Raw genomic sequence first — 144179 nt, 5'->3', positions numbered from 1 at the left:
CTACTCAGGTTGATTCCATTCTATTCCATTCCATTCCATTCCATTCCATTCCATTCCATTCCATTCGATTCCATTCCATTCCATTCCATAGAATTCCATTCCATTCCATTCCATTCCATGGAATTCCATTCCATTCCATTCCATGGAATTCCATTCCATTCCATTCCATTCCATGGAATTCCATTCCATTCCATTCCATTCCATTCCATTCCATTCCATTCCATTGAATTCCATTCCGTTTCATTCCATTCCATTGAATTCCATTCCATTCCATTCCATTCCATTCCATTCCATTCCATCCCATTCCATTCCATTGAATTCCATTCCATTCCATTCCATTCCATTCCATTCCATTCCATCCCATTCCATTCCATTCCATTCCATTCCGTTCTACTCGGGTTGATTCCATTCTATTCCATTCCATTCCATTCGATCCCATTTGATTCCATTCGATTCCATTCAATTCCATTCGATTCCATTCCATTCCACTCCATTCCATTCCATTGAATTCCATTCCATTCCATTCCATTCCATTCCATTCCATTCCATTCCATGGAATTCCATTCCATTCCATTGAATTCCATTCCATTCCATTCCATTGAATTCCGTTCCATTCCATTCCATTCCGTTCCGTTCCGTTCCGTTCCGTTCCGTTGCGTTCCGTTCCGTTCCGTTGTGTTCCGTTCCGTTCTACTCGGGATGATTCCATTCTATTCCATTCCATTCCAATCCATTCCATTCCATTCCATTGAATTCCATTCCATTCCATTCCATTCCATTCCATTCCATTCCATTGAATTCCATTCCATTCCATTCCATTCCATTCCATTCCATTCCATTCCATTCCATTGAATTCCATTCCATTCCATTCCATTCCATTCCATTCCATTCCATTCCATTCCAATCCATTCCATTCCATTCCATTCCATTCCATTCCATTCCATTCCATGGAATTCCATTCCATTCCATTCCATTCCATTCCATTCCATTGAATTCCATTCCATTCCATTCCATTCCATTCCATTCCATTCCATTCCATTCCATTCCATTGAATTCCATTCCATTCCATTCCATTCCATTGAATTCCGTTCCATTCCACTCCATTCCATTCCGTTCCGTTCCGTTCCGTTCCGTTCCCTTCCGTTGCGTTCCGCTCCGTTCTACTCGGGTTGATTCCATTCTATTCCATTCCAGTCCATTCGATCCCATTCGATTGCATTCGATTCCATTCGATTCCATTCGATTCCACTCCATTCCATTCCATAGAATTACATTCCATTCCATTCCATTCCATTCCCTTCCATTCCATTCCATTGAATTCCATTCCATTCCATTCCATTCCATGGAATTCCATTCCATTCCATTCCATTCCAATCCATAGAATTCCATTCCATTCCATTCCATTCCATTGAATCCCGTTCCATTCCATTCCATTCCGTTCCGTTCCGTTCCGTTCCGTTCCGTTGCGTTCCGTTCCGTTCCGTTGTGTTCCGTTCCGTTCTACTCGGGTTGATTCCATTCTATTCCATTCCATTCCAATCCATTCCATTCCATTCCATTCCATTCCATTCCATTCCATTCCATTCCATTCCATTCCATTCCATTCCATTGAATTCCATTCCATTCCATTCCATTCCATGGAATTCCGTTCCATTCCATTCCATTCCGTTCCGTTCCATCCCGTTCCGTTCCGTTCCGTTCCGTTGCGTTCCGTTCCGTTCTACTAGGGTTGATTCCATTCTATTCCATTCCATTCCATTCGATTCCATTCGATTCCATTCGATTCCACTCCATTCCATTCCATAGAATTCCATTCCATTCCATTCCATTCCATTGAATTCCTTTCCATTCCATTCCATTCCATTGAATTCCATTCCATTCCATTCCATTCCATTGAATTCCATTCCATTCCATTCCATTCCATTCCATTCCATTCCATTCCATTCTACTGGTGTCCATTCCATTCCATTCCTTTCCATTCCATTCCATTCCATTCCTTTCCATTCCATTGCATTCCATTGCATTCCATTCCATTCCATTCCATTCCATTCCATTCCATTCCACTCCACTCCACTCCACTCCACTCCATTCCACTCCACTCCACTCCGGTACATTCCATTCCATTCCATTCCATTCCATTCCATTCCATTCCGTGCTTCTCGGGTACATTCCGTTCCGTTCCATTCCATTCCATTCCATTCCATTCCATTCCGTTCCAGTGCACTCTACTCCACTCCACTCCACTCCACTCCACTCCGGTACATTCCATTCCATTCCATTCCATTCCATTCCATTCCATTTCCATTCCCATTCCATTTCCATTCCCGTTCCATTTCCATTCCCGTTTCTTTTCCATTCCCGTTCCATTTCCATTCCAGTTCCATTACCATTCCCGTTCCATTTCCATTCCCGATCCATTTCCATTCCCGTTCCATTTCCATTCCCGTTCCATTTCCATTCCCGTTCCGTTACCATTCCCGTTCCATTTCCGTTCCCGTTCCGTTTCCGTTCCCGTTCCATTTCCGTTCTCGTTCCGTTTCCGTTCCCGTTCCATTTCCATTCCCGTTCCATTTCCGTTCCCTTTCCATTTCCATTCCCGTTCCATTTCCATTCCCTTTCCATTTCCATTTCATTCCATTCCATTCTGCTCGGGTACATTCCATTCCATTCCATTGCATTCCATTCCGTTCTGTTCCTGTCCATTCCATTCCATTCCATTCCGTTCCATTCCGTTCTACTCGGGTAGATTCCATTCCATTCCATTCCATTCCATTCCATTCCATTCCATTCCATTCCATTCTACTGGTGTCCATTCCATTCCATTCCATTCCATTCCATTCCATTCCATTCCATTCCATTCCATTGCATTCCATTCCATTCCATTCCATTCCGTTCCGTTCTACTCGGTTACATTCCATTCAATTCCATTCCATTCCGTTCTACTCGGGTAGATTCCATTCCATTCCATTCCATTCCTTTCCATTCCATTGCATTCCATTGCATTGCATTGCACTCAATTCCATTCCATTCCATTCCATTCCATTCCATTCCATTCCATTCCATTCCGTTCCTTTCAACTCGGTTACATTCCATTCAATTACATTCCATTCCGTTCTACTCGGTTACATACCATTCCATTCCATTCCATTCCATTCCAATCCATTCCATTCCATTCCATTCCGTTCTACTCGTGTACATTCCATTCCATTCCATTCCATTCCATTCCATTCCATTCCATTCCATTCCATTCCATTCCATTCCATTCCGTTCTACTTTGGTACATTCCATTCCATTCCATTCCATTCCATTCCATTCCATTCCATTCCATTCCATTCTACTCAGGTTGATTCCATTCTATTCCATTCCATTCCATTCCATTCCATTCCATTCCATTCCATTCGATTCCATTCCATTCCATTCCATAGAATTCCATTCCATTCCATTCCATTCCATGGAATTCCATTCCATTCCATTCCATGGAATTCCATTCCATTCCATTCCATTCCATGGAATTCCATTCCATTCCATTCCATTCCATTCCATTCCATTCCATTCCATTGAATTCCATTCCGTTCCATTCCATTCCATTGAATTCCATTCCATTCCATTCCATTCCATTCCATTCCATTCCATTCCATCCCATTCCATTCCATTGAATTCCATTCCATTCCATTCCATTCCATTCCATTCCATTCCATCCCATTGAATTCCATTCCATTCCATTCCATTCCATTCCATTCCATTCCATCCCATTCCATTCCATTCCATTCCATTCCGTTCTACTCGGGTTGATTCCATTCTATTCCATTCCATTCCATTCGATCCCATTTGATTCCATTCGATTCCATTCAATTCCATTCGATTCCATTCCATTCCACTCCATTCCATTCCATTGAATTCCATTCCATTCCATTCCATTCCATTCCATTCCATTCCATTCCATGGAATTCCATTCCATTCCATTCCATTCCATTCCATTCCATAGAATTCCATTCCATTCCATTCCATTCCATTGAATTCCATTCCATTCCATTCCATTCCATTCCATTCCATTCCATTCCATTGAATTCCATTCCATTCCATTCCATTCCATTCCATTCCATTCCATTCCATTCCATTCCAATCCATTCCATTCCATTCCATTCCATTCCATTCCATTCCATTCCATGGAATTCCATTCCATTCCATTCCATTCCATTCCATTCCATTGAATTCCATTCCATTCCATTCCATTCCATTCCATTCCATTCCATTGAATTCCATTCCATTCCATTCCATTCCATTGAATTCCGTTCCATTCCACTCCATTCCATTCCGTTCCGTTCCGTTCCGTTCCGTTCCCTTCCGTTGCGTTCCGCTCCGTTCTACTCGGGTTGATTCCATTCTATTCCATTCCAGTCCATTCGATCCCATTCGATTGCATTCGATTCCATTCGATTCCATTCGATTCCACTCCATTCCATTCCATAGAATTCCATTCCATTCCATTCCATTCCATTCCATTCCATTCCATTCCATGGAATTCCATTCCATTCCATTCCATTCCATGGAATTCCATTCCATTCCATTCCATTCCAATCCATAGAATTCCATTCCATTCCATTCCATTCCATTGAATTCCGTTCCATTCCATTCCATTCCGTTCCGTTCCGTTCCGTTCCGTTCCGTTGCGTTCCGTTCCGTTCCGTTGTGTTCCGTTCCGTTCTACTCGGGTTGATTCCATTCTATTCCATTCCATTCCAATCCATTCCATTCCATTCCATTCCATTCCATTCCATTCCATTCCATTCCATTCCATTCCATTCCATTGAATTCCATTCCATTCCATTCCATTCCATGGAATTCCGTTCCATTCCATTCCATTCCGTTCCGTTCCATCCCGTTCCATTCCGTTCCGTTCCGTTGCGTTCCGTTCCGTTCTACTAGGGTTGATTCCATTCTATTCCATTCCATTCCATTCGATTCCATTCGATTCCATTCGATTCCACTCCATTCCATTCCATAGAATTCCATTCCATTCCATTCCATTCCATTGAATTCCATTCCATTCCATTCCATTCCATTGAATTCCATTCCATTCCATTCCATTCCATTGAATTCCATTCCATTCCATTCCATTCCATTCCATTCCATTCCATTCCATTCCATTCCATTCTACTGGTGTCCATTCCATTCCATTCCATTCCATTCCATTCCATTCCATTCCTTTCCATTCCATTGCATTCCATTGCATTCCATTCCATTCCATTCCATTCCATTCCATTCCATTCCATTCCACTCCACTCCACTCCACTCCACTCCATTCCACTCCACTCCACTCCGGTACATTCCATTCCATTCCATTCCATTCCATTCCATTCCATTCCGTGCTTCTCGGGTACATTCCGTTCCGTTCCATTCCATTCCATTCCATTCCATTCCATTCCATTCCGTTCCAGTGCACTCTACTCCACTCCACTCCACTCCACTCCACTCCGGTACATTCCATTCCATTCCATTCCATTCCATTCCATTCCATTTCCATTCCCATTCCATTTCCATTCCCGTTCCATTTCCATTCCCGTTTCTTTTCCATTCCCGTTCCATTTCCATTCCAGTTCCATTACCATTCCCGTTCCATTTCCATTCCCGATCCATTTCCATTCCCGTTCCATTTCCATTCCCGTTCCATTTCCATTCCCGTTCCGTTACCATTCCCGTTCCATTTCCGTTCCCGTTCCGTTTCCGTTCCCGTTCCATTTCCGTTCTCGTTCCGTTTCCGTTCCCGTTCCATTTCCATTCCCGTTCCATTTCCGTTCCCTTTCCATTTCCATTCCCGTTCCATTTCCATTCCCTTTCCATTTCCATTTCATTCCATTCCATTCTGCTCGGGTACATTCCATTCCATTCCATTGCATTCCATTCCGTTCTGTTCCTGTCCATTCCATTCCATTCCATTCCGTTCCATTCCGTTCTACTCGGGTAGATTCCATTCCATTCCATTCCATTCCATTCCATTCCATTCCATTCCATTCCATTCCATTCTACTGGTGTCCATTCCATTCCATTCCATTCCATTCCATTCCATTCCATTCCATTCCATTCCATTGCATTCCATTCCATTCCATTCCATTCCGTTCCGTTCTACTCGGTTACATTCCATTCAATTCCATTCCATTCCGTTCTACTCGGGTAGATTCCATTCCATTCCATTCCATTCCTTTCCATTCCATTGCATTCCATTGCATTGCATTGCACTCAATTCCATTCCATTCCATTCCATTCCATTCCATTCCATTCCATTCCATTCCATTCCGTTCCGTTCAACTCGGTTACATTCCATTCAATTACATTCCATTCCGTTCTACTCGGTTACATACCATTCCATTCCATTCCATTCCATTCCAATCCATTCCATTCCATTCCATTCCGTTCTACTCGTGTACATTCCATTCCATTCCATTCCATTCCATTCCATTCCATTCCATTCCATTCCATTCCGTTCTACTTTGGTACATTCCATTCCATTCCATTCCATTCCATTCCATTCCATTCCATTCCATTCCATTCCATTCCATTCCATTCTACTCAGGTTGATTCCATTCTATTCCATTCCATTCCATTCCATTCCATTCCATTCCATTCCATTCGATTCCATTCCATTCCATTCCATAGAATTCCATTCCATTCCATTCCATTCCATTCCATGGAATTCCATTCCATTCCATTCCATTCCATTCCATTCCATTCCATTCCATTCCATTGAATTCCATTCCGTTCCATTCCATTCCATTGAATTCCATTCCATTCCATTCCATTCCATTCCATTCCATTCCATTGAATTCCATTCCATTGAATTCCATTCCATTCCATTCCATTCCATTGAATTCCATTCCATTCCATTCCATTCCATTCCATTCCATTGAATTCCATTCCATTCCATTCCATTCCATTCCATAGAATTCCATTCCGTTCCCTTCCATTCCATTGAATTCCGTTCCATTCCATTCCATTCCATTCCATTCCATTCCATTGAATTCCATTCCATTCCATTCCATAGAATTCCATTCCGTTCCATTCCATTCCATTCCATTCAATTCCATTCCATTCCATTCCATTCCATTCCATTTGAATTCCATTCCGTTCCATTCCATTCCATTCCCTTCCATTCCATTCCATTCCATTCTACTCGGGTTGATTCCATTCTATTCCATTCCATTCCATTCGATTCCATTCGATTCGATTCGATTCCATTCCATTCCATTCCATTCCATTCCGTTCTACTCGGGTTGATTCCATTCTATTCCATTCCATTCCATTCGATTCCATTCGATTCCATTCGATTCCATTCGATTCCATTCCATTCCATAGAATTCCATTCCATTCCATTCCATTCCATTCCATTGAATTCCATTCCATTCCATTCCATTACATTCCATTTCATTGAATTCCATTCAATTCCATTCCATTCCATTCCATTCCATTCCATTGAATTCCATTCCATTCCATTCCATTCCATTCCATTCCATTCTACTCGGGTTGATTCCATTCTATTCCATTCCATTCCATTCGATCCCATTCGATTCCATTCGATTCCGTTCCATTCCATTCCATTCCATTCCATTCCATTCCATTCCATTCCATTCCATTGAATTCCATTCCATTCCATTCCATTGAATTCCGTTCCATTCCATTCCATTCCGTTCCGTTCCGTCCCGTTCCATTCCATTCCGTTCCGTTGCGTGCCGTTCTGTTCTACTCGGAATGATTCCATTCTATTCCATTCCATTCCATTCCATTCCATTCGATACCAATTGATTCCTTTCGATTCCATTCGATTCCATTCCATTCCATTCCATTGAATTCCATTCCGTTCCACTCCATTCCATTCCATTCCATTGAATTCCATTCCAATCCATTCCATTCCATTCCATTCAATTGAATTCCATTCCATTCCATTCCATTCCATTCCATAGAATTCCATTCCATTCCATTCCATTCCATTCCATAGAATTCCGTTCCATACCATTCCATTCCATTCCATTCCATTCCATTCCATTCCATTCCATTCCATTCCATTTGAATTCCATTCCATTCCATTCCATTCCATTCTATTCCATTCCATTCCATTCCATTCCATTCCATTCCATTCTACTCGGGTTGATTGCATTCTATCCCATTCCATTCCATTCGATTCCATTCGATTCCATTCGATTCCATTCCATTCCATTCCATTGAATTCCATTCCATTCAATTCCATTCCATTCCATTCCATTCCATTGAATTCCATTCCATTCCATTCCATTCCATTCCATTCCATTCCATTGCATTCCATTCCATTTGAATTCCATTCCATTCCATTCCATTCCATTCCATTCCATTCCATTTGAATTCCATTCCATTCCAATCCATTCCATTCCATTCCATTCCATTCCATTCCATTCCATTCCATTCCATTCCATTCCATTCCATGGAATTCCATTCCATTCCATTCCATTCCATTCCATTCCATTGAATTCCATTCCATTCCATTCCATTCCATTCCATTCCATTCCATTCCATTCCATTGAATTCCATTCCGTTCCATTCCATTCCATTGAATTCCGTTCCATTCCACTCCATTCCATTCCGTTCCGTTCCGTTCCGTTCCGTTCCCTTCCGTTGCGTTCCGCTCCGTTCTACTCGGGTTGATTCCATTCTATTCCATTCCAGTCCATTCGATCCCATTCGATTGCATTCGATTCCATTCGATTCCATTCGATTCCACTCCATTCCATTCCATAGAATTCCATTCCATTCCATTCCATTCCATTCCATTCCATTCCATTCCATGGAATTCCATTCCATTCCATTCCATTCCATGGAATTCCATTCCATTCCATTCCATTCCAATCCATAGAATTCCATTCCATTCCATTCCATTCCATTGAATTCCGTTCCATTCCATTCCATTCCGTTCTGTTCCGTTCCGTTCCGTTCCGTTGCGTTCCGTTCCGTTCCGTTGTGTTCCGTTCCGTTCTACTCGGGTTGATTCCATTCTATTCCATTCCATTCCAATCCATTCCATTCCATTCCATTCCATTCCATTCCATTCCATTCCATTCCATTCCATTCCATTGAATTCCATTCCATTCCATTCCATTCCATGGAATTCCGTTCCATTCCATTCCATTCCGTTCCGTTCCATCCCGTTCCGTTCCGTTCCGTTCCGTTGCGTTCCGTTCCGTTCTACTAGGGTTGATTCCATTCTATTCCATTCCATTCCATTCGATTCCATTCGATTCCATTCGATTCCACTCCATTCCATTACATAGAATTCCATTCCATTCCATTCCATTCCATTGAATTCCATTCCATTCCATTCCATTCCATTGAATTCCATTCCATTCCATTCCATTCCATTGAATTCCATTCCATTCCATTCCATTCCATTCCATTCCATTCCATTCCATTCTACTGGTGTCCATTCCATTCCATTCCATTCCATTCCATTCCATTCCATTCCTTTCCATTCCATTGCATTCCATTGCATTCCATTCCATTCCATTCCATTCCATTCCATTCCATTCCACTCCACTCCACTCCACTCCACTCCATTCCACTCCACTCCACTCCGGTACATTCCATTCCATTCCATTCCATTCCATTCCATTCCATTCCGTGCTTCTCGGGTACATTCCGTTCCGTTCCATTCCATTCCATTCCATTCCATTCCATTCCGTTCCAGTGCACTCTACTCCACTCCACTCCACTCCACTCCACTCCGGTACATTCCATTCCATTCCATTCCATTCCATTCCATTCCATTTCCATTCCCATTCCATTTCCATTCCCGTTCCATTTCCATTCCCGTTTCTTTTCCATTCCCGTTCCATTTCCATTCCAGTTCCATTACCATTCCCGTTCCATTTCCATTCCCGATCCATTTCCATTCCCGTTCCATTTCCATTCCCGTTCCATTTCCATTCCCGTTCCGTTACCATTCCCGTTCCATTTCCGTTCCCGTTCCGTTTCCGTTCCCGTTCCATTTCCGTTCTCGTTCCGTTTCCGTTCCCGTTCCGTTTCCATTCCCGTTCCATTTCCGTTCCCTTTCCATTTCCATTCCCGTTCCATTTCCATTCCCTTTCCATTTCCATTTCATTCCATTCCATTCTGCTCGGGTACATTCCATTCCATTCCATTGCATTCCATTCCGTTCTGTTCCTGTCCATTCCATTCCATTCCATTCCGTTCCATTCCGTTCTACTCGGGTAGATTCCATTCCATTCCATTCCATTCCATTCCATTCCATTCCATTCCATTCCATTCTACTGGTGTCCATTCCATTCCATTCCATTCCATTCCATTCCATTCCATTCCATTGCATTCCATTCCATTCCATTCCATTCCGTTCCGTTCTACTCGGTTACATTCCATTCAATTCCATTCCATTCCGTTCTACTCGGGTAGATTCCATTCCATTCCATTCCATTCCTTTCCATTCCATTGCATTCCATTGCATTGCATTGCACTCAATTCCATTCCATTCCATTCCATTCCATTCCATTCCATTCCATTCCATTCCATTCCGTTCCGTTCAACTCGGTTACATTCCATTCAATTACATTCCATTCCGTTCTACTCGGTTACATACCATTCCATTCCATTCCATTCCATTCCAATCCATTCCATTCCATTCCATTCCGTTCTACTCGTGTACATTCCATTCCATTCCATTCCATTCCATTCCATTCCATTCCATTCCATTCCATTCCATTCCATTCCATTCCGTTCTACTTTGGTACATTCCATTCCATTCCATTCCATTCCATTCCATTCCATTCCATTCCATTCCATTCCATTCCATTCCATTCCATTCTACTCAGGTTGATTCCATTCTATTCCATTCCATTCCATTCCATTCCATTCCATTCCATTCCATTCGATTCCATTCCATTCCATTCCATAGAATTCCATTCCATTCCATTCCACTCCATGGAATTCCATTCCATTCCATTCCATTCCATTCCATTCCATGGAATTCCATTCCGTTCCATTCCATTCCATTGAATTCCATTCCATTCCATTCCATTCCATTCCATTCCATTCCATTGAATTCCATTCCATTGAATTCCATTCCATTCCATTCCATTCCATTCCATTCCATCCCATTCCATTCCATTCCATTCCATTCCGTTCTACTCGGGTTGATTCCATTCTATTCCATTCCATTCCATTCGATCCCATTTGATTCCATTCGATTCCATTCAATTCCATTCGATTCCATTCCATTCCACTCCATTCCATTCCATTGAATTCCATTCCATTCCATTCCATTCCATTCCATTCCATTCCATTCCATGGAATTCCATTCCATTCCATTCCATTCCATTCCATTCCATAGAATTCCATTCCATTCCATTCCATTCCATTGAATTCCGTTCCATTCCATTCCAATCCGTTCCGTTCCGTTCCGTTCCGTTCCGTTGCGTTCCGTTCCGTTCCGTTGTGTTCCGTTCCGTTCTACTCGGGATGATTCCATTCTATTCCATTCCATTCCAATCCATTCCATTCCATTCCATTGAATTCCATTCCATTCCATTCCATTCCATTCCATTCCATTCCATTCCATTGAATTCCATTCCATTCCATTCCATTCCATTCCATTCCATTCCATTCCATTGAATTCCATTCCATTCCATTCCATTCCATTCCATTCCATTCCGTTCCATTCCATTCCATTCCATTCCATTCCATTTGAATTCCATTCCATTCCATTCCATTGAATTCCATTCCATTCCATTTGAATTCCATTCCATTCCAATCCATTCCATTCCATTCCATTCCATTCCATTCCATTCCATTCCATTCCATGGAATTCCATTCCATTCCATTCCATTCCATTCCATTCCATTCCATTGAATTCCATTCCATTCCATTCCATTCCATTCCATTCCATTCCATTCCATTCCATTCCATTCCATTCCAATGAATTCCATTCCGTTCCATTCCATTCCATTGAATTCCGTTCCATTCCACTCCATTCCATTCCGTTCCGTTCCGTTCCGTTCCGTTCCCTTCCGTTGCGTTCCGCTCCGTTCTACTCGGGTTGATTCCATTCTATTCCATTCCAGTCCATTCGATCCCATTCGATTGCATTCGATTCCATTCGATTCCATTCGATTCCACTCCATTCCATTCCATAGAATTCCGTTCCATTCCATTCCATTCCATTCCATTCCATTCCATTCCATTGAATTCCATTCCATTCCATTCCATTCCATGGAATTCCATTCCATTCCATTCCATTCCATTCCAATCCATAGAATTCCATTCCATTCCATTCCATTCCATTGAATTCCGTTCCATTCCATTCCGTTCCGTTCCGTTCCGTTCCGTTCCGTTCCGTTGCGTTCCGTTCCGTTCCGTTGTGTTCCGTTCCGTTCTACTCGGGTTGATTCCATTCTATTCCATTCCATTCCAATCCATTCCATTCCATTCCATTCCATTCCATTCCATTCCATTCCATTCCATTCCATTCCATTCCATTGAATTCCATTCCATTCCATTCCATTCCATGGAATTCCGTTCCATTCCATTCCATTCCGTTCCGTTCCATCCCGTTCCGTTCCGTTCCGTTCCGTTGCGTTCCGTTCCGTTCTACTAGGGTTGATTCCATTCTATTCCATTCCATTCCATTCGATTCCATTCGATTCCATTCGATTCCACTCCATTCCATTCCATAGAATTCCATTCCATTCCATTCCATTCCATTTAATTCCATTCCATTCCATTCCATTCCATTGAATTCCATTCCATTCCATTCCATTCCATTGAATTCCATTCCATTCCATTCCATTCCATTCCATTCCATTCCATTCCATTCTACTGGTGTCCATTCCATTCCATTCCATTCCATTCCATTCCATTCCATTCCATTCCATTCCTTTCCATTCCATTGCATTCCATTGCATTCCATTCCATTCCATTCCATTCCATTCCATTCCATTCCATTCCACTCCACTCCACTCCACTCCACTCCATTCCACTCCACTCCACTCCGGTACATTCCATTCCATTCCATTCCATTCCATTCCATTCCATTCCGTGCTTCTCGGGTACATTCCGTTCCGTTCCATTCCATTCCATTCCATTCCATTCCATTCCGTTCCAGTGCACTCTACTCCACTCCACTCCACTCCACTCCACTCCGGTACATTCCATTCCATTCCATTCCATTCCATTCCATTCCATTTCCATTCCCATTCCATTTCCATTCCCGTTCCATTTCCATTCCCGTTTCTTTTCCATTCCCGTTCCATTTCCATTCCAGTTCCATTACCATTCCCGTTCCATTTCCATTCCCGATCCATTTCCATTCCCGTTCCATTTCCATTCCCGTTCCATTTCCATTCCCGTTCCGTTACCATTCCCGTTCCATTTCCGTTCCCGTTCCGTTTCCGTTCCCGTTCCATTTCCGTTCTCGTTCCGTTTCCGTTCCCGTTCCATTTCCATTCCCGTTACATTTCCGTTCCCTTTCCATTTCCATTCCCGTTCCATTTCCATTCCCTTTCCATTTCCATTTCATTCCATTCCATTCTGCTCGGGTACATTCCATTCCATTCCATTGCATTCCATTCCGTTCTGCTCCTGTCCATTCCATTCCATTCCATTCCGTTCCATTCCGTTCTACTCGGGTAGATTCCATTCCATTCCATTCCATTCCATTCCATTCCAATCCATTCCATTCCATTCTACTGGTGTCCATTCCATTCCATTCCATTCCATTCCATTCCATTCCATTCCATTCCATTCCATTGCATTCCATTCCATTCCATTCCATTCCGTTCCGTTCTACTCGGTTACATTCCATTCAATTCCATTCCATTCCGTTCTACTCGGGTAGATTCCATTCCATTCCATTCCATTCCCTTCCATTCCATTGCATTCCATTGCATTGCATTGCACTCAATTCCATTCCATTCCATTCCATTCCATTCCATTCCATTCCATTCCATTCCGTTCCGTTCAACTCGGTTACATTCCATTCAATTACATTCCATTCCGTTCTACTGGGTTACATACCATTCCATTCCATTCCATTCCATTCCAATCCATTCCATTCCATTCCATACCGTTCTACTCGTGTACATTCCATTCCATTCCATTCCATTCCATTCCATTCCATTCCATTCGATTCCATTCCATTCCATTCCGTTCTACTTTGGTACATTCCATTCCATTCCATTCCATTCCATTCCATTCCATTCCATTCCATTCCATTCCATTCCATTCCATTCTACTCAGCTTGATTCCATTCTATTCCATTCCATTCCATTCCATTCCATTCCATTCCATTCCATTCGATTCCATTCCATTCCATTCCATAGAATTCCATTCCATTCCATTCCATTCCATGGAATTCCATTCCATTCCATTCCATGGAATTCCATTCCATTCCATTCCATTCCATGGAATTCCATTCCATTCCATTCCATTCCATTCCATTCCATTCCATTCCATTGAATTCCATTCCGTTCCATTCCATTCCATTCCATTCCATTCCATTCCATTCCATTCCATTCCATTCCATTCCATTGAATTCCATTCCATTGAATTCCATTCCATTCCATTCCATTCCATTCCATTCCATCCCATTCCATTCCATTCCATTCCATTCCGTTCTACTCGGGTTGATTCCATTCTATTCCATTCCATTCCATTCGATCCCATTTGATTCCATTCGATTCCATTCAATTCCATTCGATTCCATTCCATTCCACTCCATTCCATTCCATTGAATTCCATTCCATTCCATTCCATTCCATTCCATTCCATTCCATGGAATTCCATTCCATTCCGTTCCATTCCATTCCATTCCATTCCATTCAATTCCATTCCATTCCATTCCATTCCATTGAATTCCGTTCCATTCCATTCCATTCCGTTCCGTTCCGTTCCGTTCCGTTCCGTTGCGTTCCGTTCCGTTCCGTTGTGTTCCGTTCCGTTCTACTCGGGATGATTCCATTCTATTCCATTCCATTCCAATCCATTCCATTCCATTCCATTGAATTCCATTCCATTCCATTCCATTCCATTCCATTCCATTCCATTCCATTCCATTGAATTCCATTCCATTCCATTCCATTCCATTCCATTCCATTCCATTCCATTCCATTGAATTCCATTCCATTCCAATCCATTCCATGGAATTCCGTTCCATTCCATTCCATTCCGTTGCGTTCCGTCCCGTTCCGTTCCGTTCCGTTCCGTTGCGTTCCGTTCCGTTCTACTCGGGTTGATTCCATTCTATTCTATTCCATTCCATTCGATTCCATTCGATTCCATTCGATTCCACTCCATTCCATTCCATAGAATTCCATTCCATTCCATTCCATTCCATTGAATTCCATTCCATTCCATTCCATTCCATTCTATTCCATTCCATTCCAATCCATTCCATTCCATTCCATTGAATTCCATTCCATTCCATTCCATTCCATTCCATTCCATTCCATTGAATTCCATTCCATTCCATTCAATTCCATTCCATTCCATTCCATTCCATTGAATTCCATTCCATTCCATTCCATTCCATTCCATTCCATTCCATTCCATTCCATTTGAATTCCATTCCATTCCATTCCATTCCATTCCATTCCATTTGAATTCCATTCCATTCCAATCCATTCCATTCCATTCCATTCCATTCCATTCCATTCCATTCCATTCCATGGAATTCCATTCCATTCCATTCCATTCCATTCCATTCCATTGAATTCCATTCCATTCCATTCCATTCCATTCCATTCCATTCCATTCCATTCCATTGAATTCCATTCCGTTCCATTCCATTCCATTGATTTCCGTTCCATTCCACTCCATTCCATTCTGTTCCGTTCCGTTCCGTTCCGTTCCCTTCCGTTGCGTTCCGCTCCGTTCTACTCGGGTTGATTCCATTCTATTCCATTCCAGTCCATTCGATCCCATTCGATTGCATTCGATTCCATTCGATTCCATTCGATTCCACTCCATTCCATTCCATAGAATTCCATTCCATTCCATTCCATTCCATTCCATTCCATTCCATTCCATTGAATTCCATTCAATTCCATTCCATTCCATGGAATTCCATTCCATTCCATTCCATTCCAATCCATAGAATTCCATTCCATTCCATTCCATTCCATTGAATTCCGTTCCATTCCATTCAATTCCGTTCCGTTCCGTTCCGTTCCGTTCCGTTGCGTTCCGTTCCGTTCCGTTGTGTTCCATTCCGTTCTACTCGGGTTGATTCCATTCTATTCCATTCCATTCCAATCCATTCCATTCCATTCCATTCCATTCCATTCCATTCCATTGAATTCCATTCCATTCCATTCCATTCCATGGAATTCCGTTCCATTCCATTCCATTCCGTTCCGTTCCATCCCGTTCCGTTCCGTTCCGTTCCGTTGCGTTCCGTTCCGTTCTACTAGGGTTGATTCCATTCTATTCCATTCCATTCCATTCGATTCCATTCGATTCCATTCGATTCCACTCCATTCCATAGAATTCCATTCCATTCCATTCCATTCCATTGAATTCCATTCCATTCCATTCCATTCCATTCCATTGAATTCCATTCCATTCCATTCCATTCCATTCCATTCCATTCCATTCCATTCTACTGGTGTCCATTCCATTCCATTCCATTCCATTCCATTCCATTCCATTCCATTCCTTTCCATTCCATTGCATTCCATTGCATTCCATTCCATTCCATTCCATTCCATTCCATTCCATTCCACTCCACTCCACTCCACTCCACTCCATTCCACTCCACTCCACTCCGGTACATTCCATTCCATTCCATTCCATTCCATTCCATTCCATTCCGTGCTTCTCGGGTACATTCCGTTCCGTTCCATTCCATTCCATTCCATTCCATTCCATTCCATTCCGTTCCAGTGCACTCTACTCCACTCCACTCCACTCCACTCCACTCCGGTACATTCCATTCCATTCCATTCCATTCCATTCCATTCCATTCCATTTCCATTCCCATTCCATTTCCATTCCCGTTCCATTTCCATTCCCGTTTCTTTTCCATTCCCGTTCCATTTCCATTCCAGTTCCATTACCATTCCCGTTCCATTTCCATTCCCGATCCATTTCCATTCCCGTTCCTTTTCCATTCCCGTTCCATTTCCATTCCCGTTCCGTTACCATTCCCGTTCCATTTCCGTTCCCGTTCCGTTTCCGTTCCCGTTCCATTTCCGTTCTCGTTCCGTTTCCGTTCCCGTTCCATTTCCATTCCCGTTCCATTTCCGTTCCCGTTCCATTTCCATTCCCGTTCCATTTCCATTCCCTTTCCATTTCCATTTCATTCCATTCCGTTCTGCTCGGGTACATTCCATTCCATTCCATTGCATTCCATTCCGTTCTGCTGCTGTCCATTCCATTCCATTCCATTCCGTTCCATTCCGTTCTACTCGGGTAGATTCCATTCCATTCCATTCCATTCCATTCCATTCCATTCCATTCCATTCCATTCTACTGGTGTCCATTCCATTCCATTCCATTCCATTCCATTCCATTCCATTCCATTCCATTCCATTGCATTCCATTCCATTCCATTCCATTCCATTCCATTCCGTTCCGTTCTACTCGGTTCCATTCCATTCCATTCCATTCCATTCCATGGAATTCCATTCCATTCCATTCCATTCCATTCCATTCCATAGAATTCCATTCCATTCCATTCCATTCCATTGAATTCCTTTCCATTCCATTCCATTCCGTTCCGTTCCGTTCCGTTCCGTTCCGTTGCGTTCCGTTCCGTTCCGTTGTGTTCCGTTCCGTTCTACTCGGGTTGATTCCATTCTATTCCATTCCATTCCAATCCATTCCATTCCATTCCATTGAATTCCATTCCATTCCATTCCATTCCATTCCATTCCATTCCATTCCATTCCATTCCATTCCATTGAATTCCATTCCATTCCATTCCATTCCATTCCATTCCATTCCATTGAATTCCATTCCATTCCATTCCATTCCATGGAATTCCGTTCCATTCCATTCCATTCCGTTCCGTTCCGTCCCGTTCCGTTCCGTTCCGTTCCGTTGCGTTCCGTTCCGTTCTACTCGGGTTGATTCCATTCTATTCCATTCCATTCCATTCGATTCCATTCGATTCCATTCGATTCCACTCCATTCCATTCCATAGAATTCCATTCCATTCCATTGAATTCCATTCCATTCCATTCCATTCCATTGAATTCCATTCCATTCCATTCCATTCCATTGAATTCCATTCCATTCCATTCCATTCCATTCCATTCCATTCCATTCCATTCCATTCCATTCTACTGTTGTCCATTCCATTCCATTCCATTCCATTCCATTCCATTCCATTCCATTCCATTCCATTCCTTTCCATTCCATTGCATTCCATTGCATTCCATTCCATTCCATTCCATTCCATTCCATTCCATTCCATTCCATTCCATTCCGTGTTTCTCGGGTACATTCCGTTCCGTTCCATTCCATTCCATTCCATTCCATTCCTTTCCAGTGCACTCTACTCCACTCCACTCCACTCCACTCCGGTACATTCCATTCCATTCCATTCCATTCCATTCCATTCCATTTCCATTCCCATTCCATTTCCATTCCCGTTCCATTTCCATTCCCGTTTCTTTTCCATTCCCGTTCCATTTCCATTCCCGTTCCATTACCATTCCCGTTCCATTTCCATTCCCGATCCATTTCCATTCCCGTTCCTTTTCCATTCCCGTTCCATTTCCATTCCTGTTCCGTTACCATTCCCGTTCCATTTCCGTTCCCGTTCCGTTTCCGTTCCCGTTCCATTTCCCTTCTCGTTCCGTTTCCGTTCCCGTTCCATTTCCATTCCCGTTCTATTTCCGTTCCCGTTCCATTTCCATTCCCGTTCCATTTCCATTCCCTTTCCATTTCCATTTCATTCCATTCCGTTCTGCTCGGGTACATTCCATTCCATTCCATTGCATTCCATTCCGTTCTGCTCCTGTCCATTCCATTCCATTCCATTCCGTTCCATTCCGTTCTACTCGGGTAGATTCCATTCCATTCCATTCCGTTCCATTCCATTCCATTCCATTCCATTCCATTCCATTCCATTCCGTTCTACTCGGGTTGATTCCATTCTATTCCATTCCATTCCATTCGATCCCATTTGATTCCATTCGATTCCATTCAATTCCATTCGATTCCATTCCATTCCACTCCATTCCATTCCATGGAATTCCATTCCATTCCATTCCATTCCATTCCATTCCATTCCATTCCATGGAATTCCATTCCATTCCATTCCATTCCATTCCATTCCATTCCATAGAATTCCATTCCATTCCATTCCATTCCATTGAATTCCGTTCCATTCCATTCCATTCCGTTCCGTTCCGTTCCGTTCCGTTCCGTTGCGTTCCGTTCCGTTCCGTTGTGTTCCGTTCCGTTCTACTCGGGATGATTCCATTCTATTCCATTCCATTCCAATCCATTCCATTCCATTCCATTGAATTCCATTCCATTCCATTCCATTCCATTCCATTCCATTCCATTCCATTCCATTCCATTGAATTCCATTCCATTCCATTCCATTCCATTCCATTCCATTCCATTCCATTGAATTCCATTCCATTCCATTCCATTCCATTTCATTCCATTCCGTTCCATTCCATTCCATTCCATTCCATTCCATTTGAATTCCATTCCATTCCATTCCATTGAATTCCATTCCATTCCATTTGAATTCCATTCCATTCCAATCCATTCCATTCCATTCCATTCCATGGAATTCCATTCCATTCCATTCCATTCCATTCCATTCCATTCCATTGAATTCCATTCCATTCCATTCCATTCCATTCCATTCCATTCCATTCCATTCCATTGAATTCCATTCCGTTCCATTCCATTCCATTGAATTCCGTTCCATTCCACTCCATTCCATTCCGCTCCGTTCCGTTCCGTTCCGTTCCCTTCCGTTGCGTTCTGCTCCGTTCTACTCGGGTTGATTCCATTCTATTCCATTCCAGTCCATTCGATCCCATTCGATTGCATTCGATTCCATTCGATTCCATTCGATTCCACTCCATTCCATTCCATAGAATTCCATTCCATTCCATTCCATTCCATTCCATTCCATTCCATTCCATTCCATTCCATTGAATTCCATTCCATTCCATTCCATTCCATGGAATTCCATTCCATTCCATTCCATTCCAATCCATAGAATTCCATTCCATTCCATTCCATTCCATTGAATTCCGTTCCATTCCATTCCATTCCGTTCCGTTCCGTTCCGTTCCGTTCCGTTGCGTTCCGTTCCGTTCCGTTGTGTTCCGTTCCGTTCTACTCGGGTTGATTCCATTCTATTCCATTCCATTCCAATCCATTCCATTCCATTCCATTCCATTCCATTCCATTCCATTCCATTCCATTCCATTCCATTCCATTCCATTGAATTCCATTCCATTCCATTCCATTCCATGGAATTCCGTTCCATTCCATTCCATTCCGTTCCGTTCCATCCCGTTCCGTTCCGTTCCGTTCCGTTGCGTTCCGTTCCGTTCTACTAGGGTTGATTCCATTCTATTCCATTCCATTCCATTCGATTCCATTCGATTCCATTCGATTCCACTCCATTCCATTCCATAGAATTCCATTCCATTCCATTCCATTCCATTGAATTCCATTCCATTCCATTCCATTCCATTGAATTCCATTCCATTCCATTCCATTCCATTGAATTCCATTCCATTCCATTCCATTCCATTCCATTCCATTCCATTCCATTCTACTGGTGTCCATTCCATTCCATTCCATTCCATTCCATTCCATTCCATTCCATTCCATTGCATTCCAAGGCATTCCATTCCATTCCATTCCATTCCATTCCATTCCATTCCACTCCACTCCACTCCACTCCATTCCACTCCACTCCACTCCGGTACATTCCATTCCATTCCATTCCATTCCATTCCATTCCATTCCGTGCTTCTCGGGTACATTCCGTTCCGTTCCATTCCATTCCATTCCATTCCATTCCATTCCGTTCCAGTGCACTCTACTCCACTCCACTCCACTCCACTCCACTCCGGTACATTCCATTCCATTCCATTCCATTCCATTCCATTCCATTCCATTCCATTTCCATTCCCATTCCATTTCCATTCCCGTTCCATTTCCATTCCCGTTTCTTTTCCATTCCCGTTCCATTTCCATTCCAGTTCCATTACCATTCCCGTTCCATTTCCATTCCCGATCCATTTCCATTCCCGTTCCATTTCCATTCCCGTTCCATTTCCATTCCCGTTCCGTTACCATTCCCGTTCCATTTCCGTTCCCGTTCCGTTTCCGTTCCCGTTCCATTTCCGTTCTCGTTCCGTTTCCGTTCCCGTTCCATTTCCATTCCCGTTCCATTTCCGTTCCCTTTCCATTTCCATTCCCGTTCCATTTCCATTCCCTTTCCATTTCCATTTCATTCCATTCCATTCTGCTCGTGTACATTCCATTCCATTCCATTGCATTCCATTCCGTTCTGCTCCTGTCCATTCCATTCCATTCCATTCCGTTCCATTCCGTTCTACTCGGGTAGATTCCATTCCATTCCATTCCATTCCATTCCATTCCATTCCATTCCATTCCATTCTACTGGTGTCCATTCCAATCCATTCCATTCCATTCCATTCCATTCCATTCCATTCCATTCCATTGCATTCCATTCCATTCCATTCCATTCCATTCCGTTCCGTTCTACTCGGTTACATTCCATTCAATTCCATTCCATTCCGTTCTACTCGGGTAGATTCCATTCCATTCCATTCCATTCCTTTCCATTCCATTGCATTCCATTGCATTGCATTGCACTCAATTCCATTCCATTCCATTCCATTCCATTCCATTCCATTCCATTCCATTCCGTTCCGTTCAACTCGGTTACATTCCATTCAATTACATTCCATTCCGTTCTACTCGGTTACATACCATTCCATTCCATTCCATTCCATTCCAATCCATTCCATTCCATTCCATTCCGTTCTACTCGTGTACATTCCATTCCATTCCACTCCATTCCATTCCATTCCATTCCATTCCATTCCATTCCATTCCGTTCTACTTTGGTACATTGCATTCCATTCCATTCCATTCCATTCCATTCCATTCCATTCCATTCCATTCCATTCTACTCAGGTTGATTCCATTCTATTCCATTCCATTCCATTCCATTCCATTCCATTCCATTCCATTCGATTCCATTCCATTCCATTCCATAGAATTCCATTCCATTCCATTCCATTCCATGGAATTCCATTCCATTCCATTCCATGGAATTCCATTCCATTCCATTCCATTCCATGGAATTCCATTCCATTCCATTCCATTCCATTCCATTCCATTCCATTCCATTCCATTGAATTCCATTCCGTTCCATTCCATTCCATTGAATTCCATTCCATTCCATTCCATTCCATTCCATTCCATTCCATTCCATTGAATTCCATTCCATTGAATTCCATTCCATTCCATTCCATTCCATTCCATTCCATCCCATTCCATTCCATTCCATTCCATTCCGTTCTACTAGGGTTGATTCCATTCTATTCCATTCCATTCCATTCGATCCCATTTGATTCCATTCGATTCCATTCAATTCCATTCGATTCCATTCCATTCCACTCCATTCCATTCCATTGAATTCCATTCCATTCCATTCCATTCCATTCCATTCCATTCCATGGAATTCCATTCCATTCCATTCCATTCCATGGAATTCCATTCCATTCCATTCCATTCCATTCCATTCCATAGAATTCCATTCCATTCCATTCCATTCCATTGAATTCCGTTCCATTCCATTCCATTCCGTTCCGTTCCGTTCCGTTCCGTTCCGTTGCGTTCCGTTCCGTTCCGTTGTGTTCTGTTCCGTTCTACTCGGGATGATTCCATTCTATTCCATTCCATTCCAATCCATTCCATTCCATTCCATTGAATTCCATTCCATTCCATTCCATTCCATTCCATTCCATTCCATTCCATTGAATTCCATTCCATTCCATTCCATTCCATTCCATTCCATTCCATTCCATTGAATTCCATTCCATTCCAATCCATTCCATGGAATTCCGTTCCATTCCATTCCATTCCGTTCCGTTCCGTCCCGTTCCGTTCCGTTCTGTTCCGTTGCGTTCCGTTCCGTTCTACTCGGGTTGATTCCATTCTATTCCATTCCATTCCATTCGATTCCATTCGATTCCATTCGATTCCACTCCATTCCATTCCATAGAATTCCATTCCATTCCATTCCATTCCATTGAATTCCATTCCATTCCATTCCATTCCATTCTATTCCATTCCATTCCAATCCATTCCATTCCATTCCATTGAATTCCATTCCATTCCATTCCATTCCATTCCATTCCATTCCATTGAATTCCATTCCATTCCATTCAATTCCATTCCATTCCATTCCATTCCATTGAATTCCATTCCATTCCATTCCATTCCATTCCATTCCATTCCATTCCATTTGAATTCCATTCCATTCCATTCCATTCCATTCCATTCCATTCCATTTGAATTCCATTCCATTCCAATCCATTCCATTCCATTCCATTCCATTCCATTCCATTCCATTCCATTCCATGGAATTCCATTCCATTCCATTCCATGGAATTCCATTCCATTCCATTCCATTCCATTCCATTCCATTGAATTCCATTCCATTCCATTCCATTCCATTCCATTCCATTCCATTCCATTCCATTCCATTCCATTGAATTCCATTCCGTTCCATTCCATTCCATTGAATTCCGTTCCATTCCACTCCATTCCATTCTGTTCCGTTCCGTTCCGTTCCGTTCCCTTCCGTTGCGTTCCGCTCCGTTCTACTCGGGTTGATTCCATTCTATTCCATTCCAGTCCATTCGATCCCATTCGATTGCATTCGATTCCATTCGATTCCATTCGATTCCACTCCATTCCATTCCATAGAATTCCATTCCATTCCATTCCATTCCATTCCATTCCATTCCATTGAATTCCATTCAATTCCATTCCATTCCATGGAATTCCATTCCATTCCATTCCATTCCAATCCATAGAATTCCATTCCATTCCATTCCATTCCATTGAATTCCGTTCCATTCCATTCCATTCCGTTCCGTTCCGTTCCGTTCCGTTCCGTTGCGTTCCGTTCCGTTCCGTTGTGTTCCGTTCCGTTCTACTCGGGTTGATTCCATTCTATTCCATTCCATTCCAAACCATTCCATTCCATTCCATTCCATTCCATTCCATTCCATTCCATTGAATTCCATTCCATTCCATTCCATTCCATGGAATTCCGTTCCATTCCATTCCATTCCGTTCCGTTCCATCCCGTTCCGTTCCGTTCCGTTCCGTTGCGTTCCGTTCCGTTCTACTAGGGTTGATTCCATTCTATTCCATTCCATTCCATTCGATTCCATTCGATTCCATTCGATTCCACTCCATTCCATTCCATAGAATTCCATTCCATTCCATTCCATTCCATTGAATTCCATTCCATTCCATTCCATTCCAATTCCATTCCATTCCATTCCATTCCATTGAATTCCATTCCATTCCATTCCATTCCATTCCATTCCATTCCATTCCATTCTACTGGTGTCCATTCCATTCCATTCCATTCCATTCCATTCCATTCCATTCCTTTCCATTCCATTGCATTCCATTGCATTCCATTCCATTCCATTCCATTCCATTCCATTCCATTCCACTCCACTCCACTCCACTCCACTCCATTCCACTCCACTCCACTCCGGTACATTCCATTCCATTCCATTCCATTCCATTCCATTCCATTCCATTCCATTCCGTGCTTCTCGGGTACATTCCGTTCCGTTCCATTCCATTCCATTCCATTCCATTCCGTTCCAGTGCACTCTACTCCACTCCACTCCACTCCACTCCACTCCGGTGCATTCCATTCCATTCCATTCCATTCCATTCCATTCCATTTCCATTCCCATTCCATTTCCATTCCCGTTCCATTTCCATTCCCGTTTCTTTTCCATTCCCGTTCCATTTCCATTCCAGTTCCATTACCATTCCCGTTCCATTTCCATTCCCGATCCATTTCCATTCCCGTTCCTTTTCCATTCCCGTTCCATTTCCAATCCCGTTCCGTTACCATTCCCGTTCCATTTCCGTTCCCGTTCCGTTTCCGTTCCCGTTCCATTTCCGTTCTCGTTCCGTTTCCGTTCCCGTTCCATTTCCATTCCCGTTCCATTTCCGTTCCCGTTCCATTTCCATTCCCGTTCCATTTCCATTCCCTTTCCATTTCCATTTCATTCCATTCCGTTCTGCTCGGGTACATTCCATTCCATTCCATTGCATTCCATTCCGTTCTGCTCCTGTCCATTCCATTCCATTCCATTCCGTTCCATTCCGTTCTACTCGGGTAGATTCCATTCCATTCCATTCCATTCCATTCCATTCCATTCCATTCCATTCCATTCCATTCTACTGGTGTCCATTCCATTCCATTCCATTCCATTCCATTCCATTCCATTCCATTCCATTGCATTCCATTCCATTCCATTCCATTCCATTCCGTTCCGTTCTACTCGGTTCCATTCCATTCCATTCCATTCCATTCCATAGAATTCCATTCCATTCCATTCCATTCCATTGAATTCCGTTCCATTCCATTCCATTCCGTTCCGTTCCGTTCCGTTCCGTTCCGTTGCGTTCCGTTCCGTTCCGTTTTGTTCCGTTCCGTTCTACTCGGGTTGATTCCATTCTATTCCATTCCATTCCAATCCATTCCATTCCATTCCATTGAATTCCATTCCATTCCATTCCATTCCATTCCATTCCATTCCATTCCATTCCATTCCATTGAATTCCATTCCATTCCATTCCATTCCATTCCATTCCATTCCATTGAATTCCATTCCATTCCATTCCATTTCCATTCCCATTCCATTTCCATTCCCGTTCCATTTCCATTCCCGTTTCTTTTCCATTCCCGTTCCATTTCCATTCCAGTTCCATTACCATTCCCGTTCCATTTCCATTCCCGATCCATTTCCATTCCCGTTCCTTTTCCATTCCCGTTCCATTTCCATTCCCGTTCCGTTACCATTCCCGTTCCATTTCCGTTCCCGTTCCGTTTCCGTTCCCGTTCCATTTCCGTTCTCGTTCCGTTTCCGTTCCCGTTCCATTTCCATTCCCGTTCCATTTCCGTTCCCGTTCCATTTCCATTCCCGTTCCATTTCCATTCCCTTTCCATTTCCATTTCATTCCATTCCGTTCTGCTCGGGTACATTCCATTCCATTCCATTGCATTCCATTCCGTTCTGCTCCTGTCCATTCCATTCCATTCCATTCCGTTCCATTCCGTTCTACTCGGGTAGATTCCATTCCATTCCATTCCATTCCATTCCATTCCATTCCATTCCATTCCATTCCATTCTACTGGTGTCCATTCCATTCCATTCCATTCCATTCCATTCCATTCCATTCCATTGCATTCCATTCCATTCCATTCCATTCCATTCCATTCCATTCCGTTCCGTTCTACTCGGTTACATTCCATTCAATTCCATTCCATTCCGTTCTACTCGGGTAGATTCCATTCCATTCCATTCCATTCCTTTCCATTCCATTGCATTCCATTGCATTGCATTGCACTCAATTCCATTCCATTCCATTCCATTCCATTCCATTCCATTCCATTCCATTCCATTCCGTTCCGTTCAATCCGGTTACATTCCATTGAATTACATTCCATTCCGTTCTACTCGGTTACATTCCATTCCATTCCATTCCATTCCATTCCAATCCATTCCATTCCATTCCATTCCGTTCTACTCGGGTACATTCCATTCCATTCCATTCCATTCCATTCCATTCCATTCCATTCCATTCCATTCCGTTCTACTTTGGTACATTCCATTCCATTCCATTCCATTCCATTCCATTCCATTACATTACATTCCATTCCATTCGATTCCATTCCATTCCATTCCACTCCATTCCATGGAATTCCATTCCATTCCATTCCATTCCATTCCATTCCATTCCATTCCATTCCATTGAATTCCATTCCATTCCATTCCATTGAATTCCATTCCGTTCCATTCCATTCCATTGAATTCCATTCCATTCCATTCCATTCCATTCCATTCCATTCCATTGAATTCCATTCCATTCCATTCCATTCCATTCCATCCCATTCCATTCCATTCCATTCCATTCCGTTCTACTCGGGTTGATTCCATTCTATTCCATTCCATTCCATTCGATCCCATTTGATTCCATTCGATTCCATTCAATTCCATTCGATTCCATTCCATTCCACTCCATTCCATTCCATTGAATTCCATTCCATTCCATTCCATTCCATTCCATTGAATTCCATTCCATTCCATTCCATTGAATTCCATTCCGTTCCATTCCATTCCATTGAATTCCATTCCATTCCATTCCATTCCATTGAATTCCATTCCATTCCATTCCATTGAATTCCGTTCCATTCCATTCCATTCCGTTCCGTTCCGTTCCGTTCCGTTCCGTTGCGTTCCGTTCCGTTCCGTTGTGTTCCGTTCCGTTCTACTCGGGATGATTCCATTCTATTCCATTCCATTCCAATCCATTCCATTCCATTCCATTGAATTCCATTCCATTCCATTCCATTCCATTCCATTGCATTGAATTCCATTCCATTCCATTCCATTCCATTCCATTCCATTCCATTCCATTCCATTCCATTGAATTCCATTCCATTCCAATCCATTCCATGGAATTCCGTTCCATTCCATTCCATTCCGTTCCGTTCCGTCCCGTTCCGTTCCGTTCCGTTCCGTTGCGTTCCGTTCCGTTCCGTTGTGTTCCGTTCCGTTCTACTCGGGTTGATTCCATTCTATTCCATTCCATTCCAATCCATTCCATTCCATTCCATTCCATTCCATTCCATTCCATTGAATTCCATTCCATTCCATTCCATTCCATGGAATTCCGTTCCATTCCATTCCATTCCGTTCCGTTCCATCCCGTTCCGTTCCGTTCCGTTCCGTTGCGTTCCGTTCCGTTCTACTCGGGTTGATTCCATTCTATTCCATTCCATTCCATTCGATTCCATTCGATTCCATTCGATTCCACTCCATTCCATTCCATAGAATTCCATTCCATTCCATTCCATTCCATTGAATTCCATTCCATTCCATTCCATTCCATTCTATTCCATTCCATTCCAATCCATTCCATTCCATTCCATTCCATTCCATTGCATTCCATTCCATTCCATTCCATTCCATTCCATTCCATTCCATTGAATTCCATTCCATTCCATTCCATTCCATGGAATTCCGTTCCATTCCATTCCATTCCGTTCCGTTCCGTCCCGTTCCGTTCCGTTCCGTTCCGTTGCATTCCGTTCCGTTCTACTCGGGTTGATTCCATTCAATTCCATTCCATTCCATTCGATTCCATTCGATTCCATTCGATTCCACTCCATTCCATTCCATAGAATTCCATTCCATTCCATTCCATTCCATTGAATTCCATTCCATTCCATTCCATTCCATAGAATTCCATTCCATTCCATTCCATTCCATTGAATTCCATTCCATTCCATTCCATTCCATTCCATTCCATTCCATTCCATTCCATTCCATTCTACTGGTGTCCATTCCATTCCATTCCATTCCATTCCATTCCATTCCATTCCATTCCATTCCTTTCCATTCCATTGCATTCCATTGCATTCCATTCCATTCCATTCCGTTCCATTCCATTCCATTCCACTCCACTCCACTCCACTCCACTCCATTCCACTCCACTCCACTCCGGTATATTCAATTCCATTCCATTCCATTCCATTCCATTCCGTGCTTCTCGGGTACATTCCGTTCCGTTCCATTCCATTCCATTCCATTCCATTCCGTTCCAGTGCACTCTACTCCACTCCACTCCACTCCACTCCACTCCGGTACATTCCATTCCATTCCATTCCATTCCATTCCATTCCGTGCTTCTCGGGTACATTCCGTTCCGTTCCATTCCATTCAATTCCATTCCATTCCGTTCCAGTGCACTCTACTCCACTCCACTCCACTCCACTCCACTCTGGTACATTCCATTCAATTCCATTCCATTCCATTTCCATTCCCATTCCATTTCCATTCCCGTTCCATTTCCATTCCCGTTTCTTTTCCATTCCCGTTCCATTTCCATTCCAGTTCCATTACCATTCCCGTTCCATTTCCATTCCCGATCCATTTCCATTCCCGTTCCATTTCCATTCCCGTTCCATTTCCATTCCCGTTCCATTACCATTCCCGTTCCATTTCCGTTCCCGTTCCGTTTCCGTTCCCGTTCCATTTCCGTTCTCGTTCCGTTTCCGTTCCCGTTCCATTTCCATTCCCGTTCCATTTCCGTTCCCGTTCCATTTCCATTCCCGTTCCATTTCCATTCCCTTTCCATTTCCATTTCATTCCATTCCGTTCTGCTCGGGTACATTCCATTCCATTCCATTGCATTCCATTCCGTTCTGCTCCTGTCCATTCCATTCCATTCCATTCTGTTCCATTCCGTTCTACTCGGGTAGATTCCATTCTATTCCATTCCATTCCATTCCATTCCATTCCATTCCATTCCATTCCATTCCATTCTACTGGTGTCCATTCCATTCCATTCCATTCCATTCCATTCCATTCCATTCCATTCCATTGAATTCCATTCCATTCCATTCCATTCAATTGAATTCCGTTCCATTCCATTCCATTCCGTTCCGTTCCGTCCCGTTCCGTTCCGTTCCGTTGCGTTCCGTTCCGTTCAACTAGGGTTGATTCCATTCTATTCAATTCCATTCCATTCCATTCTACACGGGTTGATCATTCCATTCCGTTCCGTTCCGTTCCGTTCCGTTCCGTACCGTTCTACTCGGGTTGATTCCATTCTATTCCATTCCATTCCATTCGATTCCATTCGACTCCATTCCATTCCATTCCATTCCATTCCATTCCATTCCATTCCATTGCATTCCATTCCACTCCAATCCATTCCATTCCATTCCATTCCATTACATTCCATTCCGTTCCGTTCCGTTCCGTTCCGTTCCGTTGCGTTCCGTTCCGTTCTACTCGGGTTGATTCCATTCTATTCCATTCCATTCCATTTGACTCCATTCGATTCCATTCCATTCCATTGCATCGAATTCCATTCCATTCCATTCCATTCCATTCCATTCCATTCCATTCCACTCCATTGAATTCCATTCCATTCCATTCCATTCCATTCCATTCCATTCCATTCCACTCCATTCCATTACACTCCACTGCACTCCACTCCACTCCACTCCACTCCATTCCACTCCCTTCCATTCCATTAAATTGAATTCCATTCCATTCCATTCCATTCCATTCCATTCCATTCCATTCCATTCCACTCCATTCCATTCCACTCCACTCCACTCCACTCCACTCCACTCCATTCCATTCCCTTCCATTCCATTCAATTGAATTGCATTGAATTCCATTCCATTCCATTCCATAACATTTCATTCCATTCCATTCCATTCCATTCCATTCCATTCCATTCCATTCCGTTCTACTCGGGTTGATTCCATTCTATTCCATTCCATTCCATTCGATTCCATTAGATTCCATTCGATTCCATTCGATTCCATTCGTTTCCATTCCATTCCATTCCATTCTATTCCATTGAATTCCATTCCATTCCATTCCATTCCATTCCATTCCATTGCATTCCATTCCATTGAATTCCATTGAATTCCATTCCATTCCATGGAATTCCATTCCATTCCATTCCATTCCATTCCATAGAATTCCATTCCATTCCATTCCATTCCATGGAATTCCGTTCCATTCCATTCCATTCCGTTCCGTTCCGTTCCGTTCCGTTCCGTTGCGTTCCGTTCCGTTCCGTTGTGTTCCGTTCCGTTCTACTCGGGTTGATTCCATTCTATTCCATTCCATTCCAATCCATTCCATTCCATTCCATTGAATTCCATTCCATTCCATTCCATTCCATTCCATTCCATTCCATTGAATTCCATTCCATTCCATTCCATTCCATTCCATTCCATTGAATTCCATTCCATTCCATTCCATTCCATGGAATTCCGTTCCATTCCATTCCATTCCGTTCCGTTCCGTCCCGTTCCGTTCCGTTCCGTTCCGTTGCGTTCCGTTCCGTTCTACTCGGGTTGATTCCATTCTATTCCATTCCATTCCATTCGATTCCATTCGATTCCATTCGATTCCACTCCATTCCATTCCATAGAATTCCATTCCATTCCATTCCATTCCATTGAATTCCATTCCATTCCATTCCATTCCATAGAATTCCATTCCATTCCATTCCATTCCATTGAATTCCATTCCATTCCATTCCATTCCATTCCATTCCATTCCATTCCATTCCATTCCATTCCATTCTACTGGTGTCCATTCCATTCCATTCCATTCCATTCCATTCCATTCCATTCCTTTCCATTCCATTGCATTCCATTGCATTCCATTCCATTCCATTCCGTTCCATTCCATTCCATTCCACTCCACTCCACTCCACTCCACTCCATTCCACTCCACTCCACTCCGGTACATTCAATTCCATTCCATTCCATTCCATTCCATTCCATTCCATTCCGTGCTTCTCGGGTACATTCCGTTCCGTTCCATTCCATTCCATTCCATTCCATTCCGTTCCAGTGCACTCTACTCCACTCCACTCCACTCCACTCCTTTCTGGTACATTCCATTCCATTCCATTCCATTCCATTTCCATTCCCATTCCATTTCCATTCCCGTTCCATTTCCATTCCCGTTTCTTTTCCATTCCCGTTCCATTTCCATTCCAGTTCCATTACCATTCCCGTTCCATTTCCATTCCCGATCCATTTCCATTCCCGTTCCATTTCCATTCCCGTTCCATTTCCATTCCCGTTCCATTACCATTCCCGTTCCATTTCCGTTCCCGTTCCGTTTCCGTTCCCGTTCCATTTCCGTTCTCGTTCCGTTTCCGTTCCCGTTCCATTTCCATTCCCGTTCCGTTTCCGTTCCCGTTCCATTTCCATTCCCTTTCCATTTCCATTTCATTCCATTCCGTTCTGCTCGGGTACATTCCATTCCATTCCATTGCATTCCATTCCGTTCTGCTCCTGTCCATTCCATTCCATTCCATTCCGTTCCATTCCGTTCTACTCGGGTAGATTCCATTCCATTCCATTCCATTCCATTCCATTCCATTCCATTCCATTCCATTCCATTCCATTCCATTCTACTGGTGTCCATTCCATTCCATTCCATTCCATTCCATTCCATTCCATTCCATTGAATTCCATTCCATTCCATTCCATTCAATTGAATTCCGTTCCATTACATTCCATTCCGTTCCGTTCCGTCCCGTTCCGTTCCGATCCGTTGCGTTCCGTTCCGTTCAACTAGGGTTGATTCCATTCTATTCAATTCCATTCCATTCCATTCTACACGGGTTGATCATTCCATTCCGTTCCGTTCCGTTCCGTTCCGTTCCGTTCCGTACCGTTCTACTCGGGTTGATTCCATTCTATTCCATTCCATTCCATTCGATTCCATTCGACTCCATTCCATTCCATTCCATTCCATTCCATTCCATTCCATTGCATTCCATTCCACTCCATTCCATTCCATTCCATTCCATTCCATTACATTCCATTCCGTTCCGTTCCGTTCCGTTCCGTTCCGTTGCGTTCCGTTCCGTTCTACTCGGGTTGATTCCATTCTATTCCATTCCATTCCATTTGACTCCATTCGATTCCATTCCATTCCATTGCAATGAATTCCATTCCATTCCATTCCATTCCATTCCATTCCATTCCATTCCACTCCATTGAATTCCATTCCATTCCATTCCATTCCATTCCATTCCATTCCATTCCATTCCACTCCATTCCATTACACTCCACTGCACTCCACTCCACTCCACTCCACTCCATTCCACTCCCTTCCATTCCATTAAATTGAATTCCGTTCCATTCCATTCCATTCCATTCCATTCCATTCCATTCCACTCCATTCCATTCCACTCCACTCCACTCCACTCCACTCCACTCCATTCCATTCCCTTCCATTCCATTCAATTGAATTGCATTGAATTCCATTCCATTCCATTCCATAACATTTCATTCCATTCCATTCCATTCCATTCCATTCCATTCCATTCCATTCCGTTCTACTCGGGTTGATTCCATTCTATTCCATTCCATTCCATTCGATTCCATTAGATTCCATTCGATTCCATTCGATTCCATTCGTTTCCATTCCATTCCATTCCATTCTATTCCATTGAATTCCATTCCATTCCATTCCATTCCATTCCATTCCATTGCATTCCATTCCATTGAATTCCATTGAATTCCATTCCATTCCATGGAATTCCATTCCATTCCATTCCATTCCATTCCATAGAATTCCATTCCATTCCATTCCATTCCATTGAATTCCGTTCCATTCCATTCCATTCCGTTCCGTTCCGTCCCGTTCCGTTCCGTTCCGTTCCGTTGCGTTCCGTTCCGTTCTCCTCGGGTTGATTCCATTCTATTCCATTCCATTCCATTCGATTCCATTCGATTCCATTCGATTCCACTCCATTCCATTCCATAGAATTCCATTCCATTCCATTCCATTCCATTGAATTCCATTCCATTCCATTCCATTCCATTGAATTCCATTCCATTCCATTCCATTCCATTGAATTCCATTCCATTCCATTCCATTCCATTCCATTCCATTCCATTCCATTCCATTCCATTCTACTGTTGTCCATTCCATTCCATTCCATTCCATTCCATTCCATTCCATTCCATTCCATTCCTTTCCATTCCATTGCATTCCATTGCATTCCATTCCATTCCATTCCATTCCATTCCAATCCACTCCACTCCACTCCACTCCATTCCACTCCACTCCACTCCGGTACATTCCATTCCATTCCATTCCATTCCATTCCATTCCATTCCATTCCGTGCTTCTCGGGTACATTCCGTTCCGTTCCATTCCATTCCATTCCATTCCATTCCGTTCCAGTGCACTCTACTCCACTCCACTCCACTCCACTCCACTCTGGTACATACCATTCCATTCCATTCCATTCCATTTTCATTCCCATTCCATTTCCATTCCCGTTCCATTTCCGTTCCCGTTCCATTTCCGTTCTCGTTCCGTTTCCGTTCCCGTTCCATTTCCATTCCCGTTCCATTTCCGTTCCCGTTCCATTTCCATTCCCGTTCCATTTCCATTCCCTTTCCATTTCCATTTCATTCCATTCCGTTCTGCTCGGGTACATTCCATTCCATTCCATTGCATTCCATTCCGTTCTGCTCCTGTCCATTCCATTCCATTCCATTCCGTTCCATTCCGTTCTACTCGGGTAGATTCCATTCCATTCCATTCCATTCCATTCCATTCCATTCCATTCCATTCCATTCTACTGGTGTCCATTCCATTCCATTCCATTCCATTCCATTCCATTCCATTCCATTCCATTCCATTGAATTCCATTCCATTCCATTCCATTCAATTGAATTCCGTTCCATTCCATTCCATTCCGTTCCGTTCCGTCCCGTTCCGTTCCGTTCCGTTCCGTTCCGTTGCGTTCCGTTCCGTTCTACTCGGGTTGATTAAATTCTATTCCATTCCATTCGATTCGATTCCATTCAATTCCAATCGATTCCATTCGATTCCAATCGATTCCATTGAATTCCATTCCATTCCATTCCATTCCATTGAATTCCGTTGCATTATATTCCATTCCGTTCCGTTCCGTCCCGTTCCGTTCCGTTCCGTTCCGTTGCGTGCCGTTCCGTTCTACTCGGGTTGATTCCATTCCATTCCATTCCATTCCATTCCATTCCATTCCATTCCATTGAATTCCATTCCATTCCATTCCATTCCATTCCATTCCATTCCATTCCATTCCGTTCTACTCGGGTTGATTCCATTCTATTCCATTCCATTCCATTCGATCTCATTCGATTCCATTCGATTCCATTCGATTCCACTCCATTCCATTCCATTGAATTCCATTCCATTCCATTCCATTCCATTCCATTCCATTCCATTGATTTCCATTCCATTCCATTCCATTCCATTCCATTCCATTCCATTCCATTGAATACCATTCCATTCCATTGAATTCCATTCCATTCCATTCCATTCCATTCCATTCCATTCCATTGAATTCCATTCCATTCCATTGAATTCCATTCCATTCCATTCCATTCCATTGAATTCCTTTCCATTCCATTCCATTCCATTCCATTCCATTGAATTCCATTCCATTCCATTCCATAGAATTCCGTTCCATTCCATTCCATTCCATTCCATTCCATTCCATTCCATTCCATTCCATTGAATTCAATTCCATTTCATTCCATTCCTTTCCATTGAATTCCATTCTGTTCCATTCCATTCCTTTGAATTCCGTTCCATTCCATTCCATTCCATTCCTTTCCTTTCCGTTCCGTTCCGTTCCGTTCCGTTGCGTTCCGCTCCGTTCTACTCGGGTTGATTCCATTCTATTCCATTCCATTCCATTCGATCCCATTCGATTCCATTCGATTCCATTCGATTCCATTCGATTCCACTCCATTCCATTCCATAGAATTCCATTCCATTCCATTCCATTTGAATTCCATTCCATTCCATTCCATTGAATTCCATTCCATTCCATTCCATTCCATTGAATTCCATTCCATTCCATTCCATTCCATTGAATTCCGTTCCTTTCCATTCCATTCCGTTCCGTTCCGTTCCGTTCCGTTCCGTTGCGTTCCGTTCCGTTCCGTTGCGTTCCGTTCTACTCGGGTTGATTCCATTCTATTCCATTCCATTCCATTCCATTCCATTCCATTCCATGCCATTCCATTCCATTCCATTGAATTCCATTCCATTCCATTGAATTCCATTCCATTCCATTCCATTCCATTCTATTCCATTCCATTCCAATCCATTCCATTCCATTCCATTCCATTGCATTCCATTCCATTCCATTCCATTCCATTCCATTCCATTGAATTCCATTCCATTCCATTCCATTCCATGGAATTCCGTTCCATTCCATTCCATTCCGTTCCGTTCCGTCCCGTTCCGTTCCGTTCCGTTCCGTTGCATTCCGTTCCGTTCTACTCGGGTTGATTCCATTCTATTCCATTCCATTCCATTCGATTCCATTCGATTCCATTCGATTCCACTCCATTCCATTCCATAGAATTCCATTCCATTCCATTCCATTCCATTGAATTCCATTCCATTCCATTCCATTCCATAGAATTCCATTCCATTCCATTCCATTCCATTGAATTCCATTCCATTCCATTCCATTCCATTCCATTCCATTCCATTCCATTCCATTCCATTCCATTCTACTGGTGTCCATTCCATTCCATTCCATTCCATTCCATTCCATTCCATTCCATTCTTTTCCATTCCATTGCATTCCATTGCATTCCATTCCATTCCATTCCGTTCCATTCCATTCCATTCCACTCCACTCCACTCCACTCCACTCCATTCCACTCCACTCCACTCCGGTATATTCAATTCCATTCCATTCCATTCCATTCCATTCCGTGCTTCTCGGGTACATTCCGTTCCGTTCCATTCCATTCCATTCCATTCCATTCCGTTCCAGTGCACTCTACTCCACTCCACTCCACTCCACTCCACTCTGGTACATTCCATTCCATTCCATTCCATTCCATTTCCATTCCCATTCCATTTCCATTCCCGTTCCATTTCCATTCCCGTTTCTTTTCCATTCCCGTTCCATTTCCATTCCAGTTCCATTACCATTCCCGTTCCATTTCCATTCCCGATCCATTTCCATTCCCGTTCCATTTCCATTCCCGTTCCATTTCCATTCCCGTTCCATTACCATTCCCGTTCCATTTCCGTTCCCGTTCCGTTTCCGTTCCCGTTCCATTTCCGTTCTCGTTCCGTTTCCGTTCCCGTTCCATTTCCATTCCCGTTCCATTTCCGTTCCCGTTCCATTTCCATTCCCGTTCCATTTCCATTCCCTTTCCATTTCCATTTCATTCCATTCCGTTCTGCTCGGGTACATTCCATTCCATTCCATTGCATTCCATTCCGTTCTGCTCCTGTCCATTCCATTCCATTCCATTCTGTTCCATTCCGTTCTACTCGGGTAGATTCCATTCTATTCCATTCCATTCCATTCCATTCCATTCCATTCCATTCCATTCCATTCCATTCCATTCTACTGGTGTCCATTCCATTCCATTCCATTCCATTCCATTCCATTCCATTCCATTCCATTCCATTGAATTCCATTCCATTCCATTCCATTCAATTGAATTCCGTTCCATTCCATTCCATTCCGTTCCGTTCCGTCCCGTTCCGTTCCGTTCCGTTGCGTTCCGTTCCGTTCAACTAGGGTTGATTCCATTCTATTCAATTCCATTCCATTCCATTCTACACGGGTTGATCATTCCATTCCGTTCCGTTCCGTTCCGTTCCGTTCCGTTCCGTACCGTTCTACTCGGGTTGATTCCATTCTATTCCATTCCATTCCATTCGATTCCATTCGACTCCATTCCATTCCATTCCATTCCATTCCATTCCATTCCATTCCATTGCATTCCATTCCACTCCATTCCATTCCATTCCATTCCATTCCATTACATTCCATTCCGTTCCGTTCCGTTCCGTTCCGTTCCGTTGCGTTCCGTTCCGTTCTACTCGGGTTGATTCCATTCTATTCCATTCCATTCCATTTGACTCCATTCGATTCCATTCCATTCCATTGCATTGAATTCCATTCCATTCCATTCCATTCCATTCCATTCCATTCCATTCCACTCCATTGAATTCCATTCCATTCCATTCCATTCCATTCCATTCCATTCCATTCCATTCCACTCCATTGCATTACACTCCACTGCACTCCACTCCACTCCACTCCACTCCATTCCACTCCCTTCCATTCCATTAAATTGAATTCCATTCCATTAAATTGAATTCCATTCCATTCCATTCCATTCCATTCCATTCCATTCCATTCCATTCCATTCCACTCCATTCCATTCCACTCCACTCCACTCCACTCCACTCCACTCCATTCCATTCCCTTCCATTCCATTCAATTGAATTGCATTGAATTCCATTCCATTCCATTCCATAACATTTCATTCCATTCCATTCCATTCCATTCCATTCCATTCCATTCCATTCCGTTCTACTCGGGTTGATTCCATTCTATTCCATTCCATTCCATTCGATTCCATTAGATTCCATTCGATTCCATTCGATTCCATTCGTTTCCATTCCATTCCATTCCATTCTATTCCATTGAATTCCATTCCATTCCATTCCATTCCATTCCATTCCATTGCATTCCATTCCATTGAATTCCATTGAATTCCATTCCATTCCATTCCATTCCATTCCATAGAATTCCATTCCATTCCATTCCATTCCATGGAATTCCGTTCCATTCCATTCCATTCCGTTCCGTTCCGTTCCGTTCCGTTCCGTTGCGTTCCGTTCCGTTCCGTTGTGTTCCGTTCCGTTCTACTCGGGTTGATTCCATTCTATTCCATTCCATTCCAATCCATTCCATTCCATTCCATTGAATTCCATTCCATTCCATTCCATTCCATTCCATTCCATTCCATTCCATTGAATTCCATTCCATTCCATTCCATTCCATTCCATTCCATTGAATTCCATTCCATTCCATTCCATTCCATGGAATTCCGTTCCATTCCATTCCATTCCGTTCCGTTCCGTCCCGTTCCGTTCCGTTCCGTTCCGTTGCGTTCCGTTCCGTTCTACTCGGGTTGATTCCATTCTATTCCATTCCATTCCATTCGATTCCATTCGATTCCATTCGATTCCACTCCATTCCATTCCATAGAATTCCATTCCATTCCATTCCATTCCATTGAATTCCATTCCATTCCATTCCATTCCATAGAATTCTATTCCATTCCATTCCATTCCATTGAATTCCATTCCATTCCATTCCATTCCATTCCATTCCATTCCATTCCATTCCATTCCATTCCATTCCATTCTACTGGTGTCCATTCCATTCCATTCCATTCCATTCCATTCCATTCCATTCCTTTCCATTCCATTGCATTCCATTGCATTCCATTCCATTCCATTCCGTTCCATTCCATTCCATTCCACTCCACTCCACTCCACTCCACTCCATTCCACTCCACTCCACTCCGGTACATTCAATTCCATTCCATTCCATTCCATTCCATTCCATTCCATTCCGTGCTTCTCGGGTACATTCCGTTCCGTTCCATTCCATTCCATTCCATTCCATTCCGTTCCAGTGCACTCTACTCCACTCCACTCCACTCCACTCCTTTCTGGTACATTCCATTCCATTCCATTCCATTCCATTTCCATTCCCATTCCATTTCCATTCCCGTTCCATTTCCATTCCCGTTTCTTTTCCATTCCCGTTCCATTTCCATTCCAGTTCCATTACCATTCCCGTTCCATTTCCATTCCCGATCCATTTCCATTCCCGTTCCATTTCCATTCCCGTTCCATTTCCATTCCCGTTCCATTACCATTCCCGTTCCATTTCCGTTCCCGTTCCGTTTCCGTTCCCGTTCCATTTCCGTTCTCGTTCCGTTTCCGTTCCCGTTCCATTTCCATTCCCGTTCCGTTTCCGTTCCCGTTCCATTTCCATTCCCGTTCCATTTCCATTCCCTTTCCATTTCCATTTCATTCCATTCCGTTCTGCTCGGGTACATTCCATTCCATTCCATTGCATTCCATTCCGTTCTGCTCCTGTCCATTCCATTCCATTCCATTCCGTTCCATTCCGTTCTACTCGGGTAGATTCCATTCCATTCCATTCCATTCCATTCCATTCCATTCCATTCCATTCCATTCCATTCCATTCTACTGGTGTCCATTCCATTCCATTCCATTCCATTCCATTCCATTCCATTCCATTCCATTGAATTCCATTCCATTCCATTCCATTCAATTGAATTCCGTTCCATTCCATTCCATTCCGTTCCGTTCCGTCCCGTTCCGTTCCGTTCCGTTCCGTTCCGTTGCGTTCCGTTCCGTTCTACTCGGGTTGATTAAATTCTATTCCATTCCATTCTATTCGATTCCATTCAATTCCAATCGATTCCATTCGATTCCAATCGATTCCATTGAATTCCATTCCATTCCATTCCATTCCATTGAATTCCGTTGCATTATATTCCATTCCGTTCCGTTCCGTCCCGTTCCGTTCCGTTCCGTTCCGTTGCGTGCCGTTCCGTTCTACTCGGGTTGATTCCATTCCATTCCATTCCATTCCATTCCATTCCATTCCATTCCATTCCATTGAATTCCGTTCCTTTCCATTCCATTCCGTTCCGTTCCGTTCCGTTCAGTTCCGTTGCGTTCCGTTCCGTTCCGTTGCGTTCCGTTCTACTCGGGTTGATTCCATTCTATTCCATTCCATTCCATTCCATTCCATTCCATTCCATGCCATTCCATTCCATTCCATTGAATTCCATTCCATTCCATTCCATTCCATTGAATTCCATTCCATTCCATTCCATTCCATTCTATTCCATTCCATTCCAATCCATTCCATTCCATTCCATTCCATTCCATTCCATTGCATTCCATTCCATTCCATTCCATTCCATTCCATTCCATTGAATTCCATTCCATTCCATTCCATTCCATGGAATTCCGTTCCATTCCATTCCATTCCGTTCCGTTCCGTCCCGTTCCGTTCCGTTCCGTTCCGTTGCATTCCGTTCCGTTCTACTCGGGTTGATTCCATTCTATTCCATTCCATTCCATTCGATTCCATTCGATTCCATTCGATTCCACTCCATTCCATTCCATAGAATTCCATTCCATTCCATTCCATTCCATTGAATTCCATTCCATTCCATTCCATTCCATTCTATTCCATTCCATTCCAATCCATTCCATTCCATTCCATTCCATTCCATTCCATTGCATTCCATTCCATTCCATTCCATTCCATTCCATGCCATTGAATTCCATTCCATTCCATTCCATTCCATGGAATTCCGTTCCATTCCATTCCATTCCGTTCCGTTCCGTCCCGTTCCGTTCCGTTCCGTTCCGTTGCATTCCGTTCCGTTCTACTCGGGTTGATTCCATTCTATTCCATTCCATTCCATTCGATTCCATTCGATTCCGTTCGATTCCACTCCATTCCATTCCATAGAATTCCATTCCATTCCATTCCATTCCATTGAATTCCATTCCATTCCATTCCATTCCATAGAATTCCATTCCATTCCATTCCATTCCATTGAATTCCATTCCATTCCATTCCATTCCATTCCATTCCATTCCATTCCATTCCATTCCATTACATTCCATTCCATTCTACTGGTGTCCATTCCATTCCATTCCATTCCATTCCATTCCATTCCATTCCATTCCATTCCTTTCCATTCCATTGCATTCCATTGCATTCCATTCCATTCCATTCCGTTCCATTCCATTCCATTCCACTCCACTCCACTCCACTCCACTCCATTCCACTCCACTCCACTCGGGTATATTCAATTCCATTACATTCCATTCCATTCCATTCCGTGCTTCTCGGGTACATTCCGTTCCGTTCCATTCCATTCCATTCCATTCCATTCCGTTCCAGTGCACTCTACTCCACTCCACTCCACTCCACTCCACTCCGGTACATTCCATTCCATTCCATTCCGTGCTTCTCGGGTACATTCCGTTCCGTTCCATTCCATTCCATTCCATTCCATTCCGTTCCAGTGCACTCTACTCCACTCCACTCCACTCCACTCCACTCTGGTACATTCCATTCCATTCCATTCCATTCCATTTCCATTCCCATTCCATTTCCATTCCCGTTCCATTTCCATTCCCGTTTCTTTTCCATTCCCGTTCCATTTCCATTCCAGTTCCATTACCATTCCCGTTCCATTTCCATTCCCGATCCATTTCCATTCCCGTTCCATTTCCATTCCCGTTCCATTTCCATTCCCGTTCCATTACCATTCCCGTTCCATTTCCGTTCCCGTTCCGTTTCCGTTCCCGTTCCATTTCCGTTCTCGTTCCGTTTCCGTTCCCGTTCCATTTCCATTCCCGTTCCATTTCCGTTCCCGTTCCATTTCCATTCCCGTTCCATTTCCATTCCCTTTCCATTTCCATTTCATTCCATTCCGTTCTGCTCGGGTACATTCCATTCCATTCCATTGCATTCCATTCCGTTCTGCTCCTGTCCATTCCATTCCATTCCATTCTGTTCCATTCCGTTCTACTCGGGTAGATTCCATTCTATTCCATTCCATTCCATTCCATTCCATTCCATTCCATTCCATTCCATTCCATTCCATTCCATTCCATTCCATTCCATTCTACTGGTGTCCATTCCATTCCATTCCATTCCATTCCATTCCATTCCATTCCATTCCATTCCATTCCATTCCATTGAATTCCATTCCATTCCATTCCATTCAATTGAATTCCGTTCCATTCCATTCCATTCCGTTCCGTTCCGTCCCGTTCCGTTCCGTTCCGTTGCGTTCCGTTCCGTTCAACTAGGGTTGATTCCATTCTATTCAATTCCATTCCATTCCATTCTACACGGGTTGATCATTCCATTCCGTTCCGTTCCGTTCCGTTCCGTTCCGTACCGTTCTACTCGGGTTGATTCCATTCTATTCCATTCCATTCCATTCGATTCCATTCGACTCCATTCCATTCCATTCCATACCATTCCATTCCATTCCATTCCATTGCATTCCATTCCACTCCATTCCATTCCATTCCATGCCATTCCATTACATTCCATTCCGTTCCGTTCCGTTCCGTTCCGTTCCGTTGCGTTCCGTTCCGTTCTACTCGGGTTGATTCCATTCTATTCCATTCCATTCCATTTGACTCCATTCGATTCCATTCCATTCCATTGCATCGAATTCCATTCCATTCCATTCCATTCCATTCCATTCCATTCCATTCCACTCCATTGAATTCCATTCCATTCCATTCCATTCCATTCCATTCCATTCCATTCCACTCCATTCCATTACACTCCACTGCACTCCACTCCACTCCACTCCACTCCATTCCACTCCCTTCCATTCCATTAAATTGAATTCCATTCCATTCCATTCCATTCCATTCCATTCCATTCCATTCCACTCCATTCCATTCCACTCCACTCCACTCCACTCCACTCCACTCCATTCCATTCCCTTCCATTCCATTCAATTGAATTGCATTGAATTCCATTCCATTCCATTCCATAACATTTCATTCCATTCCATTCCATTCCATTCCATTCCATTCCATTCCATTCCGTTCTACTCGGGTTGATTCCATTCTATTCCATTCCATTCCATTCGATTCCATTAGATTCCATTCGATTCCATTCGATTCCATTCGTTTCCATTCCATTCCATTCCATTCTATTCCATTGAATTCCATTCCATTCCATTCCATTCCATTCCATTCCATTGCATTCCATTCCATTGAATTCCATTGAATTCCATTCCATTCCATGGAATTCCATTACATTCCATTCCATTCCATTCCATAGAATTCCATTCCATTCCATTCCATTCCATGGAATTCCGTTCCATTCCATTCCATTCCGTTCCGTTCCGTTCCGTTCCGTTCCGTTGCGTTCCGTTCCGTTCCGTTGTGTTCCGTTCCGTTCTACTCGGGTTGATTCCATTCTATTCCATTCCATTCCAATCCATTCCATTCCATTCCATTGAATTCCATTCCATTCCATTCCATTCCATTCCATTCCATTCCATTCCATTCCATTGAATTCCATTCCATTCCATTCCATTCCATTCCATTCCATTGAATTCCATTCCATTCCATTCCATTCCATGGAATTCCGTTCCATTCCATTCCATTCCGTTCCGTTCCGTCCCGTTCCGTTCCGTTCCGTTCCGTTGCGTTCCGTTCCGTTCTACTCGGGTTGATTCCATTCTATTCCATTCCATTCCATTCGATTCCATTCGATTCCATTCGATTCCACTCCATTCCATTCCATAGAATTCCATTCCATTCCATTCCATTCCATTGAATTCCATTCCATTCCATTCCATTCCATAGAATTCCATTCCATTCCATTCCATTCCATTGAATTCCATTCCATTCCATTCCATTCCATTCCATTCCATTCCATTCCATTCCATTCCATTCCATTCTACTGGTGTCCATTCCATTCCATTCCATTCCATTCCATTCCATTCCATTCCTTTCCATTCCATTGCATTCCATTGCATTCCATTCCATTCCATTCCGTTCCATTCCATTCCATTCCACTCCACTCCACTCCACTCCACTCCATTCCACTCCAATCCACTCCGGTACATTCAATTCCATTCCATTCCATTCCATTCCATTCCATTCCATTCCGTGCTTCTCGGGTACATTCCGTTCCGTTCCATTCCATTCCATTCCATTCCATTCCGTTCCAGTGCACTCTACTCCACTCCACTCCACTCCACTCCTTTCTGGTACATTCCATTCCATTCCATTTCATTCCATTTCCATTCCCATTCCATTTCCATTCCCGTTCCATTTCCATTCCCGTTTCTTTTCCATTCCCGTTCCATTTCCATTCCAGTTCCATTACCATTCCCGTTCCATTTCCATTCCCGATCCATTTCCATTCCCGTTCCATTTCCATTCCCGTTCCATTTCCATTCCCGTTCCATTACCATTCCCGTTCCATTTCCGTTCCCGTTCCGTTTCCGTTCCCGTTCCATTTCCGTTCTCGTTCCGTTTCCGTTCCCGTTCCATTTCCATTCCCGTTCCGTTTCCGTTCCCGTTCCATTTCCATTCCCGTTCCATTTCCATTCCCTTTCCATTTCCATTTCATTCCATTCCGTTCTGCTCGGGTACATTCCATTCCATTCCATTGCATTCCATTCCGTTCTGCTCCTGTCCATTCCATTCCATTCCATTCCGTTCCATTCCGTTCTACTCGGGTAGATTCCATTCCATTCCATTCCATTCCATTCCATTCCATTCCATTCCATTCCATTCCATTCCATTCCATTCCATTCCATTCCATTCTACTGGTGTCAATTCCATTCCATTCCATTCCATTCCATTCCATTCCATTCCATTCCATTCCATTGAATTCCATTCCATTCCATTCCATTCAATTGAATTCCGTTCCATTCCATTCCATTCCGTTCCGTTCCGTCCCGTTCCGTTCCGATCCGTTGCGTTCCGTTCCGTTCAACTAGGGTTGATTCCATTCTATTCAATTCCATTCCATTCCATTCTACACGGGTTGATCATTCCATTCCGTTCCGTTCCGTTCCGTTCCGTACCGTTCTACTCGGGTTGATTCCATTCTATTCCATTCCATTCCATTCGATTCCATTCGACTCCATTCCATTCCATTCCATTCCATTCCATTCCATTCCATTGCATTCCATTCCACTCCATTCCATTCCATTCCATTCCATTCCATTACATTCCATTCCGTTCCGTTCCGTTCCGTTCCGTTCCGTTGCGTTCCGTTCTGTTCTACTCGGGTTGATTCCATTCTATTCCATTCCATTCCATTTGACTCCATTCGATTCCATTCCATTCCATTGCAATGAATTCCATTCCATTCCATTCCATTCCATTCCATTCCATTCCATTCCACTCCATTGAATTCCATTCCATTCCATTCCATTCCATTCCATTCCATTCCATTCCATTCCACTCCATTCCATTACACTCCACTGCACTCCACTCCACTCCACTCCACTCCATTCCACTCCCTTCCATTCCATTAAATTGAATTCCGTTCCATTCCATTCCATTCCATTCCATTCCATTCCATTCCACTCCATTCCATTCCACTCCACTCCACTCCACTCCACTCCACTCCATTCCATTCCCTTCCATTCCATTCAATTGAATTGCATTGAATTCCATTCCATTCCATTCCATAACATTTCATTCCATTCCATTCCATTCCATTCCATTCCATTCCATTCCATTCCGTTCTACTCGGGTTGATTCCATTCTATTCCATTCCATTCCATTCGATTCCATTAGATTCCATTCGATTCCATTCGATTCCATTCGTTTCCATTCCATTCCATTCCATTCTATTCCATTGAATTCCATTCCATTCCATTCCATTCCATTCCATTCCATTGCATTCCATTCCATTGAATTCCATTGAATTCCATTCCATTCCATGGAATTCCATTCCATTCCATTCCATTCCATTCCATAGAATTCCATTCCATTCCATTCCATTCCATTGAATTCCGTTCCATTCCATTCCATTCCGTTCCGTTCCGTTCCGTTCCGTTCCGTTGCGTTCCGTTCCGTTCCGTTGTGTTCCGTTCCGTTCTACTCGGGTTGATTCCATTCTATTCCATTCCATTCCAATCCATTCCATTCCATTCCATTGAATTCCATTCCATTCCATTCCATTCCATTCCATTCCATAGAATTCCATTCCATTCCATTCCATTCCATTCCATTCCATTCCATTCCATTGAATTCCATTCCATTCCATTCCATTCCATGGAATTCCGTTCCATTCCATTCCATTCCATTCCGTTCCGTCCCGTTCCGTTCCGTTCCGTTCCGTTGCGTTCCGTTCCGTTCTACTCGGGTTGATTCCATTCTATTCCATTCCATTCCATTCGATTCCATTCGATTCCATTCGATTCCACTCCATTCCATTCCATAGAACTCCATTCCATTCCATTGAATTCCATTCCATTCCATTCCCTTCCATTGAATTCCATTCCATTCCATTCGATTCCATTGAATTCCATTCCATTCCATTCCATTCCATTCCATTCCATTCCATTCCATTCCATTCCATTCTACTGTTGTCCATTCCATTCCATTCCATTCCATTCCATTCCATTCCATTCCATTCCATTCCTTTCCATTCCATTGCATTCCATTGCATTCCATTCCATTCCATTCCATTCCATTCCATTCCATTCCATTCCATTCCACTCCACACCACTCCACTCCACTCCATTCCACTCCACTCCACTCCGGTACATTCCATTCCATTCCATTCCATTCCATTCCATTCCATTCCGTGCTTCTCGGGTACATTCCGTTCCGTTCCATTCCATTCCATTCCATTCCATTCCGTTCCAGTGCACTCTACTCCACTCCACTCCACTCCACTCCGGTACATTCCATTCCATTCCATTCCATTCCATTCCATTCCATTTCCATTCCCATTCCATTTCCATTCCCGTTCCATTTCCATTCCCGTTTCTTTTCCATTCCCGTTCCATTTCCATTCCCGTTCCATTACCATTCCCGTTCCATTTCCATTCCCGATCCATTTCCATTCCCGTTCCTTTTCCATTCCCGTTCCATTTCCATTCCTGTTCCGTTACCATTCCCGTTCCATTTCCGTTCCCGTTCCGTTTCCGTTCCCGTTCCATTTCCCTTCTCGTTCCGTTTCCGTTCCCGTTCCATTTCCATTCCCGTTCTATTTCCGTTCCCGTTCCATTTCCATTCCCGTTCCATTTCCATTCCCTTTCCATTTCCATTTCATTCCATTCCGTTCTGCTCGGGTACATTCCATTCCATTCCATTGCATTCCATTCCGTTCTGCTCCTGTCCATTCCATTCCATTCCATTCCGTTCCATTCCGTTCTACTCGGGTAGATTCCATTCCATTCCATTCCATTCCATTCCATTCCATTCCATTCCATTCCATTCCATTCCATTCTACTGGTGTCCATTCCATTCCATTCCATTCCATTCCATTCCATTCCATTCCATTCCATTCCATTGCATTCCATTCCATTCCATTCCATTCCATTCCATTCCGTTCCGTTCTACTCGGTTACATTCCATTCAATTCCATTCCATTCCGTTCTACTCGGGTAGATTCCATTCCATTCCATTCCATTCCTTTCCATGCCATTGCATTCCATTGCATTGCATTGCACTCAATTCCATTCCATTCCATTCCATTCCATTCCATTCCATTCCATTCCGTTCCGTTCAACCCGGTTACATTCCATTGAATTACATTCCATTCCGTTCTACTCGGTTACATTCCATTCCATTCCATTCCATTCCATTCCAATCCATTCCATTCCATTCCATTCCGTTCTACTCGGGTACATTCCATTCCATTCCATTCCATTCCATTCCATTCCATTCCATTCCGTTCTACTTTGGTACATTCCATTCCATTCCATTCCATTCCATTCCATTCCGTTCTACTTTGGTACATTCCATTCCATTCCATTCCATTCCATTCCATTCCATTCCATTACATTCCATTCCATTCGATTCCATTCCATTCCATTCCACTCCTTTCCATGGAATTCCATTCCATTCCATTCCATTCCATTCCATTCCATTCCATTGAATTCCATTCCATTCCATTCCATTGAATTCCATTCCGTTCCATTCCATTCCATAGAATTCCATTCCATTCCATTCCATTCCATTCCATTCCATTCCATTCCATTCCATTCCATTGAATTCCATTCCATTCCATTCCATTCCATTCCATCCCATTCCATTCCATTCCATTCCATTCCGTTCTACTCGGGTTGATTCCATTCTATTCCATTCCATTCCATTCGATCCCATTTGATTCCATTCGATTCCATTCAATTCCATTCGATTCCATTCCATTCCACTCCATTCCATTCCATTGAATTCCATTCCATTCCATTCCATTCCATTCCATTCCATTGAATTCCATTCCATTCCATTCCATTGAATTCCATTCCGTTCCATTCCATTCCATTGAATTCCATTCCATTCCATTCCATTCCATTGAATTCCATTCCATTCCATTCCATTGAATTCCGTTCCATTCCATTCCATTCCATTGAATTCCGTTCCATTCCATTCCATTCCGTTCCGTTCCGTTCCGTTCCGTTCCGTTGCGTTCCGTTCCGTTCCGTTGTGTTCCGTTCCGTTCTACTCGGGTTGATTCCATTCTATTCCATTCCATTCCAATCCATTCCATTCCATTCCATTGAATTCCATTCCATTCCATTCCATTCCATTCCATTCCATTCCATTCCATTCCATTCCATTGAATTCCATTCCATTCCATTCCATTCCATTCCATTCCATTGAATTCCATTCCATTCCATTCCATTCCATGGAATTCCGTTCCATTCCATTCCATTCCGTTCCGTTCCGTCCCGTTCCGTTCCGTTCCGTTCCGTTGCGTTCCGTTCCGTTCTACTCGGGTTGATTCCATTCTATTCCATTCCATTCCATTCGATTCCATTCGATTCCATTCGATTCCACTCCATTCCATTCCATAGAATTCCATTCCATTCCATTCCATTCCATTGAATTCCATTCCATTCCATTCCATTCCATAGAATTCCATTCCATTCCATTCCATTCCATTGAATTCCATTCCATTCCATTCCATTCCATTCCATTCCATTCCATTCCATTCCATTCTACTGGTGTCCATTCCATTCCATTCCATTCCATTCCATTCCATTCCATTCCTTTCCATTCCATTGCATTCCATTGCATTCCATTCCATTCCATTCCGTTCCATTCCATTCCATTCCACTCCACTCCACTCCACTCCACTCCATTCCACTCCACTCCACTCCGGTACATTCAATTCCATTCCATTCCATTCCATTCCATTCCATTCCATTCCGTGCTTCTCGGGTACATTCCGTTCCGTTCCATTCCATTCCATTCCATTCCATTCCGTTCCAGTGCACTCTACTCCACTCCACTCCACTCCACTCCTTTCTGGTACATTCCATTCCATTCCATTCCATTCCATTTCCATTCCCATTCCATTTCCATTCCCGTTCCATTTCCATTCCCGTTTCTTTTCCATTCCCGTTCCATTTCCATTCCAGTTCCATTACCATTCCCGTTCCATTTCCATTCCAGATCCATTTCCATTCCCGTTCCATTTCCATTCCCGTTCCATTTCCATTCCCGTTCCATTACCATTCCCGTTCCATTTCCGTTCCCGTTCCGTTTCCGTTCCCGTTCCATTTCCGTTCTCGTTCCGTTTCCGTTCCCGTTCCATTTCCATTCCCGTTCCGTTTCCGTTCCCGTTCCATTTCCATTCCCGTTCCATTTCCATTCCCTTTCCATTTCCATTTCATTCCATTCCGTTCTGCTCGGGTACATTCCATTCCATTCCATTGCATTCCATTCCGTTCTGCTCCTGTCCATTCCATTCCATTCCATTCCGTTCCATTCCGTTCTACTCGGGTAGATTCCATTCCATTCCATTCCATTCCATTCCATTCCATTCCATTCCATTCCATTCCATTCCATTCCATTCTACTGGTGTCAATTCCATTCCATTCCATTCCATTCCATTCCATTCCATTCCATTCCATTCCATTGAATTCCATTCCATTCCATTCCATTCAATTGAATTCCGTTCCATTCCATTCCATTCCGTTCCGTTCCGTCCCGTTCCGTTCCGATCCGTTGCGTTCCGTTCCGTTCAACTAGGGTTGATTCCATTCTATTCAATTCCATTCCATTCCATTCTACACGGGTTGATCATTCCATTCCGTTCCGTTCCGTTCCGTTCCGTACCGTTCTACTCGGGTTGATTCCATTCTATTCCATTCCATTCCATTCGATTCCATTCGACTCCATTCCATTCCATTCCATTCCATTCCATTCCATTCCATTGCATTCCATTCCACTCCATTCCATTCCATTCCATTCCATTCCATTCCATTACATTCCATTCCGTTCCGTTCCGTTCCGTTCCGTTCCGTTGCGTTCCGTTCCGTTCTACTCGGGTTGATTCCATTCTATTCCATTCCATTCCATTTGACTCCATTCGATTCCATTCCATTCCATTGCAATGAATTCCATTCCATTCCATTCCATTCCATTCCATTCCATTCCATTCCACTCCATTGAATTCCATTCCATTCCATTCCATTCCATTCCATTCCATTCCATTCCATTCCACTCCATTCCACTCCATTGAATTCCATTCCATTCCATTCCATTCCATTCCATTCCATTCCATTCCATTCCATTCCATTCCACTCCATTCCATTACACTCCACTGCACTCCACTCCACTCCACTCCACTCCATTCCACTCCCTTCCATTCCATTAAATTGAATTCCGTTCCATTCCATTCCATTCCATTCCATTCCATTCCATTCCATTCCACTCCATTCCATTCCACTCCACTCCACTCCACTCCACTCCACTCCATTCCATTCCCTTCCATTCCATTCAATTGAATTGCATTGAATTCCATTCCATTCCATTCCATAACATTTCATTCCATTCCATTCCATTCCATTCCATTCCATTCCATTCCATTCCGTTCTACTCGGGTTGATTCCATTCTATTCCATTCCATTCGATTCGATTCCATTAGATTCCATTCGATTCCATTCGATTCCATTCGTTTCCATTCCATTCCATTCCATTCTATTCCATTGAATTCCATTCCATTCCATTCCATTCCATTCCATTCCATTGCATTCCATTCCATTGAATTCCATTGAATTCCATTCCATTCCATGGAATTCCATTCCATTCCATTCCATTCCATTCCATAGAATTCCATTCCATTCCATTCCATTCCATTGAATTCCGTTCCATTCCATTCCATTCCGTTCCGTTCCGTTCCGTTCCGTTCCGTTGCGTTCCGTTCCGTTCCGTTGTGTTCCGTTCCGTTCTACTCGGGTTGATTCCATTCTATTCCATTCCATTCCAATCCATTCCATTCCATTCCATTGAATTCCATTCCATTCCATTCCATTCCATTCCATTCCATTCCATTCCATTGAATTCCATTCCATTCCATTCCATTCCATTCCATTCCATTCCATTCCATTGAATTCCATTCCATTCCATTCCATTCCATGGAATTCCGTTCCATTCCATTCCATTCCATTCCGTTCCGTCCCGTTCCGTTCCGTTCCGTTCCGTTGCGTTCCGTTCCGTTCTACTCGGGTTGATTCCATTCTATTCCATTCCATTCCATTCGATTCCATTCGATTCCATTCGATTCCACTCCATTCCATTCCATAGAACTCCATTCCATTCCATTGAATTCCATTCCATTCCATTCCATTCCATTGAATTCCATTCCATTCCATTCGATTCCATTGAATTCCATTCCATTCCATTCCATTCCATTCCATTCCATTCCATTCCATTCCATTCCATTCCATTCCATTCTACTGTTGTCCATTCCATTCCATTCCATTCCATTCCATTCCATTCCATTCCATTCCATTCCTTTCCATTCCATTGCATTCCATTGCATTCCATTCCATTCCATTCCATTCCATTCCATTCCATTCCATTCCATTCCACTCCACACCACTCCACTCCACTCCATTCCACTCCACTCCACTCCGGTACATTCCATTCCATTCCATTCCATTCCATTCCATTCCATTCCATTCCATTCCGTGCTTCTCGGGTACATTCCGTTCCGTTCCATTCCATTCCATTCCATTCCATTCCGTTCCAGTGCACTCTACTCCACTCCACTCCACTCCACTCCGGTACATTCCATTCCATTCCATTCCATTCCATTCCATTCCATTTCCATTCCCATTCCATTTCCATTCCCGTTCCATTTCCATTCCCGTTTCTTTTCCATTCCCGTTCCATTTCCATTCCCGTTCCATTACCATTCCCGTTCCATTTCCATTCCCGATCCATTTCCATTCCCGTTCCTTTTCCATTCCCGTTCCATTTCCATTCCTGTTCCGTTACCATTCCCGTTCCATTTCCGTTCCCGTTCCGTTTCCGTTCCCGTTCCATTTCCCTTCTCGTTCCGTTTCCGTTCCCGTTCCATTTCCATTCCCGTTCTATTTCCGTTCCCGTTCCATTTCCATTCCCGTTCCATTTCCATTCCCTTTCCATTTCCATTTCATTCCATTCCGTTCTGCTCGGGTACATTCCATTCCATTCCATTGCATTCCATTCCGTTCTGCTCCTGTCCATTCCATTCCATTCCATTCCGTTCCATTCCGTTCTACTCGGGTAGATTCCATTCCATTCCATTCCATTCCATTCCATTCCATTCCATTCCATTCCATTCCATTCTACTGGTGTCCATTCCGTTCCATTCCATTCCATTCCATTCCATTCCATTCCATTCCATTGCATTCCATTCCATTCCATTCCATTCCATTCCATTCCGTTCCGTTCTACTCGGTTACATTCCATTCAATTCCATTCCATTCCGTTCTACTCGGGTAGATTCCATTCCATTCCATTCCATTCCTTTCCATGCCATTGCATTCCATTGCATTGCATTGCACTCAATTCCATTCCATTCCATTCCATTCCATTCCATTCCATTCCATTCCGTTCCGTTCAACCCGGTTACATTCCATTGAATTACATTCCATTCCGTTCTACTCGGTTACATTCCATTCCATTCCATTCCATTCCATTCCAATCCATTCCATTCCATTCCATTCCGTTCTACTCGGGTACATTCCATTCCATTCCATTCCATTCCATTCCATTCCATTCCATTCCATTCCGTTCTACTTTGGTACATTCCATTCCATTCCATTCCATTCCATTCCATTCCGTTCTACTTTGGTACATTCCATTCCATTCCATTCCATTCCATTCCATTCCATTACATTCCATTCCATTCGATTCCATTCCATTCCATTCCACTCCTTTCCATGGAATTCCATTCCATTCCATTCCATTCCATTCCATTCCATTCCATTGAATTCCATTCCATTCCATTCCATTGAATTCCATTCCGTTCCATTCCATTCCATAGAATTCCATTCCATTCCATTCCATTCCATTCCATTCCATTCCATTCCATTCCATTGAATTCCATTCCATTCCATTCCATTCCATTCCATCCCATTCCATTCCATTCCATTCCATTCCGTTCTACTCGGGTTGATTCCATTCTATTCCATTCCATTCCATTCGATCCCATTTGATTCCATTCGATTCCATTCAATTCCATTCGATTCCATTCCATTCCACTCCATTCCATTCCATTGAATTCCATTCCATTCCATTCCATTCCATTCCATTCCATTGAATTCCATTCCATTCCATTCCATTGAATTCCATTCCGTTCCATTCCATTCCATTGAATTCCATTCCATTCCATTCCATTCCATTGAATTCCATTCCATTCCATTCCATTGAATTCCGTTCCATTCCATTCCATTCCATTGAATTCCGTTCCATTCCATTCCATTCCGTTCCGTTCCGTTCCGTTCCGTTCCGTTGCGTTCCGTTCCGTTCCGTTGTGTTCCGTTCCGTTCTACTCGGGATGATTCCATTCTATTCCATTCCATTCCAATCCATTCCATTCCATTCCATTGAATTCCATTCCATTCCATTCCATTCCATTCCATTCCATTCCATTCCATTCCATTGAATTCCATTCCATTCCATTCCATTCCATTCCATTCCATTCCATTCCATGCCATTGAATTCCATTCCATTCCAATCCATTCCATGGAATTCCGTTCCATTCCATTCCATTCCGTTCCGTTCCGTCCCGTTCCGTTCCGTTCCGTTCCGTTGCGTTCCGTTCCGTTCTACTCGGGTTGATTCCATTCTATTCCATTCCATTCCATTCGATTCCATTCGATTCCATTCGATTCCACTCCATTCCATTCCATAGAATTCCATTCCATTCCATTCCATTCCATTGAATTCCATTCCATTCCATTCCATTCCATTGAATTCCATTCCATTCCATTCCATTCCATTGAATTCCATTCCATTCCATTCCATTCCATTCCATTCCATTCCATTCCATTCCATTCCATTCTACTGTTGTCCATTCCATTCCATTCCATTCCATTCCATTCCATTCCATTCCATTCCATTCCATTCCTTTCCATTCCATTGCATTCCATTGCATTCCATTCCATTCCATTCCATTCCATTCCATTCCATTCCATTCCACTCCACACCACTCCACTCCACTCCATTCCACTCCACTCCACTCCGGTACATTCCATTCCATTCCATTCCATTCCATTCCATTCCATTCCATTCCATTCCATTCCATTCCGTGCTTCTCGGGTACATTCCGTTCCGTTCCATTCCATTCCATTCCATTCCATTCCGTTCCAGTGCACTCTACTCCACTCCACTCCACTCCACTCCGGTACATTCCATTCCATTCCATTCCATTCCATTCCATTCCATTTCCATTCCCATTCCATTTCCATTCCCGTTCCATTTCCATTCCCGTTTCTTTTCCATTCCCGTTCCATTTCCATTCCCGTTCCATTACCATTCCCGTTCCATTTCCATTCCCGATCCATTTCCATTCCCGTTCCTTTTCCATTCCCGTTCCATTTCCATTCCTGTTCCGTTACCATTCCCGTTCCATTTCCGTTCCCGTTCCGTTTCCATTCCCGTTCCATTTCCGTTCTCGTTCCGTTTCCGTTCCCGTTCCATTTCCATTCCCGTTCCATTTCCGTTCCCGTTCCATTTCCATTCCCGTTCCATTTCCATTCCCTTTCCATTTCCATTTCATTCCATTCCGTTCTGCTCGGGTACATTCCATTCCATTCCATTGCATTCCATTCCGTTCTGCTCCTGTCCATTCCATTCCATTCCATTCCGTTCCATTCCGTTCTACTCGGGTAGATTCCATTCCATTCCATTCCATTCCATTCCATTCCATTCTACTGGTGTCCATTCCATTCCATTCCATTCCATTCCATTCCATTCCATTGCATTCCATTCCATTCCATTCCATTCCATTCCGTTCCGTTCTACTCGGTTACATTCCATTCCATTCCATTCCATTCCGTTCTACTCGGGTAGATTCCATTCCATTCCATTCCATTCCTTTCCATTCCATTGCATTCCATTGCATTGCATTGCACTCAATTCCATTCCATTCCATTCCATTCCATTTTATAGAATTCCGTTCCATTCCATTCCATTCCATTCCATTCCATTCCATTCCATTCCATTCCATTCCATTCCATTCCATTCTACTCGGGTTGATTGCATTCTATTCCATTCCATTCCATTCGATTCCATTCGATTCCATTCGATTCCATTCGATTCCATTCCATTCCATTCCATTCCATTCCATTCCATTGAATTCCATTCCATTCCATTCAATTCCATTCCATTGAATTCCATTCCATTCCATTCCATTCCATTCCATTCCATTCCATTCCATTCCATTGAATTCCATTCCGTTCCATTCCATTCCATTGAATTCCGTTCCATTCCACTCCATTCCATTCCGTTCCGTTCCGTTGCGTTCCGTTCCCTTCCGTTGCGTTCCGCTCCGTTCTACTCGGGTTGATTCCATTCTATTCCATTCCAGTCCGTTCGATCCCATTCGATTCCATTCGATTCCATTCGATTCCATTCGATTCCACTCCATTCCATTCCATAGAATTCCATTCCATTCCATTCCATTCCATTGAATTCCGTTCCATTCCATTCCATTCCGTTCCGTTCCGTCCCGTTCCATTCCATTCCGTTCCGTTGCGTGCCGTTCTGTTCTACTCGGGATGATTCCATTCTATTCCATTCCATTCCATTCCATTCCATTCGATACCAATTGATTCCATTCGATTCCATTCGATTCCATTCCATTCCATTCCATTGAATTCCATTCCGTTCCACTCCATTCCATTCCATTCCATTGAATTCCATTCCAATCCATTCCATTCCATTCCATTCCATTGAATTCCATTCCATTCCATTCCATTCCATTCCATAGAATTCCATTCCATTCCATTCCATTCCATTCCATTGAATTCCATTCCATTCCATTCCATGGAATTCCGTTCCATTCCATTCCATTCCATTCCATTCCATTCCATTCCATTCCATTTGAATTCCATTCCATTCCATTCCATTCCATTCTATTCCATTCCATTCCATTCCATTCCATTCCATTCCATTCCATTCCATTCTACTCGGGTTGATTGCATTCTATTCCATTCCATTCCATTCGATTCCACTCGATTCCATTCGATTCCATTCCATTCCATTCCATTGAATTCCATTCCATTCCATTCCATTCCATTCCATTGCATTCCATTCCATTCCATTCCATTCCATTCCATTCCATTCCATTCCATTTGAATTCCATTCCATTCCATTCCATTCCATTCCATTCCATTCCATTCCATTCCATTCCATTTGAATTCCATTCCATTCCAATCCATTCCATTCCATTCCATTCCATTCCATTCCATTCCATTCCATTCCATTGAATTCCATTCCATTCCATTCCATTCCATTCCATTGAATTCCATTCCATTCCATTCCATTCCATTCCATTCCATTCCATTCCATTCCATAGAATTCCATTCCGTTCCATTCCATTCCATTGAATTCCGTTCCATTCCACTCCATTCCATTCCGTTCCGTTCCGTTCCGTTCCCTTCCGTTGCGTTCCGCTCCGTTCTACTCGGGTTGATTCCATTCTATTCCATTCCAGTCCATTCGATCCCATTCGATTGCATTCGATTCCATTCGATTCCATTCGATTCCACTCCATTCCATTCCATACAATTCCATTCCATTCCATTCCATTCCATTCCATTCCATTCCATTCCATTCCATTCCATTGAATTCCATTCCATTCCATTCCATTCCATGGAATTCCATTCCATTCCATTCCATTCCAATCCATAGAATTCCATTCTATTCCATTCCATTCCATTGAATTCCGTTCCATTCCATTCCATTCCTTTCCGTTCCGTTCCGTTCCGTTCCGTTGCGTTCCGTTCCGTTCCGTTGTGTTCCGTTCCGTTCTACTCGTGTTGATTCCATTCTATTCCATTCCATTCCAATCCATTCCATTCCATTCCATTCCATTCCGTTCCGTTCCATTCCATTCCATTCCATTCCATTCCATTGAATTCCATTCCATTCCATTCCATTCCATGGAATTCCGTTCCATTCCATTCCATTCCGTTCCGTTCCGTCCCGTTCCGTTCCGTTCCGTTCCGTTGCGTTCCGTTCCGTTCTACTCGGGTTGATTCCATTCTATTCCATTCCATTCCATTCGATTCCATTCGATTCCATTCGATTCCACTCCATTCCATTCCATTCCATTCCATTCCATTCCATTCCATTGAATTCCATTCCATTCCATTCCATTCCATTGAATTCCATTCCATTCCATTCCATTCCATTGAATTCCATTCCATTCCATTCCATTCCATTGAATTCCATTCCATTCCATTCCATTCCATTCCATTCCATTCCATTCCATTCTACTGGTGTCCATTCCATTCCATTCCATTCCATTCCATTCCATTCCTTTCCTTTCCATTCCATTGCATTCCATTGCATTCCATTCCATTCCATTCCATTCCATTCCATTCCATTCCACTCCACTCCACTCCACTCCACTCCATTCCACTCCACTCCACTCCGGTACATTCCATTCCATTCCATTCCATTCCATTCCATTCCATTCCGTGCTTCTCGGGTACATTCCGTTCCGTTCCATTCCATTCCATTCCATTCCATTCCATTCCGTTTCAGTGCACTCTACTCCACTCCACTCCACTCCACTCCACTCCGGTACATTCCATTCCATTCCATTCCATTCCATTCCATTCCATTCCATTTCCATTCCCATTCCATTTCCATTCCCGTTCCATTTCCATTCCCGTTTCTTTTCCATTCCCGTTCCATTTCCATTCCAGTTCCATTACCTTTCCCGTTCCATTTCCATTCCCGATCCATTTCCATTCCCGTTCCATTTCCATTCCCGTTCCATTTCCATTCCCGTTCCGTTACCATTCCCGTTCCATTTCCGTTCCCGTTCCGTTTCCGTTCCCGTTCCATTTCCGTTCTCGTTCCGTTTCCGTTCCCGTTCCATTTCCATTCCCGTTGCATTTCCGTTCCCTTTCCATTTCCATTCCCGTTCCATTTCCATTCCCTTTCCATTTCCATTTCATTCCATTCCATTCTGCTCGGGTACATTCCATTCCATTCCATTGCATTCCATTCCGTTCTGCTCCTGTCCATTCCATTCCATTCCATTCCGTTCCATTCCGTTCTACTCGGGTAGATTCCATTCCATTCCATTCCATTCCATTCCATTCCATTCCATTCCATTCCATTCCATTCTACTGGTGTCTATTCCATTCCATTCCATTCCATTCCATTGCATTCCATTGCATTGCATTGCACTCAATTCCATTCCATTCCATTCCATTCCATTCCATTCCATTGCATTCCGTTCCGTTCAACTCGGTTACATTCCATTCAATTACATTCCATTCCGTTCTCCTCGGTTACATTCCATTCCATTCCATTCCATTCCATTCCAATCCATTCCATTCCATTCCATTCCGTTCTACTCGTGTACATTCCATTCCATTCCATTCCATTCCATTCCATTCCATTCCATTCCATTCCATTCCGTTCTACTTTGGTACATTCCATTCCATTCGATTCCAATCCATTCCATTCCATTGAATTCCATTCCATTCCATTCCATTCCATTCCATTCCATTCCATTCCATTGAATTCCATTCCATTCCATTCCATTCCATTCCATTCCATTCCATCCCATTCCATTCCATTCCATTCCATTCCGTTCTACTCGGGTTGATTCCATTCTATTCCATTCCATTCCATTCGATCCCATTTGATTCCATTCGATTCCATTCAATTCCATTCGATTCCATTCCATTCCACTCCATTCCATTCCATTGAATTCCGTTCCATTCCATTCCATTCCGTTCCGTTCCGTTCCGTTCCGTTCCGTTGCGTTCCGTTCCATTCCGTTGTGTTCCGTTCCGTTCTACTCGGGATGATTCCATTCTATTCCATTCCATTCCAATCCATTCCATTCCATTCCATTGAATTCCATTCCATTCCATTGAATTCCATTCCATTCCAATCCATTCCATGGAATTCCGTTCCATTCCAATCCATTCCATTCCATTCCATTCCATTGAATTCCATTCCATTCCATTCCATTCCATTCCATAGAATTCCATTCCATTCCATTCCATTCCATTCCATTGAATTCCATTCCATTCCATTCCATGGAATTCCGTTCCATTCCATTCCATTCCATTCCATTCCATTCCATTCCATTCCATTTGAATTCCATTCCATTCCATTCCATTCCATTCTATTCCATTCCATTCCATTCCATTCCATTCCATTCCATTCCATTCCATTCTACTCGGGTTGATTGCATTCTATTCCATTCCATTCCATTCGATTCCACTCGATTCCATTCGATTCCATTCCATTCCATTCCATTGAATTCCATTCCATTCCATTCCATTCCATTCCATTGCATTCCATTCCATTCCATTCCATTCCATTCCATTCCATTCCATTCCATTCCATTTGAATTCCATTCCATTCCATTCCATTCCATTCCATTCCATTCCATTCCATTCCATTCCATTTGAATTCCATTCCATTCCAATCCATTCCATTCCATTCCATTCCATTCCATTCCATTCCATTCCATTCCATTGAATTCCATTCCATTCCATTCCATTCCATTCCATTGAATTCCATTCCATTCCATTCCATTCCATTCCATTCCATTCCATTCCATTCCATAGAATTCCATTCCGTTCCATTCCATTCCATTGAATTCCGTTCCATTCCACTCCATTCCATTCCGTTCCGTTCCGTTCCGTTCCCTTCCGTTGCGTTCCGCTCCGTTCTACTCGGGTTGATTCCATTCTATTCCATTCCAGTCCATTCGATCCCATTCGATTGCATTCGATTCCATTCGATTCCATTCGATTCCACTCCATTCCATTCCATACAATTCCATTCCATTCCATTCCATTCCATTCCATTCCATTCCATTCCATTCCATTCCATTGAATTCCATTCCATTCCATTCCATTCCATGGAATTCCATTCCATTCCATTCCATTCCAATCCATAGAATTCCATTCTATTCCATTCCATTCCATTGAATTCCGTTCCATTCCATTCCATTCCTTTCCGTTCCGTTCCGTTCCGTTCCGTTGCGTTCCGTTCCGTTCCGTTGTGTTCCGTTCCGTTCTACTCGTGTTGATTCCATTCTATTCCATTCCATTCCAATCCATTCCATTCCATTCCATTCCATTCCGTTCCGTTCCATTCCATTCCATTCCATTCCATTCCATTGAATTCCATTCCATTCCATTCCATTCCATGGAATTCCGTTCCATTCCATTCCATTCCGTTCCGTTCCGTCCCGTTCCGTTCCGTTCCGTTCCGTTGCGTTCCGTTCCGTTCTACTCGGGTTGATTCCATTCTATTCCATTCCATTCCATTCGATTCCATTCGATTCCATTCGATTCCACTCCATTCCATTCCATTCCATTCCATTCCATTCCATTCCATTGAATTCCATTCCATTCCATTCCATTCCATTGAATTCCATTCCATTCCATTCCATTCCATTGAATTCCATTCCATTCCATTCCATTCCATTGAATTCCATTCCATTCCATTCCATTCCATTCCATTCCATTCCATTCCATTCTACTGGTGTCCATTCCATTCCATTCCATTCCATTCCATTCCATTCCTTTCCTTTCCATTCCATTGCATTCCATTGCATTCCATTCCATTCCATTCCATTCCATTCCATTCCATTCCACTCCACTCCACTCCACTCCACTCCATTCCACTCCACTCCACTCCGGTACATTCCATTCCATTCCATTCCATTCCATTCCATTCCATTCCGTGCTTCTCGGGTACATTCCGTTCCGTTCCATTCCATTCCATTCCATTCCATTCCATTCCGTTTCAGTGCACTCTACTCCACTCCACTCCACTCCACTCCACTCCGGTACATTCCATTCCATTCCATTCCATTCCATTCCATTCCATTCCATTTCCATTCCCATTCCATTTCCATTCCCGTTCCATTTCCATTCCCGTTTCTTTTCCATTCCCGTTCCATTTCCATTCCAGTTCCATTACCTTTCCCGTTCCATTTCCATTCCCGATCCATTTCCATTCCCGTTCCATTTCCATTCCCGTTCCATTTCCATTCCCGTTCCGTTACCATTCCCGTTCCATTTCCGTTCCCGTTCCGTTTCCGTTCCCGTTCCATTTCCGTTCTCGTTCCGTTTCCGTTCCCGTTCCATTTCCATTCCCGTTGCATTTCCGTTCCCTTTCCATTTCCATTCCCGTTCCATTTCCATTCCCTTTCCATTTCCATTTCATTCCATTCCATTCTGCTCGGGTACATTCCATTCCATTCCATTGCATTCCATTCCGTTCTGCTCCTGTCCATTCCATTCCATTCCATTCCGTTCCATTCCGTTCTACTCGGGTAGATTCCATTCCATTCCATTCCATTCCATTCCATTCCATTCCATTCCATTCCATTCCATTCTACTGGTGTCTATTCCATTCCATTCCATTCCATTCCATTGCATTCCATTGCATTGCATTGCACTCAATTCCATTCCATTCCATTCCATTCCATTCCATTCCATTGCATTCCGTTCCGTTCAACTCGGTTACATTCCATTCAATTACATTCCATTCCGTTCTCCTCGGTTACATTCCATTCCATTCCATTCCATTCCATTCCAATCCATTCCATTCCATTCCATTCCGTTCTACTCGTGTACATTCCATTCCATTCCATTCCATTCCATTCCATTCCATTCCATTCCATTCCATTCCGTTCTACTTTGGTACATTCCATTCCATTCGATTCCAATCCATTCCATTCCATTGAATTCCATTCCATTCCATTCCATTCCATTCCATTCCATTCCATTCCATTGAATTCCATTCCATTCCATTCCATTCCATTCCATTCCATTCCATCCCATTCCATTCCATTCCATTCCATTCCGTTCTACTCGGGTTGATTCCATTCTATTCCATTCCATTCCATTCGATCCCATTTGATTCCATTCGATTCCATTCAATTCCATTCGATTCCATTCCATTCCACTCCATTCCATTCCATTGAATTCCGTTCCATTCCATTCCATTCCGTTCCGTTCCGTTCCGTTCCGTTCCGTTGCGTTCCGTTCCATTCCGTTGTGTTCCGTTCCGTTCTACTCGGGATGATTCCATTCTATTCCATTCCATTCCAATCCATTCCATTCCATTCCATTGAATTCCATTCCATTCCATTGAATTCCATTCCATTCCAATCCATTCCATGGAATTCCGTTCCATTCCATTCCATTCCGTTCCGTTCCGTCCCGTTCCGTTCCGTTCCGTTCCGTTGCGTTCCGTTCCGTTCTACTCGGGTTGATTCCATTCTATTCCATTCCATTCCATTCGATTCCATTCGATTCCATTCGATTCCACTCCATTCCATTACATAGAATTCCATTCCATTCCATTCCATTCCATTGAATTCCATTCCATTCCATTCCATTCCATTGAATTCCATTCCATTCCATTCCATTCCATTGAATTCCATTCCATTCCATTCCATTCCATTCCATTCCATTCCATTCCATTCCATTCTACTGTTGTCCATTCCATTCCATTCCATTCCATTCCATTCCATTCCATTGCATTCCATTCCATTCCTTTCCATTCCATTGCATTCCATTGCATTCCATTCCATTCCATTCCATTCCATTCCATTCCATTCCACTCCACACCACTCCACTCCACTCCATTCCACTCCACTCCACTCCGGTACATTCCATTCCATTCCATTCCATTCCATTCCATTCCATTCCATTCCATTCCGTGCTTCTCGGGTACATTCCGTTCCGTTCCATTCCATTCCATTCCATTCCATTCCCTTCCAGTGCACTCTACTCCACTCCACTCCACTCCACTCCGGTACATTCCATTCCATTCCATTCCATTCCATTCCATTCCATTCCATTTCCATTCCCATTCCATTTCCATTCCCGTTCCATTTCCATTCCCGTTTCTTTTCCATTCCCCTTCCATTTCCATTCCCGTTCCATTACCATTCCCGTTCCATTTCCATTCCCGATCCATTTCCATTCCCGTTCCTTTTCCATTCCCGTTCCATTTCCATTCCTGTTCCGTTACCATTCCCGTTCCATTTCCGTTCCCGTTCCGTTTCCGTTCCCGTTCCATTTCCGTTTTCGTTCCGTTTCCGTTCCCGTTCCATTTCCATTCCCGTTCCATTTCCGTTCCCGTTCCATTTCCATTCCCGTTCCATTTCCATTCCCTTTCCATTTCCATTTCATTCCATTCCGTTCTGCTCGGGTACATTCCATTCCATTCCATTGCATTCCATTCCGTTCTGCTCCTGTCCATTCCATTCCATTCCATTTAGTTCCATTCCGTTCTATTCGGGTAGATTCCATTCCATTCCATTCCATTCCATTCCATTCCATTCCATTCCATTCCATTCCATTCTACTGGTGTCCATTCCATTCCATTCCATTCCATTCCATTCCATTCCATTCCATTCCATTGCATTCCATTCCATTCCATTCCATTCCATTCCGTTCCGTTCTACTCGGTTACATTCCATTCAATTCCATTCCATTCCGTTCTACTCGGGTAGATTCCATTCCATTCCATTCCATTCCTTTCCATTCCATTGCATTCCATTGCATTGCATTGCACTCAATTCCATTCCATTCCATTCCATTCCATTCCATAGAATTCCGTTCCATTCCATTCCATTCCATTCCACTCCATTCCATTCCATTCCATTCCATTCCATTCCATTCCATTCCATTCCATTCTACTCGGGTTGATTGCATTCTATTCCATTCCATTCCATTCGATTCCATTCGATTCCATTCGATTCCATTCGATTCCATTCCATTCCATTCCATTCCATTCCATTCCATTCCATTGAATTCCATTCCATTCCATTCCATTCCTTTCCATTCCATTGCATTCCATTGCATTGCATTGCACTCAATTCCATTCCATTCCATTCCATTCCATTCCATAGAATTCCGTTCCATTCCATTCCATTCCATTCCACTCCATTCCATTCCATTCCATTCCATTCCATTCCATTCCATTCCATTCCATTCCATTCCATTCTACTCGGGTTGATTGCATTCTATTCCATTCCATTCCATTCGATTCCATTCGATTCCATTCGATTCCATTCGATTCCATTCCATTCCATTCCATTCCATTCCATTCCATTGAATTCCATTCCATTCCATTCCATTCCATTCCATTCCATGGAATTCCATTCCATTCCATTCCATTCCATTCCATTCCATTCCATTCCATGGAATTCCATTCCATTCCATTCCATTCCATTCCATTCCATTCCATTCCATTGAATTCCATTCCATTCCATTCCATTCCATTCCATTCCATTCCATGGAATTCCATTCCATTCCATTCCATTCCATGGAATTCCATTCCATTCCATTCCATTCCATGGAATTCCATTCCATTCCATTCCATTCCATTCCATTCCATTCCATTACATTGAATTCCATTCCGTTCCATTCCATTCCATTGAATTCCGTTCCATTCCACTCCATTCCATTCCGTTCTGTTCCGTTCTGTTCCGTTCCCTTCCGTTGCGTTCCGCTCCGTTCTACTCGGGTTGATTCCATTCTATTCCATTCCAGTCCATTCGATCCCATTCGATTGCATTCGATTCCATTCGATTCCATTCGATTCCACTCCATTCCATTCCATAGAATTCCATTCCATTCCATTCCATTCCATTCCATTCCATTCCATTCCATTGAATTCCATTCCATTCCATTCCATTCCATGGAATTCCATTCCATTCCATTCCATTCCAATCCATAGAATTCCATTCCATTCCATTCCATTCCATTGAATTCCGTTCCATTCCATTCCATTCCGTTCCGTTCCGTTCCGTTCCGTTGCGTTCCGTTCCGTTCCGTTGTGTTCCGTTCCGTTCTACTCGGGTTGATTCCATTCTATTCCATTCCATTCCAATCCATTCCATTCCATTCCATTCCATTCCATTCCATTCCATTCCATTCCATTCCATTCCATTCCATTCCATTCCATTGAATTCCATTCCATTCCATTCCATTCCATTCCATTCCATTCCATTGAATTCCATTCCATTCCATTCCATTCCATGGAATTCCGTTCCATTCCATTCCATTCCGTTCCGTTCCGTCCTGTTCCGCTCCGTTGCGTTCCGTTCCGTTCTACTCGGGTTGATTCCATTCTATTCCATTCCTTTCCATTCGATTCCATTCGATTCCATTCGATTCCATTCGATTCCATTCCATTCCATTCCATTGAATTCCATTCCATTCCATTCCATTCCATTGAATTCCATTCCATTCCATTCCATTCCATTCCATTCCATTGAATTCCATTCCATTCCATTCCATTCCATTCCATAGAATTCCAATCCGTTCCATTCCATTCCATTGAATTCCGTTCAATTCCATTCCATTCCATTCCATTCCATTCCATTCCATTGAATTCCATTCCATTCCATTCCATAGAATTCCATTCCGTTCCATTCCATTCCATTCCATTAAATTCCATTCCATTCCATTCAATTCCATTCCATTCCATTCCATTCCATTCCATTTGAATTCCATTCCGTTCCATTCCATTCCATTCCCTTCCATTCCATTCCATTCCATTCTACTCGGGTTGATTCCATTCTATTCCATTCCATTCCATTCGATTCCATTCGATTCGATTCGATTCCATTCCATTCCATTCCATTCCATTCCGTTCTACTCGGGTTGATTCCATTCTATTCCATTCCATTCCATTCGATTCCATTCGATTCCATTCGATTCCATTCGATTCCATTCCATTCCATAGAATTCCATTCCATTCCATTCCATTCCATTGAATTCCATTCCATTCCATTCCATTCCATTGAATTCCATTCCATTCCATTCCATTCCATTCCATTCCATTCCATTCCATTCCATTCCATTCCATTCCATTCCATTCCATTCCATTCTACTGTTGTCCATTCCATTCCATTCCATTCCATTCCATTCCATTCCATTGCATTCCATTCCATTCCTTTCCATTCCATTGCATTCCATTGCATTCCATTCCATTCCATTCCATTCCATTCCATTCCATTCCACTCCACACCACTCCACTCCACTCCATTCCACTCCACTCCACTCCGGTACATTCCATTCCATTCCATTCCATTCCATTCCATTCCATTCCGTGCTTCTCGGGTACATTCCGTTCCGTTCCATTCCATTCCATTCCATTCCATTCCCTTCCAGTGCACTCTACTCCACTCCACTCCACTCCACTCCGGTACATTCCATTCCATTCCATTCCATTCTATTCCATTCCATTTCCATTCCCATTCCATTTCCATTCCCGTTCCATTTCCATTCCCGTTTCTTTTCCATTCCCCTTCCATTTCCATTCCCGTTCCATTACCATTCCCGTTCCATTTCCATTCCCGATCCATTTCCATTCCCGTTCCTTTTCCATTCCCGTTCCATTTCCATTCCTGTTCCGTTACCATTCCCGTTCCATTTCCGTTCCCGTTCCGTTTCCGTTCCCGTTCCATTTCCGTTTTCGTTCCGTTTCCGTTCCCGTACCATTTCCATTCCCGTTCCATTTCCGTTCCCGTTCCATTTCCATTCCCGTTCCATTTCCATTCCCTTTCCATTTCCATTTCATTCCATTCCGTTCTGCTCGGGTACATTCCATTCCATTCCATTGCATTCCATTCCGTTCTGCTCCTGTCCATTCCATTCCATTCCATTTAGTTCCATTCCGTTCTATTCGGGTAGATTCCATTCCATTCCATTCCATTCCATTCCATTCCATTCCATTCCATTCCATTCTACTGGTGTCCATTCCATTCCATTCCATTCCATTCCATTCCATTCCATTCCATTCCATTGCATTCCATTCCATTCCATTCCATTCCATTCCGTTCCGTTCTACTCGGTTACATTCCATTCAATTCCATTCCATTCCGTTCTACTCGGGTAGATTCCATTCCATTCCATTCCATTCCTTTCCATTCCATTGCATTCCATTGCATTGCATTGCACTCAATTCCATTCCATTCCATTCCATTCCATTCCATTCCATAGAATTCCGTTCCATTCCATTCCATTCCATTCCACTCCATTCCATTCCATTCCATTCCATTCCATTCCATTCCATTCCATTCCATTCCATTCCATTCCATTCTACTCGGGTTGATTGCATTCTATTCCATTCCACTCCATTCGATTCCATTCGATTCCATTCGATTCCATTCGATTCCATTCCATTCCATTCCATTCCATTCCATTCCATTCCATTGAATTCCATTCCATTCCATTCCATTCCATTCCATTCCATGGAATTCCATTCCATTCCATTCCATTCCATTCCATTTGAATTCCATTCCATTCCATTCCATTCCATTCTATTCCATTCCATTCCATTCCATTCCATTCCATTCCATTCCATTCCATTCCATTCTACTCGGGTTGATTGCATTCTATTCCATTCCATTCCATTCGATTCCACTCGATTCCATTCGATTCCATTCCATTCCATTCCATTGAATTCCATTCCATTCCATTCCATTCCATTCCATTGCATTCCATTCCATTCCATTCCATTCCATTCCATTCCATTCCATTCCATTCCATTTGAATTCCATTCCATTCCATTCCATTCCATTCCATTCCATTCCATTCCATTTGAATTCCATTCCATTCCAATCCATTCCATTCCATTCCATTCCATTCCATTCCATTCCATTCCATTCCATTGAATTCCATTCCATTCCATTCCATTCCATTCCATTCCATTGAATTCCATTCCATTCCATTCCATTCCATTCCATTCCATTCCATTCCATTCCATTCCATAGAATTCCATTCCGTTCCATTCCATTTCATTGAATTCCGTTCCATTCCACTCCATTCCATTCCGTTCCGTTCCGTTCCGTTCCCTTCCATTGCGTTCCGCTCCGTTCTACTCGGGTTGATTCCATTCTATTCCATTCCAGTCCATTCGATCCCATTCGATTGCATTCGATTCCGTTCGATTCCATTCGATTCCACTCCATTCCATTCCATACAATTCCATTCCATTCCATTCCATTCCATTCCATTGAATTCCATTCCATGGAATTCCATTCCATGGAATTCCATTCCATTCCATTCCATTCCAATCCATAGAATTCCATTCTATTCCATTCCATTCCATTGAATTCCGTTCCATTCCATTCCATTCCTTTCCGTTCCGTTCCGTTCCGTTCCGTTGCGTTCCGTTCCGTTCCGTTGTGTTCCGTTCCGTTCTACTCGTGTTGATTCCATTCTATTCCATTCCATTCCAATCCATTCCATTCCATTCCATTGAATTCCATTCCATTCCATTCCATTCCATTCCATTCCATTCCATTCCATTGAATTCCATTCCATTCCATTCCATTCCATGGAATTCCGTTCCATTCCATTCCATTCCGTTCCGTTCCGTCCCGTTCCGTTCCGTTCCGTTCCGTTGCGTTCCGTTCCGTTCTACTCGGGTTGATTCCATTCTATTCCATTCCATTCCATTCGATTCCATTCGATTCCATTCGATTCCACTCCATTCCATTCCATTCCATTCCATTCCATTCCATTCCATTCCATTGAATTCCATTCCATTCCATTCCATTCCATTGAATTCCATTCCATTCCATTCCATTCCATTGAATTCCATTCCATTCCATTCCATTCCATTGAATTCCATTCCATTCCATTCCATTCCATTCCATTCCATTCCATTCCATTCTACTGGTGTCCATTCCATTCCATTCCATTCCATTCCATTCCATTCCATTCCTTTCCTTTCCATCCCATTGCATTCCATTGCATTCCATTCCATTCCATTCCATTCCATTCCATTCCATTCCACTCCACTCCACTCCACTCCACTCCATTCCACTCCACTCCACTCCGGTACATTCCATTCCATTCCATTCCATTCCATTCCATTCCATTCCGTGCTTCTCGGGTACATTCTGTTCCGTTCCATTCCATTCCATTCCATTCCATTCCATTCCGTTTCAGTGCACTCTACTCCACTCCACTCCACTCCACTCCACTCCGGTACATTCCATTCCATTCCATTCCATTCCATTCCATTCCATTCCATTTCCATTCCCATTCCATTTCCATTCCCGTTCCATTTCCATTCCCGTTTCTTTTCCATTCCCGTTCCATTTCCTTTCCAGTTCCATTACCTTTCCCGTTCCATTTCCATTCCCGATCCATTTCCATTCCCGTTCCATTTCCATTCCCGTTCCATTTCCATTCCCGTTCCGTTACCATTCCCGTTCCATTTCCGTTCCCGTTCCGTTTCCGTTCCCGTTCCATTTCCGTTCTCGTTCCGTTTCCGTTCCCGTTCCATTTCCATTCCCGTTGCATTTCCGTTCCCTTTCCATTTCCATTCCCGTTCCATTTCCATTCCCTTTCCATTTCCATTTAATTCCATTCCATTCTGCTCGGGTACATTCCATTCCATTCCATTGCATTCCATTCCGTTCTGCTCCTGTCCATTCCATTCCATTCCATTCCGTTCCATTCCGTTCTACTCGGGTAGATTCCATTCCATTCCATTCCATTCCATTCCATTCCATTCCATTCCATTCCATTCTACTGGTGTCTATTCCATTCCATTCCATTCCATTCCATTGCATTCCATTGCATTGCATTGCACTCAATTCCATTCCATTCCATTCCATTCCATTCCATTCCATTGCATTCCGTTCCGTTCAACTCGGTTACATTCCATTCAATTACATTCCATTCCGTTCTACTCGGTTACATTCCATTCCATTCCATTCCATTCCATTCCAATCCATTCCATTCCATTCCATTCCGTTCTACTCGTGTACATTCCATTCCATTCCATTCCATTCCATTCCATTCCATTCCATTCCATTCCATTCCGTTCTACTTTGGTACATTCCATTCCATTCGATTCCAATCCATTCCATTCCATTGAATTCCATTCCATTCCATTCCATTCCATTCCATTCCATTCCATTCCATTGAATTCCATTCCATTCCATTCCATTCCATTCCATTCCATTCCATCCCATTCCATTCCATTCCATTCCATTCCGTTCTACTCGGGTTGATTCCATTCTATTCCATTCCATTCCATTCGATCCCATTTGATTCCATTCGATTCCATTCAATTCCATTCGATTCCATTCCATTCCACTCCATTCCATTCCATTCCATTCCATTCCATGGAATTCCATTCCATTCCATTCCATTCCATTCCATAGAATTCCATTCCATTCCATTCCATTCCATTGAATTCCGTTCCATTCCATTCCATTCCGTTCCGTTCCGTTCCGTTCCGTTCCGTTGCGTTCCGTTCCATTCCGTTGTGTTCCGTTCCGTTCTACTCGGGATGATTCCATTCTATTCCATTCCATTCCAATCCATTCCATTCCATTCCATTGAATTCCATTCCATTCCATTGAATTCCATTCCATTCCAATCCATTCCATGGAATTCCGTTCCATTGCATTCCATTCCGTTCCGTTCCGTCCCGTTCCGTTCCGTTCCGTTCCGTTGCGTTCCGTTCCGTTCTACTCGGGTTGATTCCATTCTATTCCATTCCATTCCATTCGATTCCATTCGATTCCATTCGATTCCACTCCATTCCATTACATAGAATTCCATTCCATTCCATTCCATTCCATTGAATTCCATTCCATTCCATTCCATTCCATTGAATTCCATTCCATTCCATTCCATTCCATTCCATTCCATTCCATTCCATTCCATTCCATTCCATTCCATTCCATTCCATTCTACTGTTGTCCATTCCATTCCATTCCATTCCATTCCATTCCATTCCATTGCATTCCATTCCATTCCTTTCCATTCCATTGCATTCCATTGCATTCCATTCCATTCCATTCCATTCCATTCCATTCCATTCCACTCCACACCACTCCACTCCACTCCATTCCACTCCACTCCACTCCGGTACATTCCATTCCATTCCATTCCATTCCATTCCATTCCATTCCATTCCATTCCGTGCTTCTCGGGTACATTCCGTTCCGTTCCATTCCATTCCATTCCATTCCATTCCCTTCCAGTGCACTCTACTCCACTCCACTCCACTCCACTCCGGTACATTCCATTCCATTCCATTCCATTCCATTCCATTCCATTTCCATTCCCATTCCATTTCCATTCCCGTTCCATTTCCATTCCCGTTTCTTTTCCATTCCCCTTCCATTTCCATTCCCGTTCCATTACCATTCCCGTTCCATTTCCATTCCCGATCCATTTCCATTCCCGTTCCTTTTCCATTACCGTTCCATTTCCATTCCTGTTCCGTTACCATTCCCGTTCCATTTCCGTTCCCGTTCCGTTTCCGTTCCCGTTCCATTTCCGTTTTCGTTCCGTTTCCGTTCCCGTTCCATTTCCATTCCCGTTCCATTTCCGTTCCCGTTCCATTTCCATTCCCGTTCCATTTCCTTTCCCTTTCCATTTCCATTTCATTCCATTCCGTTCTGCTCGGGTACATTCCATTCCATTCCATTGCATTCCATTCCGTTCTGCTCCTGTCCATTCCATTCCATTCCATTTAGTTCCATTCCGTTCTATTCGGGTAGATTCCATTCCATTCCATTCCATTCCATTCCATTCCATTCCATTCCATTCCATTCTACTGGTGTCCATTCCATTCCATTCCATTCCATTCCATTCCATTCCATTCCATTCCATTCCATTCCATTGCATTCCATTCCATTCCATTCCATTCCATTCCGTTCCGTTCTACTCGGTTACATTCCATTCAATTCCATTCCATTCCGTTCTACTCGGGTAGATTCCATTCCATTCCATTCCATTCCTTTCCGTTCCATTGCATTCCATTGCATTGCATTGCACTCAATTCCATTCCATTCCATTCCATTCCATTCCATAGAATTCCGTTCCATTCCATTCCATTCCATTCCACTCCATTCCATTCCATTCCATTCCATTCCATTCCATTCCATTCCATTCCATTCCATTCTACTCGGGTTGATTGCATTCTATTCCATTCCATTCCATTCGATTCCATTCGATTCCATTCGATTCCATTCGATTCCATTCCATTCCATTCCATTCCATTCCATTCCATTGAATTCCATTCCATTCCATTCCATTCCATTCCATTCCATGGAATTCCATTCCATTCCATTCCATTCCATTCCATTCCATTCCATTCCATTGAATTCCATTCCATTCCATTCCATTCCATTCCATTCCATTCCATGGAATTCCATTCCATTCCATTCCATTCCATTCCATTCCATTCCATTCCATTGAATTCCATTCCGTTCCATTCCATTCCATTGAATTCCGTTCCATTCCACTCCATTCCATTCCGTTCTGTTCCGTTCTGTTCCGTTCCCTTCCGTTGCGTTCCGCTCCGTTCTACTCGGGTTGATTCCATTCTATTCCATTCCAGTCCATTCGATCCCATTCGATTGCATTCGATTCCATTCGATTCCATTCGATTCCACTCCATTCCATTCCATAGAATTCCATTCCATTCCATTCCATTCCATTCCATTCCATTCCATTCCATTGAATTCCATTCCATTCCATTCCATTCCATGGAATTCCATTCCATTCCATTCCATTCCAATCCATAGAATTCCATTCCATTCCATTCCATTCCATTGAATTCCGTTCCATTCCATTCCATTCCGTTCCGTTCCGTTCCGTTCCGTTGCGTTCCGTTCCGTTCCGTTGTGTTCCGTTCCGTTCTACTCGGGTTGATTCCATTCTATTCCATTCCATTCCAATCCATTCCATTCCATTCCATTCCATTCCATTCCATTCCATTCCATTCCATTCCATTCCATTCCATTGAATTCCATTCCATTCCATTCCATTCCATTCCATTCCATTCCATTCCATTGAATTCCATTCCATTCCATTCCATTCCATGGAATTCCGTTCCATTCCATTCCATTCCGTTCCGTTCCGTCCCGTTCCGCTCCGTTGCGTTCCGTTCCGTTCTACTCGGGTTGATTCCATTCTATTCCATTCCTTTCCATTCGATTCCATTCGATTCCATTCGATTCCATTCGATTCCATTCCATTCCATTCCATTGAATTCCATTCCATTCCATTCCATTCCATTGAATTCCATTCCATTCCATTCCATTCCATTGAATTCCATTCCATTCCATTCCATTCCATTCCATAGAATTCCATTCCGTTCCATTCCATTCCATTGAATTCCGTTCCATTCCATTCCATTCCATTCCATTCCATTCCATTCCATTCCATTGAATTCCATTCCATTCCATTCCATAGAATTCCATTCCGTTCCATTCCATTCCATTCCATTAAATTCCATTCCATTCCATTCAATTCCATTCCATTCCATTCCATTCCATTCCATTTGAATTCCATTCCGTTCCATTCCATTCCATTCCCTTCCATTCCATTCCATTCCATTCTACTCGGGTTGATTCCATTCTATTCCATTCCATTCCATTCGATTCCATTCGATTCGATTCGATTCCATTCCATTCCATTCCATTCCATTCCGTTCTACTCGGGTTGATTCCATTCTATTCCATTCCATTCCATTCGATTCCATTCGATTCCATTCGATTCCATTCGATTCCATTCCATTCCATAGAATTCCATTCCATTCCATTCCATTCCATTGAATTCCATTCCATTCCATTCCATTCCATTGAATTCCATTCCATTCCATTCCATTCCATTCCATAGAATTCCATTCCGTTCCATTCCATTCCATTGAATTCCGTTCCATTCCATTCCATTCCATTCCATTCCATTCCATTCCATTCCATTCCATTGAATTCCATTCCATTCCATTCCATAGAATTCCATTCCGTTCCATTCCATTCCATTCCATTAAATTCCATTCCATTCCATTCAATTCCATTCCATTCCATTCCATTCCATTCCATTTGAATTCCATTCCGTTCCATTCCATTCCATTCCCTTCCATTCCATTCCATTCCATTCTACTCGGGTTGATTCCATTCTATTCCATTCCATTCCATTCCATTCCATTCGATTCGATTCGATTCCATTCCATTCCATTCCATTCCATTCCGTTCTACTCGGGTTGATTCCATTCTATTCCATTCCATTCCATTCGATTCCATTCGATTCCATTCGATTCCATTCGATTCCATTCCATTCCATAGAATTCCATTCCATTCCATTCCATTCCATTGAATTCCATTCCATTCCATTCCATTCCATTGAATTCCATTCCATTCCATTCCATTCCATTGAATTCCATTCCATTCCATTCCATTCCATTCCATTCCATTCCATTCCATTCTACTGTTGTCCATTCCATTCCATTCCATTCCATTCCATTCCATTCCATTCCATTGCATTCCATTCCATTCCTTTCCATTCCATTGCATTCCATTGCATTCCATTCCATTCCATTCCATTCCATTCCATTCCATTCCACTCCACACCACTCCACTCCACTCCATTCCACTCCACTCCACTCCGGTACATTCCATTCCATTCCATTCCATTCCATTCCATTCCATTCCGTGCTTCTCGGGTACATTCCGTTCCGTTCCATTCCATTCCATTCCATTCCATTCCCTTCCAGTGCACTCTACTCCACTCCACTCCACTCCACTCCGGTACATTCCATTCCATTCCATTCCATTCCATTCCATTCCATTTCCATTCCCATTCCATTTCCATTCCCGTTCCATTTCCATTCCCGTTTCTTTTCCATTCCCCTTCCATTTCCATTCCCGTTCCATTACCATTCCCGTTCCATTTCCATTCCCGATCCATTTCCATTCCCGTTCCTTTTCCATTCCCGTTCCATTTCCATTCCTGTTCCGTTACCATTCCCGTTCCATTTCCGTTCCCGTTCCGTTTCCGTTCCCGTTCCATTTCCGTTTTCGTTCCGTTTCCGTTCCCGTTCCAATTCCATTCCCGTTCCATTTCCGTTCCCGTTCCATTTCCATTCCCGTTCCATTTCCATTCCCTTTCCATTTCCATTTCATTCCATTCCGTTCTGCTCGGGTACATTCCATTCCATTCCATTGCATTCCATTCCGTTCTGCTCCTGTCCATTCCATTCCATTCCATTTAGTTCCATTCCGTTCTATTCGGGTAGATTCCATTCCATTCCATTCCATTCCATTCCATTCCATTCCATTCCATTCCATTCCATTCTACTGGTGTCCATTCCATTCCATTCCATTCCATTCCATTCCATTCCATTCCATTCCATTCCATTGCATTCCATTCCATTCCATTCCATTCCATTCCGTTCCGTTCTACTCGGTTACATTCCATTCAATTCCATTCCATTCCGTTCTACTCGGGTAGATTCCATTCCATTCCATTCCATTCCTTTCCATTCCATTGCATTCCATTGCATTGCATTGCACTCAATTCCATTCCATTCCATTCCATTCCATTCCATTGAATTCCATTCCATTCCATTCCATTCCATTCCATTCCATTCCATGGAATTCCATTCCATTCCATTCCATTCCATTCCATTCCATTCCATTCCATTGAATTCCATTCCGTTCCATTCCATTCCATTGAATTCCGTTCCATTCCACTCCATTCCATTCCGTTCTGTTCCGTTCTGTTCCGTTCCCTTCCGTTGCGTTCCGCTCCGTTCTACTCGGGTTGATTCCATTCTATTCCATTCCAGTCCATTCGATCCCATTCGATTGCATTCGATTCCATTCGATTCCATTCGATTCCACTCCATTCCATTCCATAGAATTCCATTCCATTCCATTCCATTCCATTCCATTCCATTCCATTCCATTGAATTCCATTCCATTCCATTCCATTCCATGGAATTCCATTCCATTCCATTCCATTCCAATCCATAGAATTCCATTCCATTCCATTCCATTCCATTGAATTCCGTTCCATTCCATTCCATTCCGTTCCGTTCCGTTCCGTTCCGTTGCGTTCCGTTCCGTTCCGTTGTGTTCCGTTCCGTTCTACTCGGGTTGATTCCATTCTATTCCATTCCATTCCAATCCATTCCATTCCATTCCATTCCATTCCATTCCATTCCATTCCATTCCATTCCATTCCATTGAATTCCATTCCATTCCATTCCATTCCATTCCATTCCATTCCATTGAATTCCATTCCATTCCATTCCATTCCATGGAATTCCGTTCCATTCCATTCCATTCCGTTCCGTTCCGTCCCGTTCCGCTCCGTTGCGTTCCGTTCCGTTCTACTCGGGTTGATTCCATTCTATTCCATTCCTTTCCATTCGATTCCATTCGATTCCATTCGATTCCATTCGATTCCATTCCATTCCATTCCATTGAATTCCATTCCATTCCATTCCATTCCATTGAATTCCATTCCATTCCATTCCATTCCATTCCATTCCATTGAATTCCATTCCATTCCATTCCATTCCATAGAATTCCATTCCGTTCCATTCCATTCCATTGAATTCCGTTCCATTCCATTCCATTCCATTCCATTCCATTCCATTCCATTCCATTCCATTCCATTGAATTCCATTCCATTCCATTCCATAGAATTCCATTCCGTTCCATTCCATTCCATTCCATTAAATTCCATTCCATTCCATTCAATTCCATTCCATTCCATTCCATTCCATTCCATTTGAATTCCATTCCGTTCCATTCCATTCCATTCCATTCCATTCCATTCTACTGTTGTCCATTCCATTCCATTCCATTCCATTCCATTCCATTCCATTCCATTCCATTCCATTCCTTTCCATTCCATTGCATTCCATTGCATTCCATTCCATTCCATTCCATTCCATTCCATTCCATTCCATTCCACTCCACACCACTCCACTCCACTCCATTCCACTCCACTCCACTCCGGTACATTCCATTCCATTCCATTCCATTCCATTCCATTCCATTCCATTCCATTCCATTCCATTCCGTGCTTCTCGGGTACATTCCGTTCCGTTCCATTCCATTCCATTCCATTCCATTCCGTTCCAGTGCACTCTACTCCACTCCACTCCACTCCACTCCGGTACATTCCATTCCATTCCATTCCATTCCATTCCATTCCATTTCCATTCCCATTCCATTTCCATTCCCGTTCCATTTCCATTCCCGTTTCTTTTCCATTCCCGTTCCATTTCCATTCCCGTTCCATTACCATTCCCGTTCCATTTCCATTCCCGATCCATTTCCATTCCCGTTCCTTTTCCATTCCCGTTCCATTTCCATTCCTGTTCCGTTACCATTCCCGTTCCATTTCCGTTCCCGTTCCGTTTCCATTCCCGTTCCATTTCCGTTCTCGTTCCGTTTCCGTTCCCGTTCCATTTCCATTCCCGTTCCATTTCCGTTCCCGTTCCATTTCCATTCCCGTTCCATTTCCATTCCCTTTCCATTTCCATTTCATTCCATTCCGTTCTGCTCGGGTACATTCCATTCCATTCCATTGCATTCCATTCCGTTCTGCTCCTGTCCATTCCATTCCATTCCATTCCGTTCCATTCCGTTCTACTCGGGTAGATTCCATTCCATTCCATTCCATTCCATTCCATTCCATTCTACTGGTGTCCATTCCATTCCATTCCATTCCATTCCATTCCATTCCATTGCATTCCATTCCATTCCATTCCATTCCATTCCGTTCCGTTCTACTCGGTTACATTCCATTCCATTCCATTCCATTCCGTTCTACTCGGGTAGATTCCATTCCATTCCATTCCATTCCTTTCCATTCCATTGCATTCCATTGCATTGCATTGCACTCAATTCCATTCCATTCCATTCCATTCCATTTTATAGAATTCCGTTCCATTCCATTCCATTCCATTCCATTCCATTCCATTCCATTCCATTCCATTCCATTCCATTCCATTCCATTCTACTCGGGTTGATTGCATTCTATTCCATTCCATTCCATTCGATTCCATTCGATTCCATTCGATTCCATTCGATTCCATTCCATTCCATTCCATTCCATTCCATTCCATTGAATTCCATTCCATTCCATTCAATTCCATTCCATTGAATTCCATTCCATTCCATTCCATTCCATTCCATTCCATTCCATTCCATTCCATTCCATTCCATTGAATTCCATTCCGTTCCATTCCATTCCATTGAATTCCGTTCCATTCCACTCCATTCCATTCCGTTCCGTTCCGTTGCGTTCCGTTCCCTTCCGTTGCGTTCCGCTCCGTTCTACTCGGGTTGATTCCATTCTATTCCATTCCAGTCCGTTCGATCCCATTCGATTCCATTCGATTCCATTCGATTCCATTCGATTCCACTCCATTCCATTCCATAGAATTCCATTCCATTCCATTCCATTCCATTGAATTCTGTTCCATTCCATTCCATTCCGTTCCGTTCCGTCCCGTTCCATTCCATTCCGTTCCGTTGCGTGCCGTTCTGTTCTACTCGGGATGATTCCATTCTATTCCATTCCATTCCATTCCATTCCATTCGATACCAATTGATTCCATTCGATTCCATTCGATTCCATTCCATTCCATTCCATTGAATTCCATTCCGTTCCACTCCATTCCATTCCATTCCATTGAATTCCATTCCAATCCATTCCATTCCATTCCATTCCATTGAATTCCATTCCATTCCATTCCATTCCATTCCATAGAATTCCATTCCATTCCATTCCATTCCATTCCATCGAATTCCATTCCATTCCATTCCATGGAATTCCGTTCCATTCCATTCCATTCCATTCCATTCCATTCCATTCCATTCCATTTGAATTCCATTCCATTCCATTCCATTCCATTCTATTCCATTCCATTCCATTCCATTCCATTCCATTCCATTCCATTCCATTCTACTCGGGTTGATTGCATTCTATTCCATTCCATTCCATTCGATTCCACTCGATTCCATTCGATTCCATTCCATTCCATTCCATTGAATTCCATTCCATTCCATTCCATTCCATTCCATTGCATTCCATTCCATTCCATTCCATTCCATTCCATTCCATTCCATTCCATTCCATTTGAATTCCATTCCATTCCATTCCATTCCGTTCCATTCCATTCCATTCCATTCCATTCCATTTGAATTCCATTCCATTCCAATCCATTCCATTCCATTCCATTCCATTCCATTCCATTCCATTCCATTCCATTGAATTCCATTCCATTCCATTCCATTCCATTCCATTGAATTCCATTCCATTCCATTCCATTCCATTCCATTCCATTCCATTCCATTCCATAGAATTCCATTCCGTTCCATTCCATTCCATTGAATTCCGTTCCATTCCACTCCATTCCATTCCGTTCCGTTCCGTTCCGTTCCCTTCCGTTGCGTTCCGCTCCGTTCTACTCGGGTTGATTCCATTCTATTCCATTCCAGTCCATTCGATCCCATTCGATTGCATTCGATTCCATTCGATTCCATTCGATTCCACTCCATTCCATTCCATACAATTCCATTCCATTCCATTCCATTCCATTCCATTCCATTCCATTGAATTCCATTCCATTCCATTCCATTCCATGGAATTCCATTCCATTCCATTCCATTCCAATCCATAGAATTCCATTCTATTCCATTCCATTCCATTGAATTCCGTTCCATTCCATTCCATTCCTTTCCGTTCCGTTCCGTTCCGTTCCGTTGCGTTCCGTTCCGTTCCGTTGTGTTCCGTTCCGTTCTACTCGTGTTGATTCCATTCTATTCCATTCCATTCCAATCCATTCCATTCCATTCCATTCCATTCCGTTCCGTTCCATTCCATTCCATTCCATTCCATTCCATTGAATTCCATTCCATTCCATTCCATTCCATGGAATTCCGTTCCATTCCATTCCATTCCGTTCCGTTCCGTCCCGTTCCGTTCCGTTCCGTTCCGTTGCGTTCCGTTCCGTTCTACTCGGGTTGATTCCATTCTATTCCATTCCATTCCATTCGATTCCATTCGATTCCATTCGATTCCACTCCATTCCATTCCATTCCATTCCATTCCATTCCATTGAATTCCATTCCATTCCATTCCATTCCATTGAATTCCATTCCATTCCATTCCATTCCATTGAATTCCATTCCATTCCATTCCATTCCATTGAATTCCATTCCATTCCATTCCATTCCATTCCATTCCATTCCATTCCATTCCATTCTACTGGTGTCCATTCCATTCCATTCCATTCCATTCCATTCCATTCCTTTCCTTTCCATTCCATTGCATTCCATTGCATTCCATTCCATTCCATTCCATTCCATTCCATTCCATTCCACTCCACTCCACTCCACTCCACTCCATTCCACTCCACTCCACTCCGGTACATTCCATTCCATTCCATTCCATTCCATTCCATTCCATTCCGTGCTTCTCGGGTACATTCCGTTCCGTTCCATTCCATTCCATTCCATTCCATTCCATTCCGTTTCAGTGCACTCTACTCCACTCCACTCCACTCCACTCCACTCCGGTACATTCCATTCCATTCCATTCCATTCCATTCCATTCCATTCCATTTCCATTCCCATTCCATTTCCATTCCCGTTCCATTTCCATTCCCGTTTCTTTTCCATTCCCGTTCCATTTCCATTCCAGTTCCATTACCTTTCCCGTTCCATTTCCATTCCCGATCCATTTCCATTCCCGTTCCATTTCCATTCCCGTTCCATTTCCATTCCCGTTCCGTTACCATTCCCGTTCCATTTCCGTTCCCGTTCCGTTTCCGTTCCCGTTCCATTTCCGTTCTCGTTCCGTTTCCGTTCCCGTTCCATTTCCATTCCCGTTGCATTTCCGTTCCCTTTCCATTTCCATTCCCGTTCCATTTCCATTCCCTTTCCATTTCCATTTCATTCCATTCCATTCTGCTCGGGTACATTCCATTCCATTCCATTGCATTCCATTCCGTTCTGCTCCTGTCCATTCCATTCCATTCCATTCCGTTCCATTCCGTTCTACTCGGGTAGATTCCATTCCATTCCATTCCATTCCATTCCATTCCATTCCATTCCATTCCATTCTACTGGTGTCTATTCCATTCCATTCCATTCCATTCCATTGCATTCCATTGCATTGCATTGCACTCAATTCCATTCCATTCCATTCCATTCCATTCCATTCCATTGCATTCCGTTCCGTTCAACTCGGTTACATTCCATTCAATTACATTCCATTCCGTTCTCCTCGGTTACATTCCATTCCATTCCATTCCATTCCATTCCAATCCATTCCATTCCATTCCATTCCGTTCTACTCGTGTACATTCCATTCCATTCCATTCCATTCCATTCCATTCCATTCCATTCCATTCCATTCCGTTCTACTTTGGTACATTCCATTCCATTCGATTCCAATCCATTCCATTCCATTGAATTCCATTCCATTCCATTCCATTCCATTCCATTCCATTCCATTCCATTGAATTCCATTCCATTCCATTCCATTCCATTCCATTCCATTCCATTCCATCCCATTCCATTCCATTCCATTCCATTCCGTTCTACTCGGGTTGATTCCATTCTATTCCATTCCATTCCATTCGATCCCATTTGATTCCATTCGATTCCATTCAATTCCATTCGATTCCATTCCATTCCACTCCATTCCATTCCATTGAATTCCATTCCATTCCATTCCATTCCATTCCATTCCATTCCATGGAATTCCATTCCATTCCATTCCATTCCATTCCATAGAATTCCATTCCATTCCATTCCATTCCATTGAATTCCGTTCCATTCCATTCCATTCCGTTCCGTTCCGTTCCGTTCCGTTCCGTTGCGTTCCGTTCCATTCCGTTGTGTTCCGTTCCGTTCTACTCGGGATGATTCCATTCTATTCCATTCCATTCCAATCCATTCCATTCCATTCCATTGAATTCCATTCCATTCCATTGAATTCCATTCCATTCCAATCCATTCCATGGAATTCCGTTCCATTCCATTCCATTCCGTTCCGTTCCGTCCAGTTCCGTTCCGTTCCGTTCCGTTGCGTTCCGTTCCGTTCTACTCGGGTTGATTCCATTCTATTCCATTCCATTCCATTCGATTCCATTCGATTCCATTCGATTCCACTCCATTCCATTACATAGAATTCCATTCCATTCCATTCCATTCCATTGAATTCCATTCCATTCCATTCCATTCCATTGAATTCCATTCCATTCCATTCCATTCCATTGAATTCCATTCCATTCCATTCCATTCCATTCCATTCCATTCCATTCCATTCCATTCTACTGTTGTCCATTCCATTCCATTCCATTCCATTCCATTCCATTCCATTGCATTCCATTCCATTCCTTTCCATTCCATTGCATTCCATTGCATTCCATTCCATTCCATTCCATTCCATTCCATTCCATTCCACTCCACACCACTCCACTCCACTCCATTCCACTCCACTCCACTCCGGTACATTCCATTCCATTCCATTCCATTCCATTCCATTCCATTCCATTCCATTCCATTCCATTCCGTGCTTCTCGGGTACATTCCGTTCCGTTCCATTCCATTCCATTCCATTCCATTCCCTTCCAGTGCACTCTACTCCACTCCACTCCACTCCACTCCGGTACATTCCATTCCATTCCATTCCATTCCATTCCATTCCATTCCATTTCCATTCCCATTCCATTTCCATTCCCGTTCCATTTCCATTCCCGTTTCTTTTCCATTCCCCTTCCATTTCCATTCCCGTTCCATTACCATTCCCGTTCCATTTCCATTCCCGATCCATTTCCATTCCCGTTCCTTTTCCATTCCCGTTCCATTTCCATTCCTGTTCCGTTACCATTCCCGTTCCATTTCCGTTCCCGTTCCGTTTCCGTTCCCGTTCCATTTCCGTTTTCGTTCCGTTTCCGTTCCCGTTCCATTTCCATTCCCGTTCCATTTCCGTTCCCGTTCCATTTCCATTCCCGTTCCATTTCCATTCCCTTTCCATTTCCATTTCATTCCATTCCGTTCTGCTCGGGTACATTCCATTCCATTCCATTGCATTCCATTCCGTTCTGCTCCTGTCCATTCCATTCCATTCCATTTAGTTCCATTCCGTTCTATTCGGGTAGATTCCATTCCATTCCATTCCATTCCATTCCATTCCATTCCATTCCATTCCATTCCATTCTACTGGTGTCCATTCCATTCCATTCCATTCCATTCCATTCCATTCCATTCCATTCCATTCCATTCCATTGCATTCCATTCCATTCCATTCCATTCCATTCCGTTCCGTTCTACTCGGTTACATTCCATTCAATTCCATTCCATTCCGTTCTACTCGGGTAGATTCCATTCCATTCCATTCCATTCCTTTCCATTCCATTGCATTCCATTGCATTGCATTGCACTCAATTCCATTCCATTCCATTCCATTCCATTCCATAGAATTCCGTTCCATTCCATTCCATTCCATTCCACTCCATTCCATTCCATTCCATTCCATTCCATTCCATTCCATTCCATTCCATTCTACTCGGGTTGATTGCATTCTATTCCATTCCATTCCATTCGATTCCATTCGATTCCATTCGATTCCATTCGATTCCATTCCATTCCATTCCATTCCATTCCATTCCATTCCATTGAATTCCATTCCATTCCATTCCATTCCATTCCATTCCATGGAATTCCATTCCATTCCATTCCATTCCATTCCATTCCATTCCATTGAATTCCATTCCATTCCATTCCATTCCATTCCATTCCATTCCATGGAATTCCATTCCATTCCATTCCATTCCATTCCATTCCATTCCATTCCATTGAATTCCATTCCGTTCCATTCCATTCCATTGAATTCCGTTCCATTCCACTCCATTCCATTCCGTTCTGTTCCGTTCTGTTCCGTTCCCTTCCGTTGCGTTCCGCTCCGTTCTACTCGGGTTGATTCCATTCTATTCCATTCCAGTCCATTCGATCCCATTCGATTGCATTCGATTCCATTCGATTCCATTCGATTCCACTCCATTCCATTCCATAGAATTCCATTCCATTCCATTCCATTCCATTCCATTCCATTCCATTCCATTGAATTCCATTCCATTCCATTCCATTCCATGGAATTCCATTCCATTCCATTCCATTCCAATCCATAGAATTCCATTCCATTCCATTCCATTCCATTGAATTCCGTTCCATTCCATTCCATTCCGTTCCGTTCCGTTCCGTTCCGTTGCGTTCCGTTCCGTTCCGTTGTGTTCCGTTCCGTTCTACTCGGGTTGATTCCATTCTATTCCATTCCATTCCAATCCATTCCATTCCATTCCATTCCATTCCATTCCATTCCATTCCATTCCATTCCATTCCATTCCATTCCATTGAATTCCATTCCATTCCATTCCATTCCATTCCATTCCATTCCATTGAATTCCATTCCATTCCATTCCATTCCATGGAATTCCGTTCCATTCCATTCCATTCCGTTCCGTTCCGTCCCGTTCCGCTCCGTTGCGTTCCGTTCCGTTCTACTCGGGTTGATTCCATTCTATTCCATTCCTTTCCATTCGATTCCATTCGATTCCATTCGATTCCATTCGATTCCATTCCATTCCATTCCATTGAATTCCATTCCATTCCATTCCATTCCATTGAATTCCATTCCATTCCATTCCATTCCATTCCATTCCATTGAATTCCATTCCATTCCATTCCATTCCATTCCATAGAATTCCATTCCGTTCCATTCCATTCCATTGAATTCCGTTCAATTCCATTCCATTCCATTCCATTCCATTCCATTCCATTCCATTCCATTGAATTCCATTCCATTCCATTCCATAGAATTCCATTCCGTTCCATTCCATTCCATTCCATTAAATTCCATTCCATTCCATTCAATTCCATTCCATTCCATTCCATTCCATTCCATTCCATTCCATTCCATTCCATTCCATTCCATTCCATTCCATTCCATTCTACTGGTGTCCATTCCATTCCATTCCATTCCATTCCATTCCATTCCTTTCCTTTCCATTCCATTGCATTCCATTGCATTCCATTCCATTCCATTCCATTCCATTCCATTCCATTCCACTCCACTCCACTCCACTCCACTCCATTCCACTCCACTCCACTCCGGTACATTCCATTCCATTCCATTCCATTCCATTCCATTCCATTCCGTGCTTCTCGGGTACATTCCGTTCCGTTCCATTCCATTCCATTCCATTCCATTCCATTCCGTTTCAGTGCACTCTACTCCACTCCACTCCACTCCACTCCACTCCGGTACATTCCATTCCATTCCATTCCATTCCATTCCATTCCATTCCATTTCCATTCCCATTCCATTTCCATTCCCGTTCCATTTCCATTCCCGTTTCTTTTCCATTCCCGTTCCATTTCCATTCCAGTTCCATTACCTTTCCCGTTCCATTTCCATTCCCGATCCATTTCCATTCCCGTTCCATTTCCATTCCCGTTCCATTTCCATTCCCGTTCCGTTACCATTCCCGTTCCATTTCCGTTCCCGTTCCGTTTCCGTTCCCGTTCCATTTCCGTTCTCGTTCCGTTTCCGTTCCCGTTCCATTTCCATTCCCGTTGCATTTCCGTTCCCTTTCCATTTCCATTCCCGTTCCATTTCCATTCCCTTTCCATTTCCATTTCATTCCATTCCATTCTGCTCGGGTACATTCCATTCCATTCCATTGCATTCCATTCCGTTCTGCTCCTGTCCATTCCATTCCATTCCATTCCGTTCCATTCCGTTCTACTCGGGTAGATTCCATTCCATTCCATTCCATTCCATTCCATTCCATTCCATTCCATTCCATTCCATTCTACTGGTGTCTATTCCATTCCATTCCATTCCATTCCATTGCATTCCATTGCATTGCATTGCACTCAATTCCATTCCATTCCATTCCATTCCATTCCATTCCATTGCATTCCGTTCCGTTCAACTCGGTTACATTCCATTCAATTACATTCCATTCCGTTCTCCTCGGTTACATTCCATTCCATTCCATTCCATTCCATTCCAATCCATTCCATTCCATTCCATTCCGTTCTACTCGTGTACATTCCATTCCATTCCATTCCATTCCATTCCATTCCATTCCATTCCATTCCATTCCGTTCTACTTTGGTACATTCCATTCCATTCGATTCCAATCCATTCCATTCCATTGAATTCCATTCCATTCCATTCCATTCCATTCCATTCCATTCCATTCCATTGAATTCCATTCCATTCCATTCCATTCCATTCCATTCCATTCCATCCCATTCCATTCCATTCCATTCCATTCCGTTCTACTCGGGTTGATTCCATTCTATTCCATTCCATTCCATTCGATCCCATTTGATTCCATTCGATTCCATTCAATTCCATTCGATTCCATTCCATTCCACTCCATTCCATTCCATTGAATTCCGTTCCATTCCATTCCATTCCGTTCCGTTCCGTTCCGTTCCGTTCCGTTGCGTTCCGTTCCATTCCGTTGTGTTCCGTTCCGTTCTACTCGGGATGATTCCATTCTATTCCATTCCATTCCAATCCATTCCATTCCATTCCATTGAATTCCATTCCATTCCATTGAATTCCATTCCATTCCAATCCATTCCATGGAATTCCGTTCCATTCCATTCCATTCCGTTCCGTTCCGTCCCGTTCCGTTCCGTTCCGTTCCGTTGCGTTCCGTTCCGTTCTACTCGGGTTGATTCCATTCTATTCCATTCCATTCCATTCGATTCCATTCGATTCCATTCGATTCCACTCCATTCCATTACATAGAATTCCATTCCATTCCATTCCATTCCATTGAATTCCATTCCATTCCATTCCATTCCATTGAATTCCATTCCATTCCATTCCATTCCATTGAATTCCATTCCATTCCATTCCATTCCATTCCATTCCATTCCATTCCATTCCATTCTACTGTTGTCCATTCCATTCCATTCCATTCCATTCCATTCCATTCCATTGCATTCCATTCCATTCCTTTCCATTCCATTGCATTCCATTGCATTCCATTCCATTCCATTCCATTCCATTCCATTCCATTCCACTCCACACCACTCCACTCCACTCCATTCCACTCCACTCCACTCCGGTACATTCCATTCCATTCCATTCCATTCCATTCCATTCCATTCCATTCCATTCCGTGCTTCTCGGGTACATTCCGTTCCGTTCCATTCCATTCCATTCCATTCCATTCCCTTCCAGTGCACTCTACTCCACTCCACTCCACTCCACTCCGGTACATTCCATTCCATTCCATTCCATTCCATTCCATTCCATTCCATTTCCATTCCCATTCCATTTCCATTCCCGTTCCATTTCCATTCCCGTTTCTTTTCCATTCCCCTTCCATTTCCATTCCCGTTCCATTACCATTCCCGTTCCATTTCCATTCCCGATCCATTTCCATTCCCGTTCCTTTTCCATTCCCGTTCCATTTCCATTCCTGTTCCGTTACCATTCCCGTTCCATTTCCGTTCCCGTTCCGTTTCCGTTCCCGTTCCATTTCCGTTTTCGTTCCGTTTCCGTTCCCGTTCCATTTCCATTCCCGTTCCATTTCCGTTCCCGTTCCATTTCCATTCCCGTTCCATTTCCATTCCCTTTCCATTTCCATTTCATTCCATTCCGTTCTGCTCGGGTACATTCCATTCCATTCCATTGCATTCCATTCCGTTCTGCTCCTGTCCATTCCATTCCATTCCATTTAGTTCCATTCCGTTCTATTCGGGTAGATTCCATTCCATTCCATTCCATTCCATTCCATTCCATTCCATTCCATTCCATTCCATTCTACTGGTGTCCATTCCATTCCATTCCATTCCATTCCATTCCATTCCATTCCATTCCATTGCATTCCATTCCATTCCATTCCATTCCATTCCGTTCCGTTCTACTCGGTTACATTCCATTCAATTCCATTCCATTCCGTTCTACTCGGGTAGATTCCATTCCATTCCATTCCATTCCTTTCCATTCCATTGCATTCCATTGCATTGCATTGCACTCAATTCCATTCCATTCCATTCCATTCCATTCCATAGAATTCCGTTCCATTCCATTCCATTCCATTCCACTCCATTCCATTCCATTCCATTCCATTCCATTCCATTCCATTCCATTCCATTCTACTCGGGTTGATTGCATTCTATTCCATTCCATTCCATTCGATTCCATTCGATTCCATTCGATTCCATTCGATTCCATTCCATTCCATTCCATTCCATTCCATTCCATTCCATTGAATTCCATTCCATTCCATTCCATTCCTTTCCATTCCATTGCATTCCATTGCATTGCATTGCACTCAATTCCATTCCATTCCATTCCATTCCATTCCATAGAATTCCGTTCCATTCCATTCCATTCCATTCCACTCCATTCCATTCCATTCCATTCCATTCCATTCCATTCCATTCCATTCCATTCCATTCCATTCTACTCGGGTTGATTGCATTCTATTCCATTCCATTCCATTCGATTCCATTCGATTCCATTCGATTCCATTCGATTCCATTCCATTCCATTCCATTCCATTCCATTCCATTGAATTCCATTCCATTCCATTCCATTCCATTCCATTCCATGGAATTCCATTCCATTCCATTCCATTCCATTCCATTCCATTCCATTCCATGGAATTCCATTCCATTCCATTCCATTCCATTCCATTCCATTCCATTCCATTGAATTCCATTCCATTCCATTCCATTCCATTCCATTCCATTCCATGGAATTCCATTCCATTCCATTCCATTCCATGGAATTCCATTCCATTCCATTCCATTCCATGGAATTCCATTCCATTCCATTCCATTCCATTCCATTCCATTCCATTCCATTGAATTCCATTCCGTTCCATTCCATTCCATTGAATTCCGTTCCATTCCACTCCATTCCATTCCGTTCTGTTCCGTTCTGTTCCGTTCCCTTCCGTTGCGTTCCGCTCCGTTCTACTCGGGTTGATTCCATTCTATTCCATTCCAGTCCATTCGATCCCATTCGATTGCATTCGATTCCATTCGATTCCATTCGATTCCACTCCATTCCATTCCATAGAATTCCATTCCATTCCATTCCATTCCATTCCATTCCATTCCATTCCATTGAATTCCATTCCATTCCATTCCATTCCATGGAATTCCATTCCATTCCATTCCATTCCAATCCATAGAATTCCATTCCATTCCATTCCATTCCATTGAATTCCGTTCCATTCCATTCCATTCCGTTCCGTTCCGTTCCGTTCCGTTGCGTTCCGTTCCGTTCCGTTGTGTTCCGTTCCGTTCTACTCGGGTTGATTCCATTCTATTCCATTCCATTCCAATCCATTCCATTCCATTCCATTCCATTCCATTCCATTCCATTCCATTCCATTCCATTCCATTCCATTCCATTCCATTGAATTCCATTCCATTCCATTCCATTCCATTCCATTCCATTCCATTGAATTCCATTCCATTCCATTCCATTCCATGGAATTCCGTTCCATTCCATTCCATTCCGTTCCGTTCCGTCCTGTTCCGCTCCGTTGCGTTCCGTTCCGTTCTACTCGGGTTGATTCCATTCTATTCCATTCCTTTCCATTCGATTCCATTCGATTCCATTCGATTCCATTCGATTCCATTCCATTCCATTCCATTGAATTCCATTCCATTCCATTCCATTCCATTGAATTCCATTCCATTCCATTCCATTCCATTCCATTCCATTGAATTCCATTCCATTCCATTCCATTCCATTCCATAGAATTCCAATCCGTTCCATTCCATTCCATTGAATTCCGTTCAATTCCATTCCATTCCATTCCATTCCATTCCATTCCATTGAATTCCATTCCATTCCATTCCATAGAATTCCATTCCGTTCCATTCCATTCCATTCCATTAAATTCCATTCCATTCCATTCAATTCCATTCCATTCCATTCCATTCCATTCCATTTGAATTCCATTCCGTTCCATTCCATTCCATTCCCTTCCATTCCATTCCATTCCATTCTACTCGGGTTGATTCCATTCTATTCCATTCCATTCCATTCGATTCCATTCGATTCGATTCGATTCCATTCCATTCCATTCCATTCCATTCCGTTCTACTCGGGTTGATTCCATTCTATTCCATTCCATTCCATTCGATTCCATTCGATTCCATTCGATTCCATTCGATTCCATTCCATTCCATAGAATTCCATTCCATTCCATTCCATTCCATTGAATTCCATTCCATTCCATTCCATTCCATTGAATTCCATTCCATTCCATTCCATTCCATTCCATTCCATTCCATTCCATTCCATTCCATTCCATTCCATTCCATTCCATTCCATTCTACTGTTGTCCATTCCATTCCATTCCATTCCATTCCATTCCATTCCATTGCATTCCATTCCATTCCTTTCCATTCCATTGCATTCCATTGCATTCCATTCCATTCCATTCCATTCCATTCCATTCCATTCCACTCCACACCACTCCACTCCACTCCATTCCACTCCACTCCACTCCGGTACATTCCATTCCATTCCATTCCATTCCATTCCATTCCATTCCGTGCTTCTCGGGTACATTCCGTTCCGTTCCATTCCATTCCATTCCATTCCATTCCCTTCCAGTGCACTCTACTCCACTCCACTCCACTCCACTCCGGTACATTCCATTCCATTCCATTCCATTCTATTCCATTCCATTTCCATTCCCATTCCATTTCCATTCCCGTTCCATTTCCATTCCCGTTTCTTTTCCATTCCCCTTCCATTTCCATTCCCGTTCCATTACCATTCCCGTTCCATTTCCATTCCCGATCCATTTCCATTCCCGTTCCTTTTCCATTCCCGTTCCATTTCCATTCCTGTTCCGTTACCATTCCCGTTCCATTTCCGTTCCCGTTCCGTTTCCGTTCCCGTTCCATTTCCGTTTTCGTTCCGTTTCCGTTCCCGTACCATTTCCATTCCCGTTCCATTTCCGTTCCCGTTCCATTTCCATTCCCGTTCCATTTCCATTCCCTTTCCATTTCCATTTCATTCCATTCCGTTCTGCTCGGGTACATTCCATTCCATTCCATTGCATTCCATTCCGTTCTGCTCCTGTCCATTCCATTCCATTCCATTTAGTTCCATTCCGTTCTATTCGGGTAGATTCCATTCCATTCCATTCCATTCCATTCCATTCCATTCCATTCCATTCCATTCTACTGGTGTCCATTCCATTCCATTCCATTCCATTCCATTCCATTCCATTCCATTCCATTCCATTGCATTCCATTCCATTCCATTCCATTCCATTCCGTTCCGTTCTACTCGGTTACATTCCATTCAATTCCATTCCATTCCGTTCTACTCGGGTAGATTCCATTCCATTCCATTCCATTCCTTTCCATTCCATTGCATTCCATTGCATTGCATTGCACTCAATTCCATTCCATTCCATTCCATTCCATTCCATTCCATAGAATTCCGTTCCATTCCATTCCATTCCATTCCACTCCATTCCATTCCATTCCATTCCATTCCATTCCATTCCATTCCATTCCATTCCATTCCATTCCATTCTACTCGGGTTGATTGCATTCTATTCCATTCCACTCCATTCGATTCCATTCGATTCCATTCGATTCCATTCGATTCCATTCCATTCCATTCCATTCCATTCCATTCCATTCCATTGAATTCCATTCCATTCCATTCCATTCCATTCCATTCCATGGAATTCCATTCCATTCCATTCCATTCCATTCCATTTGAATTCCATTCCATTCCATTCCATTCCATTCTATTCCATTCCATTCCATTCCATTCCATTCCATTCCATTCCATTCCATTCCATTCTACTCGGGTTGATTGCATTCTATTCCATTCCATTCCATTCGATTCCACTCGATTCCATTCGATTCCATTCCATTCCATTCCATTGAATTCCATTCCATTCCATTCCATTCCATTCCATTGCATTCCATTCCATTCCATTCCATTCCATTCCATTCCATTCCATTCCATTTGAATTCCATTCCATTCCATTCCATTCCATTCCATTCCATTCCATTCCATTTGAATTCCATTCCATTCCAATCCATTCCATTCCATTCCATTCCATTCCATTCCATTCCATTCCATTCCATTGAATTCCATTCCATTCCATTCCATTCCATTCCATTCCATTGAATTCCATTCCATTCCATTCCATTCCATTCCATTCCATTCCATTCCATTCCATTCCATTCCATAGAATTCCATTCCGTTCCATTCCATTTCATTGAATTCCGTTCCATTCCACTCCATTCCATTCCGTTCCGTTCCGTTCCGTTCCCTTCCATTGCGTTCCGCTCCGTTCTACTCGGGTTGATTCCATTCTATTCCATTCCAGTCCATTCGATCCCATTCGATTGCATTCGATTCCGTTCGATTCCATTCGATTCCACTCCATTCCATTCCATACAATTCCATTCCATTCCATTCCATTCCATTCCATTGAATTCCATTCCATGGAATTCCATTCCATGGAATTCCATTCCATTCCATTCCATTCCAATCCATAGAATTCCATTCTATTCCATTCCATTCCATTGAATTCCGTTCCATTCCATTCCATTCCTTTCCGTTCCGTTCCGTTCCGTTCCGTTGCGTTCCGTTCCGTTCCGTTGTGTTCCGTTCCGTTCTACTCGTGTTGATTCCATTCTATTCCATTCCATTCCAATCCATTCCATTCCATTCCATTGAATTCCATTCCATTCCATTCCATTCCATTCCATTCCATTCCATTCCATTGAATTCCATTCCATTCCATTCCATTCCATGGAATTCCGTTCCATTCCATTCCATTCCGTTCCGTTCCGTCCCGTTCCGTTCCGTTCCGTTCCGTTGCGTTCCGTTCCGTTCTACTCGGGTTGATTCCATTCTATTCCATTCCATTCCATTCGATTCCATTCGATTCCATTCGATTCCACTCCATTCCATTCCATTCCATTCCATTCCATTCCATTCCATTCCATTGAATTCCATTCCATTCCATTCCATTCCATTGAATTCCATTCCATTCCATTCCATTCCATTGAATTCCATTCCATTCCATTCCATTCCATTGAATTCCATTCCATTCCATTCCATTCCATTCCATTCCATTCCATTCCATTCTACTGGTGTCCATTCCATTCCATTCCATTCCATTCCATTCCATTCCATTCCTTTCCTTTCCATCCCATTGCATTCCATTGCATTCCATTCCATTCCATTCCATTCCATTCCATTCCATTCCACTCCACTCCACTCCACTCCACTCCATTCCACTCCACTCCACTCCGGTACATTCCATTCCATTCCATTCCATTCCATTCCATTCCATTCCGTGCTTCTCGGGTACATTCTGTTCCGTTCCATTCCATTCCATTCCATTCCATTCCATTCCGTTTCAGTGCACTCTACTCCACTCCACTCCACTCCACTCCACTCCGGTACATTCCATTCCATTCCATTCCATTCCATTCCATTCCATTCCATTTCCATTCCCATTCCATTTCCATTCCCGTTCCATTTCCATTCCCGTTTCTTTTCCATTCCCGTTCCATTTCCTTTCCAGTTCCATTACCTTTCCCGTTCCATTTCCATTCCCGATCCATTTCCATTCCCGTTCCATTTCCATTCCCGTTCCATTTCCATTCCCGTTCCGTTACCATTCCCGTTCCATTTCCGTTCCCGTTCCGTTTCCGTTCCCGTTCCATTTCCGTTCTCGTTCCGTTTCCGTTCCCGTTCCATTTCCATTCCCGTTGCATTTCCGTTCCCTTTCCATTTCCATTCCCGTTCCATTTCCATTCCCTTTCCATTTCCATTTAATTCCATTCCATTCTGCTCGGGTACATTCCATTCCATTCCATTGCATTCCATTCCGTTCTGCTCCTGTCCATTCCATTCCATTCCATTCCGTTCCATTCCGTTCTACTCGGGTAGATTCCATTCCATTCCATTCCATTCCATTCCATTCCATTCCATTCCATTCCATTCTACTGGTGTCTATTCCATTCCATTCCATTCCATTCCATTGCATTCCATTGCATTGCATTGCACTCAATTCCATTCCATTCCATTCCATTCCATTCCATTCCATTGCATTCCGTTCCGTTCAACTCGGTTACATTCCATTCAATTACATTCCATTCCGTTCTACTCGGTTACATTCCATTCCATTCCATTCCATTCCATTCCAATCCATTCCATTCCATTCCATTCCGTTCTACTCGTGTACATTCCATTCCATTCCATTCCATTCCATTCCATTCCATTCCATTCCATTCCATTCCGTTCTACTTTGGTACATTCCATTCCATTCGATTCCAATCCATTCCATTCCATTGAATTCCATTCCATTCCATTCCATTCCATTCCATTCCATTCCATTCCATTGAATTCCATTCCATTCCATTCCATTCCATTCCATTCCATTCCATCCCATTCCATTCCATTCCATTCCATTCCGTTCTACTCGGGTTGATTCCATTCTATTCCATTCCATTCCATTCGATCCCATTTGATTCCATTCGATTCCATTCAATTCCATTCGATTCCATTCCATTCCACTCCATTCCATTCCATTCCATTCCATTCCATGGAATTCCATTCCATTCCATTCCATTCCATTCCATAGAATTCCATTCCATTCCATTCCATTCCATTGAATTCCGTTCCATTCCATTCCATTCCGTTCCGTTCCGTTCCGTTCCGTTCCGTTGCGTTCCGTTCCATTCCGTTGTGTTCCGTTCCGTTCTACTCGGGATGATTCCATTCTATTCCATTCCATTCCAATCCATTCCATTCCATTCCATTGAATTCCATTCCATTCCATTGAATTCCATTCCATTCCAATCCATTCCATGGAATTCCGTTCCATTGCATTCCATTCCGTTCCGTTCCGTCCCGTTCCGTTCCGTTCCGTTCCGTTGCGTTCCGTTCCGTTCTACTCGGGTTGATTCCATTCTATTCCATTCCATTCCATTCGATTCCATTCGATTCCATTCGATTCCACTCCATTCCATTACATAGAATTCCATTCCATTCCATTCCATTCCATTGAATTCCATTCCATTCCATTCCATTCCATTGAATTCCATTCCATTCCATTCCATTCCATTCCATTCCATTCCATTCCATTCCATTCCATTCCATTCCATTCCATTCCATTCCATTCTACTGTTGTCCATTCCATTCCATTCCATTCCATTCCATTCCATTCCATTGCATTCCATTCCATTCCTTTCCATTCCATTGCATTCCATTGCATTCCATTCCATTCCATTCCATTCCATTCCATTCCATTCCACTCCACACCACTCCACTCCACTCCATTCCACTCCACTCCACTCCGGTACATTCCATTCCATTCCATTCCATTCCATTCCATTCCATTCCATTCCATTCCGTGCTTCTCGGGTACATTCCGTTCCGTTCCATTCCATTCCATTCCATTCCATTCCCTTCCAGTGCACTCTACTCCACTCCACTCCACTCCACTCCGGTACATTCCATTCCATTCCATTCCATTCCATTCCATTCCATTTCCATTCCCATTCCATTTCCATTCCCGTTCCATTTCCATTCCCGTTTCTTTTCCATTCCCCTTCCATTTCCATTCCCGTTCCATTACCATTCCCGTTCCATTTCCATTCCCGATCCATTTCCATTCCCGTTCCTTTTCCATTACCGTTCCATTTCCATTCCTGTTCCGTTACCATTCCCGTTCCATTTCCGTTCCCGTTCCGTTTCCGTTCCCGTTCCATTTCCGTTTTCGTTCCGTTTCCGTTCCCGTTCCATTTCCATTCCCGTTCCATTTCCGTTCCCGTTCCATTTCCATTCCCGTTCCATTTCCTTTCCCTTTCCATTTCCATTTCATTCCATTCCGTTCTGCTCGGGTACATTCCATTCCATTCCATTGCATTCCATTCCGTTCTGCTCCTGTCCATTCCATTCCATTCCATTTAGTTCCATTCCGTTCTATTCGGGTAGATTCCATTCCATTCCATTCCATTCCATTCCATTCCATTCCATTCCATTCCATTCTACTGGTGTCCATTCCATTCCATTCCATTCCATTCCATTCCATTCCATTCCATTCCATTCCATTCCATTGCATTCCATTCCATTCCATTCCATTCCATTCCGTTCCGTTCTACTCGGTTACATTCCATTCAATTCCATTCCATTCCGTTCTACTCGGGTAGATTCCATTCCATTCCATTCCATTCCTTTCCGTTCCATTGCATTCCATTGCATTGCATTGCACTCAATTCCATTCCATTCCATTCCATTCCATTCCATAGAATTCCGTTCCATTCCATTCCATTCCATTCCACTCCATTCCATTCCATTCCATTCCATTCCATTCCATTCCATTCCATTCCATTCCATTCTACTCGGGTTGATTGCATTCTATTCCATTCCATTCCATTCGATTCCATTCGATTCCATTCGATTCCATTCGATTCCATTCCATTCCATTCCATTCCATTCCATTCCATTGAATTCCATTCCATTCCATTCCATTCCATTCCATTCCATGGAATTCCATTCCATTCCATTCCATTCCATTCCATTCCATTCCATTCCATTGAATTCCATTCCATTCCATTCCATTCCATTCCATTCCATTCCATGGAATTCCATTCCATTCCATTCCATTCCATTCCATTCCATTCCATTCCATTGAATTCCATTCCGTTCCATTCCATTCCATTGAATTCCGTTCCATTCCACTCCATTCCATTCCGTTCTGTTCCGTTCTGTTCCGTTCCCTTCCGTTGCGTTCCGCTCCGTTCTACTCGGGTTGATTCCATTCTATTCCATTCCAGTCCATTCGATCCCATTCGATTGCATTCGATTCCATTCGATTCCATTCGATTCCACTCCATTCCATTCCATAGAATTCCATTCCATTCCATTCCATTCCATTCCATTCCATTCCATTCCATTGAATTCCATTCCATTCCATTCCATTCCATGGAATTCCATTCCATTCCATTCCATTCCAATCCATAGAATTCCATTCCATTCCATTCCATTCCATTGAATTCCGTTCCATTCCATTCCATTCCGTTCCGTTCCGTTCCGTTCCGTTGCGTTCCGTTCCGTTCCGTTGTGTTCCGTTCCGTTCTACTCGGGTTGATTCCATTCTATTCCATTCCATTCCAATCCATTCCATTCCATTCCATTCCATTCCATTCCATTCCATTCCATTCCATTCCATTCCATTCCATTCCATTGAATTCCATTCCATTCCATTCCATTCCATTCCATTCCATTCCATTCCATTGAATTCCATTCCATTCCATTCCATTCCATGGAATTCCGTTCCATTCCATTCCATTCCGTTCCGTTCCGTCCCGTTCCGCTCCGTTGCGTTCCGTTCCGTTCTACTCGGGTTGATTCCATTCTATTCCATTCCTTTCCATTCGATTCCATTCGATTCCATTCGATTCCATTCGATTCCATTCCATTCCATTCCATTGAATTCCATTCCATTCCATTCCATTCCATTGAATTCCATTCCATTCCATTCCATTCCATTGAATTCCATTCCATTCCATTCCATTCCATTCCATAGAATTCCATTCCGTTCCATTCCATTCCATTGAATTCCGTTCCATTCCATTCCATTCCATTCCATTCCATTCCATTCCATTCCATTGAATTCCATTCCATTCCATTCCATAGAATTCCATTCCGTTCCATTCCATTCCATTCCATTAAATTCCATTCCATTCCATTCAATTCCATTCCATTCCATTCCATTCCATTCCATTTGAATTCCATTCCGTTCCATTCCATTCCATTCCCTTCCATTCCATTCCATTCCATTCTACTCGGGTTGATTCCATTCTATTCCATTCCATTCCATTCGATTCCATTCGATTCGATTCGATTCCATTCCATTCCATTCCATTCCATTCCGTTCTACTCGGGTTGATTCCATTCTATTCCATTCCATTCCATTCGATTCCATTCGATTCCATTCGATTCCATTCGATTCCATTCCATTCCATAGAATTCCATTCCATTCCATTCCATTCCATTGAATTCCATTCCATTCCATTCCATTCCATTGAATTCCATTCCATTCCATTCCATTCCATTCCATAGAATTCCATTCCGTTCCATTCCATTCCATTGAATTCCGTTCCATTCCATTCCATTCCATTCCATTCCATTCCATTCCATTCCATTCCATTGAATTCCATTCCATTCCATTCCATAGAATTCCATTCCGTTCCATTCCATTCCATTCCATTAAATTCCATTCCATTCCATTCAATTCCATTCCATTCCATTCCATTCCATTCCATTTGAATTCCATTCCGTTCCATTCCATTCCATTCCCTTCCATTCCATTCCATTCCATTCTACTCGGGTTGATTCCATTCTATTCCATTCCATTCCATTCCATTCCATTCGATTCGATTCGATTCCATTCCATTCCATTCCATTCCATTCCGTTCTACTCGGGTTGATTCCATTCTATTCCATTCCATTCCATTCGATTCCATTCGATTCCATTCGATTCCATTCGATTCCATTCCATTCCATAGAATTCCATTCCATTCCATTCCATTCCATTGAATTCCATTCCATTCCATTCCATTCCATTGAATTCCATTCCATTCCATTCCATTCCATTGAATTCCATTCCATTCCATTCCATTCCATTCCATTCCATTCCATTCCATTCTACTGTTGTCCATTCCATTCCATTCCATTCCATTCCATTCCATTCCATTCCATTGCATTCCATTCCATTCCTTTCCATTCCATTGCATTCCATTGCATTCCATTCCATTCCATTCCATTCCATTCCATTCCATTCCACTCCACACCACTCCACTCCACTCCATTCCACTCCACTCCACTCCGGTACATTCCATTCCATTCCATTCCATTCCATTCCATTCCATTCCGTGCTTCTCGGGTACATTCCGTTCCGTTCCATTCCATTCCATTCCATTCCATTCCCTTCCAGTGCACTCTACTCCACTCCACTCCACTCCACTCCGGTACATTCCATTCCATTCCATTCCATTCCATTCCATTCCATTTCCATTCCCATTCCATTTCCATTCCCGTTCCATTTCCATTCCCGTTTCTTTTCCATTCCCCTTCCATTTCCATTCCCGTTCCATTACCATTCCCGTTCCATTTCCATTCCCGATCCATTTCCATTCCCGTTCCTTTTCCATTCCCGTTCCATTTCCATTCCTGTTCCGTTACCATTCCCGTTCCATTTCCGTTCCCGTTCCGTTTCCGTTCCCGTTCCATTTCCGTTTTCGTTCCGTTTCCGTTCCCGTTCCAATTCCATTCCCGTTCCATTTCCGTTCCCGTTCCATTTCCATTCCCGTTCCATTTCCATTCCCTTTCCATTTCCATTTCATTCCATTCCGTTCTGCTCGGGTACATTCCATTCCATTCCATTGCATTCCATTCCGTTCTGCTCCTGTCCATTCCATTCCATTCCATTTAGTTCCATTCCGTTCTATTCGGGTAGATTCCATTCCATTCCATTCCATTCCATTCCATTCCATTCCATTCCATTCCATTCCATTCTACTGGTGTCCATTCCATTCCATTCCATTCCATTCCATTCCATTCCATTCCATTCCATTCCATTGCATTCCATTCCATTCCATTCCATTCCATTCCGTTCCGTTCTACTCGGTTACATTCCATTCAATTCCATTCCATTCCGTTCTACTCGGGTAGATTCCATTCCATTCCATTCCATTCCTTTCCATTCCATTGCATTCCATTGCATTGCATTGCACTCAATTCCATTCCATTCCATTCCATTCCATTCCATTGAATTCCATTCCATTCCATTCCATTCCATTCCATTCCATTCCATGGAATTCCATTCCATTCCATTCCATTCCATTCCATTCCATTCCATTCCATTGAATTCCATTCCGTTCCATTCCATTCCATTGAATTCCGTTCCATTCCACTCCATTCCATTCCGTTCTGTTCCGTTCTGTTCCGTTCCCTTCCGTTGCGTTCCGCTCCGTTCTACTCGGGTTGATTCCATTCTATTCCATTCCAGTCCATTCGATCCCATTCGATTGCATTCGATTCCATTCGATTCCATTCGATTCCACTCCATTCCATTCCATAGAATTCCATTCCATTCCATTCCATTCCATTCCATTCCATTCCATTCCATTGAATTCCATTCCATTCCATTCCATTCCATGGAATTCCATTCCATTCCATTCCATTCCAATCCATAGAATTCCATTCCATTCCATTCCATTCCATTGAATTCCGTTCCATTCCATTCCATTCCGTTCCGTTCCGTTCCGTTCCGTTGCGTTCCGTTCCGTTCCGTTGTGTTCCGTTCCGTTCTACTCGGGTTGATTCCATTCTATTCCATTCCATTCCAATCCATTCCATTCCATTCCATTCCATTCCATTCCATTCCATTCCATTCCATTCCATTCCATTGAATTCCATTCCATTCCATTCCATTCCATTCCATTCCATTCCATTGAATTCCATTCCATTCCATTCCATTCCATGGAATTCCGTTCCATTCCATTCCATTCCGTTCCGTTCCGTCCCGTTCCGCTCCGTTGCGTTCCGTTCCGTTCTACTCGGGTTGATTCCATTCTATTCCATTCCTTTCCATTCGATTCCATTCGATTCCATTCGATTCCATTCGATTCCATTCCATTCCATTCCATTGAATTCCATTCCATTCCATTCCATTCCATTGAATTCCATTCCATTCCATTCCATTCCATTCCATTCCATTGAATTCCATTCCATTCCATTCCATTCCATAGAATTCCATTCCGTTCCATTCCATTCCATTGAATTCCGTTCCATTCCATTCCATTCCATTCCATTCCATTCCATTCCATTCCATTCCATTCCATTGAATTCCATTCCATTCCATTCCATAGAATTCCATTCCGTTCCATTCCATTCCATTCCATTAAATTCCATTCCATTCCATTCAATTCCATTCCATTCCATTCCATTCCATTCCATTTGAATTCCATTCCGTTCCATTCCATTCCATTCCATTCCATTCCATTCTACTGTTGTCCATTCCATTCCATTCCATTCCATTCCATTCCATTCCATTCCATTCCATTCCTTTCCATTCCATTGCATTCCATTGCATTCCATTCCATTCCATTCCATTCCATTCCATTCCATTCCATTCCACTCCACACCACTCCACTCCACTCCATTCCACTCCACTCCACTCCGGTACATTCCATTCCATTCCATTCCATTCCATTCCATTCCATTCCATTCCATTCCATTCCATTCCGTGCTTCTCGGGTACATTCCGTTCCGTTCCATTCCATTCCATTCCATTCCATTCCGTTCCAGTGCACTCTACTCCACTCCACTCCACTCCACTCCGGTACATTCCATTCCATTCCATTCCATTCCATTCCATTCCATTTCCATTCCCATTCCATTTCCATTCCCGTTCCATTTCCATTCCCGTTTCTTTTCCATTCCCGTTCCATTTCCATTCCCGTTCCATTACCATTCCCGTTCCATTTCCATTCCCGATCCATTTCCATTCCCGTTCCTTTTCCATTCCCGTTCCATTTCCATTCCTGTTCCGTTACCATTCCCGTTCCATTTCCGTTCCCGTTCCGTTTCCATTCCCGTTCCATTTCCGTTCTCGTTCCGTTTCCGTTCCCGTTCCATTTCCATTCCCGTTCCATTTCCGTTCCCGTTCCATTTCCATTCCCGTTCCATTTCCATTCCCTTTCCATTTCCATTTCATTCCATTCCGTTCTGCTCGGGTACATTCCATTCCATTCCATTGCATTCCATTCCGTTCTGCTCCTGTCCATTCCATTCCATTCCATTCCGTTCCATTCCGTTCTACTCGGGTAGATTCCATTCCATTCCATTCCATTCCATTCCATTCCATTCTACTGGTGTCCATTCCATTCCATTCCATTCCATTCCATTCCATTCCATTGCATTCCATTCCATTCCATTCCATTCCATTCCGTTCCGTTCTACTCGGTTACATTCCATTCCATTCCATTCCATTCCGTTCTACTCGGGTAGATTCCATTCCATTCCATTCCATTCCTTTCCATTCCATTGCATTCCATTGCATTGCATTGCACTCAATTCCATTCCATTCCATTCCATTCCATTTTATAGAATTCCGTTCCATTCCATTCCATTCCATTCCATTCCATTCCATTCCATTCCATTCCATTCCATTCCATTCCATTCCATTCTACTCGGGTTGATTGCATTCTATTCCATTCCATTCCATTCGATTCCATTCGATTCCATTCGATTCCATTCGATTCCATTCCATTCCATTCCATTCCATTCCATTCCATTGAATTCCATTCCATTCCATTCAATTCCATTCCATTGAATTCCATTCCATTCCATTCCATTCCATTCCATTCCATTCCATTCCATTCCATTCCATTGAATTCCATTCCGTTCCATTCCATTCCATTGAATTCCGTTCCATTCCACTCCATTCCATTCCGTTCCGTTCCGTTGCGTTCCGTTCCCTTCCGTTGCGTTCCGCTCCGTTCTACTCGGGTTGATTCCATTCTATTCCATTCCAGTCCGTTCGATCCCATTCGATTCCATTCGATTCCATTCGATTCCATTCGATTCCACTCCATTCCATTCCATAGAATTCCATTCCATTCCATTCCATTCCATTGAATTCCGTTCCATTCCATTCCATTCCGTTCCGTTCCGTCCCGTTCCATTCCATTCCGTTCCGTTGCGTGCCGTTCTGTTCTACTCGGGATGATTCCATTCTATTCCATTCCATTCCATTCCATTCCATTCGATACCAATTGATTCCATTCGATTCCATTCGATTCCATTCCATTCCATTCCATTGAATTCCATTCCGTTCCACTCCATTCCATTCCATTCCATTGAATTCCATTCCAATCCATTCCATTCCATTCCATTCCATTGAATTCCATTCCATTCCATTCCATTCCATTCCATAGAATTCCATTCCATTCCATTCCATTCCATTCCATCGAATTCCATTCCATTCCATTCCATGGAATTCCGTTCCATTCCATTCCATTCCATTCCATTCCATTCCATTCCATTCCATTTGAATTCCATTCCATTCCATTCCATTCCATTCTATTCCATTCCATTCCATTCCATTCCATTCCATTCCATTCCATTCCATTCTACTCGGGTTGATTGCATTCTATTCCATTCCATTCCATTCGATTCCACTCGATTCCATTCGATTCCATTCCATTCCATTCCATTGAATTCCATTCCATTCCATTCCATTCCATTCCATTGCATTCCATTCCATTCCATTCCATTCCATTCCATTCCATTCCATTCCATTCCATTTGAATTCCATTCCATTCCATTCCATTCCATTCCATTCCATTCCATTCCATTCCATTCCATTTGAATTCCATTCCATTCCAATCCATTCCATTCCATTCCATTCCATTCCATTCCATTCCATTCCATTCCATTGAATTCCATTCCATTCCATTCCATTCCATTCCATTGAATTCCATTCCATTCCATTCCATTCCATTCCATTCCATTCCATTCCATTCCATAGAATTCCATTCCGTTCCATTCCATTCCATTGAATTCCGTTCCATTCCACTCCATTCCATTCCGTTCCGTTCCGTTCCGTTCCCTTCCGTTGCGTTCCGCTCCGTTCTACTCGGGTTGATTCCATTCTATTCCATTCCAGTCCATTCGATCCCATTCGATTGCATTCGATTCCATTCGATTCCATTCGATTCCACTCCATTCCATTCCATACAATTCCATTCCATTCCATTCCATTCCATTCCATTCCATTCCATTCCATTCCATTGAATTCCATTCCATTCCATTCCATTCCATGGAATTCCATTCCATTCCATTCCATTCCAATCCATAGAATTCCATTCTATTCCATTCCATTCCATTGAATTCCGTTCCATTCCATTCCATTCCTTTCCGTTCCGTTCCGTTCCGTTCCGTTGCGTTCCGTTCCGTTCCGTTGTGTTCCGTTCCGTTCTACTCGTGTTGATTCCATTCTATTCCATTCCATTCCAATCCATTCCATTCCATTCCATTCCATTCCGTTCCGTTCCATTCCATTCCATTCCATTCCATTCCATTGAATTCCATTCCATTCCATTCCATTCCATGGAATTCCGTTCCATTCCATTCCATTCCGTTCCGTTCCGTCCCGTTCCGTTCCGTTCCGTTCCGTTGCGTTCCGTTCCGTTCTACTCGGGTTGATTCCATTCTATTCCATTCCATTCCATTCGATTCCATTCGATTCCATTCGATTCCACTCCATTCCATTCCATTCCATTCCATTCCATTCCATTGAATTCCATTCCATTCCATTCCATTCCATTGAATTCCATTCCATTCCATTCCATTCCATTGAATTCCATTCCATTCCATTCCATTCCATTGAATTCCATTCCATTCCATTCCATTCCATTCCATTCCATTCCATTCCATTCCATTCTACTGGTGTCCATTCCATTCCATTCCATTCCATTCCATTCCATTCCTTTCCTTTCCATTCCATTGCATTCCATTGCATTCCATTCCATTCCATTCCATTCCATTCCATTCCATTCCACTCCACTCCACTCCACTCCACTCCATTCCACTCCACTCCACTCCGGTACATTCCATTCCATTCCATTCCATTCCATTCCATTCCATTCCGTGCTTCTCGGGTACATTCCGTTCCGTTCCATTCCATTCCATTCCATTCCATTCCATTCCGTTTCAGTGCACTCTACTCCACTCCACTCCACTCCACTCCACTCCGGTACATTCCATTCCATTCCATTCCATTCCATTCCATTCCATTCCATTTCCATTCCCATTCCATTTCCATTCCCGTTCCATTTCCATTCCCGTTTCTTTTCCATTCCCGTTCCATTTCCATTCCAGTTCCATTACCTTTCCCGTTCCATTTCCATTCCCGATCCATTTCCATTCCCGTTCCATTTCCATTCCCGTTCCATTTCCATTCCCGTTCCGTTACCATTCCCGTTCCATTTCCGTTCCCGTTCCGTTTCCGTTCCCGTTCCATTTCCGTTCTCGTTCCGTTTCCGTTCCCGTTCCATTTCCATTCCCGTTGCATTTCCGTTCCCTTTCCATTTCCATTCCCGTTCCATTTCCATTCCCTTTCCATTTCCATTTCATTCCATTCCATTCTGCTCGGGTACATTCCATTCCATTCCATTGCATTCCATTCCGTTCTGCTCCTGTCCATTCCATTCCATTCCATTCCGTTCCATTCCGTTCTACTCGGGTAGATTCCATTCCATTCCATTCCATTCCATTCCATTCCATTCCATTCCATTCCATTCTACTGGTGTCTATTCCATTCCATTCCATTCCATTCCATTGCATTCCATTGCATTGCATTGCACTCAATTCCATTCCATTCCATTCCATTCCATTCCATTCCATTGCATTCCGTTCCGTTCAACTCGGTTACATTCCATTCAATTACATTCCATTCCGTTCTCCTCGGTTACATTCCATTCCATTCCATTCCATTCCATTCCAATCCATTCCATTCCATTCCATTCCGTTCTACTCGTGTACATTCCATTCCATTCCATTCCATTCCATTCCATTCCATTCCATTCCATTCCATTCCGTTCTACTTTGGTACATTCCATTCCATTCGATTCCAATCCATTCCATTCCATTGAATTCCATTCCATTCCATTCCATTCCATTCCATTCCATTCCATTCCATTGAATTCCATTCCATTCCATTCCATTCCATTCCATTCCATTCCATTCCATTCCATCCCATTCCATTCCATTCCATTCCATTCCGTTCTACTCGGGTTGATTCCATTCTATTCCATTCCATTCCATTCGATCCCATTTGATTCCATTCGATTCCATTCAATTCCATTCGATTCCATTCCATTCCACTCCATTCCATTCCATTGAATTCCATTCCATTCCATTCCATTCCATTCCATTCCATTCCATGGAATTCCATTCCATTCCATTCCATTCCATTCCATAGAATTCCATTCCATTCCATTCCATTCCATTGAATTCCGTTCCATTCCATTCCATTCCGTTCCGTTCCGTTCCGTTCCGTTCCGTTGCGTTCCGTTCCATTCCGTTGTGTTCCGTTCCGTTCTACTCGGGATGATTCCATTCTATTCCATTCCATTCCAATCCATTCCATTCCATTCCATTGAATTCCATTCCATTCCATTGAATTCCATTCCATTCCAATCCATTCCATGGAATTCCGTTCCATTCCATTCCATTCCGTTCCGTTCCGTCCAGTTCCGTTCCGTTCCGTTCCGTTGCGTTCCGTTCCGTTCTACTCGGGTTGATTCCATTCTATTCCATTCCATTCCATTCGATTCCATTCGATTCCATTCGATTCCACTCCATTCCATTACATAGAATTCCATTCCATTCCATTCCATTCCATTGAATTCCATTCCATTCCATTCCATTCCATTGAATTCCATTCCATTCCATTCCATTCCATTGAATTCCATTCCATTCCATTCCATTCCATTCCATTCCATTCCATTCCATTCCATTCCATTCTACTGTTGTCCATTCCATTCCATTCCATTCCATTCCATTCCATTCCATTGCATTCCATTCCATTCCTTTCCATTCCATTGCATTCCATTGCATTCCATTCCATTCCATTCCATTCCATTCCATTCCATTCCACTCCACACCACTCCACTCCACTCCATTCCACTCCACTCCACTCCGGTACATTCCATTCCATTCCATTCCATTCCATTCCATTCCATTCCATTCCATTCCATTCCATTCCGTGCTTCTCGGGTACATTCCGTTCCGTTCCATTCCATTCCATTCCATTCCATTCCCTTCCAGTGCACTCTACTCCACTCCACTCCACTCCACTCCGGTACATTCCATTCCATTCCATTCCATTCCATTCCATTCCATTCCATTTCCATTCCCATTCCATTTCCATTCCCGTTCCATTTCCATTCCCGTTTCTTTTCCATTCCCCTTCCATTTCCATTCCCGTTCCATTACCATTCCCGTTCCATTTCCATTCCCGATCCATTTCCATTCCCGTTCCTTTTCCATTCCCGTTCCATTTCCATTCCTGTTCCGTTACCATTCCCGTTCCATTTCCGTTCCCGTTCCGTTTCCGTTCCCGTTCCATTTCCGTTTTCGTTCCGTTTCCGTTCCCGTTCCATTTCCATTCCCGTTCCATTTCCGTTCCCGTTCCATTTCCATTCCCGTTCCATTTCCATTCCCTTTCCATTTCCATTTCATTCCATTCCGTTCTGCTCGGGTACATTCCATTCCATTCCATTGCATTCCATTCCGTTCTGCTCCTGTCCATTCCATTCCATTCCATTTAGTTCCATTCCGTTCTATTCGGGTAGATTCCATTCCATTCCATTCCATTCCATTCCATTCCATTCCATTCCATTCCATTCCATTCTACTGGTGTCCATTCCATTCCATTCCATTCCATTCCATTCCATTCCATTCCATTCCATTCCATTCCATTGCATTCCATTCCATTCCATTCCATTCCATTCCGTTCCGTTCTACTCGGTTACATTCCATTCAATTCCATTCCATTCCGTTCTACTCGGGTAGATTCCATTCCATTCCATTCCATTCCTTTCCATTCCATTGCATTCCATTGCATTGCATTGCACTCAATTCCATTCCATTCCATTCCATTCCATTCCATAGAATTCCGTTCCATTCCATTCCATTCCATTCCACTCCATTCCATTCCATTCCATTCCATTCCATTCCATTCCATTCCATTCCATTCTACTCGGGTTGATTGCATTCTATTCCATTCCATTCCATTCGATTCCATTCGATTCCATTCGATTCCATTCGATTCCATTCGATTCCATTCCATTCCATTCCATTCCATTCCATTCCATTCCATTGAATTCCATTCCATTCCATTCCATTCCATTCCATTCCATGGAATTCCATTCCATTCCATTCCATTCCATTCCATTCCATTCCATTGAATTCCATTCCATTCCATTCCATTCCATTCCATTCCATTCCATGGAATTCCATTCCATTCCATTCCATTCCATTCCATTCCATTCCATTCCATTGAATTCCATTCCGTTCCATTCCATTCCATTGAATTCCGTTCCATTCCACTCCATTCCATTCCGTTCTGTTCCGTTCTGTTCCGTTCCCTTCCGTTGCGTTCCGCTCCGTTCTACTCGGGTTGATTCCATTCTATTCCATTCCAGTCCATTCGATCCCATTCGATTGCATTCGATTCCATTCGATTCCATTCGATTCCACTCCATTCCATTCCATAGAATTCCATTCCATTCCATTCCATTCCATTCCATTCCATTCCATTCCATTCCATTGAATTCCATTCCATTCCATTCCATTCCATGGAATTCCATTCCATTCCATTCCATTCCAATCCATAGAATTCCATTCCATTCCATTCCATTCCATTGAATTCCGTTCCATTCCATTCCATTCCGTTCCGTTCCGTTCCGTTCCGTTGCGTTCCGTTCCGTTCCGTTGTGTTCCGTTCCGTTCTACTCGGGTTGATTCCATTCTATTCCATTCCATTCCAATCCATTCCATTCCATTCCATTCCATTCCATTCCATTCCATTCCATTCCATTCCATTCCATTCCATTCCATTGAATTCCATTCCATTCCATTCCATTCCATTCCATTCCATTCCATTGAATTCCATTCCATTCCATTCCATTCCATGGAATTCCGTTCCATTCCATTCCATTCCGTTCCGTTCCGTCCCGTTCCGCTCCGTTGCGTTCCGTTCCGTTCTACTCGGGTTGATTCCATTCTATTCCATTCCTTTCCATTCGATTCCATTCGATTCCATTCGATTCCATTCGATTCCATTCCATTCCATTCCATTGAATTCCATTCCATTCCATTCCATTCCATTGAATTCCATTCCATTCCATTCCATTCCATTCCATTCCATTGAATTCCATTCCATTCCATTCCATTCCATTCCATAGAATTCCATTCCGTTCCATTCCATTCCATTGAATTCCGTTCAATTCCATTCCATTCCATTCCATTCCATTCCATTCCATTCCATTCCATTGAATTCCATTCCATTCCATTCCATAGAATTCCATTCCGTTCCATTCCATTCCATTCCATTAAATTCCATTCCATTCCATTCAATTCCATTCCATTCCATTCCATTCCATTCCATTTGAATTCCATTCCGTTCCATTCCATTCCATTCCCTTCCATTCCATTCCATTCCATTCTACTCGGGTTGATTCCATTCTATTCCATTCCATTCCATTCGATTCCATTCGATTCGATTCGATTCCATTCCATTCCATTCCATTCCATTCCGTTCTACTCGGGTTGATTCCATTCTATTCCATTCCATTCCATTCGATTCCATTCGATTCCATTCGATTCCATTCGATTCCATTCCATTCCATAGAATTCCATTCCATTCCATTCCATTCCATTGAATTCCATTCCATTCCATTCCATTCCATTGAATTCCATTCCATTCCATTCCATTCCATTGAATTCCATTCCATTCCATTCCATTCCATTCCATTCCATTCCATTCCATTCCATTCTACTGTTGTCCATTCCATTCCATTCCATTCCATTCCATTCCATTCCATTGCATTCCATTCCATTCCTTTCCATTCCATTGCATTCCATTGCATTCCATTCCATTCCATTCCATTCCATTCCATTCCATTCCACTCCACACCACTCCACTCCACTCCATTCCACTCCACTCCACTCCGGTACATTCCATTCCATTCCATTCCATTCCATTCCATTCCATTCCGTGCTTCTCGTGTACATTCCGTTCCGTTCCATTCCATTCCATTCCATTCCATTCCCTTCCAGTGCACTCTACTCCACTCCACTCCACTCCACTCCGGTACATTCCATTCCATTCCATTCCATTCTATTCCATTCCATTTCCATTCCCATTCCATTTCCATTCCCGTTCCATTTCCATTCCCGTTTCTTTTCCATTCCCCTTCCATTTCCATTCCCGTTCCATTACCATTCCCGTTCCATTTCCATTCCCGATCCATTTCCATTCCCGTTCCTTTTCCATTCCCGTTCCATTTCCATTCCTGTTCCGTTACCATTCCCGTTCCATTTCCGTTCCCGTTCCGTTTCCGTTCCCGTTCCATTTCCGTTTTCGTTCCGTTTCCGTTCCCGTACCATTTCCATTCCCGTTCCATTTCCGTTCCCGTTCCATTTCCATTCCCGTTCCATTTCCATTCCCTTTCCATTTCCATTTCATTCCATTCCGTTCTGCTCGGGTACATTCCATTCCATTCCATTGCATTCCATTCCGTTCTGCTCCTGTCCATTCCATTCCATTCCATTTAGTTCCATTCCGTTCTATTCGGGTAGATTCCATTCCATTCCATTCCATTCCATTCCATTCCATTCCATTCCATTCCATTCTACTGGTGTCCATTCCATTCCATTCCATTCCATTCCATTCCATTCCATTCCATTCCATTGCATTCCATTCCATTCCATTCCATTCCATTCCGTTCCGTTCTACTCGGTTACATTCCATTCAATTCCATTCCATTCCGTTCTACTCGGGTAGATTCCATTCCATTCCATTCCATTCCTTTCCATTCCATTGCATTCCATTGCATTGCATTGCACTCAATTCCATTCCATTCCATTCCATTCCATTCCATTCCATAGAATTCCGTTCCATTCCATTCCATTCCATTCCACTCCATTCCATTCCATTCCATTCCATTCCATTCCATTCCATTCCATTCCATTCCATTCTACTCGGGTTGATTGCATTCTATTCCATTCCACTCCATTCGATTCCATTCGATTCCATTCGATTCCATTCGATTCCATTCCATTCCATTCCATTCCATTCCATTCCATTCCATTGAATTCCATTCCATTCCATTCCACTCCATTCCATTCCATGGAATTCCATTCCATTCCATTCCATTCCATTCCATTTGAATTCCATTCCATTCCATTCCATTCCATTCTATTCCATTCCATTCCATTCCATTCCATTCCATTCCATTCCATTCCATTCTACTCGGGTTGATTGCATTCTATTCCATTCCATTCCATTCGATTCCACTCGATTCCATTCGATTCCATTCCATTCCATTCCATTGAATTCCATTCCATTCCATTCCATTCCATTCCATTGCATTCCATTCCATTCCATTCCATTCCATTCCATTCCATTCCATTCCATTCCATTTGAATTCCATTCCATTCCATTCCATTCCATTCCATTCCATTCCATTCCATTCCATTTGAATTCCATTCCATTCCAATCCATTCCATTCCATTCCATTCCATTCCATTCCATTCCATTCCATTCCATTGAATTCCATTCCATTCCATTCCATTCCATTCCATTGAATTCCATTCCATTCCATTCCATTCCATTCCATTCCATTCCATTCCATTCCATTCCATTCCATAGAATTCCATTCCGTTCCATTCCATTTCATTGAATTCCGTTCCATTCCACTCCATTCCATTCCGTTCCGTTCCGTTCCGTTCCCTTCCATTGCGTTCCGCTCCGTTCTACTCGGGTTGATTCCATTCTATTCCATTCCAGTCCATTCGATCCCATTCGATTGCATTCGATTCCGTTCGATTCCATTCGATTCCACTCCATTCCATTCCATACAATTCCATTCCATTCCATTCCATTCCATTCCATTCCATTCCATTCCATTGAATTCCATTCCATGGAATTCCATTCCATGGAATTCCATTCCATTCCATTCCATTCCAATCCATAGAATTCCATTCTATTCCATTCCATTCCATTGAATTCCGTTCCATTCCATTCCATTCCTTTCCGTTCCGTTCCGTTCCGTTCCGTTGCGTTCCGTTCCGTTCCGTTGTGTTCCGTTCCGTTCTACTCGTGTTGATTCCATTCTATTCCATTCCATTCCAATCCATTCCATTCCATTCCATTGAATTCCATTCCATTCCATTCCATTCCATTCCATTCCATTCCATTCCATTGAATTCCATTCCATTCCATTCCATTCCATGGAATTCCGTTCCATTCCATTCCATTCCGTTCCGTTCCGTCCCGTTCCGTTCCGTTCCGTTCCGTTGCGTTCCGTTCCGTTCTACTCGGGTTGATTCCATTCTATTCCATTCCATTCCATTCGATTCCATTCGATTCCATTCGATTCCACTCCATTCCATTCCATTCCATTCCATTCCATTCCATTCCATTCCATTGAATTCCATTCCATTCCATTCCATTCCATTGAATTCCATTCCATTCCATTCCATTCCATTGAATTCCATTCCATTCCATTCCATTCCATTGAATTCCATTCCATTCCATTCCATTCCATTCCATTCCATTCCATTCCATTCTACTGGTGTCCATTCCATTCCATTCCATTCCATTCCATTCCATTCCATTCCTTTCCTTTCCATCCCATTGCATTCCATTGCATTCCATTCCATTCCATTCCATTCCATTCCATTCCATTCCACTCCACTCCACTCCACTCCACTCCATTCCACTCCACTCCACTCCGGTACATTCCATTCCATTCCATTCCATTCCATTCCATTCCATTCCGTGCTTCTCGGGTACATTCCGTTCCGTTCCATTCCATTCCATTCCATTCCATTCCATTCCGTTTCAGTGCACTCTACTCCACTCCACTCCACTCCACTCCACTCCGGTACATTCCATTCCATTCCATTCCATTCCATTCCATTCCATTCCATTCCATTTCCATTCCCATTCCATTTCCATTCCCGTTCCATTTCCATTCCCGTTTCTTTTCCATTCCCGTTCCATTTCCTTTCCAGTTCCATTACCTTTCCCGTTCCATTTCCATTCCCGATCCATTTCCATTCCCGTTCCATTTCCATTCCCGTTCCATTTCCATTCCCGTTCCGTTACCATTCCCGTTCCATTTCCGTTCCCGTTCCGTTTCCGTTCCCGTTCCATTTCCGTTCTCGTTCCGTTTCCGTTCCCGTTCCATTTCCATTCCCGTTGCATTTCCGTTCCCTTTCCATTTCCATTCCCGTTCCATTTCCATTCCCTTTCCATTTCCATTTAATTCCATTCCATTCTGCTCGGGTACATTCCATTCCATTCCATTGCATTCCATTCCGTTCTGCTCCTGTCCATTCCATTCCATTCCATTCCGTTCCATTCCGTTCTACTCGGGTAGATTCCATTCCATTCCATTCCATTCCATTCCATTCCATTCCATTCCATTCCATTCCATTCCATTCTACTGGTGTCTATTCCATTCCATTCCATTCCATTCCATTGCATTCCATTGCATTGCATTGCACTCAATTCCATTCCATTCCATTCCATTCCATTCCATTCCATTGCATTCCGTTCCGTTCAACTCGGTTACATTCCATTCAATTACATTCCATTCCGTTCTACTCGGTTACATTCCATTCCATTCCATTCCATTCCATTCCAATCCATTCCATTCCATTCCATTCCGTTCTACTCGTGTACATTCCATTCCATTCCATTCCATTCCATTCCATTCCATTCCATTCCATTCCGTTCTACTTTGGTACATTCCATTCCATTCGATTCCAATCCATTCCATTCCATTGAATTCCATTCCATTCCATTCCATTCCATTCCATTCCATTCCATTCCATTGAATTCCATTCCATTCCATTCCATTCCATTCCATTCCATTCCATCCCATTCCATTCCATTCCATTCCATTCCGTTCTACTCGGGTTGATTCCATTCTATTCCATTCCATTCCATTCGATCCCATTTGATTCCATTCGATTCCATTCAATTCCATTCGATTCCATTCCATTCCACTCCATTCCATTCCATTGAATTCCATTCCATTCCATTCCATTCCATTCCATTCCATTCCATGGAATTCCATTCCATTCCATTCCATTCCATTCCATAGAATTCCATTCCATTCCATTCCATTCCATTGAATTCCGTTCCATTCCATTCCATTCCGTTCCGTTCCGTTCCGTTCCGTTCCGTTGCGTTCCGTTCCATTCCGTTGTGTTCCGTTCCGTTCTACTCGGGATGATTCCATTCTATTCCATTCCATTCCAATCCATTCCATTCCATTCCATTGAATTCCATTCCATTCCATTGAATTCCATTCCATTCCAATCCATTCCATGGAATTCCGTTCCATTCCATTCCATTCCGTTCCGTTCCGTCCCGTTCCGTTCCGTTCCGTTCCGTTGCGTTCCGTTCCGTTCTACTCGGGTTGATTCCATTCTATTCCATTCCATTCCATTCGATTCCATTCGATTCCATTCGATTCCACTCCATTCCATTACATAGAATTCCATTCCATTCCATTCCATTCCATTGAATTCCATTCCATTCCATTCCATTCCATTGAATTCCATTCCATTCCATTCCATTCCATTGAATTCCATTCCATTCCATTCCATTCCATTCCATTCCATTCCATTCCATTCTACTGTTGTCCATTCCATTCCATTCCATTCCATTCCATTCCATTCCATTGCATTCCATTCCATTCCTTTCCATTCCATTGCATTCCATTGCATTCCATTCCATTCCATTCCATTCCATTCCATTCCATTCCACTCCACACCACTCCACTCCACTCCATTCCACTCCACTCCACTCCGGTACATTCCATTCCATTCCATTCCATTCCATTCCATTCCATTCCATTCCATTCCGTGCTTCTCGGGTACATTCCGTTCCGTTCCATTCCATTCCATTCCATTCCATTCCCTTCCAGTGCACTCTACTCCACTCCACTCCACTCCACTCCGGTACATTCCATTCCATTCCATTCCATTCCATTCCATTCCATTTCCATTCCCATTCCATTTCCATTCCCGTTCCATTTCCATTCCCGTTTCTTTTCCATTCCCCTTCCATTTCCATTCCCGTTCCATTACCATTCCCGTTCCATTTCCATTCCCGATCCATTTCCATTCCCGTTCCTTTTCCATTCCCGTTCCATTTCCATTCCTGTTCCGTTACCATTCCCGTTCCATTTCCGTTCCCGTTCCGTTTCCGTTCCCGTTCCATTTCCGTTTTCGTTCCGTTTCCGTTCCCGTTCCATTTCCATTCCCGTTCCATTTCCGTTCCCGTTCCATTTCCATTCCCGTTCCATTTCCATTCCCTTTCCATTTCCATTTCATTCCATTCCGTTCTGCTCGGGTACATTCCATTCCATTCCATTGCATTCCATTCCGTTCTGCTCCTGTCCATTCCATTCCATTCCATTTAGTTCCATTCCGTTCTATTCGGGTAGATTCCATTCCATTCCATTCCATTCCATTCCATTCCATTCCATTCCATTCCATTCCATAGAATTCCATTCCATTCCATTCCATTCCATTCCATTCCATTCCATTCCATTCCATTCCATTGCATTCCATTCCATTCCATTCCATTCCATTCCGTTCCGTTCTACTCGGTTACATTCCATTCAATTCCATTCCATTCCGTTCTACTCGGGTAGATTCCATTCCATTCCATTCCATTCCTTTCCATTCCATTGCATTCCATTGCATTGCATTGCACTCAATTCCATTCCATTCCATTCCATTCCATTCCATAGAATTCCGTTCCATTCCATTCCATTCCATTCCACTCCATTCCATTCCATTCCATTCCATTCCATTCCATTCCATTCCATTCCATTCCATTCTACTCGGGTTGATTGCATTCTATTCCATTCCATTCCATTCGATTCCATTCGATTCCATTCGATTCCATTCGATTCCATTCCATTCCATTCCATTCCATTCCATTCCATTGAATTCCATTCCATTCCATTCCATTCCATTCCATTCCATGGAATTCCATTCCATTCCATTCCATTCCATTCCATTCCATTCCATTCCATTGAATTCCATTCCATTCCATTCCATTCCATTCCATTCCATTCCATGGAATTCCATTCCATTCCATTCCATTCCATTCCATTCCATTCCATTCCATTGAATTCCATTCCGTTCCATTCCATTCCATTGAATTCCGTTCCATTCCACTCCATTCCATTCCGTTCTGTTCCGTTCTGTTCCGTTCCCTTCCGTTGCGTTCCGCTCCGTTCTACTCGGGTTGATTCCATTCTATTCCATTCCAGTCCATTCGATCCCATTCGATTGCATTCGATTCCATTCGATTCCATTCGATTCCACTCCATTCCATTCCATAGAATTCCATTCCATTCCATTCCATTCCATTCCATTCCATTCCATTCCATTGAATTCCATTCCATTCCATTCCATTCCATGGAATTCCATTCCATTCCATTCCATTCCAATCCATAGAATTCCATTCCATTCCATTCCATTCCATTGAATTCCGTTCCATTCCATTCCATTCCGTTCCGTTCCGTTCCGTTCCGTTGCGTTCCGTTCCGTTCCGTTGTGTTCCGTTCCGTTCTACTCGGGTTGATTCCATTCTATTCCATTCCATTCCAATCCATTCCATTCCATTCCATTCCATTCCATTCCATTCCATTCCATTCCATTCCATTCCATTGAATTCCATTCCATTCCATTCCATTCCATTCCATTCCATTCCATTCCATTGAATTCCATTCCATTCCATTCCATTCCATGGAATTCCGTTCCATTCCATTCCATTCCGTTCCGTTCCGTCCCGTTCCGCTCCGTTGCGTTCCGTTCCGTTCTACTCGGGTTGATTCCATTCTATTCCATTCCTTTCCATTCGATTCCATTCGATTCCATTCGATTCCATTCGATTCCATTCCATTCCATTCCATTGAATTCCATTCCATTCCATTCCATTCCATTGAATTCCATTCCATTCCATTCCATTCCATTCCATTCCATTGAATTCCATTCCATTCCATTCCATTCCATTCCATAGAATTCCATTCCGTTCCATTCCATTCCATTGAATTCCGTTCCATTCCATTCCATTCCATTCCATTCCATTCCATTCCATTCCATTCCATTGAATTCCATTCCATTCCATTCCATAGAATTCCATTCCGTTCCATTCCATTCCATTCCATTAAATTCCATTCCATTCCATTCAATTCCATTCCATTCCATTCCATTCCATTCCATTTGAATTCCATTCCGTTCCATTCCATTCCATTCCCTTCCATTCCATTCCATTCCATTCTACTCGGGTTGATTCCATTCTATTCCATTCCATTCCATTCGATTCCATTCGATTCGATTCGATTCCATTCCATTCCATTCCATTCCATTCCGTTCTACTCGGGTTGATTCCATTCTATTCCATTCCATTCCATTCGATTCCATTCGATTCCATTCGATTCCATTCGATTCCATTCCATTCCATAGAATTCCATTCCATTCCATTCCATTCCATTGAATTCCATTCCATTCCATTCCATTCCATTGAATTCCATTCCATTCCATTCCATTCCATTGAATTCCATTCCATTCCATTCCATTCCATTCCATTCCATTCCATTCTACTGTTGTCCATTCCATTCCATTCCATTCCATTCCATTCCATTCCATTGCATTCCATTCCATTCCTTTCCATTCCATTGCATTCCATTGCATTCCATTCCATTCCATTCCATTCCATTCCATTCCATTCCACTCCACACCACTCCACTCCACTCCATTCCACTCCACTCCACTCCGGTACATTCCATTCCATTCCATTCCATTCCATTCCATTCCATTCCGTGCTTCTCGGGTACATTCCGTTCCGTTCCATTCCATTCCATTCCATTCCATTCCCTTCCAGTGCACTCTACTCCACTCCACTCCACTCCACTCCGGTACATTCCATTCCATTCCATTCCATTCCATTCCATTCCATTTCCATTCCCATTCCATTTCCATTCCCGTTCCATTTCCATTCCCGTTTCTTTTCCATTCCCCTTCCATTTCCATTCCCGTTCCATTACCATTCCCGTTCCATTTCCATTCCCGATCCATTTCCATTCCCGTTCCTTTTCCATTCCCGTTCCATTTCCATTCCTGTTTCGTTACCATTCCCGTTCCATTTCCGTTCCCGTTCCGTTTCCGTTCCCGTTCCATTTCCGTTTTCGTTCCGTTTCCGTTCCCGTTCCATTTCCATTCCCGTTCCATTTCCGTTCCCGTTCCATTTCCATTCCCGTTCCATTTCCATTCCCTTTCCATTTCCATTTCATTCCATTCCGTTCTGCTCGGGTACATTCCATTCCATTCCATTGCATTCCATTCCGTTCTGCTCCTGTCCATTCCATTCCATTCCATTTAGTTCCATTCCGTTCTATTCGGGTAGATTCCATTCCATTCCATTCCATTCCATTCCATTCCATTCCATTCCATTCCATTCCATTCCATTCTACTGGTGTCCATTCCATTCCATTCCATTCCATTCCATTCCATTCCATTCCATTCCATTCCATTCCATTGCATTCCATTCCATTCCATTCCATTCCATTCCGTTCCGTTCTACTCGGTTACATTCCATTCAATTCCATTCCATTCCGTTCTACTCGGGTAGATTCCATTCCATTCCATTCCATTCCTTTCCATTCCATTGCATTCCATTGCATTGCATTGCACTCAATTCCATTCCATTCCATTCCATTCCATTCCATAGAATTCCGTTCCATTCCATTCCATTCCATTCCACTCCATTCCATTCCATTCCATTCCATTCCATTCCATTCCATTCCATTCCATTCTACTCGGGTTGATTGCATTCTATTCCATTCCATTCCATTCGATTCCATTCGATTCCATTCGATTCCATTCGATTCCATTCCATTCCATTCCATTCCATTCCATTCCATTCCATTGAATTCCATTCCATTCCATTCCATTCCATTCCATTCCATGGAATTCCATTCCATTCCATTCCATTCCATTCCATTCCATTCCATTGAATTCCATTCCATTCCATTCCATTCCATTCCATTCCATTCCATGGAATTCCATTCCATTCCATTCCATTCCATTCCATTCCATTCCATTCCATTGAATTCCATTCCGTTCCATTCCATTCCATTGAATTCCGTTCCATTCCACTCCATTCCATTCCGTTCTGTTCCGTTCTGTTCCGTTCCCTTCCGTTGCGTTCCGCTCCGTTCTACTCGGGTTGATTCCATTCTATTCCATTCCAGTCCATTCGATCCCATTCGATTGCATTCGATTCCATTCGATTCCATTCGATTCCACTCCATTCCATTCCATAGAATTCCATTCCATTCCATTCCATTCCATTCCATTCCATTCCATTCCATTGAATTCCATTCCATTCCATTCCATTCCATGGAATTCCATTCCATTCCATTCCATTCCAATCCATAGAATTCCATTCCATTCCATTCCATTCCATTGAATTCCGTTCCATTCCATTCCATTCCGTTCCGTTCCGTTCCGTTCCGTTGCGTTCCGTTCCGTTCCGTTGTGTTCCGTTCCGTTCTACTCGGGTTGATTCCATTCTATTCCATTCCATTCCAATCCATTCCATTCCATTCCATTCCATTCCATTCCATTCCATTCCATTCCATTCCATTCCATTGAATTCCATTCCATTCCATTCCATTCCATTCCATTCCATTCCATTGAATTCCATTCCATTCCATTCCATTCCATGGAATTCCGTTCCATTCCATTCCATTCCGTTCCGTTCCGTCCCGTTCCGCTCCGTTGCGTTCCGTTCCGTTCTACTCGGGTTGATTCCATTCTATTCCATTCCTTTCCATTCGATTCCATTCGATTCCATTCGATTCCATTCGATTCCATTCCATTCCATTCCATTGAATTCCATTCCATTCCATTCCATTCCATTGAATTCCATTCCATTCCATTCCATTCCATTCCATTCCATTGAATTCCATTCCATTCCATTCCATTCCATTCCATAGAATTCCATTCCGTTCCATTCCATTCCATTGAATTCCGTTCAATTCCATTCCATTCCATTCCATTCCATTCCATTCCATTGAATTCCATTCCATTCCATTCCATAGAATTCCATTCCGTTCCATTCCATTCCATTCCATTAAATTCCATTCCATTCCATTCAATTCCATTCCATTCCATTCCATTCCATTCCATTTGAATTCCATTCCGTTCCATTCCATTCCATTCCCTTCCATTCCATTCCATTCCATTCTACTCGGGTTGATTCCATTCTATTCCATTCCATTCCATTCGATTCCATTCGATTCGATTCGATTCCATTCCATTCCATTCCATTCCATTCCGTTCTACTCGGGTTGATTCCATTCTATTCCATTCCATTCCATTCGATTCCATTCGATTCCACTCCATTCCATTCCATAGAATTCCATTCCATTCCATTCCATTCCATTGAATTCCATTCCATTCCATTCCATTCCATTGAATTCCATTCCATTCCATTCCATTCCATTGAATTCCATTCCATTCCATTCCATTCCATTCCATTCCATTCCATTCCATTCCATTCCATTCTACTGTTGTCCATTCCATTCCATTCCATTCCATTCCATTCCATTCCATTGCATTCCATTCCATTCCTTTCCATTCCATTGCATTCCATTGCATTCCATTCCATTCCATTCCATTCCATTCCATTCCATTCCACTCCACACCACTCCACTCCACTCCATTCCACTCCACTCCACTCCGGTACATTCCATTCCATTCCATTCCATTCCATTCCATTCCATTCCATTCCGTGCTTCTCGGGTACATTCCGTTCCGTTCCATTCCATTCCATTCCATTCCATTCCCTTCCAGTGCACTCTACTCCACTCCACTCCACTCCACTCCGGTACATTCCATTCCATTCCATTCCATTCCATTCCATTCCATTTCCATTCCCATTCCATTTCCATTCCCGTTCCATTTCCATTCCCGTTTCTTTTCCATTCCCCTTCCATTTCCATTCCCGTTCCATTACCATTCCCGTTCCATTTCCATTCCCGATCCATTTCCATTCCCGTTCCTTTTCCATTCCCGTTCCATTTCCATTCCTGTTCCGTTACCATTCCCGTTCCATTTCCGTTCCCGTTCCGTTTCCGTTCCCGTTCCATTTCCGTTTTCGTTCCGTTTCCGTTCCCGTACCATTTCCATTCCCGTTCCATTTCCGTTCCCGTTCCATTTCCATTCCCGTTCCATTTCCATTCCCTTTCCATTTCCATTTCATTCCATTCCGTTCTGCTCGGGTACATTCCATTCCATTCCATTGCATTCCATTCCGTTCTGCTCCTGTCCATTCCATTCCATTCCATTTAGTTCCATTCCGTTCTATTCGGGTAGATTCCATTCCATTCCATTCCATTCCATTCCATTCCATTCCATTCCATTCCATTCCATTCCATTCTACTGGTGTCCATTCCATTCCATTCCATTCCATTCCATTCCATTCCATTCCATTCCATTCCATTCCATTGCATTCCATTCCATTCCATTCCATTCCATTCCGTTCCGTTCTACTCGGTTACATTCCATTCAATTCCATTCCATTCCGTTCTACTCGGGTAGATTCCATTCCATTCCATTCCATTCCTTTCCATTCCATTGCATTCCATTGCATTGCATTGCACTCAATTCCATTCCATTCCATTCCATTCCATTCCATTCCATAGAATTCCGTTCCATTCCATTCCATTCCATTCCACTCCATTCCATTCCATTCCATTCCATTCCATTCCATTCCATTCCATTCCATTCTACTCGGGTTGATTGCATTCTATTCCATTCCATTCCATTCGATTCCATTCGATTCCATTCGATTCCATTCGATTCCATTCCATTCCATTCCATTCCATTCCATTCCATTCCATTGAATTCCATTCCATTCCATTCCATTCCATTCCATTCCATGGAATTCCATTCCATTCCATTCCATTCCATTCCATTTGAATTCCATTCCATTCCATTCCATTCCATTCTATTCCATTCCATTCCATTCCATTCCATTCCATTCCATTCCATTCCATTCTACTCGGGTTGATTGCATTCTATTCCATTCCATTCCATTCGATTCCACTCGATTCCATTCGATTCCATTCCATTCCATTCCATTGAATTCCATTCCATTCCATTCCATTCCATTCCATTGCATTCCATTCCATTCCATTCCATTCCATTCCATTCCATTCCATTCCATTCCATTTGAATTCCATTCCATTCCATTCCATTCCATTCCATTCCATTCCATTCCATTTGAATTCCATTCCATTCCAATCCATTCCATTCCATTCCATTCCATTCCATTCCATTCCATTCCATTCCATTCCATTGAATTCCATTCCATTCCATTCCATTCCATTCCATTGAATTCCATTCCATTCCATTCCATTCCATTCCATTCCATTCCATTCCATTCCATTCCATTCCATAGAATTCCATTCCGTTCCATTCCATTTCATTGAATTCCGTTCCATTCCACTCCATTCCATTCCGTTCCGTTCCGTTCCATTCCCTTCCATTGCGTTCCGCTCCGTTCTACTCGGGTTGATTCCATTCTATTCCATTCCAGTCCATTCGATCCCATTCGATTGCATTCGATTCCGTTCGATTCCATTCGATTCCACTCCATTCCATTCCATACAATTCCATTCCATTCCATTCCATTCCATTTCATTCCATTCCATTCCATTCCATTCCATTGAATTCCATTCCATTCCATTCCATTCCATGGAATTCCATTCCATTCCATTCCATTCCAATCCATAGAATTCCATTCTATTCCATTCCATTCCATTGAATTCCGTTCCATTCCATTCCATTCCTTTCCGTTCCGTTCCGTTCCGTTCCGTTGCGTTCCGTACCGTTCCGTTGTGTTCCGTTCCGTTCTACTCGTGTTGATTCCATTCTATTCCATTCCATTCCAATCCATTCCATTCCATTCCATTGAATTCCATTCCATTCCATTCCATTCCATTCCATTCCATTCCATTCCATTGAATTCCATTCCATTCCATTCCATTCCATGGAATTCCGTTCCATTCCATTCCATTCCGTTCCGTTCCGTCCCGTTCCGTTCCGTTCCGTTCCGTTGCGTTCCGTTCCGTTCTACTCGGGTTGATTCCATTCTATTCCATTCCATTCCATTCGATTCCATTCGATTCCATTCGATTCCACTCCATTCCATTCCATTCCATTCCATTCCATTCCATTCCATTCCATTGAATTCCATTCCATTCCATTCCATTCCATTGAATTCCATTCCATTCCATTCCATTCCATTGAATTCCATTCCATTCCATTCCATTCCATTGAATTCCATTCCATTCCATTCCATTCCATTCCATTCCATTCCATTCCATTCTACTGGTGTCCATTCCATTCCATTCCATTCCATTCCATTCCATTCCTTTCCTTTCCATTCCATTGCATTCCATTGCATTCCATTCCATTCCATTCCATTCCATTCCATTCCACTCCACTCCACTCCACTCCACTCCATTCCACTCCACTCCACTCCGGTACATTCCATTCCATTCCATTCCATTCCATTCCATTCCATTCCGTGCTTCTCGGGTACATTCCGTTCCGTTCCATTCCATTCCATTCCATTCCATTCCATTCCGTTTCAGTGCACTCTACTCCACTCCACTCCACTCCACTCCACTCCGGTACATTCCATTCCATTCCATTCCATTCCATTCCATTCCATTCCATTCCATTTCCATTCCCATTCCATTTCCATTCCCGTTCCATTTCCATTCCCGTTTCTTTTCCATTCCCGTTCCATTTCCTTTCCAGTTCCATTACCTTTCCCGTTCCATTTCCATTCCCGATCCATTTCCATTCCCGTTCCATTTCCATTCCCGTTCCATTTCCATTCCCGTTCCGTTACCATTCCCGTTCCATTTCCGTTCCCGTTCCGTTTCCGTTCCCGTTCCATTTCCGTTCTCGTTCCGTTTCCGTTCCCGTTCCATTTCCATTCCCGTTGCATTTCCGTTCCCTTTCCATTTCCATTCCCGTTCCATTTCCATTCCCTTTCCATTTCCATTTCATTCCATTCCATTCTGCTCGGGTACATTCCATTCCATTCCATTGCATTCCATTCCGTTCTGCTCCTGTCCATTCCATTCCATTCCATTCCGTTCCATTCCGTTCTACTCGGGTAGATTCCATTCCATTCCATTCCATTCCATTCCATTCCATTCCATTCCATTCCATTCCATTCTACTGGTGTCTATTCCATTCCATTCCATTCCATTCCATTGCATTCCATTGCATTGCATTGCACTCAATTCCATTCCATTCCATTCCATTCCATTCCATTCCATTGCATTCCGTTCCGTTCAACTCGGTTACATTCCATTCAATTACATTCCATTCCGTTCTACTCGGTTACATTCCATTCCATTCCATTCCATTCCATTCCAATCCATTCCATTCCATTCCATTCCGTTCTACTCGTGTACATTCCATTCCATTCCATTCCATTCCATTCCATTCCATTCCATTCCATTCCGTTCTACTTTGGTACATTCCATTCCATTCGATTCCAATCCATTCCATTCCATTGAATTCCATTCCATTCCATTCCATTCCATTCCATTCCATTCCATTCCATTGAATTCCATTCCATTCCATTCCATTCCATTCCATTCCATTCCATCCCATTCCATTCCATTCCATTCCATTCCGTTCTACTCGGGTTGATTCCATTCTATTCCATTCCATTCCATTCGATCCCATTTGATTCCATTCGATTCCATTCAATTCCATTCGATTCCATTCCATTCCACTCCATTCCATTCCATTGAATTCCATTCCATTCCATTCCATTCCATTCCATTCCATTCCATGGAATTCCATTCCATTCCATTCCATTCCATTCCATAGAATTCCATTCCATTCCATTCCATTCCATTGAATTCCGTTCCATTCCATTCCATTCCGTTCCGTTCCGTTCCGTTCCGTTCCGTTGCGTTCCGTTCCATTCCGTTGTGTTCCGTTCCGTTCTACTCGGGATGATTCCATTCTATTCCATTCCATTCCAATCCATTCCATTCCATTCCATTGAATTCCATTCCATTCCATTGAATTCCATTCCATTCCAATCCATTCCATGGAATTCCGTTCCATTCCATTCCATTCCGTTCCGTTCCGTCCCGTTCCGTTCCGTTCCGTTCCGTTGCGTTCCGTTCCGTTCTACTCGGGTTGATTCCATTCTATTCCATTCCATTCCATTCGATTCCATTCGATTCCATTCGATTCCACTCCATTCCATTACATAGAATTCCATTCCATTCCATTCCATTCCATTGAATTCCATTCCATTCCATTCCATTCCATTGAATTCCATTCCATTCCATTCCATTCCATTGAATTCCATTCCATTCCATTCCATTCCATTCCATTCCATTCCATTCCATTCTACTGTTGTCCATTCCATTCCATTCCATTCCATTCCATTCCATTCCATTGCATTCCATTCCATTCCTTTCCATTCCATTGCATTCCATTGCATTCCATTCCATTCCATTCCATTCCATTCCATTCCATTCCACTCCACACCACTCCACTCCACTCCATTCCACTCCACTCCACTCCGGTACATTCCATTCCATTCCATTCCATTCCATTCCATTCCATTCCATTCCATTCCGTGCTTCTCGGGTACATTCCGTTCCGTTCCATTCCATTCCATTCCATTCCATTCCCTTCCAGTGCACTCTACTCCACTCCACTCCACTCCACTCCGGTACATTCCATTCCATTCCATTCCATTCCATTCCATTCCATTTCCATTCCCATTCCATTTCCATTCCCGTTCCATTTCCATTCCCGTTTCTTTTCCATTCCCCTTCCATTTCCATTCCCGTTCCATTACCATTCCCGTTCCATTTCCATTCCCGATCCATTTCCATTCCCGTTCCTTTTCCATTCCCGTTCCATTTCCATTCCTGTTCCGTTACCATTCCCGTTCCATTTCCGTTCCCGTTCCGTTTCCGTTCCCGTTCCATTTCCGTTTTCGTTCCGTTTCCGTTCCCTTTCCATTTCCATTCCCGTTCCATTTCCGTTCCCGTTCCATTTCCATTCCCGTTCCTTTCCATTCCCTTTCCATTTCCATTTCATTCCATTCCGTTCTGCTCGGGTACATTCCATTCCATTCCATTGCATTCCATTCCGTTCTGCTCCTGTCCATTCCATTCCATTCCATTTAGTTCCATTCCGTTCTATTCGGGTAGATTCCATTCCATTCCATTCCATTCCATTCCATTCCATTCCATTCCATTCCATTCTACTGGTGTCCATTCCATTCCATTCCATTCCATTCCATTCCATTCCATTCCATTCCATTCCATTGCATTCCATTCCATTCCATTCCATTCCATTCCGTTCCGTTCTACTCGGTTACATTCCATTCAATTCCATTCCATTCCGTTCTACTCGGGTAGATTCCATTCCATTCCATTCCATTCCTTTCCATTCCATTGCATTCCATTGCATTGCATTGCACTCAATTCCATTCCATTCCATTCCATTCCATTCCATAGAATTCCGTTCCATTCCATTCCATTCCATTCCACTCCATTCCATTCCATTCCATTCCATTCCATTCCATTCCATTCCATTCCATTCCATTCTACTCGGGTTGATTGCATTCTATTCCATTCCATTCCATTCGATTCCATTCGATTCCATTCGATTCCATTCGATTCCATTCCATTCCATTCCATTCCATTCCATTCCATTCCATTGAATTCCATTCCATTCCATTCCATTCCATTCCATTCCATGGAATTCCATTCCATTCCATTCCATTCCATTCCATTCCATTCCATTGAATTCCATTCCATTCCATTCCATTCCATTCCATTCCATTCCATGGAATTCCATTCCATTCCATTCCATTCCATTCCATTCCATTCCATTCCATTCCATTGAATTCCATTCCGTTCCATTCCATTCCATTGAATTCCGTTCCATTCCACTCCATTCCATTCCGTTCTGTTCCGTTCTGTTCCGTTCCCTTCCGTTGCGTTCCGCTCCGTTCTACTCGGGTTGATTCCATTCTATTCCATTCCAGTCCATTCGATCCCATTCGATTGCATTCGATTCCATTCGATTCCATTCGATTCCACTCCATTCCATTCCATAGAATTCCATTCCATTCCATTCCATTCCATTCCATTCCATTCCATTCCATTGAATTCCATTCCATTCCATTCCATTCCATGGAATTCCATTCCATTCCATTCCATTCCAATCCATAGAATTCCATTCCATTCCATTCCATTCCATTGAATTCCGTTCCATTCCATTCCATTCCGTTCCGTTCCGTTCCGTTCCGTTGCGTTCCGTTCCGTTCCGTTGTGTTCCGTTCCGTTCTACTCGGGTTGATTCCATTCTATTCCATTCCATTCCAATCCATTCCATTCCATTCCATTCCATTCCATTCCATTCCATTCCATTCCATTCCATTCCATTCCATTCCATTCCATTCCATAGAATTCCATTCCATTCCATTCCATTCCATTCCATTCCATTCCATTGAATTCCATTCCATTCCATTCCATTCCATGGAATTCCGTTCCATTCCATTCCATTCCGTTCCGTTCCGTCCCGTTCCGCTCCGTTGCGTTCCGTTCCGTTCTACTCGGGTTGATTCCATTCTATTCCATTCCTTTCCATTCGATTCCATTCGATTCCATTCGATTCCATTCGATTCCATTCCATTCCATTCCATTGAATTCCATTCCATTCCATTCCATTCCATTGAATTCCATTCCATTCCATTCCATTCCATTCCATTCCATTGAATTCCATTCCATTCCATTCCATTCCATTCCATAGAGTTCCATTCCGTTCCATTCCATTCCATTGAATTCCGTTCCATTCCATTCCATTCCATTCCATTCCATTCCATTCCATTCCATTGAATTCCATTCCATTCCATTCCATAGAATTCCATTCCGTTCCATTCCATTCCATTCCATTAAATTCCATTCCATTCCATTCAATTCCATTCCATTCCATTCCATTCCATTCCATTTGAATTCCATTCCGTTCCATTCCATTCCATTCCCTTCCATTCCATTCCATTCCATTCTACTCGGGTTGATTCCATTCTATTCCATTCCATTCCATTCGATTCCATTCGATTCGATTCGATTCCATTCCATTCCATTCCATTCCATTCCGTTCTACTCGGGTTGATTCCATTCTATTCCATTCCATTCCATTCGATTCCATTCGATTCCATTCGATTCCATTCGATTCCATTCCATTCCATAGAATTCCATTCCATTCCATTCCATTCCATTGAATTCCATTCCATTCCATTCCATTCCATTGAATTCCATTCCATTCCATTCCATTCCATTCCATTCCATTCCATTCCATTCTACTGTTGTCCATTCCATTCCATTCCATTCCATTCCATTCCATTCCATTGCATTCCATTCCATTCCTTTCCATTCCATTGCATTCCATTGCATTCCATTCCATTCCATTCCATTCCATTCCATTCCATTCCACTCCACACCACTCCACTCCACTCCATTCCACTCCACTCCACTCCGGTACATTCCATTCCATTCCATTCCATTCCATTCCATTCCATTCCGTGCTTCTCGGGTACATTCCGTTCCGTTCCATTCCATTCCATTCCATTCCATTCCCTTCCAGTGCACTCTACTCCACTCCACTCCACTCCACTCCGGTACATTCCATTCCATTCCATTCCATTCCATTCCATTCCATTTCCATTCCCATTCCATTTCCATTCCCGTTCCATTTCCATTCCCGTTTCTTTTCCATTCCCCTTCCATTTCCATTCCCGTTCCATTACCATTCCCGTTCCATTTCCATTCCCGATCCATTTCCATTCCCGTTCCTTTTCCATTCCCGTTCCATTTCCATTCCTGTTCCGTTACCATTCCCGTTCCATTTCCGTTCCCGTTCCGTTTCCGTTCCCGTTCCATTTCCGTTTTCGTTCCGTTTCCGTTCCCGTTCCATTTCCATTCCCGTTCCATTTCCGTTCCCGTTCCATTTCCATTCCCGTTCCATTTCCATTCCCTTTCCATTTCCATTTCATTCCATTCCGTTCTGCTCGGGTACATTCCATTCCATTCCATTGCATTCCATTCCGTTCTGCTCCTGTCCATTCCATTCCATTCCATTTAGTTCCATTCCGTTCTATTCGGGTAGATTCCATTCCATTCCATTCCATTCCATTCCATTCCATTCCATTCCATTCCATTCCATTCTACTGGTGTCCATTCCATTCCATTCCATTCCATTCCATTCCATTCCATTCCATTCCATTCCATTGCATTCCATTCCATTCCATTCCATTCCATTCCGTTCCGTTCTACTCGGTTACATTCCATTCAATTCCATTCCATTCCGTTCTACTCGGGTAGATTCCATTCCATTCCATTCCATTCCTTTCCATTCCATTGCATTCCATTGCATTGCATTGCACTCAATTCCATTCCATTCCATTCCATTCCATTCCATAGAATTCCGTTCCATTCCATTCCATTCCATTCCACTCCATTCCATTCCATTCCATTCCATTCCATTCCATTCCATTCCATTCCATTCCATTCTACTCGGGTTGATTGCATTCTATTCCATTCCATTCCATTCGATTCCATTCGATTCCATTCGATTCCATTCGATTCCATTCCATTCCATTCCATTCCATTCCATTCCATTGAATTCCATTCCATTCCATTCCATTCCATTCCATTCCATGGAATTCCATTCCATTCCATTCCATTCCATTCCATTCCATTCCATTCCATTCCATTGCATTCCATTCCATTCCATTCCATTCCATTCCGTTCCGTTCTACTCGGTTCCATTCCATTCCATTCCATTCCAATCCATAGAATTCCATTCCATTCCATTCCATTCCATTGAATTCCGTTCCATTCCATTCCATTCCGTTCCGTTCCGTTCCGTTCCGTTGCGTTCCGTTCCGTTCCGTTGTGTTCCGTTCCGTTCTACTCGGGTTGATTCCATTCTATTCCATTCCATTCCAATCCATTCCATTCCATTCCATTCCATTCCATTCCATTCCATTCCATTCCATTCCATTCCATTCCATTCCATTCCATTGAATTCCATTCCATTCCATTCCATTCCATTCCATTCCATTCCATTCCATTGAATTCCATTCCATTCCATTCCATTCCATGGAATTCCGTTCCATTCCATTCCATTCCGTTCCGTTCCGTCCCGTTCCGCTCCGTTGCGTTCCGTTCCGTTCTACTCGGGTAGATTCCATTCTATTCCATTCCTTTCCATTCGATTCCATTCGATTCCATTCGATTCCATTCGATTCCATTCCATTCCATTCCATTGAATTCCATTCCATTCCATTCCATTCCATTGAATTCCATTCCATTCCATTCCATTCCATTGAATTCCATTCCATTCCATTCCATTCCATTCCATAGAATTCCATTCCGTTCCATTCCATTCCATTGAATTCCGTTCCATTCCATTCCATTCCATTCCATTCCATTCCATTCCATTCCATTGAATTCCATTCCATTCCATTCCATAGAATTCCATTCCGTTCCATTCCATTCCATTCCATTAAATTCCATTCCATTCCATTCAATTCCATTCCATTCCATTCCATTCCATTCCATTTGAATTCCATTCCGTTCCATTCCATTCCATTCCCTTCCATTCCATTCCATTCCATTCTACTCGGGTTGATTCCATTCTATTCCATTCCATTCCATTCCATTCCATTCGATTCGATTCGATTCCATTCCATTCCATTCCATTCCATTCCGTTCTACTCGGGTTGATTCCATTCTATTCCATTCCATTCCATTCGATTCCATTCGATTCCATTCGATTCCATTCGATTCCATTCCATTCCATAGAATTCCATTCCATTCCATTCCATTCCATTGAATTCCATTCCATTCCATTCCATTCCATTGAATTCCATTCCATTCCATTCCATTCCATTGAATTCCATTCCATTCCATTCCATTCCATTCCATTCCATTCCATTCCATTCTACTGTTGTCCATTCCATTCCATTCCATTCCATTCCATTCCATTCCATTGCATTCCATTCCATTCCTTTCCATTCCATTGCATTCCATTGCATTCCATTCCATTCCATTCCATTCCATTCCATTCCATTCCACTCCACACCACTCCACTCCACTCCATTCCACTCCACTCCACTCCGGTACATTCCATTCCATTCCATTCCATTCCATTCCATTCCATTCCGTGCTTCTCGGGTACATTCCGTTCCGTTCCATTCCATTCCATTCCATTCCATTCCCTTCCAGTGCACTCTACTCCACTCCACTCCACTCCACTCCGGTACATTCCATTCCATTCCATTCCATTCCATTCCATTCCATTTCCATTCCCATTCCATTTCCATTCCCGTTCCATTTCCATTCCCGTTTCTTTTCCATTCCCCTTCCATTTCCATTCCCGTTCCATTACCATTCCCGTTCCATTTCCATTCCCGATCCATTTCCATTCCCGTTCCTTTTCCATTCCCGTTCCATTTCCATTCCTGTTCCGTTACCATTCCCGTTCCATTTCCGTTCCCGTTCCGTTTCCGTTCCCGTTCCATTTCCGTTTTCGTTCCGTTTCCGTTCCCGTTCCATTTCCATTCCCGTTCCATTTCCGTTCCCGTTCCATTTCCATTCCCGTTCCATTTCCATTCCCTTTCCATTTCCATTTCATTCCATTCCGTTCTGCTCGGGTACATTCCATTCCATTCCATTGCATTCCATTCCGTTCTGCTCCTGTCCATTCCATTCCATTCCATTTAGTTCCATTCCGTTCTATTCGGGTAGATTCCATTCCATTCCATTCCATTCCATTCCATTCCATTCCATTCCATTCCATTCTACTGGTGTCCATTCCATTCCATTCCATTCCATTCCATTCCATTCCATTCCATTCCATTCCATTGCATTCCATTCCATTCCATTCCATTCCATTCCGTTCCGTTCTACTCGGTTACATTCCATTCAATTCCATTCCATTCCGTTCTACTCGGGTAGATTCCATTCCATTCCATTCCATTCCTTTCCATTCCATTGCATTCCATTGCATTGCATTGCACTCAATTCCATTCCATTCCATTCCATTCCATTCCATTGAATTCCATTCCATTCCATTCCATTCCATTCCATTCCATTCCATGGAATTCCATTCCATTCCATTCCATTCCATTCCATTCCATTCCATTCCATTGAATTCCATTCCGTTCCATTCCATTCCATTGAATTCCGTTCCATTCCACTCCATTCCATTCCGTTCTGTTCCGTTCTGTTCCGTTCCCTTCCGTTGCGTTCCGCTCCGTTCTACTCGGGTTGATTCCATTCTATTCCATTCCAGTCCATTCGATCCCATTCGATTGCATTCGATTCCATTCGATTCCATTCGATTCCACTCCATTCCATTCCATAGAATTCCATTCCATTCCATTCCATTCCATTCCATTCCATTCCATTCCATTGAATTCCATTCCATTCCATTCCATTCCATGGAATTCCATTCCATTCCATTCCATTCCAATCCATAGAATTCCATTCCATTCCATTCCATTCCATTGAATTCCGTTCCATTCCATTCCATTCCGTTCCGTTCCGTTCCATTCCTTTGCGTTCCGTTCCGTTCCGTTGTGTTCCGTTCCGTTCTACTCGGGTTGATTCCATTCTATTCCATTCCATTCCAATCCATTCCATTCCATTCCATTCCATTCCATTCCATTCCATTCCATTCCATTCCATTCCATTCCATTGAATTCCATTCCATTCCATTCCATTCCATTCCATTCCATTCCATTCCATTGAATTCCATTCCATTCCATTCCATTCCATGGAATTCCGTTCCATTCCATTCCATTCCGTTCCGTTCCGTCCCGTTCCGCTCCGTTGCGTTCCGTTCCGTTCTACTCGGGTTGATTCCATTCTATTCCATTCCTTTCCATTCGATTCCATTCGATTCCATTCGATTCCATTCGATTCCATTCCATTCCATTCCATTGAATTCCATTCCATTCCATTCCATTCCATTGAATTCCATTCCATTCCATTCCATTCCATTCCATTCCATTGAATTCCATTCCATTCCATTCCATTCCATTCCATTCCATTCCATTCCATTGAATTCCATTCCATTCCATTCCATAGAATTCCATTCCGTTCCATTCCATTCCATTCCATTAAATTCCATTCCATTCCATTCAATTCCATTCCATTCCATTCCATTCCATTCCATTTGAATTCCATTCCGTTCCATTCCATTCCATTCCCTTCCATTCCATTCCATTCCATTCTACTCGGGTTGATTCCATTCTATTCCATTCCATTCCATTCGATTCCATTCGATTCGATTCGATTCCATTCCATTCCATTCCATTCCATTCCGTTCTACTCGGGTTGATTCCATTCTATTCCATTCCATTCCATTCGATTCCATTCGATTCCATTCGATTCCATTCGATTCCATTCCATTCCATAGAATTCCATTCCATTCCATTCCATTCCATTGAATTCCATTCCATTCCATTCCATTCCATTGAATTCCATTCCATTCCATTCCATTCCATTGAATTCCATTCCATTCCATTCCATTCCATTCCATTCCATTCCATTCTACTGTTGTCCATTCCATTCCATTCCATTCCATTCCATTCCATTGCATTCCATTCCATTCCTTTCCATTCCATTGCATTCCATTGCATTCCATTCCATTCCATTCCATTCCATTCCATTCCATTCCACTCCACACCACTCCACTCCACTCCATTCCACTCCACTCCACTCCGGTACATTCCATTCCATTCCATTCCATTCCATTCCATTCCATTCCGTGCTTCTCGGGTACATTCCGTTCCGTTCCATTCCATTCCATTCCATTCCATTCCCTTCCAGTGCACTCTACTCCACTCCACTCCACTCCACTCCGGTACATTCCATTCCATTCCATTCCATTCCATTCCATTCCATTTCCATTCCCATTCCATTTCCATTCCCGTTCCATTTCCATTCCCTTTTCTTTTCCATTCCCCTTCCATTTCCATTCCCGTTCCATTACCATTCCCGTTCCATTTCCATTCCCGATCCATTTCCATTCCCGTTCCTTTTCCATTCCCGTTCCATTTCCATTCCTGTTCCGTTACCATTCCCGTTCCATTTCCGTTCCCGTTCCGTTTCCGTTCCCGTTCCATTTCCGTTTTCGTTCCGTTTCCGTTCCCGTTCCATTTCCATTCCCGTTCCATTTCCGTTCCCGTTCCATTTCCATTCCCGTTCCATTTCCATTCCCTTTCCATTTCCATTTCATTCCATTCCGTTCTGCTCGGGTACATTCCATTCCATTCCATTGCATTCCATTCCGTTCTGCTCCTGTCCATTCCATTCCATTCCATTTAGTTCCATTCCGTTCTATTCGGGTAGATTCCATTCCATTCCATTCCATTCCATTCCATTCCATTCCATTCCATTCCATTCTACTGGTGTCCATTCCATTCCATTCCATTCCATTCCATTCCATTCCATTCCATTCCATTCCATTCCATTGCATTCCATTCCATTCCATTCCATTCCATTCCATTCCGTTCTACTCGGTTACATTCCATTCAATTCCATTCCATTCCGTTCTACTCGGGTAGATTCCATTCCATTCCATTCCATTCCTTTCCATTCCATTGCATTCCATTGCATTGCATTGCACTCAATTCCATTCCATTCCATTCCATTCCATTCCATAGAATTCCGTTCCATTCCATTCCATTCCATTCCACTCCATTCCATTCCATTCCATTCCATTCCATTCCATTCCATTCCATTCCATTCTACTCGGGTTGATTGCATTCTATTCCATTCCATTCCATTCGATTCCATTCGATTCCATTCGATTCCATTCGATTCCATTCCATTCCATTCCATTCCATGGAATTCCATTCCATTGAATTCCATTCCATTCCATTCCATTCCATTCCATTCCATGGAATTCCATTCCATTCCATTCCATTCCATGGAATTCCATTCCATTCCATTCCATTCCATTCCATTCCATTCCATTGAATTCCATTCCATTCCATTCCATTCCATTCCATTCCATGGAATTCCATTCCATTCCATTCCATTCCATTCCATTCCATTCCATTCCATTCCATTGAATTCCATTCCGTTCCATTCCATTCCATTGAATTCCGTTCCATTCCACTCCATTCCATTCCGTTCTGTTCCGTTCTGTTCCGTTCCCTTCCGTTGCGTTCCGCTCCGTTCTACTCGGGTTGATTCCATTCTATTCCATTCCAGTCCATTCGATCCCATTCGATTGCATTCGATTCCATTCGATTCCATTCGATTCCACTCCATTCCATTCCATAGAATTCCATTCCATTCCATTCCATTGAATTCCATTCCATTCCATTCCATTCCATGGAATTCCATTCCATTCCATTCCATTCCAATCCATAGAATTCCATTCCATTCCATTCCATTCCATTGAATTCCGTTCCATTCCATTCCATTCCGTTCCGTTCCGTTCCGTTCCGTTGCGTTCCGTTCCGTTCCGTTGTGTTCCGTTCCGTTCTACTCGGGTTGATTCCATTCTATTCCATTCCATTCCAATCCATTCCATTCCATTCCATTCCATTCCATTCCATTCCATTCCATTCCATTCCATTCCATTCCATTCCATTCCATTCCATTCCATTCCATTCCATTCCATTGAATTCCATTCCATTCCATTCCATTCCATGGAATTCCGTTCCATTCCATTCCATTCCGTTCCGTTCCGTCCCGTTCCGCTCCGTTGCGTTCCGTTCCGTTCTACTCGGGTTGATTCCATTCTATTCCATTCCTTTCCATTCGATTCCATTCGATTCCATTCGATTCCATTCGATTCCATTCCATTCCATTCCATTGAATTCCATTCCATTCCATTCCATTCCATTGAATTCCATTCCATTCCATTCCATTCCATTGAATTCCATTCCATTCCATTCCATTCCATTCCATAGAATTCCATTCCGTTCCATTCCATTCCATTGAATTCCGTTCCATTCCATTCCATTCCATTCCATTCCATTCCATTCCATTCCATTGAATTCCATTCCATTCCATTCCATAGAATTCCATTCCGTTCCATTCCATTCCATTCCATTAAATTCCATTCCATTCCATTCAATTCCATTCCATTCCATTCCATTCCATTCCATTTGAATTCCATTCCGTTCCATTCCATTCCATTCCCTTCCATTCCATTCCATTCCATTCTACTCGGGTTGATTCCATTCTATTCCATTCCATTCCATTCGATTCCATTCGATTCGATTCGATTCCATTCCATTCCATTCCATTCCATTCCGTTCTACTCGGGTTGATTCCATTCTATTCCATTCCATTCCATTCGATTCCATTCGATTCCATTCGATTCCATTCGATTCCATTCCATTCCATAGAATTCCATTCCATTCCATTCCATTCCATTGAATTCCATTCCATTCCATTCCATTCCATTGAATTCCATTCCATTCCATTCCATTCCATTGAATTCCATTCCATTCCATTCCATTCCATTCCATTCCATTCCATTCCATTCTACTGTTGTCCATTCCATTCCATTCCATTCCATTCCATTCCATTCCATTGCATTCCATTCCATTCCTTTCCATTCCATTGCATTCCATTGCATTCCATTCCATTCCATTCCATTCCATTCCATTCCATTCCACTCCACACCACTCCACTCCACTCCATTCCACTCCACTCCACTCCGGTACATTCCATTCCATTCCATTCCATTCCATTCCATTCCATTCCGTGCTTCTCGGGTACATTCCGTTCCGTTCCATTCCATTCCATTCCATTCCATTCCCTTCCAGTGCACTCTACTCCACTCCACTCCACTCCACTCCGGTACATTCCATTCCATTCCATTCCATTCCATTCCATTCCATTTCCATTCCCATTCCATTTCCATTCCCGTTCCATTTCCATTCCCGTTTCTTTTCCATTCCCCTTCCATTTCCATTCCCGTTCCATTACCATTCCCGTTCCATTTCCATTCCCGATCCATTTCCATTCCCGTTCCTTTTCCATTCCCGTTCCATTTCCATTCCTGTTCCGTTACCATTCCCGTTCCATTTCCGTTCCCGTTCCGTTTCCGTTCCCGTTCCATTTCCGTTTTCGTTCCGTTTCCGTTCCCGTTCCATTTCCATTCCCGTTCCATTTCCGTTCCCGTTCCATTTCCATTCCCGTTCCATTTCCATTCCCTTTCCATTTCCATTTCATTCCATTCCGTTCTGCTCGGGTACATTCCATTCCATTCCATTGCATTCCATTCCGTTCTGCTCCTGTCCATTCCATTCCATTCCATTTAGTTCCATTCCGTTCTATTCGGGTAGATTCCATTCCATTCCATTCCATTCCATTCCATTCCATTCCATTCCATTCCATTCCATAGAATTCCATTCCATTCCATTCCATTCCATTCCATTCCATTCCATTCCATTCCATTCCATTCCATTCCATTGCATTCCATTCCATTCCATTCCATTCCATTCCGTTCCGTTCTACTCGGTTACATTCCATTCAATTCCATTCCATTCCGTTCTACTCGGGTAGATTCCATTCCATTCCATTCCATTCCTTTCCATTCCATTGCATTCCATTGCATTGCATTGCACTCAATTCCATTCCATTCCATTCCATTCCATTCCATTGAATTCCATTCCATTCCATTCCATTCCATTCCATTCCATTCCATGGAATTCCATTCCATTCCATTCCATTCCATTCCATTCCATTCCATTCCATTGAATTCCATTCCGTTCCATTCCATTCCATTGAATTCCGTTCCATTCCACTCCATTCCATTCCGTTCTGTTCCGTTCTGTTCCGTTCCCTTCCGTTGCGTTCCGCTCCGTTCTACTCGGGTTGATTCCATTCTATTCCATTCCAGTCCATTCGATCCCATTCGATTGCATTCGATTCCATTCGATTCCATTCGATTCCACTCCATTCCATTCCATAGAATTCCATTCCATTCCATTCCATTCCATTCCATTCCATTCCATTCCATTGAATTCCATTCCATTCCATTCCATTCCATGGAATTCCATTCCATTCCATTCCATTCCAATCCATAGAATTCCATTCCATTCCATTCCATTCCATTGAATTCCGTTCCATTCCATTCCATTCCGTTCCGTTCCGTTCCGTTCCGTTGCGTTCCGTTCCGTTCCGTTGTGTTCCGTTCCGTTCTACTCGGGTTGATTCCATTCTATTCCATTCCATTCCAATCCATTCCATTCCATTCCATTCCATTCCATTCCATTCCATTCCATTCCATTCCATTCCATTCCATTGAATTCCATTCCATTCCATTCCATTCCATTCCATTCCATTCCATTCCATTCCATTGAATTCCATTCCATTCCATTCCATTCCATGGAATTCCGTTCCATTCCATTCCATTCCGTTCCGTTCCGTCCCGTTCCGCTCCGTTGCGTTCCGTTCCGTTCTACTCGGGTTGATTCCATTCTATTCCATTCCTTTCCATTCGATTCCATTCGATTCCATTCGATTCCATTCGATTCCATTCCATTCCATTCCATTGAATTCCATTCCATTCCATTCCATTCCATTGAATTCCATTCCATTCCATTCCATTCCATTCCATTCCATTGAATTCCATTCCATTCCATTCCATTCCATTCCATTCCATTCCATTCCATTGAATTCCATTCCATTCCATTCCATAGAATTCCATTCCGTTCCATTCCATTCCATTCCATTAAATTCCATTCCATTCCATTCAATTCCATTCCATTCCATTCCATTCCATTCCATTTGAATTCCATTCCGTTCCATTCCATTCCATTCCCTTCCATTCCATTCCATTCCATTCTACTCGGGTTGATTCCATTCTATTCCATTCCATTCCATTCGATTCCATTCGATTCGATTCGATTCCATTCCATTCCATTCCATTCCATTCCGTTCTACTCGGGTTGATTCCATTCTATTCCATTCCATTCCATTCGATTCCATTCGATTCCATTCGATTCCATTCGATTCCATTCCATTCCATAGAATTCCATTCCATTCCATTCCATTCCATTGAATTCCATTCCATTCCATTCCATTCCATTGAATTCCATTCCATTCCATTCCATTCCATTGAATTCCATTCCATTCCATTCCATTCCATTCCATTCCATTCCATTCTACTGTTGTCCATTCCATTCCATTCCATTCCATTCCATTCCATTGCATTCCATTCCATTCCTTTCCATTCCATTGCATTCCATTGCATTCCATTCCATTCCATTCCATTCCATTCCATTCCATTCCACTCCACACCACTCCACTCCACTCCATTCCACTCCACTCCACTCCGGTACATTCCATTCCATTCCATTCCATTCCATTCCATTCCATTCCGTGCTTCTCGGGTACATTCCGTTCCGTTCCATTCCATTCCATTCCATTCCATTCCCTTCCAGTGCACTCTACTCCACTCCACTCCACTCCACTCCGGTACATTCCATTCCATTCCATTCCATTCCATTCCATTCCATTTCCATTCCCATTCCATTTCCATTCCCGTTCCATTTCCATTCCCTTTTCTTTTCCATTCCCCTTCCATTTCCATTCCCGTTCCATTACCATTCCCGTTCCATTTCCATTCCCGATCCATTTCCATTCCCGTTCCTTTTCCATTCCCGTTCCATTTCCATTCCTGTTCCGTTACCATTCCCGTTCCATTTCCGTTCCCGTTCCGTTTCCGTTCCCGTTCCATTTCCGTTTTCGTTCCGTTTCCGTTCCCGTTCCATTTCCATTCCCGTTCCATTTCCGTTCCCGTTCCATTTCCATTCCCGTTCCATTTCCATTCCCTTTCCATTTCCATTTCATTCCATTCCGTTCTGCTCGGGTACATTCCATTCCATTCCATTGCATTCCATTCCGTTCTGCTCCTGTCCATTCCATTCCATTCCATTTAGTTCCATTCCGTTCTATTCGGGTAGATTCCATTCCATTCCATTCCATTCCATTCCATTCCATTCCATTCCATTCCATTCTACTGGTGTCCATTCCATTCCATTCCATTCCATTCCATTCCATTCCATTCCATTCCATTCCATTCCATTGCATTCCATTCCATTCCATTCCATTCCATTCCATTCCGTTCTACTCGGTTACATTCCATTCAATTCCATTCCATTCCGTTCTACTCGGGTAGATTCCATTCCATTCCATTCCATTCCTTTCCATTCCATTGCATTCCATTGCATTGCATTGCACTCAATTCCATTCCATTCCATTCCATTCCATTCCATAGAATTCCGTTCCATTCCATTCCATTCCATTCCACTCCATTCCATTCCATTCCATTCCATTCCATTCCATTCCATTCCATTCCATTCTACTCGGGTTGATTGCATTCTATTCCATTCCATTCCATTCGATTCCATTCGATTCCATTCGATTCCATTCGATTCCATTCCATTCCATTCCATTCCATGGAATTCCATTCCATTGAATTCCATTCCATTCCATTCCATTCCATTCCATTCCATGGAATTCCATTCCATTCCATTCCATTCCATGGAATTCCATTCCATTCCATTCCATTCCATTCCATTCCATTCCATTGAATTCCATTCCATTCCATTCCATTCCATTCCATTCCATGGAATTCCATTCCATTCCATTCCATTCCATTCCATTCCATTCCATTCCATTCCATTGAATTCCATTCCGTTCCATTCCATTCCATTGAATTCCGTTCCATTCCACTCCATTCCATTCCGTTCTGTTCCGTTCTGTTCCGTTCCCTTCCGTTGCGTTCCGCTCCGTTCTACTCGGGTTGATTCCATTCTATTCCATTCCAGTCCATTCGATCCCATTCGATTGCATTCGATTCCATTCGATTCCATTCGATTCCACTCCATTCCATTCCATAGAATTCCATTCCATTCCATTCCATTCCATTCCATTCCATTCCATTCCATTCCATTGAATTCCATTCCATTCCATTCCATTCCATGGAATTCCATTCCATTCCATTCCATTCCAATCCATAGAATTCCATTCCATTCCATTCCATTCCATTGAATTCCGTTCCATTCCATTCCATTCCGTTCCGTTCCGTTCCGTTCCGTTGCGTTCCGTTCCGTTCCGTTGTGTTCCGTTCCGTTCTACTCGGGTTGATTCCATTCTATTCCATTCCATTCCAATCCATTCCATTCCATTCCATTCCATTCCATTCCATTCCATTCCATTCCATTCCATTCCATTCCATTCCATTCCATTCCATTCCATTCCATTGAATTCCATTCCATTCCATTCCATTCCATGGAATTCCGTTCCATTCCATTCCATTCCGTTCCGTTCCGTCCCGTTCCGCTCCGTTGCGTTCCGTTCCGTTCTACTCGGGTTGATTCCATTCTATTCCATTCCTTTCCATTCGATTCCATTCGATTCCATTCGATTCCATTCGATTCCATTCCATTCCATTCCATTGAATTCCATTCCATTCCATTCCATTCCATTGAATTCCATTCCATTCCATTCCATTCCATTGAATTCCATTCCATTCCATTCCATTCCATTCCATAGAATTCCATTCCGTTCCATTCCATTCCATTGAATTCCGTTCCATTCCATTCCATTCCATTCCATTCCATTCCATTCCATTCCATTGAATTCCATTCCATTCCATTCCATAGAATTCCATTCCGTTCCATTCCATTCCATTCCATTAAATTCCATTCCATTCCATTCAATTCCATTCCATTCCATTCCATTCCATTCCATTTGAATTCCATTCCGTTCCATTCCATTCCATTCCCTTCCATTCCATTCCATTCCATTCTACTCGGGTTGATTCCATTCTATTCCATTCCATTCCATTCGATTCCATTCGATTCGATTCGATTCCATTCCATTCCATTCCATTCCATTCCGTTCTACTCGGGTTGATTCCATTCTATTCCATTCCATTCCATTCGATTCCATTCGATTCCATTCGATTCCATTCGATTCCATTCCATTCCATAGAATTCCATTCCATTCCATTCCATTCCATTGAATTCCATTCCATTCCATTCCATTCCATTGAATTCCATTCCATTCCATTCCATTCCATTGAATTCCATTCCATTCCATTCCATTCCATTCCATTCCATTCCATTCCATTCTACTGTTGTCCATTCCATTCCATTCCATTCCATTCCATTCCATTCCATTGCATTCCATTCCATTCCTTTCCATTCCATTGCATTCCATTGCATTCCATTCCATTCCATTCCATTCCATTCCATTCCATTCCACTCCACACCACTCCACTCCACTCCATTCCACTCCACTCCACTCCGGTACATTCCATTCCATTCCATTCCATTCCATTCCATTCCATTCCGTGCTTCTCGGGTACATTCCGTTCCGTTCCATTCCATTCCATTCCATTCCATTCCCTTCCAGTGCACTCTACTCCACTCCACTCCACTCCACTCCGGTACATTCCATTCCATTCCATTCCATTCCATTCCATTCCATTTCCATTCCCATTCCATTTCCATTCCCGTTCCATTTCCATTCCCGTTTCTTTTCCATTCCCCTTCCATTTCCATTCCCGTTCCATTACCATTCCCGTTCCATTTCCATTCCCGATCCATTTCCATTCCCGTTCCTTTTCCATTCCCGTTCCATTTCCATTCCTGTTCCGTTACCATTCCCGTTCCATTTCCGTTCCCGTTCCGTTTCCGTTCCCGTTCCATTTCCGTTTTCGTTCCGTTTCCGTTCCCGTTCCATTTCCATTCCCGTTCCATTTCCGTTCCCGTTCCATTTCCATTCCCGTTCCATTTCCATTCCCTTTCCATTTCCATTTCATTCCATTCCGTTCTGCTCGGGTACATTCCATTCCATTCCATTGCATTCCATTCCGTTCTGCTCCTGTCCATTCCATTCCATTCCATTTAGTTCCATTCCGTTCTATTCGGGTAGATTCCATTCCATTCCATTCCATTCCATTCCATTCCATTCCATTCCATTCCATTCCATAGAATTCCATTCCATTCCATTCCATTCCATTCCATTCCATTCCATTCCATTCCATTCCATTCCATTCCATTGCATTCCATTCCATTCCATTCCATTCCATTCCGTTCCGTTCTACTCGGTTACATTCCATTCAATTCCATTCCATTCCGTTCTACTCGGGTAGATTCCATTCCATTCCATTCCATTCCTTTCCATTCCATTGCATTCCATTGCATTGCATTGCACTCAATTCCATTCCATTCCATTCCATTCCATTCCATTGAATTCCATTCCATTCCATTCCATTCCATTCCATTCCATTCCATGGAATTCCATTCCATTCCATTCCATTCCATTCCATTCCATTCCATTCCATTGAATTCCATTCCGTTCCATTC

This window comes from Gorilla gorilla, chromosome 12 (genome assembly GCF_029281585.2).
Source record: "Gorilla gorilla gorilla isolate KB3781 chromosome 12, NHGRI_mGorGor1-v2.1_pri, whole genome shotgun sequence".
NCBI lineage: Eukaryota > Metazoa > Chordata > Mammalia > Primates > Hominidae > Gorilla > Gorilla gorilla.
The sequence above is the reverse complement of the archived record's forward strand: the minus strand, read 5'-3'. Positions refer to the sequence as shown.